Source organism: Mercenaria mercenaria, chromosome 17 (genome assembly GCF_021730395.1).
Source record: "Mercenaria mercenaria strain notata chromosome 17, MADL_Memer_1, whole genome shotgun sequence".
In the NCBI taxonomy this organism is placed as follows: Eukaryota; Metazoa; Mollusca; class Bivalvia; order Venerida; family Veneridae; genus Mercenaria; species Mercenaria mercenaria.
Genome location: NC_069377.1, coordinates 20,420,330 through 20,551,802, shown reverse-complemented (window position 1 = coordinate 20,551,802; position 131,473 = coordinate 20,420,330). Strand labels below are relative to the sequence as shown.

The 131,473-nt window shown below is 35.0% G+C and overlaps 1 protein-coding gene across 2 annotated transcripts; it reads left to right on the top strand.

Moving 5' to 3' along the window:
• The first annotated feature begins 24,598 nt into the window (after window positions 1-24,598).
• Window positions 24,599-106,133, top strand: LOC123536980 (leucine-rich repeat-containing protein 15-like). Of its 2 annotated transcripts, none has more exons than XM_045320507.2 (22): window positions 24,599-24,838; window positions 44,500-44,652; window positions 45,796-45,943; window positions 53,217-53,282; window positions 54,400-54,474; window positions 63,430-63,492; window positions 63,880-63,957; window positions 68,102-68,170; window positions 70,568-70,639; window positions 74,469-74,546; window positions 75,056-75,127; window positions 77,279-77,350; window positions 95,172-95,402; window positions 95,998-96,132; window positions 96,421-96,570; window positions 96,865-97,014; window positions 97,994-98,059; window positions 98,843-98,986; window positions 99,253-99,396; window positions 100,886-101,053; window positions 103,939-104,219; window positions 105,994-106,133. In XM_045320507.2, exons 2-21 carry the CDS (start codon window positions 44,523-44,525, stop codon window positions 104,006-104,008), a joined length of 2,181 nt encoding a protein of 726 aa, XP_045176442.2. In that variant the 5' UTR covers window positions 24,599-24,838; window positions 44,500-44,522; the 3' UTR covers window positions 104,009-104,219; window positions 105,994-106,133. The 2 variants fall into 2 exon arrangements, with proteins under 2 accessions (XP_045176442.2, XP_053385196.1); XM_053529221.1 differs by lacking the exon at window positions 24,599-24,838 and adding an exon at window positions 25,509-25,616.
• Window positions 106,134-131,473: the final 25,340 nt, after the last annotated feature.

Below are 131,473 nucleotides of genomic sequence, written 5' to 3'. Positions count from 1 at the left end.
AAATTGGGGTCCCTGAAAGTGACCCTGAACAGTTTTAAACGGTTTCCGGATGATAACTTGAGAACGCTTGGGCCTAGGATCATAAATATTGGTACACAGGTGTAACATCATGAAATACAGGTCAAGTTTGACTTTGAGGTCTGTAGGTCAAAGGTCAAGGTCACTGACTCGGAACAGTTAAATGGTTTCCGGATGATAACTTGAGAACGCTTGGGCCTAGGATCATAAATTTTGGTACACAGGTGTAACATCATGAAATGCTGGTCAAATTCGACTTTGAGGTCTGTAGGTCAAAGGTCAAGGTCACAGTGACTTGGAACAGTTAAATGGTTTCTGGATGATAACTTGAGAACGCTTGGGCCTAGGATCATAAATTTTGGTACACAGGTGTAACATCATGAAAATACAGGTCAAGTTCTACTTTGAGGTCAGTAGGCCAAAGGTCAAGGTCACAGTGACTTGGAACAGTTAAACGGTTTCTGGATGATAACTTGAGAATGCTTGGGCCTAGGATCATGAAAATTGATAGGGAGGTTGGTTATGACTAGCAGATGACTCCTAATTATTTTGAGGTCAGTAGGTCAGGGTCACAGTCACCCGGAACATTTAAACAGTTTTCGGACAATAACTTGAGAATGCTTGGCACTAGGATCAGGAAACTAAATCTGGAGGTTGGTCATGTCAAGCAGATGACCCGTATTGATTTTCAGTTCCAAAGGTAAAAGGTCTTTTAAACCTTTTACGGACAATAACTTGAGAAAGCTTGGACGGAGGATCATGAAACTTCATAGGGAGGTTGATCATGACTAGCAGATGACCTCTACTGATTTTGTGGTCAGTAGGTCAAAGGTCAAGCAGGTTCGGCTTTGACATTGGCTTAGTTCTGTGACAAGGCCATATTGTGGGGTATAATTCCTCACTCCTGTGACAACTCTAATTCAAATTGTTCTTCTCCAAAACCTGTATACATTGTATTAAGAAAATAAATTTTGTTTGTTATTTGCTATGAATGATCATTGGACGTTTTTGGATGACACAGAACTTGGTGTGATCTATGCTGCAAAAAAAAAACTCCACATTGATTTTATTAACTATCACAACAGCAGTCCTTATAAGTTCTGTGTACTGTGTACATCATTATAATTTCTTCATTTGTTTCTGGATAATAGAGTTGCACTTATGCTGGTGCTAGGGTGTTGCACAATTTATTACCTGTTATCAAACCAAGTCTGCTGTTACTTTACTTGCTTGCAACTGTACTCTTCCAAAGGATCTGCATAATTATGCCCCCCTTCAAAGAAGGAGGGGTATATTGTTTTTAAGATGTCAATCGGTCTGTTCGTCAGTATGTAGACCAATCCGTTTCCGGATGATAACTCAAGAACGCTTGGGCCTAGAATCATGAAAGTTTATAGGGAGGTTGGTCATCACCAGCAGATGACCCCTATTGATTTTGAGATCTGTATGTCAAAGGTCAAGGTCACAGTGACCCTGAAAAATAAAATGGTTTCCAGATGATAACTCAAGAACGCTTGGGCTTAGGATCATGAAAGTTGATAAGGAGGTAGGTCATCCCCAGTAGATGATCCCTATTGATTTTGAGGTCAGTATGTCAAAGGTCAAGGTCAAAGTGACCCTGAACATTAAAACGGTTTCCGGATGATAACTTAAGAACTCTTGGGCTTAGGATCATGAGTGTTGATAGGGAGGTTGGTCATGACCAGCAGATGACCCCTATCAATTTTGAGGTCAGTATGTCAAAGGTCAAGGTCACAGTGACCAGGAACAGTAAAATGGTTTCCGGGCAATAACTCATGAACGCTTAGGCCTAGTATCAAGAAAATTGATAGTGAGGTTGGTCATGACCAGTAGATGAACCCTATTGATTTTGAGGTCATTAAGTCAAAGGTCAAGGTCACATTTGCCAGGAACAGTTAAATGGTTTCTGATCTTCTTGTCTAAAACCACAGGGCCTAGGGTTTGATATTTGGTATGTAGCAAAATCCAGTGGTCCTCTACCAAGATTGTTCAGATTATTTCCCTGGGGTCAAATATGGCCCCTACCCCGGGGGGTCACATGGTTTATATAGACTTATATAGGAAAAAGCTTTGAAAAACCTCTTGTCCAATACCACAGGTCCTAGGGCTTTGATATTTTGTATATGACATCATCTAGTTGTCCTCTACTAAGATTGTCCAAATTATTCCCCGCCCTGGGGGTCACATGGTTTACATAGACTTATATAGGGAAAACTTTGAAAATCTTCTTGTCCAAACCACAAAGAATAGGGCTTTGTAATGTAATCATCTAGTGGTTCTCTACCAACTTTGTTCAAATTATCCCTCTAGGGTCAAATATGGCCCCATCCTGGGGGTCACATGGTTCATATAGACTTATATAGGGAAAAGCTTAGAATCTTCATGTCTATAATCTACATCATTTAAATTTGGACTACATGTATTGTTTTGAGTGACAAGATGAACCTTGACATGAGTTGACCTTGATCTTGACCTAGTGACCTACTTTCACATTTCTGTAGCTACAGCCTTCAAATTTGGACCAAATGCATAGGGTTGTGTACCGAAACAAACTTTGACCTTGTTATTGACATAGTGACCTACTTTTACATTTTTAGCTCACCTGAGCACGAAGTGCTCAAAGGTGAGCTTTAGTGATCACCCTGTGTCCGGCGTCCGTCGTCGTCCGTCGTCCGTCCGTCCGTCCGTCGTCAACAATTTGACTGTTAACACTCTAGAGGTCACATTTTTGACCCAATCTTAATGAAACTTGGTCAGAATGTTACCCTCAATAAAATCTTGGACGAGTTCGATATTGGGTCATCTGGGGTCAAAAACTAGGTCATCAGGTCAAATCAAAGGAAAAGCTTGTTAACACTCTAGAGGTCACATTTTTGGCCCAATCTTAATGAAACTTGGTCAGAATGTTACCCTCAATAAAATCTTGGACGAGTTCGATATTATGTCATCTGGGGTCAAAAACTAGGTCATCAGGTCAAATCAAAGGAAAAGCTTGTTAACACTCTAGAGGTCACAATTTTGGCCCAATCTTAATGAAACTTGGTCAGGATGTTACCCTCAATAAAATCTTGGACGAGTTCGATATTGGGTCATCTGGGATCAAAAACTAGGTCACCAGGTCAAATCAAAGAAAAAGCTTGTTAACACTCTAGAGGTCACATTTTTGGCCCAATCTTAATGAAACTTGGTCAGAATGTTACCCTTAATAAAATCTTGGACGAGTTCGATATTTGGTTATCTGGGATCATAAACTAGGTCACCAGGTCAAATCAAAGGAAAAGCTTGTTAACACTGTTGAAGCCGCATTTATGACTGTATCTTCATGAAACTTGGTCAGATTGTTAATATTGATGATCTTAAGGTCCAGTTTGAATCTGGGTCATGTAGGATAAAAAACTAGGTCACCAAGCCAAATCAAATGAAAAGCTAGTTTACACTAGAGGCCACATTTATGACCATACCTTAATGAAACTTGGTCAAATCTTGATGATCTATAGCTCAAGTTCAAATCTGGGTTAGGTGGGGTCAAAAACTAGGTCACTAGGTCATATCAAAGGAAAAGCTTGTTAACACTCTAGAGGCCACATTTATGACTATATCTTCATGAAACTTAGTCAGAATATTAAACTTGATGATCTTTAGGGCAATTTTGAATCTGGGTCATGTCGGGTCAAAAACTAGGTCACCGGGTCAAATCAAAGGAAAAGCTAATTAACACTGTAGAGGCCACGTTTATGACCATATCTTAATGAAACTTGGTCAGAATGTTAATCTTGATAATCTTTAGGTCAAGTTTAAATCTGGGTCAGATGGAGTCAAAAACTAGGTCACTAGGTCATATCAAAGGAAAAGCTTTTTAACACTCTAGAGGCCACATTTTTGACTATATCTTCATGAAACTTAGTCAGAATGTTAAACTTGATGGTCTTTAGGTCAAGTTCGAATCTGGGTCATGTCGGGTCAAAAACTAGGTCACGGGGGTCAAATAAAAGGAATAGTTAGTTAACACTTTAGAGGCCACATTTATGACCATATCTTAATGAAACTTGGTCAGAATGTTAATCTTGATGATCTATAGGTCAAGTTTAAATCTGGGTCAGGTGTGTTAAAAAACTAGGTCACTAGGTCAAATCAAAGGAAAAGCTTGTTAAGACTCTAGAGGCCAGATTTATGACTGTATCTTCATGAAACTTAATCAGAATGTTAATCTTGATGATCTTTAGGTCAAGTTCGAATCTGGGTCATGTGGGGGCAAAAACTAGGTCACCGGGTCAAATCAAAGGAAAAGCTAGTTAACACTTTAGAGGCTACATTTATGACCATATCTTAATGAAACTTGGTCAGAATGTTGATCTTGATGATCTTTAGGTCAATAGGTCAGGTGAGCGATACAGGGCCTTCATGGCCCTCTTGTTGAAGGTACAGGCTTCAAATCTGGACCACATGCATAGTTTTGTGTTCCGAAATAAAATTTGACCTTGATTTTGACCTAGTGACCTACTTTCACATTTTTCAAGCTACAGCCTTCAAATTTGGACCACATGCATAGCTTTGTGTACCGAAATGAACTTTGATCTTGAGATTGACCTAGTGACCTACTTTCACATTTCTGAAGCTACAGGCTTCAAATTTGGACTGCATGCATATTTTTGTGTTCTGAATTGAAATTTGACATTGATTTTTACTTAGTACCTACTTTCACATTTCTCAAGCTACAGCCCCCAAATTTGAAGCACATGCATAGTTCTATCTACCGAAATGAACTTGACCTTGAAATTGATCAAGTGACCTACTTTCACATTTCTCAAGCCACAGCTTTCAAATTTGGACCACATGCACAGTGTTTTATACCGAAATGAAATTTGACCTTGATTTTTATCTTGAGCTAGTCTTGAAATTTGGAACATTAAAAAATGGCTCAGTGGTCGGTGCCAAGATCACTCTGTGATCTCTTGTTAGGTTAAAGGTCAAGGTCAGATTGGACCAGAATAGTAGAACTTTTGTTTACAATGAGCATATAATTTCTGTTCCTTGTGCAATTACAGAATGCATCAAGGGGGGCATTTCGAGTTCGACGAGCTCTTGTTATATATTTTACTATGCATATCTCGTAATACAAATGTGAAATTCACTTCAACAGTACAGTATGTTACTGTATATAGATTTTTCATTGCTTCTGTTAAGATAGCTGTTACATAAACACACACAGGTTCTGACACAAGTATACATAGTTGTTGATTTAGAAATTTCATATTGTATGTAGCAACATACTTCACCAGAATTAAAGAGATAACTCAACAGTTGGGGACGTATGTAGCAACACACTTCACCAGAATTAAAGAGATAACTCAACAGTTGGGGACGTATGTAGCAACACACTTCACCAGAATCATAGAGATAACTCAACAGTTTGGGACGTAACTTCACCAGAATCCTAGAGATAACTCAACAGTTTGGGACGTAACTTCTTCAGAATCGTAGAGATAACTCAACAGTTGGGGACGTAACTTCACCAGAATCCTAGAGATAACTCAACAGTTTGGGACGTAACTTCACCAGAATCCTAGAGATAACTCAACAGTTTGGGACGTAACTTCTTCAGAATCGTAGAGATAACTCAACACAGGGCCGTCGCCGGGTTCGAAAAAGTGGTCCGGCCATGGGACGTCGAAGGCGTCCCGCGAGTGCCGACGGCAGGAGAGTGGGGAGAGCAGGAGAGGGGGTTTCCCCCTCTCGTAAGCGGGGTTTGGGGGGGGGGTCTCCCCCGAGAAAATTTTAAGATATGGGATGCCCGTAAGTACGTTTTCCTTTCATCTTGAAAGCATTTTCCATTAAGATTTTCAGTCAATTTTATAACAGTTTTCAAGGATAACTATCCGACATTTGCCCAATGAATGTTGACCCCTCTGTGAGTCTCATCAGGCGGTGGCATTAATAATGAAGGCTTTATCAAGATTCGAACTTGACAACTTGCCGTCTATGTGAGCAAACATACACACATGACAATAAGCGAGGTCATTAGTTTCATCGTAATGCAACCACGATCTATTAGTGAACCACAAAGGCTAAAAACTTCTGTTCACCGGATTTTTCCGACCAAAGGTGCGTTTCGGAAATTTAAATGTCTTAGGTTGTTTTGGAATTTCAGGTGTGTCCATTTTGCAGCAATACGTTAAGCAACGAGTTAAGCATACGGTTTCAGAATTTAGAGAAGATAGAAACGAAGTTTATATTATTTTATATAGTTGAGATGTACGTAAGCATTTTATTTGATTTAAAGCAATTATTTAAGATTATTCAAAATAATTAGAAGAAATTAGCTTTCGGTTAGTTTTGTTTTATTATACCACGAAAAACACATCTTTTCTAATTTTTTTAAACATACGACTATTTTTTTTTTCATCAAAACAATTATTATAGATTATAAAAAAATGCCCTTTAGATCATACCGGATTAAAGATATATCAGATAAGCGTTTAATTATGATTAATCCAATCAAGCAGGGTCGATACTTTTGACACGAAGTGTGCCGAAGATTTCACACCCAGCAGGCAATTATGACAGATACCGCTCGTTGCGGATAATTAGCAAGGCAATATTTCGGCACTTTCAATCTAAGCAAAAGCTGAAATTTTATGCGAAAAAACAACTGGTCATGCTCGGCCAAAAAAGTGGTCCGGCCATGGCCGGATCGGCCGGACCGCCCGCGACGGCCTTGCAACAGTTGGGGATGTAACTTCATCAGAATCGTAGAGATAACTCAACAATTGGGGACGTAACTTCACCAGAATCGTAGAGATAACTCAACAGTTTGAGATGTAACTTCCATGGGTGAAAGTTTTCCGGAAGTTCCGGATTTTCCATCTCGGCCGGGATCGTTTTTCCAAATCGTCGAAATTCGGGGGGGGGGGGGGGGGGTTTGTTGGTATTGTGTCATCAATCAACAAAGCTTGAAAAATCAGTCGATCGGCGACAAACACAATCGACTCTGTTTATCACATTTGCCGTTTGCAGCGCATCTCGCATATTGTCAATATGTAACGACAATTTTGATTGGCCCGCATAGGCGCTGTACTTCAATGAAAACAACTGTTACGTTTTTCATAAATTTTACATGCGCCGAAAACTTCCCGCGCGTCAGAATTTGCACGGACTTTTGTCTGCAGCATGCATTTCTCGATTTCTTGCATGCAATTTTATCTTCAAACACCACGGACATGTAGCCGCCTCGTATATTGCGAGTTATGTCTTATACGAATATTGATGGGTTAAAGTCTGGATAGGGACGAGTGGACCTCTCTGTATGCTCATCCGATCGGACGCGTGGATTTTACCTCGTAACTTTACCAAATGCAGAAATTACATCCCTAAAACTAACCTGGATTGACTGGAATTTACCCGCGAATCGTAAAGATATCAAAACGTCATACCAGTAATTTTCCATTCCACGAACACGTGCGACCTATCGTAATAATAATATCTAATTTAGGCTAGATCGCCGTTACTTTTGTTTATCGACACGTACACAAAAAACGCGCGTAGTGCATTCATTTTTTAATATAATCGCTTCAAATTTTCAACACCGCTTGAGAAGTAATACAGTTTGAATTCTATAACGATTTCAATAAGATATCGACAGAAATGTAGGCAAAAGTCTATAAAAACGATCGAATTTTCATACATTTATTTGTAAAATTTCAAACAGCGCGATCTTAAATATTTATTTATTTCTAAAAGTAAATAAATACTACATTCTATGGTCATAAAATTCAGACTTTTGACAAGAAAGTACAAAAAACAGAATTAAAAAATCTTAAATAATAAAAAAGCGGCAGCTATTTCAATACAGGAGTAAAACAATTTTTGGCAAACAGATTTCTGTGTAATGCGGCAGAATAGGTTACGTGACCTCGTGAACGTAAATAGAAATATGGTTTTAAAATAAAGCAGTATGATGTCGCTGTGGTTTTAAATAAGTTTGATAAGTAAATGAATATTTGTAGATGTATTTTTGACACGACACTATGTGAGATATTCTTCTCAAACAATAATGTAAAAAAAAATTAGGGCAAATAGGTCACTTATCGTTTGACACATTTACCTGTCAGTTTATACGGGATATTGCACATTCGCTTTTAAAAAAAGTTAAAGAAGATACTTTTTTTACTGTTTTAAAGAACTGAGGCGGTACGATCAGACAGTGATGTGTCATATGGCGCGAAAACATGACGTAATGCCATGACAATCTCGGGCAACTTTGATCTCCACTTCAGATGCCATGATACCGACACACTTCTTTTAGTTCTTTAAGGGGGTTTTAACTGATGACGAAAACAAGGCCAGTACTTATTTTATCAACAGAATATTTACCGATAATTGTTAATGTTTTTTTCCGCTTTGAACAGGGGTGGGTTGATGATAATTATTTTCCGGGATTTTCGAATCCAAGGCAATCTAGATCAGATAGGATACAAGAAAAATAATTAACAGCTGCATACTGATAAAAGGAAGCAAGATTCCTGTTTGTTTTATATTTAATGTTCGTCCCGGCATCTTTTGGCAAAATTTTTGGCAACTTCCGTGATGTCTGGATTTTATTATACACACCTTGTAAAGAGTTCCAATTATAAAACAAGCGTCAACCACGGAAAAGTCACTTTAATAAAAAAATATTGCAGTGATGATTACTCGATCCTGTTACGTACCGAAATTTACTTCAACTGTTTGTTTTAAAACATCATTTTAGACGACCGTTTATATAACTATTCGCTCACGTTTTTCATGACTTTCACGTGCGCCTAAAAGTTGCCGCGTCAAAGTTTGCACGGACTTGCACACGCATGTCTTGATTTCTACGGTTTGCACGCTTTTTATCTCCAAAGTATCAATCTTTCCACGAGGAACAGGAGGAAGATCAAGATTTCTTTCGGGGATTAACACGCCGTAATTAGGGCTGCACGGGATAGTGCCTGAAAAATAATGTTTTTACCGCCAGCGTACAATACTTAGGACTTAGAAAGCAAACATGGTAACAAATGGAGATGGGCTTGGCTATCTGAATGTGACACTGATGGTGATCGATGGGGTCTTTGGCTACGAAAACCGGATATTGCAGGGTCTGCATTTTGTGAATGTGCCAGAACATTAAAATATGGTGTCATGAAAAAACAAAAATGTTGCTAGAATTTTCAGGTAGTTTCAGTCTGAATCTTACAAAAATATGTTGAGGGTATATTGTTGAAACAAGTCCTTGACTTAGAAAAATTACTGTTAACTGAAAATCATGCATTTTGTGCAATATAATAAGTAAATTTTTGGCACACATATAAGGGTAGAATAGGGCTGTTCTAAGCGTTCAAAATCACTAATTCTCAGAAGCTTCCGGGGGCCTTCGCCCCCCTGGCCCCCCTACCAGGGCTTTGCCCTGGAACCACCGGGGGCCCTAGCGGCCCCCAAGCCCCCAGCAAATTTTTCAGGATTTTCAATATTCTATACTTTCACCCTTGAACTTCACCAGAATCGTAGAGATATTTACCAGTTTGGGACGTACTTCACAGAATCGTAGAGATAACCAACAGTTGGACTAACTTTCACTCAGAATCGTAGAGATAACTCACAGTTGGGGACGTAACTTACCAGAATCGTAGAGATAACTCAACAGTTGGGGACGTAACTTCACCAGAATCGTAGAGATAACTCAACAGTTGGGGACGTAACTTCACCAGAATCTTAGAGATATTCACCAGTTGGGGACGTAACTTCACCAGAATTGTAGAGATAACAGTTGGGGACGTAACTTCACCAGAATCGTAGAGATAACTCAACAGTTGGGGACGTAACTTCACCAGAATCGTAGAGATAACTCAACAGTTGGGGACGTAACTTCACCAGAATCGTAGAGATAACTCAACAGTTGGGGACGTAACTTCACCAGAATCGTAGAGATAACTCAACAGTTGGGGACAACTCAACAGTTGGGGACGTAACTTCACCAGAATCGTAGAGATAACTCAACAGTTGGGGACGTAACTTCACCAGAATCGTAGAGATAACTCAACAGTTTGGGACGTAACTTCACCAGAATCGTAGAGATAACTCAACAGTTGGGGACGTAACTTCACCAGAATCGTAGAGATAACTCAATCAACAGTTGGGGACGTAACTTCACCAGAATCGTAGAGATAACTCAACAGTTAGGGATGTAATTTCAGATGGAGAATATAATGAACTAGTTTTTAATGACATTACTGTTTTATATGATCAAATGTCATTTTAGATTAGTTGTTGTGTCCCATTTATTGTTTCTGTCCCATTTACAACCATAGTATAATATTATATATAATATTGCATTATTAAATGAAGGTAATATAATTTTTAAAAAATGTAAGAACTACTGTCACCCGCCCATTTAGCTCAATAGGGAGAGCGCAGATCTACAGATTGTAGGGTCACGAGTTCGATCCCAGGGTGGGTCGATGTTCTCCATGATGATTTGATAAAAGACATTGTGTCTTAAATTATTCATCTTCCACCTCTGATTCATGTGGGGAAGTTAGCAGTTACTTGCGGAGAACAGGTTTGTACTGGTACAGAATCCAGGAACACTGTAGGTTAACTGCCCGCCTTTACATTACTGAAAAAACAATTAAAGTTATTACTGTTGGTTAACCTTATCTGAATAAGTAAGTTGTGAAACAAAATATCAATATAACAATATAGATATAAGAATAAGAAAACAAGAAACTATAGGAAATTCTATAAGATGAAGGAAACATATTTTTGTGTATACAATCTAGTATAGATCCTACTTTAGAGTGAGATGGTTTTGCATAATTGTGGTGGCATTTGCCTGTTGAATGAAAAACAGTAATTATATATTATAAAACAATAATTTTAAAAAAAATTGTACTACAAAATATCTTTGTATAAATATGGTAGGATATTGCATATCAATTCACCTTTCTGTTTACCTGAAGCAATATGGGGAAACATGTGTTTCTACTAAAAGCTATAAGTATGGTTTAAAATTTTTCAACACTCTCTTTTCTGCTAGAACTAACTTTGTGAGTTTCAGTCAAGTTCCTCTGAGTTTAAAAGCTCTTATCTGCCTTTGTCCACTATTGTATAATTAAAGGCACTGACCTCCAGATTTGGCCAAAAAATAATCTTTCTTTCAAATTGAAGTTTGATCATATTATGAACATTAGAGTATGAATTTTTGTTTCTAAAATATTTTAAAATTCCAAATCAAGAAAAAAAAAGATGATCGTGTCGGGAATCGAACCCCAGGCCACCATGGCAATAAAGACAGTTTCCCGTCGTCGTAACCAATAGCACTATAGCGGAAGTAGTGAATTATGACTTCAAATTATAGGTATTTATAATCAAGACAGTTTACCTGGAGTAAAAGTGTTACAAACGCTTTTCGATTTTCATCGTAAAAAGTAGTAAAAACAGCAAATTATCAAGTGTTTCCATAATATATAGTTTGTCAGTAATAAGTTTTAAAGCCTTCTTAAGAAATATAGCATTTATTTCCAGATATCTAAAAAAAGATTAAAAAATGTGTTGTCAAACGATCTGAAGGCCAGTCCCTTTAAATTCTCAATATCAGAAATAGTTCATCAGAAGTTTTTATTGAAGGTTTTTTGTATCATTTATATGGTAGTGTCAATATTTAATGTAATTTGCCTTCAATTATATCTGTATGCTTTTAGGGAAACTGGTAGGAGTGCACTATTGTAAAGAATTTACAACCTTCAAGTTAAAAAGATTGATATTTTTGATGAATTGAAGCTTTTGACATTGAAAATTATTTACATTTAGTTTGTAAAGAATGAAATGATTTAACACTTAAGTCTTTAAATATGGTGCTAAAAATTTATTTGTTTAAATAAATTGTGAATGTATAAAACTTCAGAACCTTACAAAGTTATTAACAAAAAAGTGGGGTCGGCATTAAATCTTCCGCATTGGTGTACGCACGCATTGAATGTACACTATTAAACCTATGTCAAACCTAACCATAACCTTTAGACTCAGTACGTGCGTAAATATCCAATATGGGTAATTAATGTTGGCGAAAAAGTGGGACATTAAAGTTTGTGCGCTGTGAACTGCTCCTTTGAAACTTATCTTGTGGTAACGTTTAACTTGTGGCAAGGAGATATTATATGTTGGCCACAAGTTAGGTATGTATGTCGTAGCCGATACGCACCTCGGAGCTTCAGTATAAATCGGCAAATACATGCCTCCATGCAGACATTTTATAGTTAACTGATTATCACGGCCATAAAACTTGAAGTCGGGAAATCACTGTTTAGTGTATCATCCTGGTGTCAATTTTTAATTAGTTGTCAGGGGCATTTATATCACAGTGTGGCACCGTTAAATGTCGCAACACCAACTTTATTGATAATATTCAGGGCCCATAAGGGCGTGTGACATGCATGACAAATAAAACAATGTAGCATATATCAGATGACAAGACAACTTTTATATAACCAAAAAAGACTTTTATAATGTGGAGGATAAGACATCCAATTGTTTGACCAGAAAATGTTGAGTATTCCATCCTCACCCAAGCTGACCTATAAAAATTTACAACAGACATCACGTCCCTTCCCAAAGCATAAAAACAAACCCTGTCCGACTAAAAGATGGAACACTATAACACCACCTGACCGAACAAATAGAATGCGGATCATTTACAGGCTAACATGATCTTTTTAAAATATACTGACAATTTCAACAGTGTGTCTTTACAAATACTATTCATTAATAATGAAAATTTACAGCATTTGGATGTTCAAAAAACTTTTCAATATACTTCTTTCTTGCATTAGACTAGTTTCTTGTCCCGGTTTGTGAATCAATTGATATAAATGTGTTATTTACATTTGGTTTATTCCTATCTATCTCTTCATTTTATGTATAGAATACATCTAAAGTATTAGATTAAGGATAAAGATAATAACTTCTCTCTTGATTTTAAAATGAATACAAGCTATTAAGAGTTTTTTTTTATTTCTTTTACTTCTGTATGCTAATAGCAATGTAGGTTTAATATTGCGCAGTCATGATAGTACATGTATATGAAAAAATTTAACTACAGGTATATGAATACATCAATGTACATAATGCCATGCGAAACGTGTACTTACAAATACACTGTATTGAAACAATATTATTTACATTATATCGAAATCTCAGAGTCATAATCCGCTTGGCGAGTTAGAACAGCTTGTCAGTGTATTCTGTGAAATATTCTGGTCAGTTTAAACATTTTTGTCAAATAATCTAGTGATTGTTATTTTTGTTATTAGGGAACGCAAAGATTATGTGTTGAGTATTGCTAAAACTGCGGGATGGGGTTTGTCCGCTTCATCAAAAACAGCGGTAGGGGTTTAGACCGGCTCCCTTAAATCCAAGTTATAAATATAGATACTATTAATCGTTCAATATATATTTGAATTCGTGTCCATCCTTAAACATATTGGACTCATCTTCATATATTCTTCAAATGGGTAATCGTCCAAATATATCGTTTCATTGTACACAACAAACAACCTTGTAACAGAGGATCGATTGGACTGATTCCGCACAAATGAAACTATGTTGTCAAATAAAAATGTGCACCGGAATTTTTTTGGGAGCATGCACTTTGTCAAACCGCAACGTTTTGCACATTGTAAACATAGTGAAAGACCGGTTGCTTGCTTTCATGCAAAATCAAATAGAAGGACTTCTAGGTTCAAATCTTAAATTTGCATCTATTGCTGTCGGAAAGAGAACTGCATCAATTGAACAAGAAAACAAACAAGTGGCAAATACGAGTTATTACCCATCTAGAGAAGATCATATGCTTTACTTGTGGCAAATACGAGTTATTTCCAATCAAGAGAAGATCATGCACATAGTGAACACAAATAAAGTGGCAATATGAAATACGAGTTATTACCAATCTACAGAAGATCATGCTTTACTTGTGGCAAATACGAGTTATTTCCCATCTAGAGAAGATCATGCACGTAGCGAACACAAGTAAAGTAGTGAATACGAATTATTTCCAATCTAGAGAAGATCATGCACGTAGTGAACACAAATAAAGTGGCAATTTGAAATACGAGTTATTACCAATCTACAGAAGATCATGCTTTACTTGTGGCAAATACGGGTTATTTCCCATCTAGAGAAGATCATGCACGTAGTGAATACAAGTTAAGTGGTGAATGCGAGTTATTTCCAATCTAGAGAAGATCATGCACGTAGTGAATACAAGTAAATTGGTGAATGCGAGTTATTTCCCATCTAGAGAAGATCATGCTTTACTTGTGGCAAATACGGGTTATTTCCCATCTAGAGAAGATCATGCACATAGTGAACACAAATTAAATAGTGAATACGAGTTATTTCCAATCTAGAGAAGATCATGCACGTAGTGAATACAGGTAAAGTGGTGAATGCGAGTTATTTCCCATCTAGAGAAGATCATGCTTTACTTGTGGCAAATACGGGTTATTTCCAATCTAGAGAAGATCATGCACGTAGCGAACACAAGTTAAGTAGTAAATACGAGTTATTTCCAATCTAGAGAAGATCATGCACGTAGTGAATACAAGTAAAGTGGTGAATGCGAGTTATTTCCCATCTAGAGAAGATCATGCTTTACTTGTGGCAAATACGGGTTATTTCCAATCTAGAGAAGATCATGCACATAGTGAACACAAGTAAAGTGGCAATTACTAGTTATGTCCAATCTAGAGAAGATCATGCACATGGTGAACACAAGCAAAGTGGTGAATACGAGTTATTTCCAATCTAGAAAAGATCATGCACGTAGTAAACACAAGTAAAGTGATGAATACGAGTTATTTCCAATCTTGAGAAGATCATGCACAAAGCGAACACAAGTAAAGTGGTGTATACGAGTTATTTCCAATTTAGAGAAGTTCATGCACATAGTGAACACAAGTAAAGTGGTGAATACGAGTTATTTCCAATCTAGAAAAGATCATGCACGTAGCGAACTCAAGTAAAGTGGTGTATACGAGTTATTTCCAATCTAGAGAAGATCATGCACATAGTGAACACAAGTAAAGTGGCAATTACTAGTTATTTCCAATCTAGAGAAGATCATGCACGTAGTGGGCACAAGCAAAGTGGTAAATACGAGTTATTTCCAATCCAGAGAAGATCATGCACAAAACGAACGCAAGTGGTGAATACGAATTATTTCCAATCCAGAGAAGATCATGCACAAAGCGAACACAAGTAAAGTGGTGAATACGAGTTATTTCCAATCCAGAGAAGATCATGCACAAAGCGAACAGAATTAAAAAGGTGTATATGAGTTATTTCCAATCTAGAGAAGATCATGCACGTAGTGAACACAAGTAAAGTGGTAAATACGAGTTATTTCCAATCTAGAGAAGATCATGCACGTAGTGAACAAATTAAAGTAATGAATACGAGTTATTTCCAATTTAGAGAAGATCATGCACGTAGGGAACACAAGTAAAGTGGCAAATACGAGTTATTTCCCATCTAGATAAGATCATGCTTTACTTGTGGCAAATATGAATTGTTTTCCATGTAGAAAAGATCATTCTTTACATGTGGCAAATACAAGTCATTTCCAATTCTAGAGAAGATCATGCACATAGTGAACACAAGTAAAGTGGCAAATACGAGTTATTTCCAATCTAGAGAAGATCATGCACGTAGCGAACACAAGTAAAATGGTGAATAGAGTTATTTCCAATCTAGAGAAGATCATGCACATAGCGAACGCAAGTAAAGTGGTGACTACGAGTTATTTCCAATCCAGAGAAGATCATGCACGTAGTGGGCACAAGTAAAATGGTGAATAGAGTTATTTCCAATCTAGAGAAGATCATGCACATAGCGAACACAAGTAAAGTGGTGAATACGAGTTATTTCCAATCTAGAGATAGCGAACACAATTAAAGTGGTGAGTACGAGTTATTTCCAATCTAGAGAAGATCATGCACATAGTGAACACAAGTAAAGTAGTGTATACGAGTTATTTCCAATCTAGAGAAGATCATGCACATAGCGAACACAAGTAAAGTGGTGAATACGAGTTATGTCCAATCCAGAGAAGATCATGCACAAAGCGAACACAAGTAAAGTGGTGACTACGAGTTATTTCCAATCCAGAGAAGATCATGCACATAGCGAACACAAGTAAAGTGGTGACTACGAGTTATTTCCAATCCAGGGAAGATCATGCACATAGCGAACACAAGTAAAGTGGTGAGTACGAGTTAATTCCAATCCAGAGAAGATCATGCACATAGCGAACACAAGTAAAGTGGTGAGTACGAGTTAATTCCAATCCAGAGAAGATCATGCACAAAGCGAACACAAGTAAAGTGGTGAATACGAGTTATTTCCAATCCAGAGAAGATCATGCACATAGCGAACACAAGTAAAGTGGTGAGTACGAGTTATTTCCAATCCAGAGAAGATCATGCACATAGCGAACACAAGTAAATTGATGAATACGAGTTATTTCCAATCTAGAGAAGACCATGCACATAGTGAAAACAAGTAAAGTGGCACTGTACATACGAGTTATTTCCAATCCAGAGAAGATCATGCACATATTGGACAAAAGATCCATTAGAATCATTGACAACAATAATATGTTCACCATAATAAAACTATTAAACATCCATTTAAAAGGTGTCATAATGCAAGTTTATGATAAGTTCGAATTTATTTACCTCTTATGGCGTCAAAGATTTAATTAAGAAAATAGATTGTTTATTGATAAGATAAAGAAGACCATTACATATTTATTTGCCTCAAATCATTATTTGTCTTACGAATGTAATTTCATATTCAAAGTGTAATTTTGAATGTAATGTAGCATAAAGAATGTATTTAAGAATTTAATGTAAATGATTGAGTCGTCAAACAATATAAATGTACTTCGGAGATAACCCTTTCCAAACATTTTTATAAAACCGCATGCTCATTTTTTTTTTTTTTTTTTTTGTTGTTTCCTCTCGTAAACAAGGATATATTTGATACTTTGTTTGTTGTATCGATATTGACCTCGGATACAAAAGCAATCACTACAGGCAAAACAGGCAGGTTTCTTTATCAGTATTTCAGTATTTACAACAAAATTCAAATGCCTTTTATTGCCTTTTATTATTTATTCATGTTGAAATAAATTTAGCGTTCTGATAAGAGACTTCCGTAATATAATCTATAGGTTTGTGTTACTAGGACTGTAATAAAATGTTCAAAAATGTGGCAAAATTGATCAAGTTAAACAACTCAAATATTCAGTTCATGTGCAAGACTCTGGAAATTCGTGTAGAAAGGTAGGCATTGTTTTATATGTCAAAGGTTATATTCTTTACGAAAGCCTCACCTACGTATAGTTGAATATGCCGCCATATAATATTGAACAATTACTGTAAGCAGAAAAGTATCAGGCCTCCTTGAAAAATGACAAAAGCATTCTAAGAAATGTTTTCAAGTATCAGAACGTTCATGCATTTTCTTTCATAATCTATAATTTATTAATGGGATCAGTTTAAACAGCGTGTCTCTGGACTTTGACTAGTTCATTTCGAAACATATTCATTTAGTGAATTTTAGCATTTACAAACACTCGTGTAATAGCCCCCATGTAGAAAAATGAAAACCGGTTTATCTTATCACCGATATTGCGTGTAAAATGTGAGTAAGCATTTTCCTGTAAGTGATGTAGCATGAAGAAAATGAGAGAAAACGTTCTATCTTGTCAGCGATGTAGAGTGCAGAAAATGTGAGGAAAGGTCTTGTCAGCCATGTAGCGTGCAGAAAATGTGAGAAAAGGTCTTGCCAGCCATGTAGCGTGCAGAAAATGTGAGAAAAGATCTTGTCAGCCATGTACCATGCAGAAAATGTGAGAAAATGTCTTATCTTGTCAGCGATGTAGCGTGCAGAATATATGAGAAAATGTCGTATCCTGTCAGCCATGTGGTGTGCCGAAAATGTGAGAAAACGTCTTTTGTTTTCGGCGGTGTTGTGTGCAGAAAATGTGAGAAAAGGTCTTGTCATCTATGTAGCGTGCAGAAAATGTAAGGAAAACATCATATCCTGTCACTCATGAAGCGTCCAGAAACGTCTTATTTTTCAGCGATGTAGCATGCAGAGAATATAAGAAACGTTTTATCTTGTCAACGATGTAGCTTGCAGAAAATGTGAGGAAACGTCATATTGTCAGCAGAAAATGTGAAAAAGAGCGTCTTATCTTGTCAGCGATGTAGCGTGTATCATGCAGAAAATGTAAAAGAAAACTTCTTATCTTGTCAGCGATGTAGCGTGCATCGTGCAGAAAATGTAAAAGAAAACTTCTTATCTTGTCATCGTTGTAGCGTGCAGCGTGTAGAAAATGTGAGAAAACGTCATCTTGTCAGAAAAAATGTGAAAAACGTCTTACCTTATTTAGCGTGCAGCGTACAGAAAATATGAAAAAAAGTCTTATCTGGTCAGTGATGTAGAGTGCAGCGTGCAGAAAATGTGAGAAAAGGTCTTGTCAGCCATGTAGCATGCAGAAAATGTTAGGAAAACATAATATCTTGTCAGTCATGAAGCGTGCAGAAACGTCTTATTTTTCAGCGATGTAGCATGCAGAGAATATGAGAAAACGTTTTATCTTTTCAGCGATGTAGCTTGCAGAAATTGTGAAAAAACGTCATTGTGTCAGCAGAAAATGTGAAAAAGGCGTTTTATCTTGTCAACGATGTAGCGTGCATCGTGCAGAAAAAGTACAAAAAACAGTCTTATCTTGTCAGCGATGTAAAGTGCAGCGCGTAGAAAATGTGAGAAAACGTCATCTTGTCAGAAAAAAATGTGAAAAAACGTCTTATCCTGTCAGCGATGTAGCATGTAGCGTGCAGAAAATGTGGAAAAAAACGTCTTGTCAGTGATGTAAAGTACAGCGTGCAGAAAATGTGAGAAAACGTCATCTTCTCATCGAAAAATGTAAAAAAGTCTTATCTTGTCAGCGATGTAACATGCAGCTTGCAGAAAATGTGAAAAAACATCTTATCTTGTCAGCGATGTAGCATGCAGCGTGCAGAAAATGTGAAAAAAGTTTTATCTTGTCAGCGATGTAGCGTGCAGAAAATGTGAGGAAACGTCTTATCTTGTCAGCAGAAAATGTGAAAAAAAAACGTCTTATCTTGTCAGCGATGTAGCGTGCAGAAAATGTGCAAAAACGAGTTATCTTGTCAGCGAAATATCTCGTCGGGGATGAAGTACAATCTGAGTATTTTAGCGGAAATAGTTAATTTTGGCGAAATTTAGTATAAGTTTAGTCGAGATAGTTGCACTTTAACCGAAAACCACGGATTAAATACTTTAAATGTATTGATTTATAACCACCAGTTTATCTACCTTTATCATCTTTAAAGCGTTATCTGCGTGTGTGCTGCTTTAAAATCTGTTTTGAAAAGATCAAATCACATAAAGTCATATTTTCATATATCTTGCACTTGCATGTTACTTAACCTTTTGTTTTCACATGTAGTGAAACAAATTTACATTTTGTCAGGATCATATGATTTATTCGGACAAGGAGGTATGACACTAACCAGAAATTTCGACGGAATTAAATTACAGAAAATTCAGATTTGGCTGCTCTTTTTTATTATCACTTACATACAAAAATTATGCACTGTGATATCCATTGAAGGTAGTACCCAACTTACGGACTTGAACAAAGGTCAAATGGAATACCAGCATGTACTTAAAATTACACTACCATACATCTAAGAAATCGAAGATTTCAAGGAACTATCTCAAAATTTCGAGTATAAGTGAAGGGGTTTGGGGTTGAACATTTGTAGTTAATCGATTACACGCATCTGGCACTTATGGTCTTCCGTATATATATTATCAATTTCCTTTGTCTGGAGGGTGTTTTATTAGCCCAACATCATCAGATGGTGGGCTATTAAAATCACTCTGCGTCCGTGGTCCGTCCGTCCGTCATTCCGTCCGTCCGTCCGTCCGTCCGTTAACAATTTCTCGTTATCGCATCTCCTCAGAAACTACTGGGGGGATTTTGACCAAACTTTGTCAGAATGATGTATTGGTACCCTAGTTGTGTCCCCCTGAAAATCAGACTGGTTCAACAATTTATGAGTGAGTTATGGCCCTTTGTTTATTTCTATATTTTACATAGATTTATATAGGGAAAAACTTTGAAAACCTTCTTATCCAAAACCACAGAGCCTAGGGCTTTGATATTTGGTTTGAAGCATCATCTAGTGGTCCTCTACCAAGATGATACAAATTATTTCTCTGGGGTCAAATATGGCCCCGCCCTGGGGGTCACATAGTTTATAATGACTTATATAGGGAAAAACTTTGAATAACCCCTTGTCCAAAACCACAGGGCCTAGGGCTTTGATATTTTGTATGTGACATCATCTAGTGGTCTTCAACTAAGATTATTCATATTATATCCCTAGGGTCAAATATGGCCCCGCCCTGGGGGTCATATGATTTACATAGACTTATATAAGGAAAAACTTTGAAAATCTTCTTGTCCAAACCACAAAGCCTAAGGCTTTGATACTTGTAATGTAGCATCATCTAGTGGTTCTCTACCAAGTTTGTTCAAATTATCACCCTAGGGTCAAAAATGGCCCCGCTCCAGGGGTCACATGGTTCATATAGACTTATATAGGGAAAAACTTTTAAAATGTTCTTGTCAATAACTACAACATTCAAATTTGGACCACATGTATATTTTTGAATGGCAAGATGACCCTTGACATGAGTTGACCTTGATTTTGACCTAGTGACCTACTTTCACATTTCTGTAGCTACAGCCTTCAAATTTGGACCACATGTATATTTTTGAGTGGCAAGATGAGCCTTGACATGAGTTGACCTTGATTTTAACCTAGTGACCTACTTTCACATTTCTCAAGCTACAGCCTTCAAATTTGGACCACAGGCATAGTTTTGTGCACTGGAAAAAACTTTGACCTTGATTTTGACCTAGTGACCTACTTTCACATTTTTATAGGTACAGGCTTCAAATTTGGACCATATGCATAGTTCCGTGTTTCAAAATGAAATTTGACATTGATTTTGACCTAGTGACCTTCTTTCACATTTCTCAAGCTACGGCCTTCAAATTTGGACCACATGCATAGTTTTGTGTACCGAAAAAACCTTGACCTTCACATTGACCTAGTGACCTACTTTCACATTTTTAAGGTACAGGCTTCAAATTTGGACCACATGCATAGTTTTGTATTCCGAAATAAAATTTGACCATGATTTTGACCTAGTGACCTACTTTTACATTTCTCAAGCTACAGCCTTCAAATTTGGACCACTTGCATAGTTTTGTGTACCGAAATGAACTTTGACCTTTACATTGACCTAGTGACCTACTTTCACATTTTTAAGGTACAGGCTTCAAATTTGGACCACATGCATAGTTTTGTATTCCGAAATAAAATTTGACCTTGATTTTGACCTAGTGACCTACTTTTACATTTCTCAAGCTATAGCCTTCAAATTTGGACCACATGCATAGTTTTGTATCCGAAAAATTTGGCCTTTAATTGACTAGTGACCTACTTTACATTTTAAGGTACAGGCTTCAAATTTGGACCACATGCATAGTTTTGTATTCCGAAATAAAATTTGACCTTGATTTTGACCTAGTGACCTACTTCTACATTTCTCAAGCTACAGCCTTCAAATTTGGACCACTTGCATAGTTTTGTGTACCAAAATGAACTTTGACCTTAAGATTGACCTAGTGACCTACTTTCACATTTCTGTAGCTACAGGCTTCAAATTTAGACCACATGCATAGGATTGTGTACCGAAACAAACTTTGACCTTGACATTGACCTAGTGACCTACTTTCACATTTCTCAAGCTAAGCTTTCGAATTTGGACCACATGCACAGTGTTGTGTACAGAAATGAAATTTGACCTTGAGGTAGTCAGTAAGTCTTGAAATTTGGAACACTCAAAAATGGCACATTGGTGGGCGCCAAGATCACTCTGTGATCTCTTGTTATCAAATAAAGAATTTTGAATGCTTTATATTACAATCATTGCACTGCATTGTTAAAATATTAAATTGAAATTGAAACTTCATTGAACATGCATGATTTCTGTAATTTAAAACATGTTTTACCCAAAATATGTTTTGGGTTTAACGCCGTTTTTCAACAGTATTTCAGTCATGTAACGGCGGGCAGTTAACCTAACCAGTGTTCCTGGATTCTATACCAGTACAAACCTGTTCTCCGCAGGTAACTGCCGACTTCCCCACATGAATCAGAGGTGGAGGACTAATGATTTCAGACACAATGTCGTTTATCAAATAGTCACGGAGAACATACGCCCCGCCCGAGGATCGAACTCACGATCCCGCGATCCGTACACCAACGCTCTTACCTACTGAGCTAAGCGGGCGGGTTGCAAAATAGATTAATCAACATTTCCAAGAATCAGAAAGTATCCATTTTTTTTCAGAAAAAAATGGCTTCCCTTACTGAAATTACGAACGTAGCTGAAGATTTGTTGTTTCTTTTTCTTTTCTTTTTTAGCTCACCTGTCACAAAGTGACAAGGTGAGCTTTTGTGATCGCGCAGCGTCCGTCGTCCGTCGTCCGTCCGTCCGTGCGTGCGTCCGTGCGTAAACTTTTGCTTGTGACCACTCTAGAGGTCACATTTTTCATGGGGTCTTTATGAAAATTGGTCAGAATGTTTACCTTGATGATATCTAGGTCAAGTTCGAAACTGGGTCACGTGCCATCAAAAACTAGGTCAGTAGGTCTAAAAATAGAAAAACCTTGTGACCTCTCTAGAGGCCATATTATTCACAAGATCTTCATGAAAATTGGTCAGAATGTTCACCTTGATGATATCTAGGTCAAGTTCGAAACTGGGTTAAGTGCCGTCAAAAACTAGGTCAGTAGCTCAAATAATAGAAAAACCTTGTGACCACTTTAGAGGTCACATTTTTCATGGGGTCTTTATGAAAATTAGTCAGAATGTTCACCTTGATGATATCTAGGTCAAGTTCGAAACTGGGTCACGTGCGGTCAAAAACTAGGTCAGTAGGTCTAAAAATAGAAAAACCTTGTGACCTCTCTAGAGGCCATATATTTCACAAGATCTTCATGAAAATTGGTCAGAATGTTCATCTTGATGATATCTAGGTCAAGTTCGAAACTGGGTCACGTGCCATCAAAAACTAGATCAGTAGGTCAAATAATAGAAAAACCTTGTGACCTCTCTAAAGGCCATATTTTTCATGGGATATTTATGAAAGTTAGTCTGAATGTTCATCTTGATGATATCTAGGTCAAATTCGAAACTGGGTTACGTGCGGTCAAAAACTAGGTCAGTAGGTCTAAAAATAGAAAAACCTTGTGACCTCTTTAGAGGCCATACTTTTGAATGGATCTTCATAAAAATTGGTCAGAATGTTCATCATGATGATATCTAGGTCAGGTTCGAAACTGGGTCACGCGCCTTCAAAAAGTAGGTCAGTAGGTCAAATAATGAAAAAACCTTGTGACCTCTCTAGAGGCCATATTTTTCATGGGATGTGTATGAAAGTTGGTCTGACTGTTCATCTTGATGATATATAGGTCAAGTTTGAAACTGGGTCAACTGCGGTCAAAAACTAGGTCAGTAGGTCTAAAATTAGAAAAATCTTTTGACCGCTCTAGAGGCCATATTTTTCAATAGATCTTCATGAAAATTGGTCTGAATGTTCACCTTGATGGTATCTAGGTCAGTTTCGAAACTGGGTCACATGCGGTCAAAAACTAGGCCAGTAGGTATAAAAATAGAAAAACCTTGTGAACTCTCTAGAGGTCATATTTTTCATGAGATCTTCATGAAAATTAGTGAGAATGTTCAACTTGATGATATCTAGGTCAAGTTCAAAACAGGGTCACGTACCTTTGAAAACTAGGCCAATAGGTCAAATAATAGAAAAACCTTGTGACCTCTCTAGAGGCCATATTTTTCAATGGATCTTCATGAAAATTGGTCAGAATTTTTATCTTGATGATATCTAGATCAAATTCAAAACTGGGTCACATGAGCTCAAAAACTAGGTCACTATGTCAAATAATAGAAAAAACGACGTCATACTCAAAACTGGGTCATGTGGGAAGAGGTGAGCGATTCAGGACCATCATGGTCCTCTTGTTTTTTTTTTAGGGGGAGGGGGTGGGGGTGGAATTACATGTAACTTGGAAACGAATCGCCGACAGACACCGGGTAAGACGAGTTAAACGGCGGCATAATGTACATGGTAGTCGGGCAAAACCCTCCCCAAAATTTAATGCAGGAGCTAGTGAGATTTCTTTCGTATAACCGATATACACCGTTGCAGGAAAGGATTAAAAAAAATGCGTTGCGAATTGTGCTAATAGTTCGTAAGTATTACTTCGCGTTAGGTATAGCCCAAATCCGTATTAATCAGATTTATGATAGTTAAATATACGACGGGTATTATAAATATATGCGATACTCGCTACATGCGGGCAGTATACGCGCAAAGTAAAACTAAATTATACATACACCAGTGAAAGAAGAAGTGAACAAACAAATGTTATTGGGTTTTCTAATTAAGATATGCAAATTCATTTTGGAGTTATTTGTTAAATAAAGTATATTATTTCGTCACACGGATATACAACACGGAAGGTATCGGAAAACTGTGATCTTACCACAAAAGAAAGTACCAGAACCGGGATATTAAAGTTGCTAAGGTATATTTTCAACTTTTTTTTGTAATAAATGTAAAGTTATCTAAATAAACATTTGCTGCATTTTCTGTAAAACTATTTCCTGATTTTCAAATGATTACATCATTTTAAAGATCTCATATGGTGGTATTGTAGAAAGTTTCAAAATTTTCAAAAGAATTTCATGCATATGCTAATGGATTTTTTCTAAAACTTCCTGGAAATTAGCATTACCATGTAAACAAATTTAAATTTTGAAAAACAACTTTTCTCATTTTCATTTGCAAGAACTTTACATAGGGAAAATATTTTTTAAAAGATACCTCAAAGGTTAAAAATACGACTTTCTACCACATCGTAAATCTTTATGTGATGAATAACGTTTATATAAACCTTACATAATAAAGCCCCAGATCCTGGAAAGTTCTGTAACGTTTAGCTAGTAGGGATTTCATTTTAAATTTACAGTTTGTCTATCTGTAAACCTTACGAAGATTACTATAATATCAAAGACTAGAAATTATTTTTCCCATTTCTATCCGCACCCGTAAAACAGAACAGATAAGAAGAGTTCCCCTATCATAAGACATATAGTAAATTGTCTACAACTCGCGTGTTATTTACATAATGTCAACATGATAATAAACAAAAAATTCGAAATGCGTTGCATATAGATATCTTAAGTTGGATATGATACACATAAACAGAAACGTTCATTGCTTCTAAGAAATTTTATGGATTTTGTTATAAAAATTTAATGCCACTTTCGAAATCAGTTCCAGGAAATAACGGAATGTACAAGGTAAGTGGGCTAGAGCTGCTTTGACAAACGGCGTGTAAATAACCATTTAAGGAGTGCGAGAATGAGCGTCGCATTAATTATTTATTAGTTTCAACAAAAGGCGCTATTGTTATTTTGTGGAATCAATTCAAATTGTCGATATTTCGATAAAGCTGAAATCTTGAAATTCAATATCATTTCTAAGAAGGGATACGTAGCGTCAAACTGACAAAAAAGCTCCTAAGAAGAATCTTCCGCCATCAGTTAGCTTATTTGTTAGAAGTTTCATCGCAACACGCTGATGCTTTTCGGGTACAACCGGTCAATAAATTCATCTTCATACAGAAACATTTAGAAACGCTACAATTAGAAACAACTCGAACGTCTTCGAGTGAAGGAGGTCGTGGGTTCGATCCCCGGCCGCGTCATACAAAAGACGTGAGAAATGGTACCATTAGCTCCCTTGCTTGGCGCTTAGTATTGAAAGGGAAACTGTCTTCTCTTCTCCCATACCCTCGTGACGATGGATAAGGTGTCGAGAATGATTATTATAAGTTTTAGAACTTGATTCACAATCGACCTGAAATAAAATAGTGTAAACTGAACTTAAAATACATTTGTAATTAAATAACGCAACTTCTACACACCAGCATTTATTCAGCTATTTATAGAAATTATCGACACTTTTACGGAATGTTGCCGCTAGAACTAAACTCTATTTGACCATCCTAGTCAAGTATTATACCGTGTTCAGACTATGTTTTTAATCCTATATTAACTTGGGTTTATTTTTTAAACTCGTTTGCGTCCACATTATATGTGGTGTAAAACGTGAATTATGTAAAGGTCAAGTGGGTTCTGTAATATAGCATTAAACTACCTCGGGAGGTGGTTTTAATACTATATTAAAAAGTAATACTACATTATTTAACAAGTGTGAACGCAAATGTGAGTTACAACTGGTTTTACAATCCAAAATCCACAGATCTTACCTTTTGGGGGAAGAATACCATGTGTTTCTCTTTTGTATCAAACAATTGATGTTGTGGCTGGCAAAAGTAATTGGGGTGTTGATGAAACAAAAACATTAAATTGCGATATGGAGTCATAGTGATGCTCAAAATGGACTATAGATGGAATGAACAGAAATTCTTAGATGAACTAAGAAGTTTAAACATTGATGACTCCTTCTTGTTTCTGTTAGCCTCCTTCTTTGTAACCTGTTTTGCTTATTGCAAAATATTTCCAACATTGCATGTATATATTTAAACCACATTTCTTTGCCTAGTGTGGATGCAAACTAGATTATATTTTGATGGGTTTTAAATGTCAAATAGCCAATTAGTGCCTGATAAAAATAAAACCGATCTGCTGGTGTGAACAAGAAAATTCTGCTTTTGGTACCGAAAATGGAAAATACAATTAATTATTTTCATATTGAAATATTCGGTGAAAAGATATTCTATAATATTTTTGTTTGGTACAAATGATGTTGAGTTTTAAAAATCGACATGTTTTACTAGATTTTCCTGTTTTTAAAAGCAGAATAAGGATAATTATTACATACTCGTTTTTATTCCCCGTTAAGTTACACTGGTACCGGAAACGTCAATATTTTTCCATTAACTGACGCCTGAATTTCATATCGGGTGCGTGACGTAATTCAGTGTGTGCTGTTGCACTATTTTTTTTTCTGTTTAGTTCAGTATTGTCAGTCCTATTCAGGCTATTGAACAAATTTATGATAGTTGCATTATATTTATACGTGTAGATCTGTATGTATTAAAAAGGTTATTATCTTTGCATCGGGAAATATGCACTCGTTCTTCAGTGGAAGAATATTGCGCACCTAAAGTCGCGCAATATTTCCACTGAAGAACGAGTGCATATTTCCCGATATAAAGCTAATAACATATAATTACTATTTATCTAAACGTTACATTTTTTTAGTTAACATTTGTCTTGAAACTTTGACTACTAGATATCATACTCTGTTTTATACTTGTCTGTGTCTGCATTTAATTCTTTAATTTTCCTATAGTATATATTTTCAAGAGAGATCTAACCATTTTATCTCTTATACTAAATGGTAACCTTTGTTGACTTTGGTCATTTTACTGGTCGCTGTTTACTTTAAAAGGGGTTTTAATCATTTTCATCATTTTAATCATGGCCTACTTTTTCACCCAAAAAATCTTCATGAAAATAATTTTTTTTAATACAGGTAATATACGGCTATACTTCAAGTTTCAGGCGGACAATTTCTGCCCTTCCTGAATAAATGTGTTTTAAAAACTTCACCTGCAAACTTATTCAGTTAATCTCTTTTCAGCATAGTTTTAAGAATATAGAGGAATAACTATCTGACACTGTAGAAACAAAATGTGATTGAAATTCTATCTAAATACACAAATTTATGTGCATATTGCTACGTTAATTCAATAACACATTGTCTTGGTCTTATATATGTCACTGCCAATTTGTAACTAGATACTTGTTATTTCTCATTTTCTTCATGCAAAGCATGTATAATTACCATCATGGAAATACAAAATAATACAGTTATTTTGTGGTGCCTATTTAAAAGTTTTCCAAAAACAATTAACTGCAGCAATAGTGTGACATAATGTTAAACGTGTGTTTATCATAGACCAGCGGTCAGGTTTACTTTTAAGTAATTATGATATTTCGATTGAACCAATATTCCACTTTCAATAGAAAAAAAATCAAACTTTTATAACAAAATAATTGCATTATACATTTAACTGGTTGGAAAATATGATCAAATAGAGACTGATTAAGTAATTATGATATTTCGATTGAACCAATATTCCACTTTCAATAGAAAAAAATCAAACTTTTATAACAAAATAATTGCATTATACATTTAACTGGTTGGAAAATATGATCAAATAGAGACTGATTAGTCGAATTTCAATATCATTTTATCTCGCTCTATTCAAAGTATTGAATAATTGGAAGAATGATTTTATCAAATTCAATAGTGAAGAGCTTTTTAACTTATGTCAATATGACTGTACGGTGGTATGTTAAGGACATGCATTTTTTTGTTAAGATTAAATCATCTCGTGAGCACGACATCTTACCTCGAGCGCATGACATCCTAGCTTGAGCACACGACATCTTAACTCAAGCTCTCGACGTCTAATCTCGTGCGCACGGCATTTTATCTCGAGCGCTCAACATCTTTTCTCGTGCGCACGACATCTTTTCTCTAGCGCTCGAGATCCTCTTTTTCGAGCGCTGTATACATCTTATCTATATATTAAAGCCCTGTGTGTGATTCCAGGTCATCAGTAAAAAGATCAAACAACATCACAGATGTCAATATCATCATTTATAGTTATTATGTCAAGTATAATCAGTTGAAAAATCAAAATAGATTATTTGAAAGTGGAAAACAGTTAACAATGTAAGACTTGAATATATGTTCACTTCTGTAGACTGGTAACAATACGGCTTAAATATTTTCACACCTGTAGACTGTGATATTTTATGGCGTGATTAGATTTTCACTCCTGTAGACTGTGATATTTTATGGCTTCATTAGATTTTCACTCCTGTAGACTATTTTTAAGTATATTTAGTTAGAAATTTATTTTAATGAACAAAAAGACCCATTACATGGAGTTTGATCCCTGTTAGAATTGTTTGCTTTTTACAGATTTTATTATTTATTATCTTAAGAAACTCAGTAATACGTCCTTTTAATATAATAAGTAATCAAAAAGTGTTTTTGTTTCAAGATAATTTCTAGGTTTCGTTTGAAAGATATTCTGATATTTCAAACAGCTGAACCTAAACACCAGTTTTTATAGCTTCCTTTTTGTTTTAGGTTTAGCGCCGTTTTTCAACAGTATTTCTTTTATCTTACGATGGGCAGTTAACCAAACCAGTGTTCCTAGATTCTGTACCAGTAGAAACAAACTGCCAACTTTCCCAAATATATACGATAGGACGAATGATTTTAGACAAAATGTCTTCAATAAAATCGTCACGGAGAACATACGCTTCGCCGGAGGATCGGACTCACGACGATCCGTAGATCTGTGTTCTCCTTACTGAGCTAAACGAGCGGGCTAGTGTATACAGCTTCCTAGTTCATTTCTTTTTTATTGATCCACCCTTCGTGCACAACCAAGATAAGTCAAGGGAGTAAAACGAAATTTGCGTATTTTTAATTAATTTCGGTTTAAAAAATAAAACAAATATAATACAAGAATTATTACATTCGTTTTATTCTTTAGGAAAGTATGTTTATTCAATCTATTTATTGGTTGGGCAACCAGGATACGAAAATCAAATTTTAAGAATACCTCCATAATTATTTTAAAATATTACATGTAATTACACAATTAAGTGTGACTGATCATCAAACAAATCCATTGCTGGATCAAAATCATAAAACCTTGGAGACTTGAATATATTTTCACTCGGTTATACTGAACTATTTTATCACCTGTTAGTAATTGGGGTGTAATTAGGGACCGCTTCAAATGAGCTAATGACCTTGTGTTTCGATATCAATAATAAAGTCTATTTAAATTTGATTAAGAATTTTTTACAGTTTCTTTGGTAAAAACTTATCGTCACAATCCTGTCATGAATTGTAATGAAGGTTAAATAATATAAAAACTGTTTATCGAACAAGTGACATTAAATTGGTGTCTTCTGGTAGAAGTTGTCCCATTCCCCAAAAATAACAAAGAATAGATAATTGTGGAGATATAAATTCAATAATGTTTTTAAATAAGTATTAAATTCCATTTATACAGTGGTATATATATAATTTAACAGTCTTTTTAACACTACCTTCGTAAAAAATCAGGCAAATGCAAATATGATATTAGTTAGGGCACAAAGATCAATTAAGATTCATTAATTGCAATGAGTTTCAATCCAGGTATAAATCACAAGGGGAAACTATTTTATTTCTATATTTGAGACAGGACACAAGAAATGATCATGTTTCAAACCAACGGATTCAAGATTAGAAATGCCAAAATTATTAGTACAAAATAATTACAGGTCCCTCACGCATCTACGGTGCCCCTAAAGTGACATGTTACACACTTTTTTTCCAATTAGGTAATGTGAGACTTTTTTTTATTTCGTTTAAACGAAATGATTATTTCATTTAAATCATTTCGTTTAAACGAAATAGTAAGTTATTTCGTTTAAACGAAATCATTTCGTTAAAACGAAATCATTTCGTTTAAACGAAATAAAAAAAAGTCTCACATTACCTAATTGGAAAAAAAGTGTGTAACATGTCACTTTAGGGGCACCGTACGCATCCCATATACGACAAAAAGTTGTTGGCGTATGGCTTATTCTTGTGTAATTTTTGTTAGTTACGTTTTAATACCTATAGATACAGATTTGAAAGCAAATACCAAACATTTTCAAACTAATTATCTCACATCAGTTGTATTGAATATAAATATGACCGTTTGATTAGGACATTAAGGGCTTTGCTTTAGCTGACAGTATCTTCTATGAGACAAAGTACTGTGCTGCAAGTATTAAATTCAGTCTTCTCAGGAATGTCAAGACAATCTTCTATGTTGTAATTTAGTATGTATAATTACGTTTTCATAAATTCATGAGAAGAACTTTAAATTGCAAAGAACGGCACATTATCTGATATTTAAATATTGTTTACTTTGCGAAAACATTGAGTAATACGGCTGAGATCAGAACATAAAACTTCCTAGACCAGACGGTAGAAAGTCATAGAAAAGCTTCTACAGCAGGATATAGAGTTCATTGGGTGCTATGTACTAGACCAGACGGTAAATAGAGCCATAGAGAAGCTTCTGAAGCAGGACCTATAGTTCACTTGGTGATATGCACTAGACCAGACGATAAACAAGCGTTTATAGCAGGACCTAGAGTGCACCAGATGGCAGATAGCGCCATAGACAAGCTTCTATAGCAGGACCTACACTAGACGGCAGATAGGATAGCGCTATAGACAAGCTTCTATTAGGCCTAGAGCTGGAAGATGAAACCCTCCCCCCTCTAGAGAGATTTTTGTAGACCCCATTACTTTTGAAGCCCTTTGTCTGTAGATCATATTTCTGAATTCTGCCATCTGGCAATCGGGTTCTCAATGAATTACAGCATGTTGTTTACGTTACCTTAACGATTACTTAAAAAACAATAAAACTGGAATGTGGTGATTTATATGGTAAAAAACAACCAAAATAATTAGCAAGTGGGTTCAGTGATATGCAGAATATGCTGTTGTCAATGTTTCTGCTTAGTTTTGTTCTCTGCATTGATCATTTCTATTTGTAATTTACGTTATCATTTGTTTTATTTACTCATATCAATTATTTCAATAGGTTTAATTGTCAGAGAATGTCAGATATGTGTAAAATGTAGTATTTTCATATACATATCATTTAAGAATTTATTGTTCAACAGTTTTAAGAACAAGTACGTTACCGTTATTTTATACGTTACCAAAATTCACGATATAATTTTCATTTTTAAGTAAATAGATTGTTTATGTTATCCTTGGAATGCTGTTTAGACGTGTATAATGGGAGTATCTCATCTAGTTTGAACAAATTTGATATAAAAATGCATATAGCACGGGACTGACATTGTAACCTACGTTACGATACGTTACTGAATGTGTATTTTAGTAACTGAAAAATAACGCTTACAACTGCTTATCTGCTTAACCAAATCAATTCACATAAATCATAATTTAGAAAGACTTAAGTTGTAGCATTAATCATTCTTCCGCTACCTTGTAAATAAGCAATTTATTATTTACTGCTATTAACAGTTCTTTTAAGTTGGGTATTTTCAGTCACCTTAGTCATAATCACAGTTTGTTTCGTATATGGTGTCACTTATATTGGTCATCTCTAGTTCTTCATAGCCAACATTAGAGTCACTCTTGTCACATGTTGCTGGTGTGTCAAGAATGATTTCAACTAGTTCTTGACGTACTATATTATCTGAACACCAGTCACTTTCTAATCCAGATGTCCATCCACTTTCATCTACTTTTGGTAGAATTGTGTAGTTCTCATGAGCATGAATCCAAATGAACAATTGATAGTTCACATGTTTTATGTGCATTTTAAGTGACAATTGGCACATTGACAATAGACTCATGTCCATTCCATATAAGTATTCAGAACTTTGCCAGTATATACTTGATCCTTTTCAAGAAGCATGTTATATATGTTTGTTGACGTTGTTGTATTCTTTGTATACATAGATTGCACAGACAATATTTTTGACGCCGCTAAAGAGGTCATGTTGTGAACATTTAAAAGGCGTCTCTTGTTGTCTGTTCCTGTATCAAATAAAACAGTATTTCGCATTTTAATATTTTTGAAGATATCACCAATTACACAAACACGTTTGTATCTGGGGATCTAACTTTTGTGTAGTGCTAGTAGTACTGATGTCTAAGCATTGCGTATCATTCTTGTGTCTGCTTCTTACTATATAGAATACAGTGGCACATAAGGTCGATCTTGAATTCCCTTAGAGTAAATAACACTTTTCCCCATTGACAAAATACAGTATTCCTTCAACTTTGGTGAATAGGAATCACATTCTCATTGTTCGAAGGTTAGATTGATCAACTGTGTTTCGTTTTCACTATTTGACATGAAAGCGTTCCAGTCACGTAGTGCTTTGGTATTCACTCCTGACGGTAAGAATTTTGGAGCAGACCCACATTTACGACATTTATATGAATTGATCAACTGAGGATTGTAAGTGTCAGTTACAAAATCGACATAAGCTGTCTTTAGTAGTTGACTCAACACAGTTTCAGGTACGTCTTAGAATGTTGCAGGGATGGTTACTAAGCTTGCAGCATTGCGTTACTGTCAAACACCAAAACAACATCATCTTTTTAGACGGCTGGTTAGCCTCCACATAGTGAAGTAGATTTGACTCGTCTGTTTTCACTTGCATTCGTTTGCAGTAGCTATAATTAACGGCCAGGGGATAGGTCTTAAAGGAAAAGAAAGTGTCAACTCTAGATCTGTGTCATTATGATAAGCAAAAAGTACCAACTATTCATAGATGTTACTTTCTGCTCTTATCTATGTTACTGTGTTTTGAGAAATGGTCACTTTCCTTTTGACTTCAGCTGTGGCAAATGTTTAAAGTTAGCTTCTCTTTATGGCGTCATAGAAAAGAAATGATTTTTCGACCAATCTTCTTTTGATAAATTCATCAAATGTCTTTTCACCTATTTCAGTTGCCTTAAGGCAGCGCCGTAGCCACACTGAGGCAAACCGAGGCAGTTGCCTCGGTTAAAATTTGAAGAGCAAAAAAAATAAAAAAAAAAAGAGTAAAAAGTAGGCCTTTAACACTGATGAAAATTTCAGTTACAAAAATTCAAAAAAATATATTAATATCATGAGCACACTGGATAACCAGCTATCCTGACGCCCGCTGGAAATGTAACCCAGCTGGAAATGTAACCCAGCTGTAAATCGGTAGGTAAAGTTTTTCATTTATTTCTATTAAAACAAAGCCAATTCTTGCAAATCAACTTGACAGTTTTGTCAAGGAATGACCATGGCTTACATTTACAATTTCTGGGCCAAATACGATCTTTACGTTTTGAGATATTCGCTAACAATTTCTTCAGTTTGAAAAAAATCGAGCAAAAATCCAAAGTTTTTGTTTATGAACAACCTGTGAAAACTTTTATCATCTGGATTAACAGATGTGTCCTTTCGGAACAACTGTATAAAGTTTCCGGGTTCTACGTTATTCCTGAAAAAGTATATTTGCCGTTAAATAGGCATGGTCGAGAAAAAAAGACTGTCGAAAACGGCCGCTAGTGCTGTCGTTGAACTCGGATGTTAACATGTATAGACTATCCATTAACTCTGATGATTTTGAATACTTTTGTATGTAAAAGTATTACTGGCAGTGATTTGACGGAAACGTAATTATTTTTTAAAATGACACTTTCATTTCAAGAGGCTTTAGGACTATATTCCTTCACAACCGGGCTGAATTTTAACCTAGTTCACGCGTTCTTGCCATTTTTACCGCCATGCGAAAGCCAACCATATATTTTTTGCAATTATACCGAAGCAATATAGTACATATTGCTATTTTGCCAACTTTTGATGATGGAGGAAAACCACTACAGTTGCCTCCGGGCTACTACAAAAGTAATTTCACCTCGGGTTTTGCAAGTGCACATGATTGCTTCTGGTCGTCAGTCCTTTGAATTTCGTTTGAAGAAGTCAGTATTATGATAATAATCTCAAATACCCGTTCTTGTTTTGATAGGTGTATAATCTTATTTGCTCATACATAATTATTTAATTGCTCCTAATGTAAATCTGCCATTTTGTTTTATTCATAAATACCTTTTCAACAAATACCAGTTTATTCGTGGGTCTAAAACTGCAAGTTGTTGATGTATAGAGGCAAACGATTGGAAACGATTGTTTCAATTTGAAATCTAAATGAGTAGAACTTTGCAAAATGTCACATGACTGTAAATCAGTTATTTCTTAACATTGGCAGCGATTTCTTCTTTGCTTGTTTACGATCTTACACAGTCAGCTATCAAATAAAACCGCATGAAAATAAAAGTTCTACTATACGACACAATATATTTGAAATTTTGTCTATGCATGTAAAGGAATTGCCAGCCTGACACAAAATACTTATTTATAGCTCTGTGTTAAAGTTTTTTTTTTTGTTATACTGACATTAGAGGTGGTCATTAATGAATGGGACTCACTAATACTTGTACCATCAGTAACACATGTTTGAAGTTTAAAAATAAATACTTCAAAATCAGTTCATGCATGTAGAATCAGAGCCCGGACAAGACACTGCGGCGGAACGGACGAACGGGACGAAGGAACAAAGCAACTTCTAGACTCTAAACCAAAAGGACAATGATAATGAAATCAACCAGAATTACTCGACATGGCAATAAGGACCATACGTAAGTATTACAAACTGTTTACTGACTGCAAGTAACACATTTTACACAAATTGAAAGATGAAAGAATCGCAAAAACACAGAGACTAAACAGATTCAAAATGTGCATAAAGAAGATACACAACGGGGCTTATCATGGTCACTGAAGGTTTTTTTTTTATTTTATACAGTTGTTTCTCGATAGCCAACTGCTGGACACCAACGACTGCCTATTTCAAATACAGCGGCCGTTTTCGACATTCTTTTTTTTCTCGACTATGTCTATTTAACGGCTAATATACTTTTCAAGAATAACGTAGAATCCGGAAACTTCACACAGGTGTACCGAAAGGACACATCTGTTACACCAGATGATAGAAGTTTTCACAGGTTGTTCATAAACAGAACAATTTGCGCAAAACTTTGGATTTTTGCTCGATTTTTCAAAACTGAAGAATATTGTTAGCGAATATCTCAAAACATAACGATCGTTTTTGGCCCGAAATTGTAAGTGTAAGCCATGGTCATTCCTTGACAAAACTGTCAAGTTGATTTACAAGAATTGGCTTCGTTTTGATAGAGAATAAATGAAACTGTTTTCCAGCTGGGTTAATTTCCAGCTGGGTTACATTTCAGCGGGCGTCAGGATAGCCGGTTATCCAGTGTGATGAGAATATAACATAATATAATCTGCCTCATGACATCTTGAGGCAAGGTGAGGCGGAAATCCTAACAGCCATATTGATAGCCTTGTCCGTGCCCCCTCCACCAAGTTGTCTGAGAAGTGAGCTACTCATCAAAGTCGAGCCCAATTATTTATTATTATCAAATTAAATCCAAAACGCACCAGAGGCCACTACTAGTATTTCATACCGAATTTTCAAAACTTTTCAGGGGAAAAAGCCCCCTGAAAATGAGGGTAGGCCCCCTCCCATACCTTAAAATTAAGACCAAAAAAGGCACCAGAGGCCACCATTTAATACCTGTAGTTCATTTTTTCCGGGGAGAGCCACCTGACCCCTAACTTGAGAGGATCCCCTACAGTACCTCAAAATTTTAGACCAAACAATGCACCATAGGCCACCATTTCGTATCTGTATTTCACTTTTCCAGGAAGAGAGCCCACTGACCACCATTAAAAATGAAGGGAAAACACCTCCAATACCTTAAAATGCACCAGACGCACCATTGTTATACCTTTATTTTAAAATGTTTTAGGGAAGACCCATTGAACCTATCACCAAACACGGACACAGTCCTCCCTCCCGTACCTACCCACCCGGGTTATAAATAATAAAAATACTAGTAAGTGAAAAATAGCATGTTGTATGTCTTTATTGATGGTTTTCTGATCTTATTGCCTTTCAGTTACAAAATGTTGAATCCCGAGCCTATATTAGAATAGGAAAAATCCCCAGTTATCCTTGTTATAAATATATTTTTTCTTAAAATATGAACGCAACTGTGAAATATAGGGCTAAAAGGACGATTTTACTATGATATAAAACAGTTTGAGAGTGCTTTAGAACGCACCAGAGACGTCCTGGGGAAAACGTCTGGGGGACATGCCCCTGGATCCCCCTAGATTGCCTCGGTTAAAATTTTTGTCTGGCTACGGCATTGTAAGGTCATAATCGACTTCTGCTTTTGCAGGAATACCAGACAACAGACAGTAAAGTTCATCTTTGTTGTGTTTTTTTCCAGCCTGGAATGGATTCATGAAGGATACTATTGCCATCATAACCTTGTTACCTGTGTATCTGTTCAAGTTATACATCTTTTCGGACTGTTTCTGTCTGCATTCTGAACTTCTGAAGTGTTGCTTCAACATATCTACATTTAATGACGTGTCAGTGAATAAATTGCACCAGTGGAAGTATGCAGCATAGTTTCTACTGAAACAAATTATGCCACCCCAGACTTTGTATGTCTGTTAATTGTCTGCTCTATAGTAATATCTACAGCATTTCACAATGCTGGTACAGAGGACCTAGATACACTAAAATTATTACACTAAAACCATTACTTTTGACATGCACATGGATCTATATTCATCAAATGTCAACAGGAAAACATAATTATTGTGGTCAAATGCAAAGAATAAAGAGCCCAGTTTGTACAGAGATGTTAAAAATCAAGAGCATTAATCTTTGTTGCTTTGATGAGCATCACTATCTACATGTATTAACCAGAATTGAGCAGTTTGGCCACTTTCACCCTTTCTGAATTGAACTGTTGATGTCTGTTGAAATACTCTTCAAAGTTAGGAGAGTTATTATTTCAAATATCTTTTCTATGCATGGACTTTCAGCCCGTTTCTGTAATATTAGGGATTTGTCTTCTTAAATGATTTCATTGTTCATTGCGGGGCTCTGTCTCTTCACATTTGTATAGAAGAAACTTCTCAAGACCTACATACTGTTGTGTGTACATTTAGGGCACGGTTGTAGTGCTTACCTGATAATACTTTATCAAGTGAACCACTAGCACAAATTCCTTATTCTGTAATATATTCTGTTACAAGTTCTGCAAGACCATTGCCCTTTGTTAATATTCCTACAGTCACAAATATAGAGCAGATTGTGTGAAACACACCCATTCTAACAATTGTGTAACCAAATGTATCTCTAGGCTGCAGAACCAATGAATATTCCTTCGTAGCTACAGCCAATGCACATGTCTCTATAGTATATTTCTGGCCAACTTTATTACTTGCATCTACCTACATTTGTAAGATATGATGTACTGTAGTATTACTATTGATTGAATAATTCAAAGGTATATATATACGAAGAATAATTGAACACTCACTCTCTGCAAATAATTTCACACATTTGTAATTTATTTATTTATTTAATTATCTATTTATTTATTTATTTATTTATTTATTTCATTTCATTTCATTTCATTTCATTTCATATTTCACTCAATGCAATTAGTTTCATTTTGCATGAAATTCAGTTTGAAGAAAATTATATACTATTGATGTAATTAGTAAATTTTGTTATATAGATTTATCTTTTGTTACATATTTATATGTTTTAAAATATATCGTACATATTTATAGAATATGTACATGTTACATATCTGAACAAAATATTTAACCATATCAAAATTATTTTTGTACTTTTTTTAAATATATTAAATTTTAAATTCTAATAGTCAACAATATATTATTTTTATCTTCTTTACTATACATTACCGCTTATATTTTCGTAATAATAAGAAATATTTTACAACTGATATATGTCAAGCTCTTATCTGTTATATCCACAACTATTTTTATAACACTTTTGACATAGAAACTTCAAATGAAATATAAAAAAAAACATAGTTATATCTTCTATTTTATTTACAATTTTTGGTAACGTACATTTGATAACGTAAAGCACAGACATATAAGTAGAACTTTTAACTACAAAAATAAATCTGTATATTCTGTTTTTATATATATTGACAAATTATGTACCTAATAAACCATTTTTGGCTAACTGTAGTGCCAGTCAGTATTTGTTTAAAAAAAATAATGGTAACGTATAAAGTAGGCTGTAACGTAAAAAGAACCCGACTCTCAGATGGCAGAATTTCTGGAATGATAGCTCTTATTATATGCTTTAAGAAAGCCATAGCGTAGAAATATCCCTAGAGGGGGTGGGGGTCTATTGTCAGCTCAAGGTCTATATAGCAGTACCTAGAGTACGACAGACGGCATACAGCGCCATAGACAAGCTTCTTTAGCAGGGCCTAGAGTGCACCAGGCGGCAGATAGCGCCATAAACAAGCGTCTACAACAGGACATAGAGTACACCAGACGGCAGATAGTGCCATAGAAAATAGTCTACAGCAGGACCTAGAGTATATAAGACGGCATATAGCGCCATAGACAAGCTTCTACAGCAGGACCTAGAGTATATAAGACGGCATATAGCGCCATAGACAAGCTTCTACAGCAGGACCTAGTGTATATAAGACGGCATATAGCGCCATAGACAAGCTTCTACAGCAGGACCTAGTGTATATAAGACGGCATATAGCGCCATAGACAAGCTTCTACAGCAGGACCTAGAGTATATAAGACGGCATATAGCGCCATAGGCAAGCTTCTACAGCAGGACCTAGAGTATATAAGACGGCATATAGCGCCATAGACAAGCTTCTACAGCAGGATCTAGAGTACACTGGGTGATATGTGTTAGATCAGACGGTAGAAAGAGCGATATAGACAAGCTTCTGTAGCAGGACCTAGAGTACGCTGGATGTATATGTTAGATCAGACAGTCGAAAGAGATGAAGCTTCTATATAGCAGAACTTAGAGTACACCAGACGGCATATCGCGCCATAGAAAAGAGTCTATGCTGGGTGTACCTCGATCGTAGATCAGACGGTAGAAAACAAGCTTCTATAGCTGGACCTAGAGTACGCTGACGATATGTCTTTGATCAGACGGTAGATAGAGCTATAGAAAAGCTTCTATAGCTGAACCTACAGTTCACTTGGTGATATATCCAAGTTCAAACGGTAAATAGAGCTATAGACAAGCTTCTATAGCCGGACCTACAATTCACTTGGAGATATATCTAAGTTCAGACGGTAAAAAGAGCTATAGAAAAGCTTCTATAGCTGGACCTACAGTTCACTTGGTGATATGTCCTAGTTCAGACGGTAGATAGAGCTATAGACAAGCTTCTATAGAAGGACCTAGACAAGCTTCTATAGAAGGACCTAGATAAGCTTCTATAGCCGGACCTAGAGTCCGCTGGGTAATATGTCCTAGATCAGACGGTAAATAGAACTATAGATAAGCTTCTATTGCAGGACCTAGAGTTCACTTGGTGATTTTCCGTGCCCACAGGCGCGGAGTATTTATGATGACTTTTTGTGAGTGCAGTGTGCAATGTATGCCGTAAATGACGAATGTATCCTTTCGATTTGCAAAATTTCAGTTTTTAACTTTTAATGCCTGATCTGGCCCATAATAATGGCATCAGAATTAACAACCAAAATGAGAGAACATTTCTCTAAAAATAAGAAGCAGGAAAGAAATCAAAGAGCAGAAAAGGAAGCAATTTGTTTCGGAGATCAGGAGCGAAATTCCTTTCGTTTTCAGTTTGATGAATGCGCGAGAAAGAAGGTTACCTTTCTTCGTGTGTAATAATTTTATTTTTTTATTCTATTGCAAATATTGTTTTATTATATTGTAGGCATTGTTATTTACCACATTTATTCATATGATAGTGGGTATAAACCCACTTTATTGTGTTATTGCTAACATTGGTATGTATGTAACTAAGTTTTTTATTACTATGTTGTGCATTTGTTAGTGATTGTTGTGTTTCGTGTTATAAGTAAGTTGTTGTTTCGACGTATTAAGAATGTAACCCACTCTGCTACTCTTTAAAGGTACAAGATTCCGTCATCTTAATGTAGGCCTGGCTGTGCACATTCCTCTTTCGATACACATTCCTCTTTCGGTAATAAACACCAAACTTGTTACACAGTACGCACGTCTGGAACAAACATCCATAAAACATTGTCTTATATTTTCAGTTTTATACATGTACTTTGATTATTTTAAGTTTAAGTATATATGTGTTTAATGTTTGCATAATTATAGCCAAACATTTCACCTGACAATAAGGCAAAAACTGGCCTTTGAACCAATGTGACTTGCATTTTAAAGTATCTTTGCTGTATTATCTTAATGTAGGTTTCTCATAGACTGACCTTCAGAAATATTAGAACAATGGCCTTTTTGAGAGGTAGCAAATTACACAACATTGACAGTTTGCCCTTTCAAAATACCAGTTGATCATCGGTATAATGACTGTATATAGTTGTAAAGGTGTTTATAGTAGTGAACTGTTTAGTCAATATTCATTGCTGCGTATTCATAAAAACAACAACAACAACACTCTCTAAGTAAATACACCACATATAACACTTGGGTTATAATTTTGTTGTCCCTTTTAAATTGTGAGTTTCACGTCCGTAAGCGGGATAAAATGATGTTTGTTGTGTTTCATTCATTAAACATCTTAATCCTTTCTCTTCGTTTAACTTGAAAGTATCATATAGAGCCAACATTCCTGATATACATTTATCAGAATAATGGTCTTGATAACATCTGAGCTAAGTTTGTCATTCCGGACGAACAACTCGTAAGTCTGGATTTAAGCACATACTCGTGTATGCAATGAATTTAATACCATATACCGAAACTTAAAGGTCAATTTCGCATTTGGGTCATGATCAGTCGATGATTAGGTTACTTAATACAAAAATAAAAATCCGACTCAAACTCCAAAGGTAATGTTTTTTCTCCAAACATTCATGAAACCCCATCAGACTGTCCTACAACAAAGACACCGGTATCGTTATATCATCTCCTGTTCTATCAGTACTACGTAAACTGTTTTGTTGGCGCTGAGTTACCTTTTGTTGCATCTTGCAGCAACTTTCGTACTAATATGTCCTAGAGAGGACGGCACATAGCGCAATGAACAAGCTTCTGTAGTAGGACCCAGAGTACACTGGGTGATATGTCTTAGATCAGACGGTAAATAGAGCTATAGACAAGCTTCTATAGAAGGACCTAGACAAGCTTCTATAGAAGGACCTAGACAAGCTTCTATAGCAGGATCTAGAGAACGTTCGGTGATATGTCCTAGACCTGACGGTAGGTAGAGCCAAAGACGAGCTTCTGTAGCAGGACTTAGAGTACGCTGGGTGATTTGTCTGAAATCAGACGGTAGAAAGAGCGATATAGACAAGCTACTAGAGTAGGACCTGGAGTACGCTGGATGATATGTCCTAGACCAGATGGGAGATAGAGCCAAAGACAAACTTCTGTAGCAGGACTTAGAGTACTCTGGGTGATATGTCTTAGATCAGACGGTAGATATAGCTATAGACAAGCTTCTTATAGCAAGACATAGAGTTCACTGGGTGCAAACAAGACGGCAGATAGCGCCAAAGACAAACCTGGCTAGAGTACGCCTGGTGCATGTCCTAGATCAGACGATAGATGCTTCTTTAGCAGGACCTAGAGCTCAGTGGGTACGCTGGGTGCTATGTCCTAGACTAGAAGTATAAAAAGCGACACAGGCGAGGTTCTATAGCAGAACCAAGAGTACGCTGGGTGATATGTCCTTGACTAGACGGGAGGTAGGACAACATAGTCAATCTTCTGTAGTAGAACCTAGAGTAATCCGGGTGATTTGTCCTAGACCAGACGGGAGATAGAGCCATAGACAAGTTTCTATTGCAGGACCTTGAGTACGTTGGGTGATAAATCAGACATAGACAGGCTTCTGTAGCAGGACTTAGATTATACTGGGTGCTGGGTCCTGGACCAGACGGGTGATAGAGCCAAAGGCAAGCTTCTATAGCAGCACATAGAGTATGCTGGGTGATATGTCCTAGATCAGACGGTAGAAAGAATGATATAGACAAGCTTCTGTAGCAGGTCTTAGATTACGCTTGCTGCTATGTCTTTGATAAAACGGTAGGTAGCGCCATAGATAAGCTTCTAAAGGAAGACCTTAAGTGCACTCGGTGTTATGTTCTAGACCAGACGGTAGATAGCGCCAAAGACAAACTTCTCTAATAGAACTAAGAGTACACTCGGTGGTATATCTTAGATCAGACCGTAGATAGAGCGATATACAATGTAGTCAAGCCTCTGTAACAGGAGCTAGAGTACGCTGGGTGATATGTCCTAGACATGACGGCAGATAGCGCCATTGACAAGATTTTAATGCAGGACCTAAAACACACTGGTTGATATAACTTAGATCAGACGGTAGGTAAAGCCATAGACAAGCTTCTATAGCAGGAACTAGAGTACGGTTGGTGCTATGTCCTAGAGCAGACGGTAAATAGGGCCTTAAACAAGGCTTACGCTCTTTATTTATTCCACACTGTCTCTCGAGTCAAGAAAACTCCGTCTTACATAAGCAGGCATTTAAGATCCTTACATACACAGGATCCTGCAGAAAAAGTATGTCTGTAGCTCATTGTACCGTCTAACTGTAGCCACATTACCCAGTGTACACAAGACACTGATACAGAAATATGTCTATAGCTCCTTGTAACATCCAATTACAGTAGTCTGACCGTGTGTACACAGGATCTTTAACAGAAACGTGTAGTTTCCGTTGAATCATGCTGTTTCATATATTTTTGCTTTATCTTACCCGCGCGGCTAAGTGTAAATTAGACTTAGAACAAGTTTGAGGACACGCCTCAAAAATTAGGCAACAGTAGATTATCACTTAAAATTGAGCATACTAATTAATGTAAAATGCTGTAAAACTCTGATATTTTCCTAAGGAAGAAAATTCCCTTGTGAAACAGGCTTTAGTAAACAAATACTAGTCACAGGGTGAGAAATATATGCAGCCAGACCGGGACTTGAGCCCGGGGCCTCGGAAAACCGTTCCGGTGCTCTGACGACTGAGCTACCCGGCTGCCTACACACTTTCTCCGTCCTATACCGTGACATAGTTGTTTTTCGTTCATGTCTTTGCTGCAGTCAGAATATCGATCACACTAAGTCTGATTTCTGCATTTTTGGTTCTGGTGTGTTGACGCGTTTGAAGGGCTCCGACACACCAACAACCAAACTTTTTTCACATTTGCATAATAATTTGTCGTTCTGGTACATTGGCATGTTTAACCTCTTTAAACACACTAGAACGCCGGAACAAAATGACAGAAATGAGCCACCATAGGTTTTATAATTTATGTTGTATTTTAGCACTTCAAACGCTCGCTTTAAGACCGAGACATGACCTAATTGACCTAAGGTCCTGCTGCAAAAGTGTGTCTAGTTTCACACAACAGATCCTGCTTAAGTGAAGGATGACATCTGTATATCTAATTTCTTTGAAATCAGAATAGAAGGATACAACACTGAAAGGTGGTTTATATTTTTTTTGCAGTTACAGAACAACTTGAATTTCTGATGTCCAGCTCACAGTTTGTGTTGTGGTCATGGATACACTTGCTATTTTGTGTATCCATGGTAACGAGTTGGTATGGTGAAGCTTACTACAACGACAGATATGGTGGACAAGGAATCGCTTATGATTCGGGTATTCGAAAATTATAAACTTTATAACATTTAAGATATTTAATGACAGCTTGAAACATAAAATACATAGTAATTGCAAACAAATCATGTATCACAGACATAGGGAAGCCTACAGATACAGTGTTCATCATAGCTTTTGGGTATTTAGATTTTGATATTACAAATATAAACGATGCTCGTATAATATCAATCCTATCAAGTATATAAGGTATAGAAATTATGCTATAATAGAAGGAACGAAAAGACACATTGATCGATGTCTTTTCTTCTAATCATGTTCTAATCGTTAAATACATCCGTGCCAAGTATCAATAGAGTTTTGCCATCCAGAGCTTTATAATGCTTGGACAAACGGACAAAGTCAAAACGAGAGCTTCCCCGCTAGAAATCTAAGAACTAAATGTGCATAATTTAAACATAAAAATTGGAAAGTTTGGTGGTATAATAAAGAGAATATGTCATTGAAACACACGAAGTTGCCAAATTTCTTGAATGAACCTGAAATGTGAATATGTGGTTTTATGTCACCAAAAATGTGAAATCAAACACATATGACACCCTCCCCCACTCTCCCGGTTACACCGGACTGTGTTTTGAATATTTTCGGCTTTGACTTCTTACTTCTTGTTTGCATTTTCATAAGTTATATTTGGCTAGCTTCTCAGGCGGTACCAAATTGGTGTAAAACTTAGTTATACTTAAGTGAACCATAAATATTTTATTTGAGTTGTCTCTATTTCATTGTTTACCTTCAAGCTCATCTTGTGTAAGCCTTTATCGCTATTTCTATTTCCACCAAATTAGTTCTATTTGGACCAAAAACAGACAACTCGTTTCAACAAACGTTTTGTTTCACAAACCTTCAGACTGCACACAACATTTTTATCGACCATAGCGTGTTGTTTCCTAGGTGAATTCCGCCTGTTTTCATTTTACTATTTCACGAGATGTGGTCACAAGAGCTATTCAGAATTATAAACCGGTGATAATCTTATATCGATAATTGGAATAGATTTTTTTAAAAGATTCACTTCCAAAATGTTGAAAGTAAGGTTCTGACTGGCGGAAAGGTCTTCAGGGTTGTCCCCAGTTCCTAGGCGTAGCTTGTTAACAGTAGATGGTATTAATCAGATTGTGTTTACAGTTGACCGGACATACGGATTATGGTCAGACGAGGGAGGTCTACACAGTAACTACCTTTTAAACAATGGCTATTGGTCAGGAGAAGATTGCTCGGGATGTACGTGCAATGATGCTGCCGGAGTTATCACTTCGTGTACGGGATCAACTGTGTATGTACCATTTACTTTCTTGTTTATACTGCCTAGATATTTTAAATGAAAAATAACGGCATAGAACTGACTGACAAAAAACAAAAATCAGATGTTTACCTAGATATTTGATTCTTCACGTAAAAATTCGTTTTTTTAATAAATTATCGGAAGCTCGCGCTTAAATAGTCCGCACAAAGTATCGCCCTTACAATGTATTAGCTTCACCCTTACAGAAAATTAGCTTTACTGCTACAAAACATTAGTTTCATCGTGACAGAACATAAGCTTTACTGTAACGATGCACTGGCTTCACATTTATGGAACATTTGCTTGATTGTTACCATACATGTGCTCCCAATGCGGGAGGGTCAAATTCCCGCTAGTTTCACCTTGCCTCCCAAACCATAATTCTCCCGCTTTCAAAAAAATAAATCCTCGCGGCACTATTTTTATGACTGGGTTGATAATTACTGAGGACTGCCAAACATGTTTACACAGTAATTACATACTTCTTCCATTGTTAGAAAGGGGTCTATATTTTTCCGAAAGACCACTTTGAACAAAAGAAGCCTCTTGCAGAGATCTAGCTGTTCTGATCCAGACCTGAGCATGTGAAAAAAAGTGATGAAATAGCATATTAAGTGATTTTATCATGACTGATCATGTGATTACCCAATAAAAGTCAATGGTGGAAAAACGGACTGAAAGTAAAACGTGAATAATTTCATCAACCTTTCTTGTTGGTAATGCACTTTACATGTATACGTGGTTAAAATTAGAAAAAAGTCCTAGTTTCCACATAAAGCCGTAAAAGATTAGAGGAAATATTTGTATGTGAAATCAAAATAATAAGTGGAGAAAAAGAATAACGGCTCTACCACTGGGGCAGACAAAAATGTTTTACAATTCACCATTATTCAGCATATTCCACTCAAAACATTATTTTCATTTGAATAAATCTGGAAACTTGAATATTATCAAGTCCACCCTTCCTATAGTTTTCTAGTTATACTCCGGACCATAGTAAAATTTTATCAAGTTTCTTCATGAACGCTTACAGTAAAAGGTTTTTATTTTAAAACAGATTTGGCAATGTCTTTTGGTGTTTTGTGACCAAACTTTGCATAATTTGCTCTACAAAAATGAAAGTATTTTTAGCCCGGCTATTCAAAGAATAGTCTAGCTATTCTACTCACCCTTTCGTCGGCGTCGGCGTCACACCTTAGTTAAAGTTTTTCATGTTAAAGTTTTGCATGCAAGTATATGGCTCTTACCGTAACTTACATGCAAGTTACTATCCACAAAATAATGCAGATATTTGATTAAAACTTCACATGTGTCTTTGGGGTTATGAAAATAGGTGATAGCATCAAGTCCCATAACTTTGACATGCATATTGGCCAAATTTTGCCCCTTTTTAGACTTAGAAAATTATGGTTAAAGTTTTGCCTGCAGGCACGTACATTTGGCTTTCATTTGAAAGCATATAGCTTTGCAACTTATTTTTTCTTTTATTTATGTCAATTACCAACCTCATTGGGTCAAATCCCATAGCTCTGACATGTGTAATGAACAAATTATGCCCCCTTTTGAATTTAGAAAATTCTGGTTAAGTTTAGCGTGCAAGTAACTATCTGCAAAACAAATGCAGATATTCAATTGAAACTTCATATGTGTCTTCGGAGGGTTAAAACTAGTTAACTGCGTCAAGTCCTATAACTCTTACGTGCAATTTGGCCAAACTATGTCCCCTTTTGAACTTAAAACTTCTGGTTACAGTTTTGCATGCAAGTAACTATCTCCAAAATGTAATGCAGATACTGGATTGAAAATTTATATATATTTTAACATTCTTTATATTTGTCTTCAAATGCCTGCATTTACATATTTAGTAGAAAAGCAGTAAATGAAGTGAAAATCCAGTGACAATGCAGTTAAACTGAGCCGAAACGTGTAGATGAGTAGATGAGCTACATGTAAGAAGTAATGATGCCACAAAAAAACTGCAAAAAAAACCCTACAGGATCAGTTTTACGCAGTTAAATGACGTCATAAAATACTGCAAAATTACTATACTTCTTGTTTCAACCATTTAAATGACATCACTAAAACTGCAGAATAACTGTTAAACATTTAAAATATTTGAAATTTTGAACTTGCATCAACTTGTCCAAGGGGAGTAATTCATTCTTTACTTTATTTTGAATATTAAACTGTCTGTGATGATTTAACCAGCCATAAAATGCACAGTGAACTGAATTTCTATCTAAATATTCTATATTTTGCATATAAAACCTCAGATTCATTTATACAGCTTATGAATTGTTTTTGTGCTTTATCTTGTAAATCGTTTGAATTTGCACATTTTCACCAGTTTCCTTGAAATGTCTATAAATCCATTCTGTCTGTGCATGATTTTCACAATTTAATCCTGCCTTATTAGTGAACTCCAGTTGTTATCAATTATTTAACTATTTGTTCATCATTCTGTGTACAACATTGTATTTGAGCAGTTATACATTTTCACATTTCACTGTATTTCACTGCCCGTTAAACTGCTTTTTGTGAAAACATTTACAAAAAAAAAAAAACAAAAAAAAAAAACAACATTAAAATAACTGCAGAAAACTGGCCACCACCAGTTTCTAATCCTCCAGTTATTTGCAGTTTTCTTAAATACTGCTTTTTACTGGTCATTTCATGCTGGAAACAGTTTTAATAACTGGCAAAAAGGCAGCTATTCAGAAAAACTGCTGTTTCACTGCAAAAAGGACTGCAAAATTGAGCAGTCCAAGGGGGATACCTTGAATTTGTAATTCATTTGAATGTCTACCAGTAAAACTTGACAATTAATGTGCTACTTGTTTAAAGCTGTTAAAATAAATATGTTTTATCCTTTTAGGTTTTTGAGATTACAAGTAGAATACAAAAATACAGTGCTTTAGGGTATAGCGGATTTTAGGCTATAGAGGATAGGTTGATAAATTTTGTATTAAGACTTGAAATATTGTATAAATTTTCATATCATTCTTTTATTGGCATGCTGACAGACATTCTTACATATATTTTAAATGTAAACTCGTTGTTATTTTTCATACGTCATCAAATGAAAATCGGGGCTATCGGTTACTGACTAAATCAGTGTGTATATATGTAAAGAAAACACCAGTACGACACCCCAGAATAAAAAGTGCGTAACTTGTGAAAAGTATTTGATAGAAATTTAAAAAGCTGAATGTTTTTGAAAAGCGAATACATAATTATTCTGAATATTTATAGAAAAAAACAATCTTGGGAAGTTTGTTTAGATGTGGATTTTAAACAGATAATGGAAAAAATGACCAAAGCTTTCCTATTCACCCTAAATCGGCACATATGTAAACAATGGCATGGAGAGAAAAAGTACGTGATGTTCTATTAAAAGCTGAAAGTTTTAAAAAGAATAACTGTTTTCTGTCTGATATACAGAAGAAAACTACTAAATTTTATATCTTTGAATTGGAATGCAGGAAAAAAAGTTACCTTAAAGCACTGTAACATAAACGCTTGGATTTTGTCTCTAAGTTTTGCGTTTGCTAACAGTGTTAAGAAACATTACCTTAACATTTACAGAACATTAGCTTCACGATTATGATCATTGCTTTTACACTTAAAGAAAGAAAGAAAGAAAGATAGATAGATAGATAGATAGATAGATAGATAGATAGATTTCTTTATTACCTCCACACAGGAAGAGTACATGGTATGTTATACATGCGTATATACAGTTAACATAAAGTAATTATTTAAAGTGCAATACATTGGCTTCACACTTGCAAAACATTAGCTTCATTGTTACGAACATTGCCTTCATATGTACAGAACATTAGCTTTACTGTTACAATTATTGCCTTCACACGTACAGAACATTAGCTTTACTGCTACGAAATATTGCCTTTACACTTCCAGAATATTAGCTCCACTGTTGCGAAATATTGCCTTCGCGCTTCCAGAACATTAACTTCACTGTTACGAAATATTGCCTTCACGGAACAAAAGCTTCACTGTTAAGAAACATTAGCGTCAGCTTCAGAGACATTAGCTTCACCTTGACAGAATATAAGCTTTACTGTAGCACAGCATTAGGTTCCCAATTTTTGACAGTAAACGGATTAGCAAACATAATATTATTTTCAGTCTATTTTCAATTTCACGTATTTATAAAAAGTGTTTGGATTTCATTTCTCTATTGACCATGGAATAAACTGAAAGATACTGTTTCTTAAAACAGTATTTTCCGTCATTTTATCTCATAATGATAATTACGAGGTAAGCTGGGCTCTTTTTTATCTCATAGCCAGCAGATAATATGACGCAAAATATTTTTATGATAAATACTTTGTGGTAACCATCATATAAATGAGAGAAAAACATTTTTTTAATTCACCCATTTATCTTGTCGACACGAGGAAAATCAGTCTCACATGTCACATTGTGCATCTGTATAACACTGTTATCAAACAGATTAAATTTCAGTACGATACGTAAACATATCAGACATGAAACTGTCGTCTAACGTATATATTTCAGTACGATACGTAAACATAGCAGACACGAAACTGTCGTCTAACGTATATATTTCAGTACGATACGTAAACACTGCAGACACGAAACTGTCGTCTAACGTATATATTTCAGTACGATACGTAAACACTGCAACTGTAGTCTAACGTATATATTTCAGTATGATACGTAAACATAGCAGACACGAAACTGTCGTCTAACGTATATATTTCAGTACGATACGTAAACACTGCAGACATGAAACTGTCGTCTAACGTATATATTTCAGTACGATACGTAAACATAGCAGACACGAAACTGTCGTCTAACGTATATATTTCAGTACGATACGTAAACATAGCAGACACGAAACTGTCGTCTAACGTATATATTTCAGTACGATACGTAAACACTGCAGACACGAAACTGTCGTCTAACGTATATATTTCAGTACGATACGTAAACACAGCAGACACGAAACTGTCGTCTAACGTATATATTTCAGTACGATACGTAAACACAGCAGACACGAAACTGTCGTCTAACGTATATATTTCAGTACGATACGTTAACATAGCAGACACGAAACTGTCATCTAATATATATATTTCAGTACGATACGTAAACAACTGTCGTCTAACTTATATATTTCAGTACGATACGTAAACATAGCAGACACGAAACTGTCGTCTAACGTATATATTTCAGTACGATACGTAAACATTGCAGACACGACGAAACTGTCGTCTAACATATATATTTCAGTATGATACGTAAACAACTGTCGTCTAACATATATATTTCAGTACGATACGTAAACATTGCAGACCTGAAACTGTCGTCTAACATATATATTTCAGTACGATACGTAAACAACTGTCGTCTAACATATATATTTCAGTACGATACGTAAACATAGCAGACACGAAACTGTCGTCTAACATATATATTTCAGTACGATACGTAAACAACTGTCGTCTAACATATATATTTCAGTACGATACGTAAACATTGCAGACCTGAAACTGTCGTCTAACATATATATTTCAGTACGATACGTAAACAACTGTTGTCTAACATATATATTTCAGTACGATACGTTAACATAGCAGACACGAAACTGTCGTCTAACATATATATTTCAGTACGATACGTAAACAACTGTCGTCTAACTTATATATTTCAGTACGATACGTAAACATAGCAGACACGAAACTGTCGTGTAACGTTTATATTTTAGTACGATACGTAAACAACTGTCGTCTAACGTATATATTTCAGTACGATACGTAAACATAGCAGACACGAAACTGTCGTCTAACATATATATTTCAGTACGATACGTAAACAACTGTCGTCTAACATATATATTTCAGTACGATACGTAAACATTGCAGACCTGAAACTGTCGTCTAACATATATATTTCAGTACGATACGTAAACATAGCAGACACGAAACTGTCGTCTAACATATATATTTCAGTACGATACGTAAACATAGCAGACACGAAACTGTCGTCTAACATATATATTTCAGTACGATACGTAAACAACTGTCGTCTAACATATATATTTCAGTACGATACGTAAACATAGCAGACACGAAACTGTCGTCCAACATACATATTTCAGTACGATACGTAAACATAGCAGACACGAAACTGTCGTCTAACATATATATATTTCAGTACGATATGAAAACATTGCAGACCTGAAACTGTCGTCTAACATATATATTTCAGTACGATACGTAAACATAGCAGACACGAAACTGTCGTCTAACGTATATATTTCAGTACGATACGTAAACATAGCAGACCTGAAACTGTCGTCTAACATATATATTTCAGTACGATGCGTATACATTGCAGACCTGAAACTGTCGTCTAACATATATATTTCAGTACGATACGTAAACATAGCAGACACGAAACTGTCGTCTAACATATATATTTCAGTACGATACGTAAACATTGCAGACCTGAAACTGTCGTCTAACATATATATTTCAGTACGATACGTAAACAACTGTCGTTTAACATATATATTTCAGTACGATACGTAAACATAGCAGACACGAAACTGTCGTCTAACGTATATATTTCAGTACGATACGTAAACATAGCAGACACGAAACTGTCGTCTAACATATATATTTCAGTACGATACGTAAACATAGCAGACACGAAACTGTCGTCCAACATACATATTTCAGTACGATACGTAAACATAGCAGACACGAAACTGTCGTCTAACATATATATATTTCAGTACGATATGAAAACATTGCAGACCTGAAACTGTCGTCTAACGTATATATTTCAGTACGATACGTAAACATAGCAGACCTGAAACTGTCGTCTAACGTATATATTTCAGTACGATGCGTATACATTGCAGACCTGAAACTGTCGTCTAACATATATATTTCAGTACGATACGTAAACATAGCAGACACGAAACTGTCGTCTAACATATATATTTCAGTACGATACGTAAACATTGCAGACCTGAAACTGTCGTCTAACATATATATTTCAGTACGATACGTAAACAACTGTCGTTTAACATATATATTTCAGTACGATACGTAAACATAGCAGACACGAAACTGTCGTCTAACGTATATATTTCAGTACGATACGTAAACATAGCAGACACGAAACTGTCGTCTAACATATATATTTCAGTACGATACGTAAACATAGCAGACACGAAACTGTCGTCTAACATATATATTTATTTCAGTTCGATACGAGGTAAATCAATGGTGAATATAACAGCAGGAACGTTCTCAGAGACAACAACAAGCATGTACGTATATATAAATGTTCCTGTTAAAATAGTTATGTGTGTTCATTGAGAGTGCATTGTTCTGTTATCAGTCAACTTGTAATGTTGATAGTAATAATTCGGTTTATGGGTGAAATAACTTTCGACAGGCAATGCACATCCATATTCATACCTTTCCATAATTATGTCTCCCTCATAGGTTTGTTTTTGCCTTCGCCGCCTGTCTGTCTGTCAGTCAGTCCGTCCGTAGGAGCGTCAGTCCGTCCGTCCGCATTAAGCTTGTCGGTCAAACTGCTGGCCTGATTTCGACGAAATTTCACAGGAGTGATCAGCACCAAGCCTGGTTGTGCATATCGCCGACTCGTTCCGCCTCGCTGCACAAAATGGCCACCAGAGCTAAAAATAGAAAAAACTTTGTCTGGCTTTCACAGGTCAGACTGCTGGCTGGATTTCGACGAAACTTCACAAGAGTGATAAGTACCAAGCCTAGTTGTGTATATCGCCGACACGTTCCGCTTTGCTACACAAAAAGGCCACCAGTCTGAGAGGTAAAAGTAGAAAAATATTGTCCGGCTTTCTCAGGTCAAACTGCTGGCCGGATTTCAAGGAATTCACAGGAGTGATAAGTACCAAGCCTAGTTATGCATATCGCCGGCAAGTTTCGCTTCGCTGCACAAAATGGCCGCCAGAACTAAAAATAGAAAAATCTTGTCCGGCTTTCACAGGTCAAACTGCTGGCTTGATTACGACGAAACTTCACAGGAGTGATAAGTACTAAGCCTAGTTGTGAATATCGCCGACATGTTCCGCTTTGCTGCACAAAATGGCCGCCAATACATAGGGGGGGGGGGGGGGGGGGGGGGGGGGGGGGGGATGAAAGACAAATGACATGTGTTTTTGTGACAAAAACACCTTCTAGTTTTCAAGTGAGTTTTGAATTTTCACCTGACAGATACATGTATTGCTTTTCGTTACATGTTCTAGTAGCAAGAAAGTAATATACCGGATATCAAACAATAATATGTTATTTACCTTCAAGATAAATATTTATTGTATTTTATTAATTTGCTCCTATGTTTTGTTGATTTTAACATATTTCATAAATGTTCTCTAAAGTTTTACTGATTTTAATTTTCAGAACTATCATCAACTGTCCAAATTTTCAACTTTTCGAGGATGAAACATTCGTAAATCTAACAAGTCTTCAAGAACTGTAAGTATATCGATATAAGGAAGACATTTGAATCCATATTCCCATTATTTCCTTGTGATATAGAACCACATATTTTACCATATATTCAAACCAAGTTTGTCTTACAAAAATGTGAAAAACTGGAATGGCAGAAGAAATACTAAAAAATGTTATTTGTTTTCAGTTAATAATACTTTTTATCTTCCATATATGTTTTCTTTGAGACATCGTGTGACTCCGGTATTAATCAAGGGGGCCGGTTTATGCCATTTGTGCCCTGTCGACCCTTACAAAAATCGGAACAATATTTTTCTTTTTTTTCCGTTCTGTCGTTCCGATTTTCTGTTGTCCAGACCACAACGAAAGAACATTTCTAGCTTCTAACTTTATTTCGTTGTATCGACATATTCGGCTCTATCAGAACGACAGGACAAAAGCAACTTGAAAGAGCTGCATTCTGACAACAGTGCTCTATTTTGTGTCGTTATGACATGGGTAATGGAACGCCAGAGCGACATTTATCAGCAAGTCGTTCGATCTGTATGAGACGTTAACACTTTTTACATACTTGTTATGTGTATGAGTGCCCTTTGATTATTCTGTTGCGTCGTTTCGGCTTTAAATATCATGTTTTTTTATGATGACGACACAACGACACGAAAGGAAATATAAAAAAAAAAAGTCGCGAACTGTGTTTTGTTGTTATGGCGGAGGCAGCACAACGGCACAAAGAAAAGTAAAACAACCGAAAATGTCATTATAGAGGGGTGCGTCATGACAAATCATCAACTATAAATAAAGTTGCTTGTTGCTTCATTGTAGATCACGTATGAACGATACTTATTTTACAATTAGTGGATCACTTATTTGTTTAGGTTGTTACATATCCGAAGCAGATGATTTCTGTGTGGGTAAAAAGAATCTTTCATAATTCTATACAATATATTTATCAAATTTCGCACATATGTAGACAAACACTTTAAAACATAGCAAAATTTGAACAAAATCAAATTGCGTAAATACATCATTTCATTCATTTTATGATCATTACCATTTTTTTTTAAAAAAAGTCGCCAAAATATACATAAAAGTAGTGCCTTACAATACGAGTAAATATCGTTAATAATGATACAAAGGTGCGGAAATCGACTTTTGATTGATTATGGTCAAATATCAAAACGAATTTGGATTTCTTCCAAATATAGGGAAAAGACAAAGTAAATGATTTATTTTTTCTTTAACAAACTTTTCTTGCCTTAAAAAGCAATTCGCTCGTTTATAAATTGTACCCGTTAACGCGCTTTTTTGCGACTTTTTTAAATTTGGTTGAAACAATAGAATAAATAAAATGATACCATAGCATCAAATTTCACTAAATTTTCACATGTATGTTTCAACTTATTTTGCTGCATATGTGAAAAAAAAGGTTCTTTAGTAGTGATTATGAAAGATAGCAACAAATTTACGGAGGAGGCATTAGAAGTTTCATTCAGTGTAAATATGCATGTTTACAGCTTGAAATTGCCTGACCTTCAACCGTTTTTTTTAGGCTGGCGATATTCGCCAGACTATTATAACCATATATCGAGTTTCCACAAAGTTTAACAGGTGCTGAGACTGACAACACAAAATATAATTTCATGCGCAATTCAAATAGTCCGCCATGTTTATCAGTTTTGCCATAGAATTGTATAAAGATTGTTAAACTTACCTGATTCAATAGATCTATTTGCTCAAACATGTTGTAATAATGTTTTATTTTTCTAACGGTAAATACTTGAAAGATAACATTAGAAAATAACATAATGATGGTAAATTATTTCGCCTCTATGAATGAAATGTCCGTATGAATGGAACTTTTTCGTAATTAAACGTTGACCACTTCGTTGTTGATTAAGACCCCGGTTAGTCTAGTCCAAATTTCAATAAATGTGAGAGGTACAGGCATTTTGTTAGTATTTGGTCCCATATACTTTTTTAGTATAATTTGGGTATGCTGAATTCAAAAATATATGTTGGCCATCTGACAAATGATTTTTTATAGGTCAAAATGGCGGAAAACAAAATGGCCGCCAAATTATGATATTTCTAATAGAAATGGGTAATATTATTACAATTATCCAGAAATATGTGGGTTTCTTTGTTAGTATTTGGTCCCATATACTTTTTTAGTATAATTTGGGTATGCTGAATTCAAAAATTTATATTGGCCAGCTGACAAATGATTTTTTATAGGTTAAAATGGCGGAAAACAAAATGGCCGCCAAATTATGATATTTCTAATAGAAATGGTAATATTATTACAATTATCCAGAAATATGTGGGTCTCTTTATCAAAGTGATGTGTAACATAGTAACAAATGAAAGAAACAACACTCTTGTTCAAAAATAAATACTTTTTAATCCAAATGTGTGCTCTGTTCAGAGAAAAAAAAGCTTAAAAAAAAACTTTTAACTTGATTATTTTTATATTATTCAACTCAAATTGGTTATATTTGCAAAGCTATTTTTGATACAGTACACTAATTTTTTAATGTTTTGAATCAGTTTACAGTTTAACTGTTTATCATATAATTATTTCAAAATCATATAGATTGAAATATTTGAACCTTAAGGTATGCGTTCACAGTCCCATTTCATATGTTAATTTACTGCCTCGAGTTCATACAGCTGGTAATGCTTTTATCGCATTAACATATATCTGTGCATAAAAGCCCAGTCTTTTTACATCTACATCTGAGAGTCCTACATCCAGATGCACACTTGAAAGCAATGAACTCCATACATGCTTGAGGAATCGGATCACAGGTAAGAAGAACTGGCTTAAGTGTGTCATCTGCCACCTACCATCCCGTGTCAGTAGGTGCAGGCAGATCTGGATTAGGAACAGTTGCTTGGTTCCATACCAGAGCTTGATAATGAGCTCTTTTAATGTGAAATGAGCAAGCATCACTGGTTGGGGGCATGTGTTCAGGACTTGTAGACCTGCCAAACATAACATTTCGAGCACTGTCAGTACTAACAGTATCTTGGCCACACATCTTGCAAATAAAGTATTCACAGTTTTTCATTACTTCATCAGACAGTTGTCCATATCCGAGACATTCTATCAGTTTTACATTGCCTATAATGACCTTAAATGCAGATCTTTAGAGATTCCACACACATACGATGTTGTGTCACAGCCAATGAGTGCATGGAAGGCAAGTAAATTTCTACGTAACTCTTCTGTTATTGATAATTTATCTAACACTGTGTTGACTTGAATGTATTTTCGTTTTTTTGCTGTTCCATCCATCATCCATACTGTTGCATTTATTTCCTGCAGATGGCACAGTAAGAGCAAAAACACATCAGTGTCTCTGGCAGAAACAACAACAGTGTTGAAACTTGATCGTTTACTGCAGTGAACAGCATGAAGAATGATTCTTGTGTCAGCTTCCTCATGTTTAGCCTTTAATTCATCCAACTTTAGGTCACTGACATTGCTTTCAACAATGTCTTCTTCCTGAAAGCCACCACCAACAACCAATGTCTTTTCAGTAGGGGCTTGCATGATCAGCTCCTCTGATAAAAATCTAGCCAGGTCAATTTTATTTGCAGGAAGTGCTAAAAAGTTACTCCAGACTTTGGTAACGGTACATCCCTACTTTCAATTACTCTCCTCACTGGTTGATATGTCCTTGTGCGTTGTTTCCTGGTGTTTGATTTTATTGAGTGATGCCTATATCGGTCAAACACTACATCTATTCTTTCATACTTTTTTCCTTTGTTTAAAACTGCAGCAACAAATAAATCAGCATACTGACCAAATGTTGTTTCTCCTTCTATTTTCAGACTTTGTACTAAAGCTTGGCCATCGACAATATATGCAGACTTTCCTTGTATGTTTATTCGGTCACTCATCTCAATATCCTTGACAAGCTCATCCAGCAATATGGATTGTTTGCCCGTTTTGAGAGTTCCATTGGTTTCGGAAATGGAAACTGGAACTGGCAACAGTTCATGTTTTAGTATTTCCTCCATATTAACATCTCTGCCTGCCTTATATGCTGTCACTAAACGATGTAGTGCATTTCGATCTGCTCTTAATATTTTGCCCTTTTCAACTGTTGACTTCGATGCTTTATCACTGATGTACAAAGAAGCAAATGTAGATGGATTATTCTTTTTGATTGTATCACGTAGCTGAACTTTTGATACATTATCACTGTTTTCAAACTGTAGTCTCTCTCTTACAAAACAATCAAGTTTTTCCTGGCCAAATTGCAGGGCAGACAGTAGAGACTTTTCTATGGTATCAGTTACTATGTCTTTAGTTGCTACATTCAGCAAACTTTCACCTTGCAGATGTGGATCAGCCACATTATATCTTTGTAATACATTTAGAACTGCTTCTTCAGCTTGCTGGTCCACAGCTTGCCTGCTCTTTGATTTTTCCTTATGCACAAGTATGTCTTCGTCATTGACTTTTTACATACACTTGGTAAGAAGGCTTATATGAGACTTCAGGTTGTATGATAAAGACCCTCTAGTCAAAGCTGTAGGGGTTCTTGATATACCAATTATTCCTCCACCTTTCTTCCCAGTTGAATTCAGCCATTCTTGACTTTGATCAGGATCCACCTGATTGAATTTTGAGTTTGACCTCTTAACAACAAAGTTGCCATTTCTGAACTCTTGCAACACTTCCTGAGGAAGCTGATGTGCATCTGCCAGATAGACAGTTCCCCAACGTGCATAATTCGTATGATCATACCTATGAAATAAAGGGAGCATGCACCGAAACGCATATAGGTATAGATCCCAAAGACCATCCCTTACAGCTCGCGTGAACATCAGAAGCACTGAAACCATTTCCAGGTATGCCCACCAAAACTGGAAGTTAGGATTTTGATCATTCTTTACAAAATCGTCAAGGTGGCTTCTGAAGTTGTCATTTTGCAATTCAGCTACAAGCTTTTCTACGCTCCCAGAATACTTCACTTCCATTAATTTCCCATGCAAGTTAATGTCTCTTTCTTCAATGTAATTCAGTAATTGTGGAAGAAACAATGTCCAGAGAGCCTGTGTTGTTATCTTGTGAGCCACCATTCCTCTGTTGTAGTGCTTTTCTGCCAAGACCTGATATGCGCTATAGGACCCAGAACATTGGATTCAACCCATATTTCATGTAAACCTGACCCTTTCATATGGTCACCTATTACTTTCAGATAGTTCATTGATATATGCAAACCACCCATTCTAGGTATAAGCTTGTCCCTGTATGCAGGCACTGCCCATTTCAAATCCATTAGCTTAAAGTAAAGAGCCTGGTCTACAGTTATAACTGTATGTGACTGCCCCAGCCTTTCTGATATATGCATACACTTCTGAACAACAGTGTTTAATGTGTCGATATCATGGGCTGGTGCTTGTATAATCGGCATGTATCCAACTTTTGTCATATTTGAGTCAGTTCTACAGATAGACTGGTTGAAAGATGACCAGGTTGGACGAGTATCTGCATTATTCCGAAATAGATGGAATGCCATATCAAGGGCTCTTGCTTGTATATAAAGCTAGCTTTAACAGATACTTTTTACTAAACGTATCACAAATATTAAAAGTTAAAATAAATGCAATTTCACCAAATATTAAAATTTAACGATGTATATGAAACAAAGCATTTCTAAAATTTTATAGAAAAAAATACATATAAATTTTTCCTACCTGCAAACTATCCTGCAAAACGCAGTGATTCCATGAAGTATTCTTGACACCTCTAAAACCGTAATGACCACAAAAGAGTGTGTCCTTGTCAGAATTAATGTGGATTAATTAACAGGTAAAGCATTCCAGAGTGTTTAGATAAGGACTTTACAATAACATGATCAGACTCAGATCATTATTGTAATTGTTTATATAAATTAAGTTCACATTAGCCATAATCTTAATCCCTGTCACACTTAATTTTCACCAATTATTATGATGCTTAGGTATTAAAAAGTTTATTGTTCAATAAAATCTTACAAGGATTACATAATGTTATACATGTTATTTTTTTCTCTATTAAAGACAATGTTATGTTAATTTTTAAAAGTTTTAATTTCTCCATTATTTTTGTCTTAAATGATTTTTCTAAAAAATGCATTTCATCAAAAGTATTATTTCTTTTTGACAAAATTCCAGCAGAAGCTTTTAATCTTTTAATCTTATACTTATTCTCATTTTTTTTCTATTCTATGAATGACGTTGAATATTTCTAAAAAATTAAAATGTCTTCAAATTCCCCTTTTTGAGCCCCTGAAGTACAAATTTTTAACTTGTAAAATAGTTTACTGATAAATATTAACTCAATTATACTAAAAATGAAACAATATTTTCAAACATATCTAAAGATAAACATTTGTATCATAAAATAATATCAATGGAAATAAAAATTGTAAAAACAGTGGTCATTTTTGCCCCTATTTTTAACCCTTTCAGAGGCATTTGCCAGATGGCCAACATATATTTTTGGATTCAGCATACCCAAAATATGTTAAAAAAGTATGTTGGACCAAATACTAACAAAATGCTCGTAACTTCTTAAATAAGCATATATCTGCAAAATCGGACTAGACTAGGTTTATATGTAGCTAATTAATATGAGTTATACTGCGCATTATTCGACGACCTGACATAACGTGGAAAATAAGTATTATGAAATATCAATAAAAATGAACTATTAGTGATATGAGTTATGTCAGGTCTTATATTTAGGATTTCAGTTTTAAGAATCTATTCTTTCAGATCGATCATTTGCTATAGGTACTACGGGACGTAATCGCTGCGGAAATTGCCACTGTACGTGAGAAGAAACAAATGACCACATTATACCTTTTTTAAAGGCTATTTTTATACTGAATTCGTTTTAAACATTCTGACGAATACTGAAAGATATAGTGTAAAAAATGCTTTGTCACCAATTTGCTTAAAGAGTGGGGGCGTAGATGTAAGCGAGTTTTGTTTAAACACACGTTTTCAACTGTTTTCAGGTTATATTAAGATAGTGGACCCGTATCGTATTGGCAATGTTTAACAGTTGCACGAACTTGATACAGTCCTGAAGTTAACATATTTTCGCACTGTCGTTCATCTTTAAACGACTTTTACCATGTCGTTGTTGTTTGTTTGTTGTTTTTTTTTAATTGTTTTTTATTTGTTAATTTTGTATAAATTTTGTCTTTTTTTCATCCAGCTGAAACAGAGACAAATTTCAAAGTGATAGCCATTGCGCAAAACGATCGCAGAGAATTCATTTTACCAAACATTTGTTTCTAAATGAAACCTCAAAGTACTGCGTAACAATTATAAAACACAAAATAAAAGTTCGATAACAATTTTTCTGGGGAGCCTCGAGTAAAAAAGATTTAATCGGACAGATATTAAGCTCCAACTGTTAAAAATTATGGCCTTGCTCTCTGCATTCATAAACAACCATAGGACAGAAGTAAAACCTACCTACCTACAAGTATTTTCAAAGATGTCATAATGTCTTAACATTCACCCTTCAGGTTAAATTCATTTAAAACAGCAACAAATGGCTTTATTAATCAAATAAAACATTTCCGCTTTTGTACAACAGATCATTGATAATAAGTCTTGGGGGAAAAAAAGAAAGAAAAATTTATCTTACTTGAAAAAAGAAATATAATGAACAAAGTTTGGTCCTAATGTGGCTTGAACCTACGCCCTCCAGAAAAATTAGTTAAAGTAATCTCATGGTAGGAATTGAATACTCTTCAAAAAAGGAGTACATTATTACGGATACGTCAATTTTCCTAACCATCGTATTAGGGAAGGAACATGATCATTAACAGTCCGGTTTATAGCGGGGTTCGAGCCCAAAATTTCACTCATACCGACAAGAAAATCGCCCCATCTGATCAGTGTTTATACATTCATACATGATGTGTGTGTGCATGTGTGTGTGTGTATGTGGGGGGGGGGGGGGGGGGTGTTGTGTTTGTTACCTTTATATTTTATCTGATATTATGTCCCTCAATGTTTATCATCGCTTCTTAAGAAACAAATATAAACGGTTATGGCACGCAAATTGTCCAATAATAACGTGAACAAAGGTTTACGGTAAAAAACAACTAGGATTAACAATAGATAAACTAGGATTTCGAACGTAGAACCATGTTTTTCTAATACTTACCCATATTTATGAGTGAAAACACGCTCGTGAACCCAGGTTTTAACAAGGTTTTTCAATTGAACTTTGAATTTCGGCCGTTATTCTAAGTTCACGAGCGTGAACCTATGTTGACGGGAGTAAACCAGGGTTCACGAGTGTAAACCATAATTTACGGACGTGAACATTTGTTCAATCGAGAAACCAAGTTTTTCGAACGTAAGCCTTGGTTATCGTTCGTAAATTATGGTTCACGCTCGTAAGCCCAAGTTTATGGTCGTAAACATAGGTTCACGTCCGTAAACAATGGTTCTCGGCAATCAAATTATCCAATAATTACATTCTTGGTCGAAAAACTATGATTATCAAATGCTTACATAAAGTTTCGAGCGAAAACACAGGATAACGGGCGTAAACTATAGTTTACCCTCTTGAACCCATGTTTACGTCCGATAAACTAGGTTTCTCGATTGAACTTTAACTTAGATGCACAAATTAATCAAGATGGTTCATCACAAAAATACCCCATGCTCGTCTTAGTTTGATATGGAAAACCTATAATATCTAAGATTTTGCAAACACCTTTCCCGCACAGTTTTCATTCAGTGTTTTGTGGTAGCCAGCCTTTCTGTACTTTCAGTACTTTGATTCTATACGAAACGAAATTTCAAGGAAAGCAACTCTTTGATAAAGATTGCGCAAATTTTAAAGTCCCTGAAGTATTTATACACGATTCTGATACACTCCTTTTGAGTTTCATTATGACATGATCAATTTAAACATTTAGTACAGCGATTTCCGATTTATATTTACAGTGTCGTTCAGGGTACAGCATTGAACCACGTGCCGGATTTATCCACGACAGCTGTTACAAAAGTGTAAGCGTTTGAATTTATAAGTAATACGCCACAGTCTCCCTGCAGCCTCTCCCCATCCATCCATCCATCAAGAAATAATGAAAATGTCGCCTTCTACCTGAATCGACGCTAAAAATATCATTACAAGAAAAATGTCAAATTGGATAGCCTCACTGATGCAGATATTTAAATTCAGACATGTGGTGCGCTGTTCTGTTCCGTAACGGTTGATATATGTTATAAATTTCATGATATGTATGCAAAGACAATGGCTTACCAGGACAATATTTTGATATGAATTATGGGTATAAGATAAACAAAGGAATATTCCATTAAATTTTTGCTTAGACTATCAGATTTATTGGTTTTAAATTTAATTGTTTTTTTTTTTTTTTTCATTGAATTTAGAAATCTGGCTGGTAACGTTATATCTCTGAGTACAGACAACCACCGTGGCTGGAGATGGCCGACAACAATACAGTACTTGTACGTAATGTTCTATATACATCTTATCATGTAAAGGTTATACTATCATTTGTATTCAGAATACTGCTCGCAAGAGATCCGTAGTGTATACGGAGAGATTTTGAAAATGTCCACAGCTGTATCAATGACAATGACAATGACAATGACAAATTTTATTTGCTCTTAGGCCACCGGCCCATGCAAAACATATACAACAAATATTTTTTAAATTGCATAGCATGTGCATTGTAGATCATGTTGAGAAACATATAATATATAATATACAGCTACAACATTATGTCAATTTAATATAATGATAATAAATGGCTTCTTCCTACTTATGTAATTATTTGCAAATCTTGTAATCTATTTTTCCTTTTCTTAAAAGCGTAGAACAAGTATACTGCTAATGACTTAATTGTTTCTCCATTTTTGATAGACATTAGAACATTAAATTTATTTATAGTTGGCGGTGATATATATTTTTTGGTATATGTAGCTTACGTAGTTCAGAATAAAATTCACATTTTTAACAGAAAATGATACTCATCTTCTACCGAGTTGGAATTGTACATTTTACATATTCTGTTTTGTCTTGGCACATTAATATATCGACCTCTTTCAATTTCTAAGTCATGCGAACTTACTCTAAAATTAACGAAGGTGTATCTAAATTTTTTAACATCTAATACATCCAGATACATTTCATAGTTAAATTCGTTCTTAAATAACATATAGTTTGAACGTTTAACATTTGAATGTATTGCTACGTTCCATTCCTGTAAAAATATGTCTTTCAATCTATTTTCAAACGTTTTTAAAAATGAGAATTCAGACTGAACAAATTGATTAGCCCATACATACCCAAAACCATGACTTTGTAAACAATACCTAATGGAAGATACCCAATTATTATGACCATTTATGTCATCATTTAGCATCATGTTATAACATTTTTTCACCAATCGGCTATTCGGCATTTTTATAATCTTCAGCCAATATTTTATACATTTTTTATACGTGGTTATGTACATAGGGTATCTTGCACAGTCACCCAGCGTAGCAAAATTTGAGGCACTTTGTTTAGCACACATGAAACGTTTACAAGCATAGTACTGTGCCCGTTCAAGTTCATCGAACCTACAAATTCCCCAAATCTCTGAACCATATAATAGTTGTAGACAAATTTTACTATCAAAAAGTTTAAAAAATACAGTTTTAGATACCTGACCAAACTCATATAGTGATTTCAAAAGAGATATAAAAACTCGTTTGCCCTTGATACATAGTTCATGAACCATTGCGTTCATAGACAATTGCCTTGTAAAAGATAACAAAATTTATTCACAACTTCAATATTTGTATTATTGTACGTGTCCACCTTTCATTTCTTGCTAATACACCTCCGTTTTTAAAAACTACAATTTTTGTTTTAGTTTCATTCACCCTTAACTTATAGGTGTCACAAAAATCACGCAATATATCTTATTGTCTTTGTAGACCAAATATAGTATCAGACAGTAATGCAATGTCATCAGCAAACATTAATAAGAAAAGTTGAATGGTTTCTGGATGTAACTGAATACCATTAACATTATTGTCAGACAAAGTACTTTCTAGTTCATCTATAAAGAAAGAAAATAGTATTGGACTGGCTAAACAACCTTGCTTTAAGCCTACAGAACTGGATATAAATTCACTTCTAGTATTATTACACCTAACGCAGGACTTCACAGTGTTATACATACTTTTCAGTGCTCTAAACAGATTACCCTTAACACCATTCTCTTTCAGTATAGTCCATAATAGATCTCTGTTAAAAGTGTCAAAACATTTCTCAAAATCTATGAATGCGACATAAAGTTTACGTCGTTTATTTCTTAAAGTTCTATCAATAACAGTTTTTAAAATAAATGCATTATCAACAGTTGAATACCCGGCCTTAAAGCCTGATTGATTTTCGGAAATTTTGTGATACATTTGGGCTGTATCAAAACCAGGACAAATGTCCGCAGGAGTTTTGAAACATAGTAAAGTGTCCACAGCTGTACCAGAACCAGGGCAAATGTCCGCAAGAGTTCTGAAACAGGGTAAAATGTCCACAGCTGTGCCAAAACCAGGACAAATGTCCGCATGAGTTCTGAAATAGGGTAAAATAGCCACAGCTAAACCACAACCGTACCAAAACCAGGACAAACGGCCGCAGAAGTTCTGAAAGAGGGTAAACTGTCCACAGATGTACCAAAGACAGGACAATTGTCCGCAGAGATCTGAAATAGGGTAAACTGTCCGCAGCTGTACCAAAACCAGGACAAATGCCCGCAGGATTTCTGAAATAGGGTAAAATGTCCACAGTAGTACTAGCATATGATAATTTACCACAGTAGTACCAAATGCAGGGTGAAAATTCCACAATGGTACCTTACCAGGGTAAATTGTCCACAATAGTACCAAGTCCGGGTATCATGTCCACAGTAGTACCAACCAGATTTGGGGTAATTAAAATGTATTTGTAATTAATTGCAATTGAATTACATTTTCTATGTAATTTGTAAATGGGTCATTTTTGATTACATGTAATTGTAATTTAATTAATTTCAGGGCAGTTTTGGGTGCAGTTGACAATTACATTTCAGTTACTTTCCATTTACATGGCACATTCTTTAATTCAGTTTGTTAAACAAGTAGAACAAAAGAATATCATTGTAGGTGTTGATCCCTTAGACATAGCTCCTTTGTTCTGATATAATTGTTTTATTACAATCAACTGGTAATATTTGATGATTTTTGTCACTATGTTTGGAGAAAATGGTTAAATTATGATTTGAAATTTGCATCATTATTATTTTGAATTTTATGGAAGCAAGATAAAAAACAAAATTATTATTGTAGACATTATGAGTATTCTATACTTTTAGTGACATAGTTATTTTGAGATGGCTCAAGAATGTTTTACAACTTATTTCCAATGGGTCCCTTTTGATAACATGTAGTGTTAAGGATAAAAACTTTAAATATATGAATAAAGCGTAAATGATTAAATACTAAACTATACTATGCTATACTGTACTAAATTTGTAACATACTACAGAACCGTGGTCATATAAACTTGGAGAAATTCAGACCTCACAGAAATATCTGGCTTTACATGCATCTTCTCTGACCGAATCCTGCTTGTATTAAATATCAATTAAAGGCGGTCTATATGTTTCTTTTGCAATATTAAGGATTGAGTGATGTTCTCCCGAAAACACACATTTTATTTTGAGAATAAATTCAGATTTGAAACCAGTTTACAGGTGTACTATCATGTATGTGTAGTACAAGGTAAAGAATTTTGCTACAGTGTTCATGTAAGAAATATTTTAGGTTGTTACCACATTTGGTATTGTAATTGAATGTAATTAATAACAATTTACAATGCAATTGTATTTTAATTAATTACATTGCTAAATTTGATGTCATGGTAATTGTAATTTAATTGGACATTTCACAATGCAATTGTAATTGAAGTAATTACATTTTAAAGTAATTGACCACAGGTCTGGTACCAAGGTACCCGGGTAAAATATCCTAAATGTTACCAACCAAGGTGAAAAGTGCACAAGAGAATCAGACTAGCCTTAAATGGCCGAAATAGTACCAACACCAGCGTAAAATATTTGCAATAGTACTAAAATAGGGTAACATATCACTAGTTGTTCCAAATCCCAGGGTAAATGTCAACAATGATACTAAAATAGCGTGACATATCGCCAGCAGTTCAAAAAATGGATAAATGTCTGCCATAGTACCCAAACTTGGGTAAAGTGTACACTTTAGTAAGAACCAAGGTAAAATATTCACAGTATTACCAAGCCGAGAGTATCGTGCTCCCAGTGCAAAACATGAACAATGGTTAGATTGAAATAAAGCTGACATACCATTAATTAAATATTAACAGACTCTTATCTGGATCTGTTAATCAGATGAAATTGATGACATTGTTTCCTGGAGCAAAACACAATTCGATTTTTTTGTCTTAGCAGAATTTTTGTCTATTAAAGTTTGTTAAATTACTTACAGACTACTAATACTATTGTAACTTGTTTAACCAATTTATCTTTATACATGACTTAGCAGACTAGTGCATAGAGCTTGCAATACTTTCTTTTCTGATTTGAAGGGCGATGATGGACAACTTGCTGTACTGGCTACCAGAAAATTTTGTAGATGGACCGAACCTCAGAATTGCGTAAGTGAATAAACAAATCATTTTTACAAAATGGTAACAAAAAGGTCAAAAATGAAACATACAATTTTTAAGCATATCTGAACCAAGGCTCAGGATGAGCTGTTGATATATATGGATGACATGGCATACATCGTCCAGTCAGTAGTCTTTCACTGGACTCACGATTTCACACTTAGAAATCAAAAGGTTACAATTTAGGCCAAATGTAAAACTAGGTAGTTTAAAACCATAAAAGGCATTTTAACACGCTATAGACAAAACTTTTGACAGTATCTACATGAAGCCTGACAAAAGATATATATCAATACCGAAAGTAGAACACCAGGGTATTGAAACTTAGTCACGGAGTCAATTCGTAGTAAACAAATGAAATCTCAAATCGATAAGGTTTTCATGAAAGATTTCTTGATCTTAAGATCAAAGACCAAATGCATTTTTTATCAACTGTGTAACTTTTTAATCCATGCATGGATATTTCAATGACTTAGAACAAACTTTTATTACTTTCATAACAATAAAAGGACGTGTCGCTTTCAACAGCCATTTCCCGGCACTAATTAAAGGTCAAGGATTTTAGGTCATTTTTCCGCTCTGTAACTTAGTGCATGCATAGAGGTTCAAATAACTCGGCACAAACATTAAAAAGAAGATGTGTCACGTTAAAAACACAACATCAAGCCTAGAGATAAAAGATTTTGCATAATGTTTCCTGTCTGGTAAAGAACGTTTTACGAATGGATGAATAATAAGGTAATTTGACGCAAAAGTTCACCATAAATAGACAATGCATTGTGTGCAAATTCTAAACCGATAGCTAAAAGGTGAAGGTTACCAATTGGAGTCAAGTTACTATTTATAAATAGATGAATATTCATATTAGGCCTAAAAAAATCTTTGTTTCCGGTAACATACTAAAAAAAATTAGGGTAGGTAGGTCGGAAATATTTATTTATTTTTTTTTTTGGATTTTTTTTTATTAAAGGAGACTTTTCGGAAATTATTCTTGTGTCAAAAATTGAATATAAATAAGGGGGTAATGCCTTTAGAGCATCAGTAAGTTGATTCCTAACATCACTGGCCATGTTTAAAGCATATAAAGTGCAGTTTTGCAACTTTTTGTTAAAAATTTGAAAAAAAAATTCTCCAAGGCCATAAAAACATTTAGGGTTGGACCAAAAATTTAGGGTAGGTCGGGATACCGGAAACAAACAATTTTTTACGCCTTATTTGGCAAAACATTCATCATTACTTGATAATGTTAGACATGTAACACGTAGACCCCAAGCTCAAATATCAATATCGAATCAAGAGGTGAAAGATTTTACTCTGTATCTCTTACTCACATGACTCACACTTTTGTATCCTAACTCTTATTTGCGGGGGCATCCTTCTCATACGAACACATTTCTAGTCTACTTTTAGGAATAAGGTCAGTTATTCGGTCAAAGATGTTCTTCCGTGATGAAGTCGAAAGAATTCCAAAGTAAATAGATTCCAGTTTTCCCAATTTTTTGCATAGATTCATGGGAAAAGAAGCTTTAATCACACTTTTCACTGCTAGAATACATTCTGCATGAAATGATATGGTTTTCATGTTTATTCATCTCATATGGCAAGTTTTGCAGATTGAAACAGAAATAAGGTGTTAATTGTGCGGACAAGGCTACACACACTGAATAGCTGTTCCTCTTTATTCTGTATAAAACTTACATATTTCTTATGGCAAAAGCACACATCAGGACCCATTCTAAATGTCTGTAATTTACATTTTCGTGAAGAATATTGTCAGTGCTGAATTAAAAAAAGAAAAGAAAAGTGACGGTCATGATTGATACAAGAAAAATATTTTCCCTCAAACACACTAACTGCAAAATCAGATAAAAAATGAGACCCAAATTGTAGTGGTAGTGTATGATCTAAGTTTCCATGAAAAATTCTGTCATGTTAATATTTCATTATGGAAATGCTACGTTTATGTCAAGCATAGATCAGTTATGTGATTTTAGCATAACGTGCAAAGACAATATTAAGGAAAATAGCTCTACAGAGCAAAGAAAAAAGGTGGACTATTTGTATCCGCCATTATGCGAATTTAGTGTCTGTCTGTATGCTATAAGAGCAGATATGCACCATTTTTAGAGTAGCAGACCACAACTGACTGGCATTTCATTAAGAACTACATGTATTCAACCCCTATTTTCTTTTTATTTCTTCGTTAACTAATGATAGAAGTTTCATGAAAATAGGTGTAGAAAAAGTGATATTCTGTAAAGATACGTAAAGACGACATGGAGTTTTCGTTTTTTAATATGAGACAAGGAAGGATTTGAATTACTGACCTTCAACCTTTATGGGTTTGTTGATGAAATTATGTATACTGTCACTAATGTTTTGCAGGAGTTTTGGTAACAATCAGCTGTTACAGATACATCCCACAATATTTGGTGATACTTCTTCCTTGATCTACCTGTAAGTACCTTTAATTTTTATTACCATACGTGAGTGTGCATATTGCAAACAAGTAGCACATTGTATTTAATGGCAAGGTTGTTGGCTCATGATCATTACCGATCGAAACTAAACAAAAACTGATTTTCAAAACAAAGTTTATCATTTAATGTTAAGCTTACCTGGCCTTTTTAGTGCTAACTTTTGATAGAGGTGGGTGATCTCTGGACGGCACCAGACGTCTGTTGTACATCGTCCTGCCTCAACAGTTTTACTAAAATCTTCTTTAACTTCTTGTTTGAATTACGTTAAAACATGTACTATAACATCCTGGCAAGGACGTCTTCAAGTTCTTCAAATGATTACCCTTGACCCATATTACGGGTCGATAGAGCTAATATTAGATTTAAAACAACTTTAAGTGGAATCTTTTCTAACCACTTAATAGATTTTTACCAGACTTAGTCAGTATCATCCATGTATGGACCTCTCTCACGTGTATTCAGATAGTTCTGCTTGACCCCGTTAATGGGCGAACAGAGCCTTAAACCTGTTTACTACTTCTCATGAATGACACGTTGGATCAACGCCAGGCACGGTCTGTATCATCATTATAGTACTCTTGCTTGGTCTATATCAGGGCCATCAAAGCTTAACATAGAATAAAACAAGAAATATCTTTAAAAATGACAGTCGGCGAATTGTAATAAGGAAAGAAGTTTATGAATTTTTCATCTAACATTCATCTTTCATCTAACATTTTTTTCAAATTGCAAACCTAAACACCGCACTTTAACAATTTAAATGGTTCTCTTTTAATTTTTCGCAAAGGTTTCGTAGGGTTGCAATTTTGTTTCGTTTATCCTTAGACAGCAGTAGTTTGATGAAGATTCATTAAGCGGTTCATGAGAAGAGGTCATTAAACGTGTTTATATTTTTAGCTAAATTGGTCCCTATCCCCATTTGTAACAAAATAGCAGGAGACCTTACGATATTGTTACACATCGAGTTTGATAAAAATCCATTAGATTTTAGTGGTTAATGCGAAGAAAGGCATATCTACTTTTAGCTATAGTGGTCCCTAATAGGGCCCAAGTTCCTATATAAATAAATTTGGAAGAGGACCTTAGTATGACAAAGATCCACCAAGCTGTTCATGAGACGCTGTATAAGTAAAATCTGGAAAGTAGATCCCTCGGAAGCACCGAAAACAAGGCAAACAGTGAAAATTGCAGACTCGGTTTGATTGAGTCTGTTCATGAGCAGTAATGAAAAAAAAGGCTGCCCACGCCCCCTAGCACCGGCTTAAGCGGTATTCAATCTTCAAATCTAAATGAATTGAAATCAATGATCCCGAAGAATCAGAAAATATTACAACACTGAGATGAAGTCAAAGGCATTTCTAGTTTTAGCTCTAGCAGCCCCTAAAAGGGTTCAAATGTCCCAGCTGAACAAAGTTGGCTGCGGGCCTAATAAAGATGCTACAAATCAAGTTTGATTAGAATACATGAGAAAAAATCAAAGGATTTTTTTATTTATTATTTTTATTTATTTCTAAAATAGGCCAACTGATCCCGCTTTAACAAATGCATATTCGCTATTCATGAATCTTTGGACAATGACGTCACACCTATAAAAAAGTGAAGGTCAAGCAAAACATACAATTGTAATTATTTCAATATTTCTGTTTCATAAGCAAACATATCACATAGATAAACTGTATGTAGGCATAGGAAATAGAGATCAATATAATTGGACCCTTACTAATCCTACCAGGTGTTCTGTATTACAAAAGAGCTTCTATTGTGACATTTTGATACAAGCAAAACTGTATTATCTGCACTGTTAATTACTTACTTGTACTTCATTTTATTATTGGCTTGTTAAAAGTTAATTTTTTACCATATGTAAGTTGACAGAATCATAGGAACCATATTTTGAGGGGTAAATCAAACACAAATGAATAAATCCTAAATGTTTTGTTGTGCAAAAAGGTATGATATTGTGTCTAAAACAGTTTTCATTTTACACTCAATTGTGTAATTGCAAGGGAAGTATACTAATAGATATCTCTGCTTATAAGTACTAGCCCAAGGTAAGAGTTGTCATTCTTTGTGGATCACAACTTTTAATTAAAAATTAAAACTTCTGTTAATGATATTAACAAAACTATCATAAACGTCACATTTATGAAATCATTTTTGGTTATTTCAAGGACTTGGAAATCAATTTCTAGACTTTATTCAATGTATTACTATCATTGTAAATTTTAGGGTCTATCTCTACTGTATGCAGCGTACCTTCATTTCAGTGTAATGAGATTCAGTCATTATATAGCATATATATATAATGGAACAGATTTCAACTGAGTTCAATATTTGCATACCATACTAAAGAAAAATATTCATATATAATAAATCAGTTAAATAATTTATAACAAATATATCAAAGCAAACAAGTACTCATTTTAATATGCAGTCTGAATAAGTCACAAAAGCAAGAAACCTTTTCATATACAGACGACAATTGTAACAAGGAAAATCTTTTAAAAAGCACTTCTCTACATAAAAGACTTTTATCACACACTTATTCATGTGATACGCAGACCGTATTCAGCTCTTTCTTTAATTTGATATATGTTGGTATTTGAACAGGTTTTTATCATATTTATTAAACTTACTTATCATTTTGAGATATATCAATATTCTTGCTAAATATACTGAGCCAAAGTTAGCTCTTAAACTGTGAACAGCGTCGTTTAGGATAAACGCTTTGTCTACATTTCACTCAGCGTAGCACAATCAACAGAGTGAAAGAAATTGACACTCTCGTCCAATCAGGCAGAGTGTTGCATAAATCTTCCATTTTGATAAATTATCTATAATGCGTTATCGAGCAGTTTTATTTGCAAACTGAAGTCACGTGGCATAGGTAACGAAAACGAATTTAGACGGCGCCGCCGAAAAAAAGTGGTATCCATCTTAACCTTAAAGTTTTGCTGTTTTTTTTACTCAATTCCTTTCTCGGGAAACCGTACCACAAATTTCTGATAACTGTCTTCAAATTTATTTTATGACCATTTCTATAATTAATATGGTATTATCCCCTGTCACTGCACGTATACGGATATAAAATTGATTTGAAGAGAGATATCAAAAAATCTGCTACACAATTTTATATTGTATAAAATGCAATTATGTTTAGGTATAGAGGGTTACCCCTAGCTTTAAGCTTTTGTAAAACTGCTGATTATTGAGGTATTTTATTTGAAGGCATTAAGCGGAAACAGAAATGGGTTTTGTCCATCCGTCACAAACCGTGTCCCGTCCATAACTCTGTCATCCATCAAGGGATTTTGAAATTAATCAGTATTTCCGATATTGATAAGAAATGTTGCGCAAAACTCAGACCTCTAGTTTCGAGGTTAAAGGTTCTTATGATTTGTTTTATTTCTTGTCAGTAACCCTGCCATTCGTCTAGGGAAGTACAAACGTTTCCCTTGACACAATGGGTCGCGCGCAATACCAAGACCATGTGCCATTTAAGGTAAGGTCACTTTTATTGGTTAAAAACCTGAGGTCGTTTTTCTTGCCCAGTCAGTAACTTTGTCATGCTTTGATTGATATTCAAGTATTCTGGCACAAACAGACACCATAATAAGACGATATGCCACATACAAAACACAGATTCCTAGCCCAGAAGACATGGTTACACTTGTATGTTAAATGGTAACAAAGTCTATTCTATTTCATTTTATAATTATATTTTCGTGTAAATATGTTTCATATTAGCCAAGAAAAAATTCTTTTAATCATGAAGAAATGAAATTTACGCCTATACTTGCTTACAGTGGAATGGATGGTAACAGGATAAGCAGATTGTCCAGGAATAGTATTGCTGCATTGGCAACCAGCAACTTTCAACATTTGTAAGTAGTTGACTGTGATACTGTAAACTATATATCTAAATATGTCTGTTTTGGTACAGTACCGATTTAATATGAATACTTTTCTTTTAACCGTTTGATTGAAGTGAATGTTTTTATAGTAGCAATAATTTTGTTGTTGATTTTAAAAGAGGGAATTTATACGAAATAACCAGACCAATTACGGCAAAGCGCCTAACAGTACAAACGAGCCTGAACATTTCGCAACAAGTCCACTAAGCTAAAAGTATTAGTTTCGATGCTATTTTATATACACACCTGAATTGTACTACACATTCACACTGGTTAAACATTTTCATATATTCTCAGATCTTTGTTATCATGTCTAACAAATCAGCGGTGACATTATACTCGCTTATATGTTTATTTTTATCATGTGATTGCTCTTCAGTTATAGAAGATATAAAGATAATGATAAAGAATGGTTGCCAAGACCAAAGTATATGTATTGGCACGGAATTAGTGTATTATAATGTTCTTTTTTTTTTCAGAAATATAAGTAACAACGAAATAGTATTCATCCAGGCTGGAACGTTTGACCAGTTATCAAACCTAAAAATTCTGTAAGTAAACGTTCATAATTATCTGTATATATTTTAATGCAAATAACATAATTTAGTTATTTTACGTTCGCCCCTAGACAATGACATATTTTCGGTTTTATTTACATTTAGTTAATGTTGGAATGAGTCAGTTTACGCACTTTGACCTGTTTCATAATTATCATATACTTGACCTTTTTTTCTGTGGAAATCTCTAGAATGGAACGGTTATTTTCAATTGAAAGTCAAAATGCAAGGATATGAAAACAAGTCTGGCAATGTTTTTATAAGTATGGTTTCTATTTTAAATTGTTAGTATGACAAAATATCTTCACCATCCGACGTCTGGAATTTTATCACAGTAGCATTACGTCAAAACTTGAAGCGTCGTTGTATTTTTTTGTTTGTGCGCGGGTAGATATATTTATTATTTAATAAGCAAGTAAAGATAAAAGATGTGGACAGGTTAAGAATATGACAGAGTTGAAATTGCTATTCAAATACTAGAACCAAGATCTGGAGAAAACGATTAGTTACATTTTATGATAACTTGGTCTATTTTTCTCTCACTTTACTACATAGACACAAATAATTGTAATTTATTATAAATTTAAAAATTTACTTTTAAAAAGTTTCCTTTGATTTTTATTTCTGGGAAATTTTTTCAAAATATGTATCAAAAACTGCATATTTTATTATATTGTTCTCAACCGACATCTTTTGTTTTCTTAATTACTGTATACGTGAGCTTGTATTATATGCATCAGAAAGAAACTACCAAAGTAATTGATACCCATGTGTTTCTGATATATCTATACATTTCTCTAATATTGTTTCATTTTTTGAAAGGGACCTGCATTGTTTCCGTCCTTGGCGTTTCCTTGATTCGAAAAATCGTCTTGCGGAACGCATAAATATGTATAACAATTTAATCGCAATTGTAACAATTCCAGGCTACATGATATAGGGCTGCATTTTCTTTCCTTTCTGTCGCCTTACTTGTAAATAGGCATGTCTTTTTAATGCATCTGCATTGCCGTCAGACAAAAACTGACCAGTTCAGTTTTTACCGACTATAACATATTCCTTAACAAGTTTGTTTCCATTTATAACGTAAAGTGTTCGATTCCGTGCAACAGTAACGAGTGCCGGAAATGACCTTAGGCTGTAATATAAATCATGTATAATAATGATAATTGTCAGTATTTGCTTATACTTGTATTATGTTTATACACAAATGCAGTTGTGGCATTCCTTTGTTGAAAACTTACAACCGAAATTTTTCACCATTAAAAAAAATTGTCTTTTTAAATTTTAAATTGCTATATTGAAATATGTTGCGCTTACATGTTACAAAATTAGTGAAGTCATTCTTATTTTTTCCTGTCAACGTAAAGTTATTTTATCTACAATGGACATTTAGTTTGTCGTTTATTTTCAAAATACATAAATTTTCGCAACACTAGTTGCTTGTTTTTGTAAAGTGGGACCCGTCATTTTCACGATAATAGCCTTTCAGCTTTCTTTATTAATATAAATTTTCAATACATAGTCAAACCGACAAAAATACATAGAACTGATCGGTATTGGAAGATATCAATGGTATACGCTATCAAAATACATAGAACTGATCGGTATTGGAAGATATCAATGGTATACGCTATCAAAATACATAGAACTGATCGGTATTGGAAGATATCAATGGTAAACGCTATCAAAATACATAGAACTGATCGGTATTGGAAGATATCAATGGTATACGCTATCAAAATACATAGAACTGATCGGTATTGGAAGATATCAATGGTATACGCTATCAAAATACATAGAACTGATCGGTATTGGAAGATATCAATGGTATACGCTATCAAAATATTATAAATCTGACAGATAAAAGAGTTTTCTCAACGTATTTTACAAGGTGACGCAATGCACGACGTCGGATCCAAATGCTTATTTTGTGTAAGACGATTTACGTGACATTACTAATACTTCAGTTAAAATGATGTTGCGGAAGTGAATATCCAGTGAAAACAGTAGAACATTAAACAATTATTTATGAAAAATTGTATTCAGTACTGAAGTTAATTTAACGTTTCCATATAAAAGTGAATGAAAGATCTTATCGAGGAAATTTTAAAACTTACATTAGTGATTTGTTTTTATTTACAGGGAAGTTCATGGAAATTTACTGCCAACCATCAGCGTTAATGTGTTCTCTAACATGCCAGAGTTATTGCACTTGTAAGTATTCTACTTGAACTTTGTTTTGGAAATTTCATTGTTGCGATCTTTGTTTTTGTTTTAATATTGTACTTTTTCTCATTGAAGAAATCGTGCTTTTGTTTGAATATTGGGTTGTTGTCATTGAAATAAGTCGTGTTTTTGTTTGAATAATATGAACTTAGGTGCAACCTAGAAGGCAGAGCTCCCTTGAAAAATCACCAGTGCCCTTTGAAAATTAAATGAGTGCTGCTGGAATTATCTGGAATTATGGATCTGTTTTAGGAAGTTTATGTTCTTTTAGATCTATTAAAATTTTAAGAATTAATGATAATTCATGATTTCTGACTGAATGTCTTAGAATGCATTAAGATTAAATCTCGACGTGCGAAAACTCTACAGATATGCTATATACGAACTAAAGAAGTTTTAAACCCAAAAGACTAGCCATCTTTAAAAGTTAATGATGAGAATTTTACCCATGAGAAAAACTCTGTGTGCCGAAATTCTCGAAAACCCATGTTTTATTTACTGAACTGCTAAGTAAGCAGTCTATGACATTTTTAAGGTTAATCTTTTAGCACTAAAGAATAGGGTAGTAGTAGGAACCTTTTTTATGTTTACTGAAAATTCATAGTCAGTAGTTTTTTCCTAGTGATAAATTCTGGTCAGTGATTTTTAAGCTTGTGGATGATATATATGTGAACGGGGAGAAGAGCATTATGTGCTTTTCACAGTTCAATGCCTGTATATTTTGATCCCAAAACCTTTTTTTTTTAAAACAAAAGGCTTTTCTACTGACTACTGTACAGACAGTACATTGGAACCTGACATCGCTAACAAAACACTTGCTAAATTTCGCATGAATGCCTGTAGTTTTTACAATACTTCCAAAACTAAAAAAAAAAAACCTTTGGTTTTCAACGCGTACTCGCTAACCACTGGACCAATGTGGAGGTATGACGTCATCGACACAAATATAAGTACAGTGGAACCTCCCTAATCCGAACACCTCTAATCCGAAAACCTCTCTAAACCGAACGAATTATTAGGTCCCATTTTTTCTTATCCATTATCTATTGTAAGAATACCCTTGTAATCCGAAACCTCTATACTCCGAAAACCGAACAAACTTTTCAGATATTTTATACCTAATTACATTAAAATCTGCCCTTCTAATCCGAACCTTGGCCAATATTTCGGATGTAAATTTTGCTCACTTTTGACATTTTTGAGTCTGTTTACAATTTTAACTATTACTCTTTATAAAAGTGACCACAGCAATAGGCTTCAACACTGGTAAACAAGTCTGGTCAGATTAATGCTTTGTAGATTGTATATATAATTAATTTCAGTTATGGCAGCGTGACGAAAATCGTTTCACATTGAAAAATATTGTATTTTATCTTCTTTTTTTTGTCTTCGTTGAAAATGTATTTAGTACTATATTCTTATTATCAGACGCTCATTTACATTTTAATTCAACGTTCAAAGCAGTAAGCGAAACGCTTTTGTCAACCGTAAACAACAAGCGTCTACTGATGTCTTACTGATTAATTACTATGAGGAATAAAATGTCAGTAATTCGGTCGAAAATGTGCTTCCGCGGTGTAGTCGAAAGAAGTCCATAATAAATAGATCCCAATTTTCTCAATTCTTTTGTGCAAATTCGTGTAGAACGAGTGCTTTATTCACCATTTTTCACTACTAGAATAGATTCTGCATGAAATGAGACGGTTTTCATGTTCATACACCCCACATGGCAAGTTTTGCCGATCGAAACCGGAAGTGACTGGCATTTCACTAGGAACTACATTACCCCCTATTTTCTTTTCATTTTTTCGTTAATTTGTGATAGAACTTCCATGAAAAATAGGTGAAGGAAAAAGTGATGTTCTCTAAAGATACGTAAAGACGACCTGAAAATGTCGTTTTTTATATGAAACAAAGAAGGATTTGAATTACTGACCTTTAACCTACAAGAGCTGAAATAAGACTTTATCGAAACACATCGCAATTAGTCTTAATAGTCATAGATCGGTTGTATATGATATAAAAGAGCGTTTCCAATGTAAAATACTAGTGAAATTTTAAATTTTGAATTTTGACCATATTTTGAGTAGATGCGCCTATTCAGCAGCGATTTCTAGAATTAAAAAGCCAATATTTTGTCTCCAGAATGTCAGAAAATGCACAAAATGCATCCTTCTGGGTCTTATTCATGACGAAATGAATGATATTTCAGAATCCAGGTGAAAAATAATGCAAACGAGTGGAACTTTTACCAAAATATACAATAAAAGGACCATAGGGTCAAAATTTAGCCCAGTATATTGGTAGGGGGTGGCTTCTATTAAATGTCTATATTTCTCTAAAATCTCGAAATTTCACAATGAAACTTGGCAATATGTTTGGTATTACAACTTTCTTCAAAATAGAAATGAAAATTGTGTGATATTTAATAAGAAACATTTCTTATGAGCATTGTGTACTGGAAGAAACCCGAACAACACCGATTCCAAAAAAGTACCACGAATTTTCAACTCTGTAGTAATTCTATACAAAGTTTCATTCATTTTCTTTTTCACACGTTTAACCGAAATGCGACGCTGTCGGCGCAGCTCTGCTATTATATGTTATCATTAAAGGAACCGTGTTTTTGTTTGAATATTGCATTGTTGTTATTGAAGGAACCGTGCTTGTGTTTGAATATTACATTGTTGTCATTGAAGGAACCGTGCTTTTGTTTAAATATTACATTGTTGTCATTGAAAGAAATCGTGTTTTCGTTTGAATATTACATCGTTATCATTGAAGGAACCGTGCTTTTGTTTAAATATTGCATTGTTGTAATTGAAGGAACCGTGCTTTTTTATATTGTCGTCATTGAAGGCATCGTGCTTTTGTTTGAATATTGCGTTGTTGTCATTGGAAGAAATCGTGTTTTTCTTTGAATAATCCAATGTTGTCATCGGAGGAACCGTGCTTTCTTTGAATTATGCATTGTTGTCATTGAAGGAATTGTGTTTTTCTTTGAATATTACATTGTTAAATTAAAGAAATAGTGCTCTGTTTGAATATAACTTTGATCTTATTGAAGGAATTGTGTTTTTGTTTCAATATTACCCATTGTTGTCATTAAAGAAATAGTGCTTGGTTTGATTTTTTTGTTGCCATTGAAGGTCTCGTGCTTTTTGTTTAAATATTACATTGTTGTCATTGAAGAAATCGTGCTTTATTTGAATATTACATTGTTGTTATTAAAGGAATAATGCTTTTATTTGAATATTACAATGTTGTCATTAAAGAAAACGCGCTGTATTTGAATTTTGCATTGTTGTCATTGAAGGAACTATGCTTTTGGTTTGAATATTACATTGGTGTCATTGAAGAAAACTTGCTTTGTTTGAATATTACATTGTTGTTATTGAAAGAAATCGTGTTTTTCTTTAATATTACATTTTTGTCATTGAAGGAATCGTGCTTTATTTGAAAATAACATTGTTGTCATTGAAGAAATCTTGTTTTTCTTTGAATATTACATTTTGTCATTGAAGAAATCGTGCTTTTTGTTTGAGTATTTCAGTGTTGCTTTGAAGGAATCGTGCTTTTGTTTGCATATTACATTGTTGTTATTGAAGAACTCGTGCTTTTGTTTGAATATTACATTGTTGTTATTGTAGAACTCGTTTTGAATTAAAATTTAACATTGATTTTTACCTAGTATCTACTTTCACATTTCTCAAGCTACATCCTCCAGATTTGAAGCACATGCTTAGTTCTGTCTATCGAAATTGATCTAGTGACCTACTTTCACATTTCTCAAGCCACAGCTTTCAAATTTGGACCACATGTACAATGTTTTGTACCGAAATAAAATTTGACCTTAATTTTGATCTTGAGCTAGTCCTGAAATTTGAAACATTCAAATATGGCTCAGTGGTTGGTGCCAAGATCACTCTGTGAACTCTTGTTAGGTTAATAGGTTAAAGATCAAGGTCAGATTGGACCAGAACAGTAGAACTTTTGTTTACAGTGAGCATATAATTTCTGTTCCTTGTGCAATTACTAAATGCATCAAGGGAGGCATTTCGTGTTCGACGAGCTCTTGTTTGAAAATTGCACTGTGGTCATTTAAGGAACCATGCTTTTGTTTGAGTATTACATTGCTGTCATACAAGGAATCATTTTATTTTTGAATATTACATAGTTGTCATTGAATGAATCGTGCTTAGTTTGAAAATAAAATTACATTGTCATTGAAGAAATAGTGCTTAATTTGAATATTGCATTGTTGTCATTGAAGGGACTGTGCTTTTTGTTTGAAAACTACATTATTGTCATTGAAAGAATCGTACTTTTGTTTGACTATTACATTGTTATCATTGAAGATATCGTGTTTGTTTGAGTAGCGCATTGTTGTTATTGAAGGGACCTTGCTTTTATTAACCAGGTTTTCAACGAAAACCTGAGTTATTAGATTGGGGTATGTCGTTGGTCGGGCGGATGGGCGGGCGGCGGCGTCAAACTGGTGTTTCCGGTCAATAACTTTTGTTTCGGTAAAGATATTTGAATAAAACTTGGTGTGTATGTAGCTTATATCAAGACAAAGGATGGGATTGATTTTGGGGTTTCTGGGGTCAAGGTCAAGGTCACTGTTACTTAAAATAGAAAAAGGGTTTCTGGTCAATAACTTGTTTCGGTAAAGATATTTGAATAAAACTTGGTATGTATGTAGCTTATATCAAGACAAAGGCTGGGATTGATTTTGGGGTTACTGGGGTCAAGGTCAAGGTCACAGTTACTTAAAATAGAAAAAGGGTTTCCGGTCAATAACTTAACTTAGGAATGAGCTATCATGATGAAACGTGGTGTGTAGAAAACTTATATAAAGTTGTAGCTTGGGATTGATTTTGGGGTTTCTGGGATCAAGGTCAAGGTCATTGTTACTAAAAATAGGGTTAGGGTTAGGGTTAGGGTTGTGCTTTAGGGTTAGGGTAAGGTTAGGGTTAGGGTTGTGCTTTAAAGTGGTGCACTGTGATTCAGTATACTTTTTTATTCTTATGAAAAGTGTTGAAAACCTGGTTTCGTGGCATTGCCGCGTTTCTTGTTTGAAATTTGCACTGTGGCCATTTAAGGAACCATACTTCCGTTTGAATATTTGCATTTTTGTCATTGAATAAATCATGCATTTGATTGAATATTACCTTGTTGTCATTGAAGAAATCGTGCTTAGTTTGAGTATCGCATTATTGTCATTGAAGGAACCAGGTTTTTGTTTAAATATTACATTGCTGTCATACAAGTAATCATGCTTCTGTTTGAATATTACATTATTGTCTCTGAAAAAATCGTGTTTGCATATCGTATTGTCTTTCAAGAGACCGTGTTTTTGTTTAAATATTGCGTTTTCGAACTGAAGGAAACATGCTTTTATTTGAATATTGCACTGTGGTTATTGAAGGAACCATGCTTTTGTTTGAATATTGCACTTTTGTCATTGAATGAACTAGGCTTTTGTTTGAATATTACATTGCTGTCATACAAGGAATCATTTTATTTTTTAATATTACATTGTTTCAAATTAACGCTTACCCTGCTGGATATCTATAATGAACTTGTCCATCTTTCGATTTTGACAGTACCATTAGCTTTTAAACAGAATGCATACCAAAAAGATACTGACTGAATTGCGAACAGCACAGGGCATGATCGAGCTGCACGGAGTTGAGGCTAAAGATGATTTGAACAGGTCGCAAAGGCAGAATCACTCATGTCAAGCATAATAAGGGTTAAGGAGTCACGCTTTTGTTTGAATATTGAGTTGTTGTCATTTAAGGAACCATGCATTTTTTAATATTGCATTGTTGTCATTGAAGGAATCGTGCCTTATTTGAATATTGCTATGTTGACATTGAAGAAAGCGTGCCTTTGTTTGAATATTATATTGTTGTCTTACACGGAACCGTGATTTTGTTTGATTAATACATTTATGTGATTGAAGGAATTGTGTTTTTGTTTGAATCTTGAATTGTTGTCATTGAAGTTATCTTGCTTTTGTTTGAATATTGAACCTTGTTGTCATTGAAAGAACCGTGCTTTTGTTTGAAATGTGCATTGCTGCCATTGAAGGAATCCTGCTTTTGTTTGAATATTGCATTGTTGTCATTGAAGGAACCATGCTTTTGTTCGAATATTATGTTTTTGTGATTAAAGAAATCATGTTTTGTTATATTACTTTTTTGTGATGGAAGGAACCGTGAAATTGAATTGTTGTTATTGAAGGAGCCGAATTTTTTCAATATCGCATTGTTGTCATTGAAGGTATCGTGTTTTTGGATGAATATTTTATTCAAGGAAATGTGTTTTTTAATATAACATTGTTTTCAATGAACCGTGTTTTTGTTTGAATGTTACATTGTTGTCTTTGACTAAAACGTGCTTTTGTTTGAATGTTGCAATGTAAGCTCGACTATTTCGAAGAATAAGTATAGCTATCTTACTCATAACGGCGTCGGCGTCAGCGTCAGCGACATACCTTGGCTAAATTTTCGTACAAGTCCACATTTTGAGAAAACATTTTAAGATAAAGCTTTAAAACTATTAACTCTTGTGTACCATCATCATGTCCAATTTTAGGCAAGGGTACATAATTATATAAAGAATTTTGCCTGAATTATTACTCCTTTTAATGTACAACTCTTACTTATATGATTTTTGTCCCAGTTCATATTTTGTGGAAACTGTTTGGCTTTGAAACTTTTATCACTTGTTATTTATAACAGCCTCTGTCTGTAGGCAAGAATTCATAACTCTGTCAACTATTTTGGCTGAATTATGCCCCTACTGGACTTAGAAATTGGTTCAGTTTTCGTACAAATCTATGTTTTGTCAAAACTATTTGACATGTGGCTTTGAGACTTTGAACACTTGTTAATCATTATGGTTTCCATCAGTAGGCAAGAGTACATAACTCTGTTGAGTATATTGACTGAATTATGGCCTTATTTGGACTCGGAAATCAGTTCAGTTTTCATACAAGTCCAAATTCTATCAAAACTATTTGACATGTGGTTTATCATCATGATCATCATCTATAGGCAAGAGTACATAACTCTGTTATGACTGAATTATTTTGGACTTGAAATCCGTTGATTTTTTCGTACCAGTCCATGCTTTGACTACCCTGTTTGTCATATGGCTTTGAAACTTTGACCACTTGCTTACCATCTAAGTCTACATATTGTTACGCTCCTCTTAACCGGTCTAGATTTTGTCAGGATAATTCGGCCAACAAGGGTCGCAACATGAAATTCCAATTTAATTATCTTGGAATTAAGGTTGGGATGGGTTTGTCTTTAACTAATATTAAACATTGAAGACGAACACTGAAACTTCAGCGTTACACATCATTTAATTAAGGTCCGTATGACCTTAGATAATGATAACTTTACAATAATAACACAATATAGAAAAAGATAATTCAGTTTAAAAATGTTCCAGATTGGGTTAACCCTATTCAGTTTCAATGTAGATGTTCTACAATTCCAGAGTGCAATATGAGATCTTAGATTATGAATATCAAACTGATAATTAACCCAAGTTCCAGGTAAATGCGTTTATATGACTTGATGTAGATAGTATGATACTGTTGACTTAATCTGGTCAAGTTACCAAAAAGGACCAAGTTCACAATAGAAACTCTTAAATAATGGATCAATAACTGGTTTCTAATAAACTGATAAAACGTTAAAAATTTGAACACATCAAATCAACAGGTTTATATACCTCGAATTCTCGTTCATGTTACCGATTCAGGGGAGTTCGTTCAACTGCCCTTCTACTGTAACAGTCAGACTGTTGTTGCTATTCTTACTCCGTATAATGTGACCCTTACATGACGTAACGCGGATTTTTATTATTAAGTCTAAAATGAAATGAAATGCGGTAGCCGATCTGGATCACGGGACGCTCAATCAAGGTATACAAATAAAGCGTTGTACTTGCGGTTGACACAAACATTGGTCATAGCATTATGTAGGCAAGACTACATAACTATGACAAGGACTTAATCTCAGTTATGACCATTGTTAACATAGAAATTAGTAAAGATTCGCATCTCATTCCATATTTTGTCTAAATTGTTTCATATGTAACTTTGAAACTTTGAACACTTTCTTACCATCATGGTCACAAATTGCCATATAGTGCAATACTTATCCAAGTCCACAAATACAGTAGATTGTTTGTCGTATAATTTGTTTTCTTTTGTCTGACGTGTTCATGCTTTTGTGTCGTATAAGACTTATCAGTGTTCATATGTAAATATTACATTGCTGTCATTGAGTTGCCCATGTAATTGATTGAATATTTCATTTTTAGTACGGCTCGTATTTGTTCTTGTTTGTAAACAGTATCGCCAAATTTTTAACATATATCTTGTTCTTAATTGCATACCAACTTGCTGATGAAGTTTCTGTTTTCCTGTCTGTATACTGTATTGCTGTCTTTGTTGTGTATGTATTCTATTTGTGTAATACATTGTTGCGTTTGAAGTTTCTGTGTCCCTTTTTGAATTCTGCATTGATGTATTTGAAGCGTCTGTGTTCTTTATTGTATAGTGAATTTTTGCATTTGAAGTACTTGTACAAAATCTATTTTCTTGTTTGAATACTGCATTATTAGTCCCCTACTGGATAAAAACCAGTTTCGGGGACTAAGGAGTGCGCTTTTCTGTCATTCCATCCGTCCGTCCGCAATTTCGTGTCGGGTCCATAACTCTGTCATCCAAGAAGGGATTTTTATATTACTTGGCACAAATGTTCCCCATTATAGGACGACGTCATACGCAAACTCGGACCTCTAGCTTTAAGGTCAAGGTCACAATTGGAGGTCAAATGTCAACAGGGCTTTTTTACTGTCCGGTCCATAACTCTGCCATCTATGAAGGGATTTTAATATTACAAGGCACAAATGTACCTCATCAAGCCGATGTGTCATGCATAACTTTCAGACCCCTAGCTTAAAGGTCAAGGTCACACTTGGCAATCAAATGTTAACATGGCATGAACAGGATCTGTTTCGTGTCCGGTCCATAACTCTGTCATTCATTAAGGCAATTTAATATCACTTGGCACAAGAGTTCCACATGATGAGACAACGTGTCATGCGCAAATCCCGGACCCCTGGCTGAAAGGCACAATTGGAGGTCATAGGTCAACAAAACTTTTTTCAGTCTTGTCCATAACTCTGCCATCTATGAAGTGATTTTAATATTACTTGGCATAATTTTTTCCCATGATCAGACAAATAGTTCTTGGCAAAACCCAGACCCCTAGCTCAAAGGTCAAGGTTACATTTGAATGTCAAATATCAATAGGTTTTTTTTCCTGTCCGGTCTATAACTCTTTAATCCATCAAGGGAGTTTAATATTACTTGGCGTAAATGTTCCCCATGATGAGATGACGTGTAATGCGCAACATCCAGTACCCTAGCTTAAAGGTCAAGGTCACACTAGAAGATCAGATGTCAGTGGGATTTTTTCCTGTCCGGTCTATAACTTTGTCATGCCAAACAGGATTTAAATATCAGTTTGCACAAATATTATGCGCAGATCTCGGGGCCCTTAGCTGAATGGACAAGGTCACACTCGGAAGTCAACGGCCAAAAGTGCATTTTACCTGTCTAGCCTGTAAATCAAGAATCCTTGAAGGGATTTTAATATAACTTGGCATAAATTTTCACCACTATGAGACGGAGTGTCATGCCTAGATGTAAGGTCAAGATCACACTTAGAGGCCAAATGTCAGATACAAGAATGACTTTATCCGGAGCATTTTTTCTTCATGCATGGAGGGAGTTTTATGTAACTTGGCATAAATGTTCATTACAATAAGACGGAGTGTTAAGCGCAAGAACCAGGTCCCTAGGGCTAAGGTCAAGGTCACAATTAGAGGCCAAATGTCAGGTACAAGACTATTTTGTCCGGAGCATTTCTTCTCCATGCATGAAGGGATTTTGATGTAACTTGGTGCTGCATTATTGTACTTGAAATATCTGTGTATTTGTTTATATACTGCATTGTTTTACTTGTAATGTCTTTTTCTCGTTGGTTTAATGCATTGTTGTACTTGTTATATAATATCAGTGTATTTGTTAGTGTACTGCATTGTTGTACTTGTAGTATCAGTGCATTTACGAGCATACTGCATTGTTGTAGTACATGTATATTTGTAAGTACACTGCATTGCTGTAGTACCTTTTCGGTTTTTAGTATACTTGAAATATCCGTTTATTTCTTGGTAAACTGCATTAATGTGTAGCATATTTTTAGGCTCCTACTGGTTGAAAACCAGTTTCGGGGAGAGGAATGCGCTTTTCCGTCTGTCATTCCGTTCGTCCGAATGTTCATGTCCGGTTCATAACTCTGTCATTCATCAAGGGATTTTAATATTACTTAGCACAAATATTCCTTATGATGAGACAAATTGCCATCACAAAACCAGGACCCCTTGATCAAAGGGCAATGCCACAATTGGAGGTCAAAGGTCTACAGGGCTTTTCTCCTGTCCGGTAATAACGCACCCATAAAGGGATTTAAATACTACTTTGCACAAATGTACCTCATAATAAGACGATGTGTCATGCATGACTTTCAGTCCCCTAGCTTAAGGGTCAAGGTCACACTTGGCAGTCAGATGTTAACATGGCATGAACAGGGTCTGTTTCGTGTGCTGTCCATAACTCTGTCATTCGTTAAGAGATTTTAATATTACTTGGCACTGTTGTTCCCGTTGATGACTGTTGTATAAGATGACTCTCATGCTTTAAATGAGATTTATGTAGTTATTTATATTTCATTTCAAAAAACGGAGTAAAAATCCAGTACCTTGACAGTTCCTCTTTGTTCCTGATAATATATTTGTCGATTCAAAACACGTTATTTTATCAAAATTCATAACGTTACGCTGCAACTGATAAAACGAAACCGGAACTAAACATTGTTATTTGTCTTTGAAACGTCATGACGTCTTTCCTGTTTATAGACGTTGGTTTCCCGCGCTTTGTTTAAATACCCTGCTATAAGAAATAGTTCTAAAAAGAAAGCCGTTTGACTGATTTTATTCTTATTATTATATCTTGATATCGGTATGCAAGAAAAAGATTCTGTCATTGGTTATAGGTGCAGATGGGAATATCCGGCTCTCGGGTAACTGTTTAGGCGGTAACTCGGTAGGAACCTCGTTACCGCCTAAACAGTGACCCTTGAGGCCGGAAATTCCCATCTTCACCCATATCCAGTGAAAGAATCTTATATTTTTGTATGAATACTAACTTCCTGTACTTGAAGAACATGTGTTTTTGTTGTTGTTATATGCGCCATATTGTTAGGCTGCACTTTTTGAGCTCTGATTTGATTTAATTTTGTTGTCGTTAATGGTGGGAGTAGAGACGTGATTTTTGGAGTGTAGTTTTGTGAATGTGTGCTTGATGTGTTTGTGCCATTGCATTTTGGATTGCTGTATGTGTTGATCCAGAATCAGCATCAGAAACAATCACATATATAAACTTGAAATATTTATTATTGATAAACACTTTGTGAACTTTCGTTCACCATTGTAGTTTTCAGTCATGGATTTTATTATGTATGACAGCAATTTCTTACAAAATAGGACAATCAACAAGGTGTAGACTTAATCCTATTGTGTTATCAAGGTTAAAAAATTTGAAAATATTGAAAAAGAGCTGGTCGCCTGAAGGCACAATTCTTGAACAAAGCAAAAGTGGTTACGGTAAACCAAAGGTTTTCAGAGGTATAAACTTAAGCAACCTTATACACTCAACAAAATTCCTAATTGGTCAGTTTTATATTGTATTACTATTTTGTTAATAATGCTGTATTTGACACGAAATTTCACATACTGACATTTTAATAGTTACTGCAGTAATTTGATTTAATTTTGGCCGAAATCACGCCGCGTAACCGCATTAGGCGTTTTGACAATATTGCATATTTTACCGTGCAGGGATGCACACCAATATGCACTTGTTAGTAAACATTTCTGGCATTACTGACAAAAGTCCTACTAGAAAAACACATATCATTGTGAAATTGACACAAGAGCAATGCGTCCGGGCTGTCGGAAGTTTTCAACAAAACTCAAAATCGGTCATTTCAATGAATTGCCCTTGGGTTAAATTTTGCCAAAAGAACGCGGATGGTAGAAAACCAACGATTGAAGGTTCTTGTAAACGTAAATAAGGTTAAAATTGAAATAACCATCAAAGTAACAGCTGCAAACAAATTATATCAAAATTCTTTTGAAATTGCAAAAATAATTACACACGTGTCGTAAATGTGTCCCGGCTAGAAACATTCCGACAGTTCGGTCGCGTTGCTTTTGTGTCAATTTCACCATGATATGTGTTTTTCTAGTAGGATTTTCGTCAGTAATGTCAAAAGTGTAAACGAACACGTGCACATGTTGGTGCCCTGCACGTGCAAAATATGTAATGTTAGTCAAAACACTTAATGCGGTTACTTTGGCTGTGAGTCGCCAAAAATAAATCAATAATTAGCTGCAGTAACTATTCAAATGTCGGTATATGAAATTTCAGGTGAATAAATGCATTATTAACAAAATAGTAATACAATATAAACTGACCAATTAGGAATTTTGTTGAGTGTATATCCTAAGAAAAATGGAAATAAATTAAATGGACAAAATGAACAGCTTACATGTTTGACGCTAAATTGTCGCTCGGCGGTAAACAAGCATGTTCGTATTGGTCAATTATTACGCGAGGAAAAGATAGATTTTGCTCTTCTTACAGAGACTTGGTTTTCGGACGACAAACAACACCAATATGAAACGTCTGATCTCAATCAAAATGGCTACAAACTGAGTGTTACGAACAGGCAAAATATGGTAGGTGGTGGTGTTGCATATTTGGCAGTTGATTTTCAAGAACATTACTGTGCATGTAGTTGGGATTTACAGACCTCCATCTTTATCCACTTGTTCCCAGTTCGTCACAGATTTCTTTCAATATATGGAGGGAGTACTACCACTGTACTCAAATGTAATGGTCGTGGGTGACTTTAATCTTCACATCCACGATGTCACAAATGCAGTAACAGAATTCAATAATTCTTTGTACGCCATGGGTTTACAACAACATGTACAATTTAATACACACACTGGTGGTAACATTCTTGATTTGGTCCTTACGGAAGTCGTAAATGGTGTTGAAGTAGTTTCTTGTGAACAGGGTCCATATATTTCTGATCACTGTGCAGTCAAAATTGTGACAATTGTTAGAAAGGAAAGTATAACCAATGAGGTGGTGCTCTTTAGAAATTTCAAAGACATGGATACGAACACATTTTCAAGCGATCTGAGAAAAATGACAATCGAAAGTGATAATGTCGACCTTTTTGTTGAAGAATTTCAGACAGCAGTAGAAAAGATTATGAACTCACACGCACCATTTATAGAAAAACCCTGGTTCACAGAAAAACTTCTTCACCTTAAAAGAGTGGCTTGCAAATCTGAACGTTTGTGGAAGAAACATGGACAATCACATCTGCATGAAGCCTTCAAAACAGCACGTAAAAACTGCGAAAAAGAACTCAAACATGAGAAAAAATCATCTCTGAGATGCAAAAGGTGACTCGAAAAAGCTTTATAGATTTGTATCTGAGACAACAGGCACCACTAGGTCTGAGAACCCTATGCCAACTGGACATGACAGTACACTGGCCGAGAAATTTGCAGATCATTTCATGAATAAAATCGAAAAAATTCGAGAACCGTTGAAACATTTCGATAATTTTCAACCATGCGAAAAAGATATTCCTTGTTTTGACAGTTTTAAAGATCTGAGCGAGGAAGAAGTTAGAAAACTTATAAACCAACTACAGAAAAAATCATGTGAACTTGATATTCTACCAACAAAAGTGCTAAAATCATACTTGGATGAGCTGTTGCCTGTTATTACCAAATTGGTTAATTTGTCGTTGCGCGACGGCATCTTTCCAACAAAATGGAAACAGGCAATTGTAAGACCTTTGTTGGAGGAAATGGAACTGGAACTTGAATTTGCAAACTACAGGCCTGTTAGTAATCTAACGATTCTGTCAAAATTAATTGAAAAAAGCAGCTCTATTCAGGCTCAATGATGTAAACAAACACAATCTGCTACCAAAAAAAAACAATCTGCTTACGGGAAAAAACATTCTAAAGAATCAGCATTGTTACGTCTCGTAAATGATTTACTGGATGCTATGGAGAAGAAAGAAGTTACGGCGCTAATTGCCATCGATCTCAGTGCCGCCTTTGATACTGTAGATCATGACATTCTTGTTGATGTGTTAAACAAGCAGTATGGCGTTCGTGGAACAGCACTGAGCTGGGTTGATTCCTATCTGCGCCCCAGAAGTTGTCGTGTGTCAATTCAGCCATGTCATTTCCACGTCAATTAAATTGTAGCGTTCCACAAGGGAGCTGCTTAGGACCTTGGCTATATTTGACATATGCTGGGACACACAGCTAATAAACGCTTTAAACCATCATCTCCAACAGTAGAATCCCAGGCAATACAAGAACTTGAACAATGTGCTAAAACAATCAACAACTGGATGAATGAAAATAAGCTTAAAATGAACACTTCCAAAACCGAGTTCACCATGTTTGGTAGTAGGCAACAGCTCTCTAAGTGTTCAACTGACAAAATATGCATTTTAGGCGATGAAGTGAAATCAGTGAGCTTTATTCGATATCTAGGTGCATTCCTGTATGAAAACTTGAATCCAAAAAGAGCATGTAAAACGAAAGTGTAGAACAGCAATGCTCAACTACTTCAGAATAAAACGTATCCGGAAATATCTTACCAAAGAGGCTACCGAAACCCTTGTCCTGTCATTGGTAATATCCCATGTAGATTATTATAATATCATTCTGTGTGGTATTGCTCAAAGCGAAGTAAACAAAATGCAACGAATTCAGAACATGTGTGCAAAACTTGTCCTAAATCGAAGAAAATATGACAGCTCCAAGCAAGCGCTGTATGACCTTCACTGGCTACCAATCGAAGCCAGAATCACATTCAAAATGCTCAACTACATGTATAATTGTTCAGTTGGAAACCTTCCAGAATATCTTTCTGAACTTCTCATAAAACAAACACAGACAAGGAACTTGCGTTCTTCAAATTCCATTACTGGGTGTTTCGTTGTTCCGTTCAACAAGCGCAAAACGTTCAGCGACAGAAGTTTTGGTACTGTTGGACCTATACTCTGGAATGAATTGCCTCTCGAAATAAGGAACTCAGACACAATAGATGTTTTCAAAAAGAAGCTGAAAACTCATTATTTTGGAAATTACTTTGCACTCTTTGAGAGACTGTGACTGTAATTTTTAAGAGATTGAAGTAACGTGAACTGGATGATTTTATTATGTAAATACATTCGAATATGAATTATGTTATAACAAATACAAAATACAGTTGTTTGTAATAACTTCTGGACATGTCGCAATAACCCACTTATTCTTACTTAATAACAAACAGCTGTCTTACTGTATCTTAATATTCCAATATTTTATTAATCTTATCTGATGCTTGATCTTTTTTAATGCTTACTAAATAGTTTTTACAATGATATTTATGCTCATTTATGTCATATGTCATTTAAAATTTCTTAATTTTTGTCGTATTTTTTATGTATTTGTAAAACGCCATTGAATATGTTTTGCGTAAAAATAGGCGTTTAATCAAATAAAACAGTTTCAGTTTCAGTTGTTTTTGTTTGAATACTGCGTTGTTGTACTTGAAGTGTCTTTGTTCGTGTTTGTGTACTGAATTGCAGTAATTTGTAGAATATGTCTATTCATATTCAATGTTTTCATTCTGTTTTATTGTATTTGAAGCCGTGTTTGTATACTGTTTTATTGTTTTTATGTTTATTTCTACTTGCTTGAATACTTAATTGCGTCGTTGAATTTTCTATGTTCTTGCCTGTAATCTGTATTGTTGTATTTGTAGTACATATTTATGTTCTTGTTTGTATTATGCATTGCTGTATTTCAAGCTTCTGTGTTTTGTTTGTGTACTGAATTGCTGTTTTATCAGTGTTTTGTTCTGGAAACTACATTGCTAATTGTTTATATGTTGTGTTGTTGTATTTGTGTTTCTGTGCTTTTGTCTCTACACGTATACAGTATCGCTGTATTGAAGTATCTGTAGTTTTGTTTGTATGCTTCATTCCATTCTTTGTAGGGAATCGATCGATATGCAGTTAAAAAACAAATTCTAAATACATATAAGGGAATCGATCCTAACGATTTTCCTCACTAAGCGGCGAAAATCGGAACCGATCCCTCTACGGTAACATTCGATATACCGAATGAGATATATACTTATCAAATTGAAAAATCTGTACTTCCGACACAAGCACAGAGCGTCTAACTTAGAATATTTTTGAAGAATACGCTTTTTCCTTGTGCCTAATAAGTGTCCACATAACTTGTCCGAATAGCAACGTCTTGCACATCAGTACAGATATTGGCAGTGTTGTTTTTATTCCAAAATCTACCTTTAATTTAATTGATTAGAAATCGATCCTGCGCAAAGCAACGAAAATTAGGAGCGATCCCTCTACGGTAGCATGCGATAAACCGAATGAGATTATTGTTTACTATCGACTTGAAAAATGTGTACCTCGGTCCGTGCTGTCATTAAACAGTTCTTTTCAAATGTTATGGCATAAGTTGAAGTCGGATCGATTCCTGATTGAGGCAGTGCCTTATTTCATATTAGTATCTGTGTTCTTGTTGTATACTGTATTGCTGTTCTGTTTATATACTGCATCGTATTCTTTGTAGTGTCTGTGTTCTTGTTTGTATACTGTATTATTGTTTTGTTTATATACTGCAGTGTCTGTGTTCTTGTTTGTATACTGTATTATTGTTTTGTTTATATACTGCAGTGTCTGTGTTCTTGTTTGTATACTGTATTATTGTTTTGTTTATATACTGCAGTGTCTGTGTTCTTGTTTGTATACTGTATTACTGTTTTGTTTATATACTGTAGTATCTGTGTTCTTGTATACCGCATTACTGTCTTGTTTATATACTGCAGTGTCTGTGTTCTTGTTTCTATACTGTATTACTGTTTTGTTTATATACTGTAGTATCTGTGTTCTTGTATACCGCATTACTGTCTTGTTTATATACTGCAGTGTTTATGTTCTTGTTTGTATACTGTATTACTGTTTTGTTTATATACATGCATACTGTATTTGTAGTATATGTGTTCATGTTTGATTGATTCAAAGCTGTTATGTCTTTTTTGAAGATTTTGTCGGTTTTTTTTTTGTATATTGCATTGTTGTTTTGGAAATAACTGTGTTCTTGTTTGTATACTGCAGTGTTGTTTTATAGTATCTTTATACTGCATTGTTGTATCTGAAGATTCATTGTCTTATCTGTAGTATACATTTTTTGTTTGGATACTGGATTGTTGTCGTCAAAGTATTTTATTGTTGTTTGTATATGGTACTGTTTGTTCGAAGTTTCCGTGTTTTTATTTCGTTTATTGTTTCTCAAGTTTCCATGTTCTCAACAGTCGTACATTAAAATTGTATACATTATTATTGTTATTATAATTCCAGATTTATGTTATATTATATTCTATTATATTATATTGCATGTTTGTCTTGGAAGTTTATTTGTCCTTGTTTCTGTCCTTCATGTTTGTATTTGAAGTAATTAACTTTGGTCTCGACTGTCGTACTAGATTACACATTGATATTTTCTGAAATGAATGATTAATATATTTCAGGGACTTACATGCTAACGGTATATCTGCGTTGCCCAGAAAAAGTTTCGAGAATCTTCCCAAATTGATGGAATTAAGATTACACTCCCAGAAAACTCCTATGACGTCAATAGCTTATGATGCTTGGACCAACATAGGAGATGAACTCATAAACTTGTTTGTGAGCCAGAATGGTTTGTCGACATACCCTCATCAAGTTTTAGAGGAAGGTTCATATCCAAAATTAGAGAGAATGTAAGTTCCAAAAATATAATTTTGTCAGAACTATTTAAATCTTAATATCTTGATACGCTTGAAATTTAGAATTGATGTTATATGTAAAATTTTACGAAACCGTATTGGTAGTAAAGTCACTGACGCCAGAGTATGCATTACTTAGCGTGCCAGGAAGCGAGGTTAATGATTAATAATTTATCAAAAGCAGGGTATTCAGGTATTGTATTACACATGGGCTGATCCATTTTTATCACATTTTAATCCTGTCTGTCGATTTTGAGCCTTGTCTAGTTTTATCCAGTCTACATGGCCCCAAAGCACATTTCAGATAATATTGAAATTAATGTTACCTGAAGGAGTAATAATAATAATAACGATAATATAATAATGATGATAACATCTTTTTTTATAAAAGGTAGAACATGAAGATATTGATCAATACTAAGTACAAATGATGCATCTTAATTTTAAACGTGGCTTTCTGAACAACAATAACAATCAAATTACACAATCATATAAACTAATTACTATCACATTCATTCTTAGATAAATACCCCTTAAAATAGATATTGCTTAAGTATACATTCTATTACTGCACTTCTTGCTGTTACAGTTTTGCAGACAACAACGCAATATCGAATGTGACGGAATATGGATCTGAAGCGTTTCCCACCTCCCAGAAGTTCTTATACTCCCAGAAGAGGCTGACATTTACACCATTCGCTGCTTATCCCGCTTTACACACATTGTACGTGAAATGTCATACGGTAGTCTGACTGACACTCATTTATCATATTAATTACGCTGTCACCATTTGTTAGTGCAACTGAATGTTCTTTTGCGACATTTATTTGTGTTTAAATGCTGCGTTACTGTATGATAATTATGTGGAACTATGGTTGTGCATGGATCAAACTCTAGTGTAGTGTATTGTCAATGTGCTAAAACAGGGTCAGTCATATCATATACAATGACTGCTTTGTACAAAGCGGGACATTAAACATTGTATAAGATATCCGCGTTATTCTATTTGCAGGTATCTTCATGCTAATTTGATTACACACATAGAGAGTGATGACTTCTGCAACATGACGAATCTACAAAACTTGTACATCAATAGAAACTTACTCACTGAAGATAACATAGACGATGATGCTTTCCAGTGTTTGCCTGTACTCGACCTTCTGTAAGACTCTTGCTGTCTTCTATCTTTGCAAAAAGTAGTTTGTTAATGTGATTTTAAAATATTCATTTGATATCATTTAATCTTTCTATAATTTAAGAAGCAGAATGAGGCAAAAACATTCGGTATAATAACTTGTAAAACGTAGATATGTTTGTGTTATAAGTAGTAAGAGAATAATGGACAGTATGAACATTATATTGTGGAATAATGTGGTCATTAACTTTGTGGGAATTGGAATGCTACCACTGAATATGATTTCATCGCGCTATAATGCTTGCATATTAACAATTTCAGACAGATGGGAAGCAATCTGATACAGTATGTACCAAATGCATTGAAGAGCAGCACAGTTCTTCCAGCTCTAACAGAGTTATATATGCAGAACAACCACATCACGTTCCTGGAAACTGGCACATTCACCAATTTATCAACGTTATCCACACTGTGAGTGACATTTGCGTAATACAATTTGGCTAGTGAAATTGGGAGGGTGTGGGGTGGATGTTATGTCAATAGACAGCCTGTGCTAATTATGCCTATTGATGGTTTACCATTTGTTAGGTAGGGAATAGGTTTCCGACCAGTTACAAGAGAATGCCTTGACCCACAGGAGTCAAACTTCAGTCGTATAAGGAGTCACTAAGTAAAATGTCAACATGGCAATAACCTCAAGACTGAAAAACTGTTTCCACTCAATACCTAGAGAGGTTAGGCATTCAGTCGTCAAATCTAATAAGATTATTGCCTGTGGACAATACATGACCCCTTTGATTTTATGGATCAGTAGGCCAAAGGTCAAGGTAACTTTGATTTCATGGTTGAACACTATTTCCTCTTAATATATAAATAACGTTTAAGCGTACTGCTTATAACTAGAATTATTGCATGTGGTTAACAGATGACCCTGGTGTTTCGGTGACCAATCAGTCAAATGTCAAGTTTTCAGTGACATTCAAATTAAAAAAGGTTCCAACCGGTATCTGGAGCAGTTTTAGGCTTATAGCTGCCAGATTTCATTGGATAGTTGCCTGTTGTCAGAAGAACCCATTGCTTTAGGATCAGTGTGTCTTTTGATAAATAATAGCTTTAGAACGTTTTAGCCTATGACTTTCAAATGTCACGAGTTTGTACATGACACTCTCAGTTTTAGGTCAATAGATCAAAGACCAAAGCCGTAGCGTACAAAATTACCTACCCATTCGTTTATGATTAGCCATAATTGATTAGCGCATGTGTGGTCTTGCTTTGATTGCTGATTAATTGCTGATAATCAAAATATGGTATCGAAACTATGAAAACTTTTCAACTGACTGAAAATCTAAATAGATAAAATGAGATATATTTGATCTGATTAAAAAAAGATGAACTCATTTATTTGTTTTGAAGAAAGACTAACATATATTTTATTTGCTTTCTGTTTCAGAATATTGACTGAAAATAAAATTGTAGCCATAGAAAACAACGTATTCAATGCAGACATTGAATATTTGTAAGTATTTCTTGCACAATCTTGCTGTGAGGAGAGTTGTAATATATATGCATTCATTTCTTAATATAACTTAAGGTAGTTCTGCACGTTACAATCGAAATTTTTTCTACAATGTAGAATTTGATTAAACTCCTATATTTCAAAACTTCAGAATATACTAAGAAACTTCAGCAAATAAAAAAGATAGGGTCGTGTGCTTGATTTTTTGCTAGACTGATTTGAAAAATTTCGACTTCATGCAAGTTTTCGTAATGGGAGTCTATGGGGAAATCGCAACTTTCATAACATTTTCGCGAATAGAAATTTTTCTACAATGTAGATTTTAATGAAACTTCTCACAGTTGTAAATAAATATATGGCCTATAATATGGTGAAATAAAATGTATAGGTCCCTGTGCTTATTTTTGACATATTTGGCTATGATTAAAGTGAACCGCCTATTTTAAGCTAATTTTAAGACATTATTTTGAGTTATTTAAGTGTCAGATGTTTTAATATCATTTTTTAACTTTATAAAGATATTAACAGTGCAATTTTAATAAATTTACCCACTGGTTGCCATTAATTCATAAAATGATTTCCGTTTCCGCACCCCGAATCCAGGCATTATTCTACGTTTTCCGGATAAATGACGTTACGCCATTACTTCCTGTTTATCAAACGTGCAGAATTACCTTAATGTCAAATACAACTTTATATACCATGTTCTAAAAATTATTTTCACCTTAATTTTATCTAATAATTCTCATAAACTTTTACGTATTATAAGCATATTATTTTCAGGAAACTGGACGGCAATGAATTCCGCTTCACACACCAATTTCCATTCAGCAACTTACAAAATATGAAACTTTTGTGGCTTAGTAGTAATGTCATAGATTACATTCCACCGTCTGCTTTTGCAAACTGCACTTCCCTAATAGAGATGTAAGCAGTTTTTTTTATGATTTTGATTTTATTTGGACGCCTGTAGTATCGGGCTGTCATTTTGGTTAGCAAACAATAGTCTTTGTTTAGTTAAGATAAAATATCAAATAACAATTACGTATATTATGATTCCTTTGAAAACAAACGGTTTTTAATATCACTATCTATTGCTTGTATTACACAGCAATATGTATCTTATCATCATATTGTAGCAAATGTTAACATAGCTTTAATATTTAATCAATAAAACTTACACATTTTTTCAGTCAAATGGCCTACAACAATATAGCCCAGTTACTAAAGTCGCATTTTGAGAACTGTCCGCTGTCTGGGGATATTTTGTTCAATGACAATGATATTGGATACATAGAGGACGGCACCTTTGATCACGTTACTTCTATGACAAGATTGTAAGTTCATTCAATGTTTATAAAAAATTGTACATGAAACATTCTATTATGTGTTTGCTGAAATTTGGCCGATAGATGGTTGGCAATATGAAAAAACTCTCAGTAATGAATAGCTTTCGACCATTGCTATATAATTATCGAATTTTTAATGACGAATCTAAAACAATTTGCAGCATAATGTCATAATGATAAGTTTCCTTTCCACATGTCAAGAATGTGACAGGGCAAATATGACAAGAAGACACTAAATACTCTCTAGCTGAAACTATAATTAAAACTATTTGATTTGACTACGCCAGCGATACTGCAGCCATTTTTAGCTCGACTATACGAAGTATAAGGAGATCTATCCTACTCGACCCGGCGTCGGCGTCGGCGTCTTTCCGCGTCCCAACCTTGGTTAAAGTTTTTTTTACACTTTCTCTTTTTTCAATTTATCTCTGTAATTACTTGATGGATTTGATTCAAACTTGAAATACTTATTCCTCATCATCCACATCATCTGACATAAGGGCCATAACTCTGGCACCAATATTTCATGAATTATCCCCCATTTTCACTTAAAATTTCAGGTTAAAGTTTTGATGCACTTTCACTCTATCTCTGTTATTACTGAATGGATTTGATTCAAACTTAAAATATTGTTCAACATCATCACCCACATCATGTGACACAAGATGCATAACTCTAGCACCATTTTTTTCATGAATTATTCCCCCTTTTTACTTAGAATTTCAGGTTAAGTTTTGATGCACTTTCACTCTACCTCTGTTATTACTGAATCGATTTGATTCAAACTTAAACAGTTGTTCAACATCATTACCCTCATCATATGACACAAGGTGCATAACTCGGGGACCTATTTTTCATGAATTATTTCCCCTTTTTACTTAGAATTTTAGGTTAAAGTTTTGATGCACTTTTAATCTGTCTCTGTTATTACTGAATGGATTTGATTCAAACTTAAAAGAGTTGTTCAACATCATCACCCACACCATATGACACAAGGTGCATAACTCTGGCACCAATATTTAATGAATTATGCTCCTTTTTGCTTAGGATATACTTATATAGTGTTTTGATACATTTTATCTTTACCTCTCTTATTACTTTAAGCTGATATTTTTGACATAGACTCGGGCTATTGTGCAATATCATCATCCACAATTGGAGTCATTAAACACTCCAGTGACAGCTCTCGTTTCCTCAGATGTGCCCAGTTTTACTATCCGGCATCGAAATAGTCGAGCGCGCTATCTCCTGTGAAAGCTCTTGTTGTTTAATCACGATTCATATCGGAATTACTAACCGGATATGGAATATATCTGGTCAGAAAGTGACATTTGTTGACCAGTAGAAATACAAGAAATTTGTAGAAGGCGAGATAAAATGCAATATGAGGATTACTATGGGATTAAAGTGACGGATTTTACATAAAAACCTTAATTATGATAGTACTTTTTTACACAAGATATTTTGATTTTCCTAGTACTGTAGCAAACAACGTATTGACAAGACTTCCAAATGGTGGCGACTTTGCAGACCTGTCCATTATTGATGCTGGAGATACTCTGCAAGGAACATTGGACTTTTCTAACAACCGACTTGTCTTCCTCGAGACTAACACATTTGTGAATCTCGCTGTTGCAGATTATCTGTAAGAAAAACTGCATTTTTAGCTCACCTGAGCAATACTCAGGTGAGTTTTTCTGATCACTCGATGTCCGGCGTCTGTCTGTCTGTCGTCTGTCTGCCGTCTGTCTGTCTGTCGTCTGTCTGTCCGTCAATATTTAGCTTGTGTATGCGATAGAGGCTGTATTTTTCAACTGATCTTCATGAAATATGGCCAGAATGATTACCTTGAGGAAAGCTAGGCCGAGGTTGAAAATGGGTCATCTGGGGTTAAAAACTAGGTCACTAGGTCAAATTAAAGAAAAACCTTGTGTATGCGATGGAGGCTGTATTTTTCAATTAATCTTCATGAATTTTGGTCAGAATAATTGCCTTGATAAAGTCTAGATCAAGCTTGAATATGGGTCATCTGGGCTCAAAAAGAAGGTCATTAAGTCAAATCAAAGAAAAACCTTGTGTATGCGATAGAGGCTATATTTTTCAATTGATCTTCATGAAATTCAGTCAGAATGATTGCCTTGATAAAATCTTGGTCAAGTTTGAAAATGGGTCATCTGGAGTTAAAAACTAGGTCACTAGGTCAAATTAAAAAAAAATCTTGTGTATGCAATAGAGGCTGTATTTTTCAATTAATCTTCATGAATTTTGGTCAGAACGATTGCCTTGATTCAATCTAGGTCAGGTTTGAATATGGGTCATCTGGGGTCAAAAAATAGGTCACTAGGCCAATTCAAAGGAAAACCTTGCATATGCGATAGAGGCTATATTTTTAATTGATCTTCATGAAATTCAGTCAGAATGATTGCCTTGATAAAATCTTGGTCAAGTTTGAATATGGGTCATTTTGGGTCAAAAATTAGGTCACTAGGTCAAATCAAAGAAAAACCTTGTGTATGCGATAGAGGCTTTATTTTTCAATTGATCTTTATGAAATTTGGTCAGAATTATTGCCTTGATAAAATCTAGGTTGAGTTTGGTTATTGGTCATCTGTGGTCAAAAACTAGGTCACTAGGTCAAATCAAAGGAAAACCTTGTGTATGTGATAGAGGCTGTACTTTTCAATTGATCTTCATGAAATTTGGTCAGAATGATTGCCTTGATAAAATCTAGGTCAAGTTCGAATATAGGTCATCTGGAGTCAAAAACTAGGTTACTAGGTCAAATACAAAAAAATACTTGTGTTTGCTCCAATTTTAATGATAATTGGTCAGAATATTTTTTCCATGCAAACACTAGGTCTATGTTTACACTGTTATGGTGTATTATGGTGCGTTTCTCAGGTGAGCGACCTAGGACCATCTTGGCCCTCTTGTTGTTTTGTATGTTGAATATGATGATTTATGTATAAATTCTCAGCCATAACTATCAAAAACAAGAGGGTCATGATGACCCTGGATCGCTCACCTGAGTAATATGAGCTACATGTTTCAAATGTCAAACTGATGATAAAATATTAAGAAAGTCAGTAGTTCACATTCATGGTTAATGAAATTCAGTTTTACGATTTGTATGCAACACTGTGTATGTCACCAAAATTTCAAGGCTGTATCTTAAAAAACAAGAAAGTAGGTCAGTAGGTCAAGGTCACAGTCAAGTGACATCATATTACTTGGGGTCATCAGGTAATTTTAATTAAACAGACTTGGAAATAGGATCAGATGATTTTTTAAGTATTTTTCCTATATAACTCACATAATAACTAAGTGACCCCAAGGCGGGGCCTGTTTTAACCCCAGAGGCATAATTTGAATAATTTTGGTAGAGAACTACTAGACAATGCATCATACCAAATATCAAAAGCCTAGGTCGTATGGTTTCAGACAAGAATATTTTTAAAGCTTTTTCCTGTATATAAGTCTATATAAAACTTGGGACCCCCAGGGCAGGGCCTCTTTTCACCCAAGGGGTACTATTTGAACAATTTTGGTTGAGGACCATCAGACAATGCTATAAACCAAATATCAAAGTTCTAAGTTTTGTGGTTTCAGACAAGAAGATTTTTAAACTTTTTTTCCTATATAAGTCTATGTAAAACTTGGGATCCCGGGGCGGGCCATATTTACCCTAGGGGTATAATTTGAACAATCTTGGTAGATGACCACTAGATGATGCTACATTACAAATATCAAAGCCCTAGGCCATGTGGTTTTGTACAAGAAGATTTTCTAAGTTTTCCCTATATAAGTCTGTATAAACCATATGACCCCGGGGTGGGGCCATATTTGACCCTAGGGGGATAATTTGAACACTTTTGATAGAGGACCACTGGATGATGCTACACACCAGATATCAAAGCCCTAGGCCCTGCAGTTTTGGACAAGAAGATTTTGAAAATGTTTTTCCTTTCAGTTGCCATGGCAACGAGAGTTCTGTATGGAAATTAATTCTTTGAACAATTTTGAAAGGGGGCCACCCAAGGATCATTTCTGTGAAGTTTGGTGTAATTCTGCCCAGTGGTATTGAAGAAGAAGATTTTTTTAGAAATTGTTGACGCACGACGGACGACGGACATCAAGCGGCCACAATAGCTCACCTTGTCACTTCGAGACAGGTGAGCTAATAACAAAACTATAACAATAATTGTACTTTTATTTTTATAAAGCGGCTTAAAGATTTTTTTCTGAAAAAAAAAACCTGCTCTGAACTATTGTGAGGACAAAAAGTCTAATCAACAAGAACGAATCGGGTATACAATGTTTCTATATATACATGTTTTTAAAATGTAAATTTTGTTTCTTCATGTACGTTATAAATTTACTGGAGTATATTTACTTAATTGTACATTAAGATTGCTTCTACATTTACGTGTCTTTACTAGAATGTAATTTTTTTTCTTCATGTACGTGTATTAACTATAATATTTAATAATTGTACAATGAGACCGCAGTATTTTTTCTTGTATTTTCAAGATCACTTGCTAATAACAAAATTACAAAATTGCTACGGAAGCATTTAACGGATTGTCAGCCACATACCTGAACTTACAAGGAAACAGCTTACGAGAACTGAACTGGAAATCTTTCACATCCGTCTCTCTGTCAGAAAGCATGTATATCAACGACATGTACTTTAGCACTATACCTACTATGGCGCTGTACGATGTATCTGCAAAAAATATAGACATCAGTAATGGAGGCATTACCACAGTCGAGGACGAAGCATTCTTCAATGTTGTTGTCAGTGGAAACCTGTAAGAAGTTTCAAATATCTGATAAGCAATATTTTTCAAACTTTTATTTTTATATAATTATTATTGTCTGATTGTTTGTATTTCTCCTAATGGTCTTTTGCATTTAGCAGGTATATTCTTGTGTAGTGGATTGTATCAATAATTTCTGGAGTTTCTTTACACATAGACTATTTCAATATAGGTTATGTTCGTGTGTGATTGCGTGTGTTTCCCTTTATAGCCGTTCGAATTTTGCTAGTAACATTCCTGTCTTGTTGAAAATGTTTCACTTCAAGTCTTTCAAAATGATCAGATAACAGAGTTCTTTTCTTGACTACATGTATAACTTTATAGTATTTCGAATAATGATTGATTTAGTTTCTCAAATATTATATCAAATAACATTTGTGTCTGTTTGCCTGAGTTTCACCTGCTTTTTCATTTGACTGCTTTAGCTTCCCCTAATAGTATTTAGAATTTGGCAATTTTTTCGGATTTTAACCTAAGGTCTTAGAATTTAGCAACAAAACATACACAGATCAAACAAAACACAATATTTAAAAAATACGTTTTGACATATCGGTAGAACTAGCTAGCCATTTGTGATGGAGTTAATCATTTATTTCGTTGAATTTAGGAGACATACATACTGTCAAAAAGCTTGGAAATTTTATCAATCTCTAGTATAACATATAAATGCATAACATGTATAAATCGATCTTAGAAGGTACTGTGGTAGCACTGTCTTAGTCTAGAAACCTTTGCTCGTGAGTTCAAGCCTCCAGTCCTTCTACTAAAAACAACTAACATTGGGATACTCGTATAAGAGTTCCATGTATGGATGCGTTACGCCTGGTACACTTAAGAGCTAAGAAAGCTTCAAGAAATAAAGCATCGTATGTTTCTTGTATTCTCCTCAACGCTTAAATTGCTCATAGACTAGTTTAGTAACCTGTGGTTACTAAAAGCAAGCGTGGACATACACGCACATGCGCGGGCACAGGCAATAAAGTAAAAACATGCTGTAACAAAGTATAAAAGGGATTTAAAGGAGTGGTTACTAGCTTAGTTTAAAGCCTGAATAGAAGACGCGTCCAAAAGGATAGACTTTTTCAAAATAACTTGACATAGGTTGAAAATGTTGTTTATAGACAATTTAAGACGCTCAAAAAATTTAGGACTGACTTCAGTTTTTTAATCCATAATGCCACAGAGCTTCTTAAATGATAGTGTCAAGGCATTTTCGTAGTCAACAAAAAAAACTACTGTTTGCGACAGCTTTTTGAATGATATCACTATACAAAATAAAAGAATATAGATCTGGCGAAATTCTGTTACTACGAAATACACACTGTGTACCATTAAAGGTTTTTTTATTTACACCTAATTTATTCAGTCAGCAGTAAAACCTGTCTGTAAAATCCACTCTTGGAAAATGAAAACGCGGTCTTTGTTGACAAGTATTCTCTCAATACAGGTAATTTTACACTATTTATTGTTATTCATGAAAAGAAAATAATGGTCTTCATCAGCTGGTCGTCATTATTTGGAGTTTTTTTGGTTTTTTTTAAAACAAACATGTTTGACTGCTTTTCATAAGGCAAAAGAAAATATATTTAAGCATACTTCCCTGTAACTTATCTTACTCTTGTATAAAACAAAACATCCGGGTATGTTTGCTTGTGGTGATAACACAATAAGGTACTGACAAATCAGTCAGCCAAATGTTAAAAAAAAATAGTTTCTCATGTTTTTAAGGTAACCTTGCGTGACATCGTTTCTTATGCTTTTGAAGGGATCTTGCGGACAATAACATAGGAACAGTGACCGGGCCAATGTTTGGAGGAACCTCGAGTGTTGGACAATTCTTCTACCTCAACAATAACAATATCATCGGTTTGAGCATAGACGCTTTTGATAATGTAGTAATTGAATACATTTATCTCAATGACAATGAGCTGACGGTATACCCTCAAGCCATCACAACTGCACAGAATCCAGACAGAATGCAAGTATACCATTGTCTGTAAACATTTCATACTTTCTTTTCTTGTATTTTGCACATAAATGAATTGTTGAAAATCAGTTATTTTGAAGATGTTTGGTGTCTGTGTAGGCTTGGATATTAAGGAAAGACAAACTAATGCAAAAGAACAGAGGAACGATTGGTAATAGTCGTTATATCTCTAACGAGATTTTTGAATATTTGTGCAACACTTTCTAGCATAGTTTACTGACTGAATAAACAAAAACAGTTATGCCAAGAATGTTTATTTTTAACTTTATAGATACATTGAAAATAACCAGTTGTCGCAGATTCCGGATGGGTCTTTCAACGGAATGACAAATCTGAAGAGGTTATATTTGACTGGAAACAACATCGATTTCATTCAGTCTGGTTTATTTACCGATCTCACAGGACTGGTATATCTGTATGTATTTTACGGCGGAATAAACGTGCTTTTAGATTAAAGATTGATTTGCATGTGGTATTTTACAATGTAGTTCCTTACGTTACATATTGCTAATACATTTCTTAGTTTATTCCAAGGTTTCTCATTGACCTGATATTTTTGTATCAGCTCTTGCCATTTCCTGACAATTTAATTTAGGCCTATGCTATTTTGACAATTCAAAACTCCAATGTAAAACTGAGATTGTCGTAACGACGCGAGAAATGCACGGGGGTCAAAAAGAAACTAATAATAATAAAAAATGCATCTCCGAGTAATTGTAAATATCCATGACACTCAAAAGCATGTCCCAACAGTGCACTAGAAGAAAATGCATAGAAATTTTCGGTGCAAGTATTTGGTACCGTAAGTCTCTCATATCTATATATATATATATATATATATATTAATCAATCAAGGATATCAGTGTAAGTGAGCTGAGCGTTAGATTTCTAAGAAATCGTCGTTTAACTGTGTAACAAAAATCACACGTGCACCGCTTATTTACAAAAATATGTCCGCCATGTTTTCTTCAGTGAACGAAATAAAAGGAGTATTTAACCTTAGATTTCATTATTGTATAGTACGATTCATGTTTTAATCTAAACAAAGCATATTTTTTTATAACATCCCACTGTCCAATCTTTCTGATCACTTATCGATCACTCACAATTACAAAAAAAAACCAACGTGTCATCAAAATTATCACTTTGCACGGCTTCATGGACATCACGGCCTACTAACATTAAATTTGTAATCATGCGCCAACCAAACAAATGATGAAAGATTGGGACTTTTTCAGAGATATGTTTTATTACCTGTAATTTTCTGATATTCTAAACTTTAAATAATGAAGAATTTGTACAATATAGCTTTTAGTTTAAATTTTGGACCTATCCTTTCCAGCCAAACAACAGACATGTATATGTCACAAACCCGGCTTGTCCTCGAAATCAGTGTCAAAGGTTACTAGAACATAAATATAATAAATTAACAATCGCTTTCTATGTTCTTGTAAGTCCTGTTAGATGAAACGGCTCGCGTTTATACATTCATATATATTCTGTATCTGGAACATTGACAATCACATTTCCATCTTTACCACGAACATTATTACAGTTACTTTTATTCCCTTGTTTACATTTTAAACATGGCGATTCACATAAACGTTCAAGAACGTAAATTTCGTGCTTTCCGACCCACATAGTGTGTAAACTTTTGTAATTAAAAGTATGGTGTATTCGGCAAACCATTTGCAATTTCCGACGTGGTAAATATCATTGAGAATATCATTTATGTTCACGAAATTTAATAGAATATTTAAGTTTCATACCTGCAAAAGAAAAACGAGATGGTCATGGTCGCTGGCATCGAATTCCTCGCCCATCACCGACGAGGGATCGAAACCTCACTTGAGGTGAAAAACTTTTCACGTAAGGAAGCCATCTAGCTTAGGTTAATGTCTCGATCTAGGTACTAGTCTGAGCCCAAAAATATGTGTGGAGGGGCACCTGGAGTCTTCCCCCACCAACAAAACCTGGGAAAAATTCATCGTGTCGTTTCGGTGTTACTCTCAATCAAACAAAATGAACATTGTTCCCGTTTTTGTTTGTTTGTTTGTTTGTTAGTTTATATCTTTATATACTTAAACTTTGAAGTTTAGTAGGTTGTAGCATTTTCTAGGTGAAGGCTATTTTTATTACCTTCTGTAGTCAGTCATTATCTATTGTAAAAATGTTTTTTTTAAACCAAAGTGGAAAAAACAGCTACTTGAAAATGCAGCTATCTAAAAGGTGAGTTAGAATTCTCGATGTCATTTATCAGACATACCTGGTAAATAAATAATATTATTACAAAATCAATACTGCTATTTCTTTTGTTGCACTTCGCGGACTTATGGTAAAGTTATACATATCTATTTATCTGAGCAGTACAATGAACACTACGTAAGCACACCATACCTATAGTTCGGACTTCTTTAATGTGTAAAGGCATGTGCACAAAAATGACAAATTTTGCCAACATCTGGAAATTTGAAATTTGTTTTTTAGAAAAGGATTAAACGGAAATAGAAAAATAGCTCTCAGCTCATTTACACGGATAGTTCAGCTTTATTACGTATATATTTATAATGTATTGTATCAAAGCTCGGTGTTAACAGAATTGGTGCGAGTAAATCGTATACACCAAGGGCATTCCATTCCATTATGGTTAAGTGAAGGGTAAGAAGCCATTTTTCAACACAGTAGAGTGCGGTAACTAACAGTTCGGGTATCTGATACCCGCACGATTACTTACCGCACTGTTCAGTTTTGGTCAAATATCAACAAGCTGAAATGAAAATGTTCTTTTATTTCAAAAATAATAAAACATCGATTTTTCAGTAGTAATTAATGATAATCTAGTAACTTATTAAGTTCGAGTCATAGAACTTCTGAAAAAAGTGTATCTTTCCGCTAAACATTAGACGTTAAATGTACAGCCACTAAAATTAATATTAATTACACCCGAGCGCGATGTAATGTCTTCAAATGGCGTACTATTGCATTTATTTTGGGTAATGTTCTCTTCCTTGCCCAGTTTTGGGCATTTAGGCCCACTGACGTCATTTTCAGTTTACTTTGGATCAAGAACACTAGATACCATTTTACGAATTCTGTTAGAAGTCTGTTTGTACTTTCTAACTGCTGTCGTGGACCTATGACCAGTCCGACTCATAATTTTCTGTTTATCGATCCCGGATTCGTATAGACTAGTCGCACAAGTTCGCTTGCCGCTGTGATTTGAGTAGTTCCCTTTTAATCCACCTTTTTCAGCGATTTGCCAAGTGTATTGACACCAACAGGCTGGTTCCCATAATGTATCATAATGCCTGGTAAAGGTCTTCTGTAGAAATCTCCGTCTCCAAAAGAACTCCAGTACGTCTCAAAATGGGTTACCATACATCTTGGGCAGGCGAAAATAAAAGTGAAACAATGTAACTTCATTCTTGAAAAACTACAGATCAAATGACAAGGGTATTAATAAAGATATAAACAAACAAACAAACAAACAAAAACGGGAACAATGTTCATTTTGTTTGATTGAGAGTAACACCGAAACGACACGATGAACTTTTCCCAGGTTTTGTTGGTGGGGGAAGACTCCAGGTGCCCCTCCACACATATTTTTGGGCTCAGACTAGTACCTAGATCAAGACATTAACCTAAGCTGGATGGCTTCCTTACGTGAAAAGTTTTTCACCTCAAGTGAGGTTTCGATCCCTCGTCGGTGATGGGCGAGGAATTCGATGCCAGCGACCATGACCATCTCGTTTTTCTTTTGCAGGTATGAAACTTAAATATTCTATTAAATTTCGTGAACATAAATGATATTCTCAATGATATTTACCACGTCGGAAATTGCAAATGGTTTGCCGAATACATCATACTTTTAATTACAAAAGTTTACACACTATGTGGGTCGGAAAGCACGAAATTTATGTTCTTGAATCGTCATGTTGGAAATGTGATTGTCAATGTTCCCAATACAGAATATTGCTAGATCTAATTATTTCATTTAACCATTCTTAGGTAGATTTATTATCTAAACTTAACAGCGAGGACTAAGATACAGTATATTAAAACACGGCGCATAGACTCGACGTCTAGAATAAACAGACAAAGTTTGCAGAGATACTGAAGTTTGCTATTCAATCAGGACTGATTTTTCAACATTTCAAAAATATGTGTCTTATAAAATATTTTTGATGGAAATAACTTCTTAGGGTACATGTATACTTACATGACATGGCGTATCATGGCGAATTTTATAAACAGGTACACTGTGAAACAGTTATTGGTCACATCATATTTAATAGCACTTTAATATTGCGGCATTCCGGTACCGCTTCACTCCAAAAATAAATTCAATAAAATGAGGTAATTGAACAATATACTTAGCATACAGTAATACGGGCATAGCCTTAATAGAAGCCGCCTTCAGATGGCAAATTTTAAACTTTCTAATCAAATTAACGCAATTTTGGTGCGTTTTAGCTCGAAACGTTTCTGTTAAACATGTGCGCAAGGTTCTAGAGTAGTTTTGTCTCCCTTCGACGAGTGTTATTTGGTACAGGTTTATTATACAGACCCGTAGGAACAAGGGAAATATTGACTGTGCACCCAGTTCTCACAAAAATATGGAACAAAATGCTTCCTATGGGCCATATGCCAATTTATCCGTGATTTTAAACAAACTCATAAAAAAATAACCTACCTGGTTTAGAGTAGCGTTTGATTTCCTTGTTGGCTAGAGACATCTGTCCAAGTCCACTCTTTTTAAAGTTTTGGACCCTCGACCAATAAACTTAATGTATCGTCCCTCTGCGTCTTCATCAATTTCAAACTGGTTACATTGCAAATTTCGGTGTTCGTCTTGACCACGTAATCCAAATAATTTACAGGCATAAAAGAATACAGTTAGTTGCAAAGTTTTTGCATCTTTCATACCGAACACACCTTTAATCCACAACATGTTTTCATCTTCGTTAGACAGAGGATCAGCCTGTTTTACGTTAGTGCCAAGTCCCTGTTACAAAAGATACTGCATTTTGCTATCAAGCACCGTATAAAATTCTGCAAATACGACATCCTTTTTATCTAAAAAGTTCATATCGTGCACACCGCACTCACGCAAATGTCTCAATAGTCCACACGTGATTAGGTAAAGTGTTTTCTGTGGGTAATCTCCCCTTTTTAGATTTTTTATTCCCATCACAAAACGCGTTAGCCAATAGGACAGCACCGATTTTTCCATTGTATGAATTCGGGTATATTATCAAAGTGTCTGTATTTTCGCCATGTATCAAATATGTTTACTGCCCATTTAGTGTTTTTGCCGTATTTTTATTGCGTCTGGACGACTTGAGTTCTTGTATTTCCTCATCCGTTGCCGGTTTTCCAAACCGTTCATCATGTTGAATATTTAAATTTGAAAAACTGTCACAATTATTATTTTCAGATTTAGACATATGTTGTTAAATTTCACTCTTAGTCTGTACGTTCGTCTCCAAATCTTACTTCACAGGGTCCGTAAGGAAGTCCGACCCAGGATCAAAAGAAACGTCACTCTCGTTAAACAGATTATTTGGCTCCAGCAGAATTTGTGATAGAAACTCGTTTTCACTACTATTGTCCAGTAATTCGTAATAATTTCTTCCGCATCGTCCGCAACTTGACTTAAAATTAAATCAAGTCCATCAGACTCCATATCAAATTCACAAGAAACCAGGTTTTTTTTATTAGATGTAACTGAATTTACCAATGTTCGTCTCACGAAGGCACAAACTGAAATCACCGCTGCGAGACGGGTGAAAAGGGAAAATTTTGTCGACTACGTAATCAGTAATGTTCAATGAATGGTTAATTTTTGCGGGGTTTACAAATTGTGCAGCAGGAAGTATGCTGTATTAATTACTTGCATAAACATTAGGTATACCTGCCAATATTGATTTTCATTGGATATGATACAAAACAGATGGAGAATTAAAACACGCGGGTATCTGATTTTTTATTGGGGGTCACACCCCCTCGAATACATCAGGTACCCGCGTGTTTCCGTTCTCTATCTATTACTTATGTTATAGTTTTTCGCAGTTATGCACGAAGACATAGAATATGTCTGCACAAAAGCAGCTTCATTTATGATTTGAATTTAACCAAACTTGCACAAAACTTGTGTCACTATAAAATCTCGGTTGCTTTCTTGAATCAGCGGGATCCCATAATGGGTTTCAGAGTTATGGCCCCTGAAAGGGCCAAAATTAGCTATTTTGACATTGTCTGCACAAAAGCAGCTTCATTTATGATTTGATTTTAACCAAACTTACACATAATGTAGTGTTGTACAGTAACTTTGAGATTCCTCAGAAATAATATCATGTACACCACCCACCTAATCCATAATTTCAAAATACCATAGGCCTCAATAGTGGCAAATGGCATTGTAGTAAGAAATTAGGGGAACATTTAAACTCACCTGGATGTTCTGTTATTTTGAATATGCACCGTCCCTCCACACTTTTCTTTAAAATAAAACAGCTCATATGAAACTTTGGTGGAAATTGATTAAAAATGACTTTGTTCTTCCTTGAACGGTTCTCTATCAAAACCTTTAAAATATCCATTCAGTGAAGGAAAACTGAAAAAAAATCTTTTCAGATACGGCTGACCAAATTTCAAATAATTTCAGACAAATGTTCAAAGCATGTTTTCAGTTTGAAGAAAAATATCGCTTTACATATCCCTGGTACGTAAGTGCAACACACGTTACACTGCATCAAATTAACGCTTAGCTTGTTCAATGATAATGATACTTGAATACTTGTAAAACACTTTTGTGTTACATTTGGCAAGATACAAGCTGTGATGCATGTTTCTGACACACCTAATTCATCTCTTTAAGGAAATGTTTGGCAATGAAAGTGATTTGCGATATTAGTTTTTAGTAGAACAAAACATAATGGAAATAAAGACTTCAAAGGCCATCTCATCATGAACACATTTGTATAAAAACATGTTTATGTATTTAAATATATATATATATATTTTAATCGCCAAATTTTGATTATTTCAGTGCCCTTGGAAACAACGTTATCGAGCGGATTGATACAGATATATTTGATACCTTGTCAAACTTACAATACATCTACTTGCAAAATAACCTCCTTAACCATTTTCCTGCTCTTGGCACACAGTCCATGAAAACTATCGATCTAGGTTCAAACGCCATCGAAACTGTCGCCACTGCAGCGTTTTCAAGTCTTACTACTCTGTCTTCACTGTAAGAATTCATGTCCACATTTAACTTGCTGATGTTAGAGTAAATGCGTTTTACCATAAATTTAATAAAATATTAAAAATTTTTCCAGATTTACTGACATAAGTACAAATGTTTGTTTACTAGTAAGTTACCAGTTATTGTCATATTTGTTCTATTAACCGAAATATTGATGATGTTGAATGTTAAAGTTTAATTTAATTTGCAAATCGTTTTTTTTTTTCAGAGAAAGACCCAAGATAATGAAATTTTCAAGAAGTTACTTGTGTTATGTTTTCAGTTTCTACACACGATGTTTCTCTGTCCGAATTAATTGCCAGTTTACAATTTCCTTTTTTAATGTATAGGGTTCTTACTAGCAACCCGCTTGCTTGCCAGTGTCAACTAGTATCCGCTCTCCATGACGTTGCCAGCACTATTACTGGAGGTGAATGCCAGTACCCTACGGCAGCAAATGGAATTGCGTTTGATTATGGTCTGCTCACTGATCCAACATATTACTTCAGTAGTGATAGCTACAATGCCTCACTGTTCCAATGTTGTAAGTGAATAAGTTATATTTTAATGATTTATTTTTGATATCGTGTTTGCAAATCGTTTATTTTCAAGTAAAACATTTGTTATCAATGTTGTAGGTAAATCATCTACTTTGAATAATTTGTCCTCCACCTCTGATTCATGTGGGGATGTTGGAAATACTTGCGGAGAACACGTTTGTACTGGTACAGAATCCAGGAACATTGGTTAGGGAAATGTAATGCTGTAAATGATTCAGTTATTCTCTAGAAATACCTTGCATGACAGTATTGCAGTTGTAACAAACAGATGCAGCGGACTGGTATCCCACTTTGAATGAGATAAAGGTTTCTCTCTTCAACACATTCTTCATCTCATTTCTAGTAGAAGATATTCAGTAAAAACAGTTTATTTTAAGTACATGTGTACTGACCATGTCATAAACTACCCAAAACGCAACTAAACCTTGGTCTCTGGGTAGCATACCTAAGTATCAAAGTGTAAAATAGCTCATTCCTAACTTGATATTTCTTTCCTAACCGAAGTCATATAGTAATCAATAAATGGAGAATATAAGGCTACTGTCTTTCTTATCTCAATTCGAAGAAAGGTTTATCCACCTCGAGGCTTGCTGAGGGGAGATAAACCTTTCGGAGACAAGGTGAATAAACTTATGTTAAGAAAGACAGTAACCTTATATTCTGTTTATTCTGCAGCCAATAAAATCTGTGTATAACATATATTTGCTTAAAAATGTTTTTTCGATACAAAAATAATTCACAAAGATTTTTACTCAATTGTAAATTCCTACGCCCATGCTTGATTCAGTTACACACGGTTCCTTAAATAAAACATTATCTCTTACCTCATGCTTTACCTTCAGTGTATCATAAATCATTGGTGCTAACAGGGCATTCGTGTACAAACCAAGCAGGGTGATTTTGACTCGGATAAAATACAGCCGAAAAGCACGCTTGTGATGAATTCAAATACCCGCAGTCTATATTAAATTTACTCAATTTCAATGCAAGACATGTGAGGTAAATGAAATCCTTTCCACCATAAATAGTTTAGATCCAATAATTACAATACACGACTGGTTAGCAAGATTTATGCATTCGTTTATTGTAATTATCAGATCTGAATCATTATGGAATGCCGGTTGGGACATGCCAATTTTTATTTGCTAATTGCTTATTTGCTAATATTATGTTTGCTATTTGCTTCTTTTTAGCCAGTTATTGTTATCTGTCAACATGAATTGTATCATTGTTTGCATTTATATACTTACAGAAGGTAAAACAGTCATTATTTATGTCATCGGCAGAGCTCGAGACTTGTAATTGGATTCCCGGTGTTGGCCAAATAGAAATAATAACAGTCTTTCTGATGAGACTTAAAGCCCAGGTCCCGTGTTTGGGTGCTATACACCTGGAGGGTCTCTAGAATTGAGATGCCTTTCATCCAAATCCGAAAATAACTAATCTCTTTTGGTGGCAATGGTCATATGAACAACCTGTATCAACGATAAAAAGTCAGTCAGTCGGTATTTATAACAAGTTCAGTGAACGTCAGAATAGTTCAGGACCAAACCTTATGCTTATATCTCTTACCCACTACATTGTCATGGTCATGTAATGTACAGTATGTGATATATTTGTTGCACTGATTTTTTTAACAGATACATGTGGTACTGCCAAATATTTGGATCACAGAGGCTCGAACATTTTCGAAAACTCTTCAGAATTGGTGTAAATAGTCATTTTTAGCACAAATATTCGAAGAATAGCCTAGCTATTCTACTCACCCTGGCGTCGGCGTCGGCGTCGGCGTCACACCTTGGTTAAGTTTTTGCATGCAAGTACATACAGGCATATAGGTTTGAAACTCATTTCTCCTTTTTCTAGGTCAATTACCAACCTCATTGGGTCAAGTTCCATAACTCTGACATGTATTTTGAGCAAATTATGCCCCCTTATGGATTTAGAAAATTCTGGTTTAAGTTTTACATGCAAGTTACTATCTCCAAAACTAATGCAGATATTGAATTGAAATTTCACATGTGTCTTCGGGGTTATAAAACTAGTTGATAGCACCAAGTCCCATAACTCTGACCTTCATTTTGGCCAAATAATGTCCCCTTTTGAACTTATAAAAATCTGGTTAAAGTTGTGCGTGCAAGTACATACAGCTATTACTGAAAGGCATATAGATTTGAAACTTATTTTTTCATTTTCTAGATCAATTACAAACCTCACTGGGTCAAGACTCATTACTCTGACATGTATTTTGAGCAAATTATGCCCCTTTTTGGACTCAGAAAATTCTGATTAAAGTTTTCATGCAAGTTGCTATCTCCAAAACTAATGCAGATATTGAATTGAAACTTCACATGTGTCTTCGGGGTTATAAAACTAGTTGATAGCACTAAGTCCCATATCTCTTGAACTTAAAACTCGTTTGATATTTTAACATTTTGGGTAATATTTTCCTGCTTATGGGACAATAATTCGAATAGTCGAGCTTGGCTGTCTTACGGACAGCTCTTGTTCTAAGTTCGAACACCACCCGGTGACATTGTATAACCTTTACTGACCCATCGGGCTGCCCTAGGTACCCAAACTGGGTCTAAATCAATAGCCAGGATCTATCCCTACACAACAATGTATGATACTGGTATATATCTTGGTCATAGGGTTTCCGACCGGGTAAAAAGCCTTTCAGACATGGTCAAAATTGTCATATTTCCCGCGCTTGAACATCGCCTGATGATCTACGACCTGTCGTGACCCTTACCGGTAGGGATAATACTTGATCTTGGTTTCTTTCGATAACTAGACCCGCACCTATATGACCAAGTGAAAACCTCTTAAACAGCAAAAAAAACACATCTATCTTAGCAACCCAAATCTCGATCGATAGTCAGGACACTTACCTACACACATATATGATACCTTTATCCAGTTTTCTCGTATTCTCATGGTTTTTCGTATCCTCTTTTTTTGCCGTAAAGTTGTTAAATAATACAATGTTTGATGTTTTAGACAGATATGGGACAAAACTGACACACTTGAAATTTCAAGTGATTTAAACGCAATGGGATGAAAATAATGGCATTTTTCTGAATTTTCAAGATAAAATAGATATTTTTTCTGGTATGGTAAACAAAATTCACGGTGACAGGTAACAAGAACTTGCTAAAAAGAAGCAAATAGCAAACACACAAATAGCAAATAAGAAAATGGGAATAAGTAAATCAGCAAAAAGCAAATAAGCAATTCGCAAATAAGCAAATCAGCAATTAGCAAATAAGCATTTGGCATTAAGCAAATCAGCACTCAGTCTGAACAAATAAGCAAATCAGCAATTAGCAAACAGCAAATAAGCAATTGGCAAACAGCAATTTGCAAATCAACAAATAGCAATTTTCAAATAAGCAGTTGGCAAATAGCAAATAGGAAAATCAGCAATTAGCAAATAAGCAATGGGCAATTAGGCAAATCAGCATTAAGCAATTAGCAAATTAGCAATTGGCAAATTAACAGTTAAGCAAATCAGCAATTAGCAGGTAAGCAATTGCCATGCCCAAACCGGTACTAGAAATGATTAAACGCCTCAATACACAAAGTCAAGGTCGATTCAACCAGACCTTAAAAACCGTCATCGCACCATTCCGTGTTGAGGAATACAAGGATAGAGTCAACTAATGTTTGTTTTCTTTTTACTGCGGCTGTCCTCATAAAATGATGAAACATTTGAGCTTCGATAGTCAGGACACATACATATATTTGAAAAAAGTAGTCCGTAAGTTGTTTTGAAGGTATAAACCTCTATGGACTAAATAAACCCCAAATTTACACGACAGGCAGATATCGGCCTCATAAAAGCATAGTTGTAGGATAATTCTTTCTTTGTTCACATTAACATTTCCTATACCTGGACCGAAGCAACCCAAAATGCAACTATATTTTTGTTATCGTGAAAGCTACCTAATATATCAAGTTTGGTCGCAGTTAGTAAATCATTGTTCTGTATTCAGTGAAAACGACCTTGGCCTAAGCTATCCAAAGTGCAACCAATAATAATAGACCCTATAAAAGCAACCTGTTTACCAGGTTTGGTCTATTTATCACATTCCTAATTGAAGTTATTGTGAGAAAAGTATTTACTTATTTAATAAAAATGATATTGACCTTTTCACACGGAACCTAAAATATAACTAAAATTGCCTTTATGCAAGCTTCAAAATATCTTAGTTTGGTTGCAAACCTTATTCCTAACTGAAGTTATTGAGCAGAAAATGTTTTTATATTTTCAAAATGCTGCCGGGACCTTGACTTCAGTGCCAAGGACGCATATCTCAGTCTCCAAGAAATAGATGTACTTACTTGGCCGTAATAACTCATGGGGGAAAAGGATCTATGCCATCTACATAGAATAAGTAGTAGATATTAAATGAGCTCAAAAGGCCAAAACTAAAATTCACTGAAACTTGTAGGAGCACGAACAACAGCAATACTATACCCATCTGCCTTCAGTGGAGGATAATAACTACTGTTTGGTGAAATTGATTTATTTTATGTCAGTCATGAGACAACATTTACATGTAAAGTTTCCACGCCGTTGAATTTTAAATTAATTCATATGTTTTCTTTTTGTCTTCATATAGCTGGTGATAATGTGATTGCTACAGCTAATTCTGGTACAGAGATCGAAGTAACATGGGACCAGCCAACCTACTTGTATTTCCAGCCTAACGGAACAATTGGACCTTCGCCCACGCTTACTGGATCCGTGTATGATATTATAAGCTCCACGGACACAAGTTCTAACGTCCTAAATTTCAAATGATCGAAATTGGCAATCCGTCTTCTTGTTCTTTGAAGCAATAAAAACCATTTCGCATACTGTTTCAAGAATTCAGATCGCTTTGCGAACCATAAGTTTCTTCTCATAACGTTAAATGGTGTCTGTGAAGTTAATAATAATCATGATGCATTTATGTTTATGCACCGAATGTACGAATGATGTTATCTGTTGCATAAAATATACGGATCACAGGTTGTATGATAAATCATTATAACATGTAAATAGAAAATAAAACTGAACATCATTTATGTTAAAATAGTTTAGATATTAGATATTGACAAAAAGGTTTTGTAATATTTACTACTTGGGTTATTCTTACAAGGGCGTAAGTTCAAATATTCGTTTTATTGATCTTATTTAAGATAATAAAAGACAAACATGTTAATTCGCCGCAATGATATATTTACATTCATGATATATTTCGAGAACATAATAAATACCTTTGTATAGTTTCATTAACGAAGCAATGATTTAGTTTTACCATTTATTTGACATCGTTGTAAGGCTATCTTTCCTAGGGAATGAAATGATGTGCAGGTTTTTTAGGAATATTAACAAGTATCGCAGCTAAAAAACATGTCATATATTATCTGCACATATGCATGAGAGCTAATAAGTGATGATATGTACAAAAATTAACATTTCTATCAATGATTTGCACTGTTTTTACATACTAGCTTGCTGAGTTGCAGAATTCCCCGATCCCTCACCGGAAGTTACAACATGTCATAAGTTACATAGCTAATCGAAATATGAGTTATTTTAAGCAAATGTTTAAAGAGAGTTTAGAATATAAATTCCCTTGAAGTATACATTGTAGTGTAATAGTATGAATACATCATGATATAGGTGTATTGTATGATTTCAGAGAATACCAGGTGACTTGTGTCAGCGACACTGCATCAACACTGTATAACACGGAGACCGATGGAAATGCCACTGCCGGATCTACTTCATTCTCTATGACCTTTAACACTGGAGTAGTCCCCGGTACCACGTATGAATGTTCTATTAAGATGGTGTATTCATCATTTGCTAGTGCAAAAAGTAGTCCGTCTGTTGTCATTACCCCTGATGCTGTAGGTATTGGAATTTTGTTTTCTTGTTAGCACAATATAATATACATTCACTGAACGGCTTACCGGTTAATAAAAAGAATCGTTAGAATCATATGATGAGACATGATAAAATTGATTTCTTAGACCCAAAGTATTTTACAAATGTGTTTTAATTAAAGCCCTTTCTTTAATTTCAATAATGAACTTAAGAGATATTTGTTAAAACTGTGACCGTATAAAGCAACAACTCTATTTCTTTCGCATGACTATTTACTGAAAAATAAAACTTTTAATTCTTAGATAATAAAGTGAAATATCACTCGATAATAAACTATGTAGATAAGACAAAACTAGTTTGATCAAAATATCGATTATTTGCATAAACATATTAAATACATTTTTATTTAAAGGATTATTTTGTATAAAATTGACGCATTTTAGCTGGTTGTGACACACTCCATGACTCATTTCAAATGTCTGTAGCGTACATTTTCCTGAAGAAAATTGATTTTCAGTGCCGAAAAGACATCAAAAAATGTGTTATGGATAAACTTGTTACTCTATCCTATTTGTCTCCAGACATTTCAAAGTAGAAATTTTATTAATTTACAGTCCCTGGGCCTGGAGCTGGTGCAAGTGACGTGGAACTTGACGTCAAATATTACGACTTCAGTAAGTCTCATGCCGACTTCAACGATCTATCTTACCCTACAATCAGTTCTCCATCGTACGTTGCTAGTCCATACGGTGCCTGGCTGTCAATATCGAATAATCCAACAGCTGATACGTTCTCCACCTGGTACCGTGAAGATAGCTCAGTAAACTACGAGATTTCCGACACCATTATACTGTATGCTCAAACTGGAACTATTAAAAAGTAAGTTTCAAAACTTTGGCGCACAGTAGAAAATAAATTATTGTTACAAAGGTGTCTCACATTTTGAATATACAAATAAAAATCTACTAAAAATGACAGTTTTACTGTTTTGAATTCTCTTACACGAAATTTGGTATCAGCTTAACATAGTTGTAAGTATATACTATATTGTAGTAGTAACTTATTGATTTGCACATATTTCAAGGTACTGGAGTGACGAGTTTTTTCCAGTTGATGGCCAGGGATTTACTGCAGAACAGCAACAAGATTGTAACGGCACATACCATAACTTTGGGTAAGAAATGTTACATTGTACCAGAACATACCATAACTTTAGGTAAGACTTACTGAATTGTTACAGTACATACCATATTTTTCGGTAAGAGATGTCGCATTGTAAGTATATACCTTAATTATGGGTAAGACTCACTGCATTGTAATAGCGCATACCGTAACTGTGGGCAAGACTAATTGCATAATAACTGCACATACCATAACTAAGGATAAGAGTTGTTGCATTGTAACAGTACATACCATAACTTAGGATAAGAGTTGTTGCATTGTAACAGTACATACCATAACTTAGGATAAGAGTTGTTGCATTGTAACAGTACATATCATAACTGTGGGTAAGAGTTGTTGCATTGTAACAGTACATACCATAATTTTAAGTAAGTGTTGTTGTATTGTAACAGTATATACCATAATTTTGGGTAAGACTTGTTGTATTGTAACAGTACATACCATAACTCTTTGTAATAGTTGCTGCATTGTAACAGTACATACCATAACTCTTTGTAAGAGTTGCTGCATTGTAACAATACATACCATAACTCTTTGTAAGAGTTGCTGCATTGTAACAGTACATACCATAACTCTTTGTAAGAGTTGCTGCATTGTAACAATACATACCATAACTTTGGGTAAGAGTTGTTGTTTTGCATTGTAACAGTACATACCATAACTGTGGGTAAGAGTTTTTGCTTTGTAATAGTACATACCATAACTGTGGATAAGAGTTGTTGCATTGTAACAGTACATACAATAACTGTTTGTAAGAGTTGTTGCATTGTAACAGTACATACAATAACTGTTTGTAAGAGTTGTTGCATTGTAACAGTACATGCAATAACTGTTTGTAAGAGTTGTTGCATTGTAACAGTACATACAATAACTGTTTGTAAGAGTTGTTGCATTGTAACAGTACATACCATAACTGTGGGTAAGAGTTTTTGCTTTGTAACAGTACATACCATAACTGTGGATAAGAGTTGTTGCATTGTAACAGTACATACAATAACTGTTTGTAAGAGTTGTTGCATTGTAACAGTACATACAATAACTGTTTGTAAGAGTTGTTGCATTGTAACAGTACATACAATAACTGTTTGTAAGAGTTGTTGCATTGTAACAGTACATACTGTAACTGTGGGTAAGAGTTGTTGCATAGTAACAGTACATACCATAATTTTAAGTAAGTGTTGTTGCATTGTAACAGTACATACCGTAACTGTGGGTAATACTTGTTGTATTGTAACAGTACATACTATAACTCTTTGTAAGAGTTGCTGCATTGTAACAGTACTTACCATAACTCTTTGTAAGTGTTGCTGCATTGTAACAGTACATACCATAACTTTGGGTAAGAGATTTTGTTTTGCATTCTAACAGTATATACCATAACTGCGGGTAAGTGTTTTTGCTTTGTAACAGTACATACCATAACTGTGGATAAGACTTGTTGCATTGTAACAGTACATACAATAACTGTTTGTAAGAGTTGTTGCATTGTAACAGTACATACCATAACTGTGGATAAGAGTTGTTGCATTGTAACAGTACATACCATAACTGTTTGTAAGAGTTGTTGCATTGTAACAGTACATACAATAACTGTTTGTAAGAGTTGTTGCATTGTAACAGTACATACTATAACTGTTTGTAAGAGTTGTTGCATTGTAACAGTACATACAATAACTGTTTGTAAGAGTTGTTGCATTGTAACAGTACATACCATAACTGTGGGTAAGAGGTTTTGCTTTGTGACAGTACATACCATAACTGTGGATAAGAGTTGTTGCATTGTAACAGTACATACTATAACTGTTTGTAAGAGTTGTTGCATTGTAACAGTACATACTATAACTGTGGATAAGAGTTGTTGCATTGTAACAGTACATACTATAACTGTTTGTAAGAGTTGTTGCATTGTAACAGTACATACCATAACTGTGGATAAGAGTTGTTGCATTGTAACAGTACATACTATAACTCTTTGTAAGTGCTGCAGCATTGTAACAGTACTTACCATTTGAATACTTATGAAGACATATGAACGAAACAAATTCATACTGTTTATTTTCTATGGTTTCACTGTCTTCGAGACTGATCATAGTACATATCTATACACGCTATAATTTTTAAAGGTTCAGCTCAAAATGATAACGTAGTTCACAGAGATTTATGACCAAAGTATACAATCCCGTGTTGTGAAGGGGTATCTTTTCCAATTTCGGCCCCTGATACGAACCATGTTATAATAAAAAATATCATTGTATAAGGCCAAACATTTTTCAAAAAGTGGATACTGACCATAGGCTTTAATAAAAGCAAACGTATTATACCTTCTACTCAAAGATATGGAAGAATGTTATTGAAACGGCAGTTTTACGTAATTGTCCACTTTTCCGTTTTTTAATGTGTTGCATTCTAACAGTACATACAATACCTGTGGTTAAGAGTTGATGAATTGTAACAGTACATACCATAACTGTGGGTAAGTGTTGTTGCATGGTAACAGTAGATACCATAACTGTGGGTAAGAGTTGTTGCATTGTAACAGAGCATACTAAAACTGCTCGTAAGAGTTGTTGCATTATGGTATGTAATAGTACATACCATAACTGTGGGTAAGTGTTGTTGCATGGTAACAGTAGATACCATAACTGTGGGCAAGTGTTGTTGAATTGCAACAGTATAAACCGTAACTGTGGGTAAGTGTTGTTGCATGGTAACAGTAGATATCATCACTATGGGTAAGTGTTGTTGCATTGTAATAGTAGATACCATAACTGTGGTTAAGAGTTGTTGCATGGTAACAGTAGATATCATAACTGTGGGTAAGAGTTGTTGCATGGTAACAGTAGATATCATAACTGTGGGTAAGAGTTGTTGCATTGTAATAGTAGATACCATAACTATGGTTAAGAGTTGTTGCATGGTAACAGTAGATATCATAACTATGGTTAAGAGTTGTTGCATGGTAACAGTAGATATCATAACTGTGGGTAAGGGTTGTTGCATGGTAACAGTAGATATCATAACTGTGGGTCAGTGTTGTTGCATTGTAACAGTAGATATCATAACTGTGGTTAAGAGTTGTTGCATGGTAACAGTAGATATCATAACTGTGGGTAAGGGTTGTTGCATTGTAACAGTAGATATCATAACTGAGGGTAAGGGTTGTTGCATGGTAACAGTAGATATCATAACTGTGGGTAAGGGTTGTTGCATGGTAACAGTAGATATCATAACTGTGGGTAAAAGTTGTTGCATGGTAACAGTAGATATCATAACTCTGGGTAAGAGTTGTTGCATGGTAACAGTAGATATCATAACTGTGGGTAAGTGTTGTTGCATGGTAACAGTACATATCATAACTGTGGGTAAGGGTTGTTGCATGGTAACAGTAGATATCATAACTGTGGGTAAGGGTTGTTGCATGGTAACAGTAGATATCATAACTGTGGTTAAGAGTTGTTGCATGGTAACAGTAGATATCATAACTGTGGGTAAGAGTTGTTGCATGGTAACAGTAGATATCATAACTATGGTTAAGAGTTGTTGCATAGTAACAGTAGATATCATAACTGTGCGTAAGGGTTGTTGCATGGTAACAGTAGATATCATAACTATGGTTAAGAGTTGTTGCATGGTAACAGTAGATATCATAACTGTGGGTAAGGGTTGTTGCATGGTAACAGTAGATATCATAACTGTGGGTAAGTGTTGTTGCATGGTAACAGTAGATACCATTACTGTGGGTAAGTGTTGTTGCATGGTAACAGTAGATATCATAACTGTGGGTAAGAGTTGTTGCATTGTAACAGTAGATACCATAACTATGGTTAAGAGTTGTTGCATGATAACAGTAGATACCAAAACTATGGTTAAAAGTTGTTGCATGGTTACAGTAGATATCATAACTGTGGGTAAGGGTTGTTGCATGGTAACAGTAGATATCATAACTGTGGGTCAGTGTTGTTGCATTGTAATAGTAGATATCATAACTGTGGGTAAGTGTTGTTGCATGGTAACTGTACATATCATAACTATGGTTAAGAGTTGTTGCATGGTAACAGTAGATATCATAACTGTGGGTCAGTGTTGTTGCATTGTAATAGTAGATACCATAACTATGGTTTAGAGTTGTTGCATGGTAACAGTAGATACCATAACTGTGGGTAAGTGTTGTTGCATGGTAACAATACATACCATAACTGTGGGTAAGTGTTGTTGCATGGTAACAGTAGATATCATAACTGTGGGTAAGTGTTGTTGCATGGTAACAGATATCATAACTGTGGGTAAGTGTTGTTGCATGGTAACAGTACATACCATAACTGTGGGTAAGTGTTGTTGCATGGTAACAGTAGATATCATAACTGTGGGTAAGTGTTGTTGCATGGTAACAGATATCATAACTGTGGGTAAGTGTTGTTGCATGGTAACAGTAGATACCATAACTTTGGTGAAGAGTTGTTGCATGGTAACAGTAGATATCATAACTGTGGGTAAGTGTTGTTGCATGGTAGCAGTAGATACCATAACTATGGTTAAGAGTTGTTGCATGGTAACAGTAGATATCATAACTGTGGGTAAGGGTGTTGATGGTAATAGAGATACCATAACTATGTTAAGAATGTTGCATGTAACGTAATACCATAACTGTGGTAAGAGTTGTTGCATGGTAACAGTATATCATAACTGTGGGTAAGTGTTGTTCCATTGTAATAGTAGATACCATAACTGTGGTTAAGAGTTGTTGCATGGTAACAGTAGATATCATAACTGTGGGTAAGTGTTGTTGCATGGTAACAGTAGATACCATAACTGTGGGTAAGAGTTGTTGCATGGTAACAGATATCATAACTGTGGGTAAGTGTTGTTGCATTGTAAAAGTTGATACCATAACTGTGGTTAAGAGTTGTTGCATGGTAACAGTAGATATCATAACTGTGGGTAAGTGTTGTTGCATGGTAACAGATATCATAACTGTGCGTAAGTGTTGTTGCATGGTAACAGTAGATACCATAACTATGGTTAAGAGTTTTTGCATGGTAACAGTACATACCATAACTGTGGGTAAGAGTTGTTGCATGGTAACAGTAGATATCATAACTATGGGTAAGTGTTGTTGCATTGTAACAGTAGATACCATAAATATGGTTAAGAGTTGTTGCATGGTAACAGTAGATATCATAACTGTGGGTAAGGGTTGTTGCATTGTAACAGTAGATACCATAACTATGGTTAAGAGTTGTTGCATGGTAACAGTACATACCATAACTGTGGGTAAGAGTTGTTGCATGGTAACAGTAGATACCATAACTATGGTTAAGAGTTGTTGCATGGTAACAGTACATACCGTAACTGTGGGTAAGAGTTGTTGCATGGTAACAGTAGATGCCATAACTATGGTTAAGGGTTGTTGCATGGTAACAGTACATACCATAACTGTGGGTAAGAGTTGTTGCATGGTAACAGTAGATATCATAACTGTGGGTAAGTGTTGTTGCATTGTAATAGTAGATACCATAACTATGGTTAAGAGTTGTTGCATGGTAACAGTAGATATCATAACTGTGGGTAAGGGTTGTTGCATTGTAACAGTACATACCATAACTGTGGTTAAGTGTTTTTTCTTTGTAATAGTACATACCATAACTGTGGGTAAGAGTTGTTGCATGGTAACAGTAGATATCATAACTGTGGGTAAGTGTTGTTGCATTGTATAATTGTGGGTAAAAGTTGTTGCATGTAACAGTACATACCATAAATTTAGGTAAGAGTTGTTGCATTGTAACATTGCATACTATAGTTGTAAGTAAAAGTTGTTGCTGTTGCATTGTAACATTACATACTATAGTTGTAGGTAAAAGTTGTTGCATTGTAACATTACATACTATAGTTGTAGGTAAAAGTTGTTGCATTGTAACATTACATACTATAGTTGTAGGTAAAAGTTTTTGCATTGTAACATTACATACTATATTTGTAAGTAAAAGTTGTTGCATTGTAACATTACGTACTATAGTTGTAGGTAAAAGTTGTTGCATTGTAACATTACGTACTATAGTTGTAGGTAAAAGTTGTTGCATTGTAACATTACGTACTATAGTTGTAAGTAAAAGCTGTTGCATTGTAACAGTACATACCATAACTGTAGGTAAGGGTTGTTGCATACTATAAATGTTGGTAATAGTGGTTGCTTAGCCAGCACTATCTTTCGGTTCAGCCTGTGCTGGAACAACCCAAGCATATATGACATTAAACATTCCTTGTGAAAATGTACTGGTTGCATAAGAGTTGTTGCATACTATAGTTGTAGGTAATAGTGGTTGCATTGTAACAGTACATACCATTACCGTGAGTAAGAGTACCACAACTTGGTTAAGTATTATAGTATTGTAGAAGAACATACATAATTTTAGGTACTGTAATTTTAGGTTTGAACTTATTGTATTTTAACAGAGCTTAACATAACATTGTAAAGCGCATATAATAACATCGGTAAATCTGTTGTTATTTATACTTCAGTTTTACAACAGCGATTCGATCAGGCATAAAATTCGCCGGGACCGAACAAATCACACTAGGTGGAGGGGAGGCAATGTGGTTGTTCATAAACAAGATCAGCTTGATTGACTATGTTTCAACAGGAGCTGCGAGCAAGGAATGTTTTTACATAGATCTATCACCGGCTCTCACTGTCGGCGGTGGGTTAGTTGTTCCGCAGCAAGGTACAATATCCGGCGGTGCTTGCACTGGTTTGACGGCGATGTCTACTAATGCCACAATGGAACTAGAGGTGAGCATATCATTGAGACAACGGTCTCTAAAAGTTTCTCACAATAATGTTGCGTAAGTTTAATAATTTTGTGTTTCATTCCAAACCTAGTATTTTGACTATTCTATACCTTTTATACTTTTTTGTTAAACATGAAATTATATGTGCAGCTATTTCCTTGAGTGATTTCAATAAGCTTCAAGCTATCTTCTCTGATCCCAATAAAATGATGAACAACTACTTGCAGGTAGATGAGATATACCACTTTGATTTGTTTCTGGCCGAGACAAAGAGATGTACATCTGAATTTTTGTTTCAAGTTGAAGATACCACCTTCAGTCAGGATCCTACAGCCGAGCTTCCACTCGATTACAGGTAAACATTCCTCAAATATAAATTAAAGTATCTGAAAGTGCCTTACTACCGATGTTTATATTTTCCGCATGAACAACGTTAACAAACTGCATTGTCTGTCCGCATGAACAACGTTAACAATAACAAACTGCATTGTCTGTCCTACCACCGACTACAGGTACATAGTCCACACATATAAATAACATTAACAAACTGCACTGTCTGTCCTACCACCGACTACAGGTACATAGTCCACACATTTAAATAACATTAACAAACTGCACTGTCTGTCCTACCAACCACTACAGGTACATAGTCTACACATATAAATAACATAAATAAACTGTACTGTCTGTCCTACCACTGACTACAGGTACATAGTCCACACATATAAACAACATTAAAAAACTGCACTGTCTGTCCTACCACCGACTACAGGTACATAGTCCACACATAAAAATAACACCGTTCGTCCACCAAGCATCTGCTTGATGTAAATAGTAAACATGTAAATAGTCCTCTCAAATTATAATGCTCTTCAACTGAGCTTTCATTCGTTTACAGGTATTTAGTCCACACATACAAAATTAACATTCCTGACCCAAGCTCTGTTTGATAACAGGTATTTAGTCCTCACATTACACTCCTCTTCCATTCATTTACAGGCATATAGTCCATACATACAATTTATACTGTCCTAACACCAAATTTCCATTTTATGTTCAGCATGTATATATAATCCACATATACAAATTCCACAGTTAGTGTCTCTCCTACTACTGAATTTCCATTTGATAACAGGGGTGTAGTCCACACATGCAAGTTGCATTGTTTCTCCTAAAACCAAGGTTCCTCTTGAACATGCTAAATATGAAACAAATTTAGGATTGCTTATTATCTTTTAAATAGAAGAAATAGTAATTTTCCTAATTTGCAATTTTAGTTTGTTTATTTGTTCCGTTTTTACTTCTAACATTTTTGTAAATACATTACAAACAAAACGTGAACGTTTTTGCAGTACTTTTAATGAATTCAAGTGTTATTTTCTCTTTCACATACATAAAACGTACGTTCATGTTTCTTTCCAGCGCAACAATAGCAGAAGATTTTTATGTGGATGATATTGTAACTACCGTGTATTTGACCGATGCATTTTCAGTAGGACCATACGAAATAACGTTGTATGCAGGTATTTTCCTTACTGGTGTCATGCTCCAACAACAACATTTCGCATTTGTGTTAACAATGTAATATTTTGACACCCTTCGTTTAGATATCCCGATGTCTACAATGTTGCATCAAACAAAGTTTCACAAAATGGTTCTGTTATATATAGCATTTCGATTCAAATATTTCTTTTAATATGTAAATAGGTATATGATAAAGGGAAGCGCTTTCCTGACGCAAGTATGCCAAATATAGTAGGTCGACGTAACCATGTTTTAACAGTGTTAATACACGTCATATAAAACGTCTCGCGGAATTACATAGACCTAGTAGAAATCTGGTGAACTATTCTGCGTGCCTAATAATCGATATTACGTCTAACACACACCTTTATGCTATAGGGAGTCGATCTTACCGATTTTCGTCGATCGATCCCTCTACGGTAACATGCGATATATACTAGTACCGAATGAGTAATATTGTTAGGCTACTCGTCTCGTCAGACCTTGAAATGCTATTTATTTAATTCTAAACCGCATGTATAATCTGTTGTTGTCTGAGAACGCCGAGGTATCAGATTATGTTTATCATCGTTCTACCCTTTATTTTACCATGACATTTATAAAACCCGGTCTCGATCGAAAGATCTACCTTCACTTTATCCAACTCCTCCGATGCTCCATCCAGATTCTTCCACATAAGCCCATAATAATTCAATATTTTGGTCAATCGTATGTTTCAATTTCAGCTCCTCCTGTATTGGTTTTCTACTTCCGGTTACCTCGATAACTTCCGTAAGCGCGTACCGCGACGGACTTTACCGATTTCCTGTTCCGAATTTAATCGAACAAAGTGGAGCGGCTCTCCCGATGTCATTTACTGGTGACATCAGTGGAACATATTCCAAGACTATATAAACGCCGAAAGTTCTAGTAGAGAACGCTGCAACTCTCTACTGATAAATAAATAGCTCCACTGAGCTCCACTCACTAATATTTATGTCAAAAAGAAGGAAAACCGGAGAGGTACCCTATTTCTGTATATTCATAATGGTCATCTGGAGAGCTTCCCTATAAACAGCCTATATTTTTGTAACCTGACTACCTCGGCGTCCAAAGTTACTGAAGATGTTATTCTACATTGAATCTTCTTGCTGCACATTATTTATATTAAAAATCTTGACATGAAAATAAATATGTAGACTGTATTACAGCCTTGTCTCTTTGCTAGGTGTTAAGCCTGGATTGTGATCATTCTGCGTTCGAACCCTAAACCTTCAACAACTGTTCCCGGACCTTGGCAGGTGTGCCTGCGGAACAATATACAGTGGAACCTCCCTAATCCGAACCCCTCTAATCCGAAAATCCCTCTAAACTGAAAGAATTATTTGGTCCCATTTTTTCTTATTCATTCTCTATTATAAAAATACCCTAGTAATAAGAAACCTCTCAACTCCGAAAACCGAACAGACTTTTGCGATTTTTATATCTAATTACATTACAATGTACCCTTCTAATCCGAACCTTAGTCAATGTCTGATGTAAATTATGCTCATTTTTAACACGTTTTGAGTCTATTTACAATTTTAACTATTACTCTTTATAAATGTGTCAACAGCAATAGGCCCCAACACTGATAATCAAAAGTCATGTCAGATTTTTGCTTTGTAGATGCTTGCAATAAGCACAGGTGTGGAAGAAGCAAGTACAAGTACTTTGTTTAAACAGAAATTTGTAAGAATAGACATATATGCAATAAGTACTGCCAATGTAATAGATCCTAAAAACTGTACTATCGAATTAAAGAAAATGTGGTCTTCTGGTGCACAGACCGTCTGACTTCGGATTTTTTGGAAGAATACGTTTTTTTTCTTGTGCGTAATAAGCGTTCACATAACTTGTCCGAACCGCAACGTCTCGCATATCTGTACAGATATGTGCAGTATTGTTTTTTATTCCAAAATCTACCTTTAAAATGATACAAACGCATATTTCTGGGCAAGCTAATGAACTGTAACGATTCCCGATTGAAGCACTGCCTTATTCCATATTATCATAGTAGATCAACTCCACGGCACCTGTATCGCGCCAAGT

Bases quoted from the DNA above. Each gene is read 5' to 3' on its own strand.
- LOC123536980 (XM_045320507.2), top strand. From the start codon at position 44,523: ATGTCCAGCTCACAGTTTGTGTTGTGGTCATGGATACACTTGCTATTT. The intron at 75,128-77,278 runs GTAAGTAAACGT...TTTTATTTACAG, and splicing joins TTATCAAACCTAAAAATTCT to GGAAGTTCATGGAAATTTAC. The intron at 97,015-97,993 runs GTGAGTGACATT...TTTCTGTTTCAG, and splicing joins TTATCAACGTTATCCACACT to AATATTGACTGAAAATAAAA.